Source organism: Lates calcarifer, linkage group LG15 (assembly GCF_001640805.2).
Source record: "Lates calcarifer isolate ASB-BC8 linkage group LG15, TLL_Latcal_v3, whole genome shotgun sequence".
Classification (NCBI taxonomy): domain Eukaryota; kingdom Metazoa; phylum Chordata; class Actinopteri; family Centropomidae; genus Lates; species Lates calcarifer.
The window spans coordinates 2,806,112-2,946,636 of record NC_066847.1 but is presented as its reverse complement, the minus strand read 5'-3'; the positions used below and the strand labels follow the sequence as shown (position 1 = coordinate 2,946,636).

At 40.2% G+C, this 140,525-nt stretch overlaps 5 protein-coding genes and 1 long non-coding RNA gene across 7 annotated transcripts; 3 read left to right on the top strand and 3 right to left on the bottom strand.

Moving 5' to 3' along the window:
• Nucleotides 1-27,636: 27,636 nt before the first annotated feature.
• LOC127143337 (uncharacterized) lies at nucleotides 27,637-68,394 on the bottom strand. The gene is made up of 3 exons (XR_007814663.1): nucleotides 68,295-68,394; nucleotides 60,239-60,395; nucleotides 27,637-27,940 (listed from the first exon to the last, which is right to left on the bottom strand). It is a non-coding gene; the product is annotated as an uncharacterized LOC127143337 (long non-coding RNA).
• A 5,219-nt stretch (nucleotides 68,395-73,613) lies between these two features.
• Nucleotides 73,614-85,303, top strand: LOC108883186 (soluble guanylate cyclase 88E). The gene is made up of 18 exons (XM_018676101.2): nucleotides 73,614-73,824; nucleotides 74,095-74,151; nucleotides 74,387-74,564; nucleotides 74,901-75,033; nucleotides 75,396-75,570; nucleotides 76,722-76,813; nucleotides 77,328-77,585; nucleotides 77,700-77,844; nucleotides 78,198-78,323; nucleotides 78,534-78,654; nucleotides 79,828-79,957; nucleotides 80,335-80,481; nucleotides 80,908-81,054; nucleotides 81,451-81,607; nucleotides 82,456-82,565; nucleotides 83,044-83,133; nucleotides 83,455-83,573; nucleotides 84,087-85,303. Exons 3-18 carry the CDS (start codon nucleotides 74,437-74,439, stop codon nucleotides 84,454-84,456), a joined length of 2,448 nt encoding a protein of 815 aa, XP_018531617.1. The 5' UTR covers nucleotides 73,614-73,824; nucleotides 74,095-74,151; nucleotides 74,387-74,436; the 3' UTR covers nucleotides 84,457-85,303.
• A 2,668-nt stretch (nucleotides 85,304-87,971) lies between these two features.
• On the top strand, nucleotides 87,972-94,951 carry tnfaip8l2b (tumor necrosis factor, alpha-induced protein 8-like 2b). Its single transcript, XM_018676098.2, has 3 exons — nucleotides 87,972-88,379; nucleotides 92,646-92,969; nucleotides 93,611-94,951. The coding sequence occupies exons 2-3, from the start codon at nucleotides 92,652-92,654 to the stop codon at nucleotides 93,851-93,853; spliced, it is 561 nt and encodes a 186-aa protein (XP_018531614.1). The 5' UTR covers nucleotides 87,972-88,379; nucleotides 92,646-92,651; the 3' UTR covers nucleotides 93,854-94,951.
• Nucleotides 94,854-98,149, bottom strand: lysmd1 (LysM, putative peptidoglycan-binding, domain containing 1). Its single transcript, XM_018676097.2, has 3 exons — nucleotides 97,570-98,149; nucleotides 96,486-96,808; nucleotides 94,854-95,786 (listed from the first exon to the last, which is right to left on the bottom strand). Exons 1-3 carry the CDS (start codon nucleotides 97,747-97,749, stop codon nucleotides 95,600-95,602), a joined length of 690 nt encoding a protein of 229 aa, XP_018531613.1. The 5' UTR covers nucleotides 97,750-98,149; the 3' UTR covers nucleotides 94,854-95,599.
• Nucleotides 97,604-101,193, top strand: scnm1 (sodium channel modifier 1). Of its 2 annotated transcripts, XM_018676100.2 has the most exons (8): nucleotides 98,496-98,716; nucleotides 98,913-98,983; nucleotides 99,104-99,192; nucleotides 99,465-99,559; nucleotides 100,049-100,147; nucleotides 100,255-100,387; nucleotides 100,482-100,602; nucleotides 100,739-101,193. In XM_018676100.2, exons 1-8 carry the CDS (start codon nucleotides 98,642-98,644, stop codon nucleotides 100,884-100,886), a joined length of 831 nt encoding a protein of 276 aa, XP_018531616.1. In that variant the 5' UTR covers nucleotides 98,496-98,641; the 3' UTR covers nucleotides 100,887-101,193. The 2 variants fall into 2 exon arrangements, 1 of the variants encoding a protein (XP_018531616.1); XR_007814738.1 differs by lacking the exon at nucleotides 98,496-98,716 and adding an exon at nucleotides 97,604-97,724 and having other exon boundaries at nucleotides 100,049-100,387.
• A 1,752-nt stretch (nucleotides 101,194-102,945) lies between these two features.
• Nucleotides 102,946-118,856, bottom strand: tmod4 (tropomodulin 4 (muscle)). The gene is made up of 10 exons (XM_018676096.2): nucleotides 118,690-118,856; nucleotides 111,135-111,311; nucleotides 110,466-110,622; nucleotides 109,413-109,532; nucleotides 105,334-105,426; nucleotides 104,957-105,087; nucleotides 104,564-104,671; nucleotides 103,865-104,008; nucleotides 103,619-103,763; nucleotides 102,946-103,379 (listed from the first exon to the last, which is right to left on the bottom strand). Exons 2-10 carry the CDS (start codon nucleotides 111,234-111,236, stop codon nucleotides 103,357-103,359), a joined length of 1,023 nt encoding a protein of 340 aa, XP_018531612.1. The 5' UTR covers nucleotides 111,237-111,311; nucleotides 118,690-118,856; the 3' UTR covers nucleotides 102,946-103,356.
• Nucleotides 118,857-140,525: the final 21,669 nt, after the last annotated feature.

Genomic DNA, 140,525 nt, shown 5'->3' with positions numbered 1-140,525 from the left:
TTACTGTGCAACGAGCAACACGTTAACACACCTGTGTGGTCACTCTACTTCCTGAAACAAATGTTGGCAGGGGGTAGACTTTAAAAATGTTGTTGGCAGTAATGTCTTGACTGAGTAACTATTTATATTCACATTGTGCGACCTTCAGGAAATTGTGGCTCCGGCTGGCCATTGGGAGCTTAGTGGTGTGTGCGATAGAACGCTGAGGTACATTAAACCAGCAACAAGGTACATGAAGCGTTGTCGTAAATGAGATCTAACCTCTAAAGCGTGACTTCAGCAATTCTCAGTGTCAAGCTACCACCTTAATAATGGCAGCTAATGATGGTGAGGTGCCACGCTTTCAGGCCCAGAGCTAATGTCCGTCTCAAGCCTTTGAGTATTTTTGCAGTGAACTAGAGTTTGTTTGAAAAATATACACTTTTTACTGCAGTAAACCACCAGGTGTGGTCTGAAAGTAGAAGGAACGACCAGTATTACTTGATAGTAGATATGTAATTTTAAAATCAATTCAAAAGGTAAAATACTATTAAAATGTTGATCGTGAATTGTTAAGAAGCAATCAATGGCAAGTACTGTGCTTAGGCTCAGGAAAGATACAGTATGTATCAGGATTAGTACAGTAACACAAAATATACTAGGACACAATAACACCATGTAAGGTATAGTGAATTATCTGCAGCATATTAACTATAATGACCCATAGATCAGGCTGTTCTGACGTAGTAATTATCCCTGGTGGTGACGAGAAATCCTCTGATGTGGACTTATGCTGCCTCAGCGCTGTCTGCAGACGTTTAAACACTCTGACAGAGCTGACATCTGCTGTTGTGACAGGTGTAAGAGTTTACTTTCATGAGCTGCATGAGACACAAAGTCACAACCACTTCTTAGACCCATGATGCATTTGGGCTCAGCGTGAACTTTTGTTGAGACAGCAGTCTGTGCCAAAACATGAGAGTAATGTTCAATAGCGGATTATTAGTTGTGCATGCACACACATACAGAGTGAAAGAAGAGAGGAAAGATGAATCCTCACAGAGGAAAAAGAAGCTCTTCCTCTAACTTTATTTATTAGTTTTAATCCCAAGACTGAATTTGGCCAAAAGTGTTTAAATCCTGCTCCTTTTAATGATCTGTCGGCTTATTCTTTATATGGCAGATGTGGTGTCAGGATGCAAGACACTGACACTTCTTCTTTGCTTTGCACTTATGAAACAGCTACTAACATCTTTAATTCACAAATAACTTTGAAGTCGCATACACTCATTAACTCCAAAACTCTTAAAACTCTTAATCTGAACGAGGGTGAAAATGTGGACAAACTGAGACAAATCCATTTGAACGGCCAGAGGAAGTTTTTACTCTGAAATCCAAAAGGAAAACAGCAATACATTACCATTCAGCCTAATTTATTGTATTGTTTTCCCCACCTCCAACTGCAGTTAGTAACAAAGTAAAGTCAGCTCAAGGTCCATTTAGAAGCTGTTCTGGTGCTTTCAACCATATCACACGGTCCTCATCGGCAGACTAAGTTGTGTAAAGGGATTCTCATTCGTATTGAGTTAAAAGTTAAGAGGATTTGCTCCTAACATTTTCAATTTAATAATTCTGGGCTTTGGACTGTTCGCCAGACCAAAGAAGCAATTTGAAGACATCACCGTGAACACTGTGATGGGCATTTGTTATTTATTTCATAGATTAATTCATCAATAAAAATAGACCAATTCATCAATAATGACAGTAATCATTAGTTTTAGCCTGACCTTGTTTCTAACTCCATAATGACCCACTGAGTCAAGCTGCTGTAGCCACAGTTGTTCCCTGAACTGACAGATAATGACCCTCTGCTTCCTTGTGGTTCAGATCAGACTGTTCTTTAAATATGTGAACTCTGTTTCTGTCTCTAAAGGAACAGAAGATATAATTAGCCTGTACTGTGGAGTTAGAACTTAAAGGACAAAATATAAGTACACTCAAGTATGCTCTTCTGCACACGTTACATGGCCTGCTGTATCTTGATGAACAATCATCTCTGAATGTCACTGGCTAGCCGCTGCCATCTCCACAGGCATTACAAAATGCGCCATTGTCAAATCAAGTGTGCAATAAGCAGCACTGACCTTCAGTGTGTTGGTGAATGTTGAGCTGTCACTGTTCTTTAATGTATTAGCACTTTTCATCTTAGCTGTTTTAACAGCTTCACTTTAACACTGGCTGTCAGCTTTACCCTGATACCGAACAAGAAAACATACTGAAGGATTCTGAGACTGAGAAAAAAAAACCAAATGATATCAGGAGGCAATAAATGCAGAGGCAGAACTTCATTTCAGTCCAAACCATGATCCTTGTGTAGTGTTGCAGGTTTCTATTAAAAAATCATTTGTACATCCTGCGCAGTTTATTTTAAAGCAACATAATGTAACTTTGCTGAGCAGCAGCGCCCTCTGCAGTCATGAGTGGTAATTCCGAGTGCATGGAAACAGAAAACAAAGCCAATCAAGGCTTGACTGGAGCAGGTAGTGCTGTCGCTGTAACAAACACGCCAAGCTCCATTTATAATTATGATATTTTAAAAGTTTCTTTGGATATCAGAATCTATTTTTTAAATGTAAAATTGTTGTATAATGTTGCTTTAAATGCTTTAAATGTCTCAATTTTCATACACCGGGGAACAATGGTAGGATTAATGACAGGGTGTTTCTTTTGGATAAGACTACATTGTGTGTGCAGGTGTGTATGCTAATCATGCAGTCCTACCAGCCAAACCGTATATCATTGGCAGTCAGATCATATTATGACACAATGTGGATGTGTAAAGGAGCACACTTCCAAAATTTTGCTTAACTTTAATAGATATTATCACTTGTAAACAGTTTGATAACACCTCAGGCTCTGCTTTATTTGCAGAAGAGAAAGTAGATACTAGCTTGGATCTGAGACCATACCGTTGGCAACCCTATATTTGAAACTTCTTTAAGACAAAAATAGACAGGAATTATCACTCTTGCTTCCTCATCACTTCCCCAGTGGCCATGAAGTGTCTGGGAGGGATGATTATGAGGTGAACTGTGCAATTTATGTGCTGTTGCATTGAAAATGCAGGAAAACATATACTGTATACTCAATGCGAACAGTCTGACGCATATCACTGCTTTATCTCAAGCACTTTGCCTGAGTTTATAGCAGCTGCTTCTCCTGTATCCTGTCAATACATTTACATATTTTCCAGATGAGCTAAACCACAAATGAATGTAAATGATCAATATTCATCAGAAGATAAATTACACCTCATTATTGGATGTACACGTGGATGCTTGTGTGTGTGTGTGTGTGTGTCTAAACAGAAGGGGGGCTTTCAGGAGACTGTGATGGCATTCATCAAGTCCTTCATATCGACTATGGAGCTATAATGTAATTTCAAGAATAAAAAATGATGCACAATGTAATGCACCCATGGCACACTGAATTTAAAACCTATTATTCACCAGCAGCTTGTCATCAATAGTTCCCAGCCATTTTTCCAGGTGCTTAGCAATGTTAAATGGCAACATATTTGTATCTGTATAATCAGAGGAGTGTAGACTGATTCTGGTTTGTCTACTTGCTACAGATGGTCAGCACTAACCTTTCATTATCTCTTCCAGGGAAAGAAAAACACCCAAAGAAAGGTAACACAATTATACAGAAAGCAATTAGTTCCACACACGCAGTGTTGTGAAACTGAGGGGTATAATTACGTAGATGAAGTTTGTGACGGCTATGAATGTCTCGGATATGAGCCGACGCCATTACCCATCCTTGTGTTTTTTAATTAGTCCTTAGCTCACTTTTGCTGCAATGTTAAGGGTAATGTTGCAGGGAGGAGAGCGGGGTGGAGACACAGACACAGTTTTCATAACTCACACAAAGCTGTTCCAGTGTCACTTAATGTAGCATGAAACATCAAAAGGTTGTATCCAAACACCGTGATACATCAACTGACAGGCCTTTTTATTGATCGAATTCTGGTTCTTTAAAATACACTTCTCAGCTGAATGGTTTTTCGGTGAAATTGCTTTTGTGTATCCAGACTGAATCTTCTTCTCTCAGCATCCTCAAAATATCTCATGACACTACTAAAAAGCTGTAAGTTGTAAAGTGATCCAAACTACAGACCTTCAGACAGGGTCCCGTCTTACATCTCCAGACGTTCATAAGCCATCACTCCTAAATTATCCTTGACAAATGGTGGCTTAGAAAGGTTAGCATTGCTGACATAATTTTCTATCATTAAGGATGATCATTTTTGTGCAGGGTTGTGAGCGAGTATGAAATCTTTTAGCTGTGCTAGCGTCATGGCTCTAGGTAGCACAACATCAATCAGACCACCATTGTGGACGAGATTTAAATATCAATTATTGGGTATTGCCATGAAACTAAAAGAAATGTACCACACAACATTGGCCAAAGCTAGGTTGGATACACAGATATCATGGCAGCTGGCTACTCATCATTTCTGTACAATAACATGCAGAAAATTCAGAGAAACGCCACACAGACACTTGTGCTTAGGAGTAAACTTAACTTGAATATGTTATTAATTAGTACAAGGTGATACAAGCACATGAAGATCCACAGACTCTCCACAGATCTATACTATTTTATCTCTATGACTCCATGCATTGGCCACATTAGTTTTGGTTGGTTGTTATATGAGGATGATCTCAGGATCTCAGATCTCATTCTGGATGTGAGCCAGAGCAGTGTGACAGATCTAATACTGAGTGTGCTAAATACAATCAGAGAGAAGTGGACCATACTGGATGACATCATCTTCTCTGTGTATCTGTATCCTCTCATGACTTGATATCGCTGCCCCCACCGACACTGAGAGTTCAGTCCGCAGATCTGAGAGCCAGGGGTCCCGGCCTTTTGCAGAGAAAAGCTTGCGGCAGCTCCCATCTGTCATCAGCTCAGCGGCCAAATGAGCCTGTTCTTTACTGGGAGCCAACAAGATGGATGGAGCCACTTCATCTCGGCTGTATGAGGGCACAGTGGAAGCACTGCACTGCATGCCTCTTTGACAGCCAGCCCTCCCCCACCGTGCCTCCCTACGGTTACCATCGGGGCAATGTAGAGTACAGCTAACTCATTAGCAGTACTACCACTGTGGCTGCATATTTCATTTACCAAATAATTGTTTACACCCTTCAACATTAAAGGAAAGTGTGATCTTCAGATCATTTTTACACAATTAATAGTTGTTTTGTTATAAAAGAATATAATATTTTCCTGGTTCACTTATTTCCCTGAATCTGTCTGGTTTACTTCTGCTTCACCAATTATAATAATATATAATCAATTGTTTCTGTCATGGGAAAAAAACTAAACAAATCAAAACTGCAGACACTGCTGGTATCCTAGGTACTGCACAGTTATTGTTAAGAGCCAATGTGAGGTAGAAAGAAAGGGTGTGGAGGTCAGTCAATGCATTCATTGGTTCACACAGGCAGAGTTTGTATCAAGTCACAGACTTGCAGTGAACACAACCACGCTCCTTCACTAACCTTAACTATGCTATAGTGGTGCCTGTACCTGTGTTTTTTACAAGATACAAATTCTCAGCAGAGATTTTACAGATATACAAATAAAGCCAAAGAACCAGTGTCGCTAACCTAACTACAGACAGTTAAAGTAATTAACGCACAAGTACAATTTCCACATGCATTCCTGCATGTATATCATAATGTCTGCAAGATCACATCTGATCTTAGAACAGTGGAAGCTGAGTCAAGGGCAGCTCGACAAGCGCACTCGTCTGTAGCTAGTCACTCATCAAAGATCCCAGGATTAATCACAATCCACATGTGCGTCCAGAAAGGACGAGATGGCACCCCTTCATTCCAATCAAAGTTGCTCACCGGGCATATTTCAGGCACCAGGGCCTAAAGGGCATGTCAATTAAGGTCCTTTAGTTGACTGTGCTACCCCAAAATTGCAGCCCAGCTGGCAGCTGTCCCTGGGTGCGTGGGTTCATGATGTCTGTAAAGCGAGGAAAGCTAGCTCACATCATAGAGTTGCTGATGAAAAGCAGGTTACAGTTGGGGCACAGTCAATAAACATCTTTTAATGGAGCTGGAGGCTATGCCCTTAGTGCACTCAGACAGAGGACTGAAACATGCAGTCAAACTGTTTATGAACCTCTGTCATTAGCAGCATCTGTCAATCTCCCTGCGTATCCAGTTATTGTTTAGTTTCAACTCACAAGTATAGGAAATACAAGAGATGATGCTGCAGTTTCTTTGACCGCTCTACCTGCAGTTTGGAACTCATCTCATGTAACTTTGAAAACTCAAATAAGTAAAATGTTGATTGGAAAATGCTGCCACAATGCACTGGCTTATTGACAAGCCCTTCTGTAGCAGAGTTTATAATTGTGACTATATTACTGCAGTTTATGTTCCTTTCTAACAGGTGTTTTCATTATGTCTGTATGTGCCTGTGGAAAGAGCAATTATGAGAGCATTTCACTCTCATCGAGATGGTTAAAGTTATTCCACCTACAACATAGCAGGTGTTTGGAACTGCTTTAATGCAATGATTATAAATTGAATCTGTTGCATCATTGGAAGAATGAGCTTTTATAGACTATCATCAAACGAGTCACCATCACGCACATGGTTTACAATGCACAGTATAATCGTAGGTAATCATTACTTTTGGCTTTGACATTAGGCTTGATTTTGCCACTTGATTAGCCTCTAACCCTACTGCTATACTTTCATTCCTTTGCAAGACAGTCTGCAGTCTGGAGCTCCATTATGTCATTACTGAGCCTCTAGACCAGCTTGAAGTGATTTCCAGAGTTCAGAATACAAATCCAGTCAACCACGACCGGGCCTCAAAACGTGAGGATGTCACCATAACCTTGATGTTAATGTCTTTTTTTTTTAATACCCGCCATCATCCTGATATCATGTCTGCAATTACCCATACTGCATCAGTCTGAAGTACAGGGTCTGGGAAGTGCAGAATCCTGTGTTATATTAGAGGTAAAAGCAGTGTTTTTCATTGAAATTGGGTTTGGGGGCTTGAGGCCGCTGCTGATGGAGTTGTGGTTTTGAGCTGAAATAGGTGTCACATCTCACACGCTAGCTGCTCTGTTAGTTAACACTGGTTATGAATTTTCCAGCTCTTAAATATAAAATTACCTACAATTTCCTTCAACTGCCAAAGCTCAGAGTTGAAAAGAAACAAATATCCTGCACTTCTTTGTCACTGTGATACTTCAAATTTAAGTGGTTACTGGTGACATGAAATGTTCAACGAGGATGATTTGCCAAGACACACACACTGAAATAGCAGAGAAAATTACATTTTCCACATATTTTGTTAAGGCTTTGCACATCATGATTACAAGTGGACAAAAAGAAAAAAAGCAACCACACCTACAGTAGTCTGTTCCTTTCATTTTCCTCATCCCCCCCTCCCTCTTTCTCTCGCCCTGCTGCAGACACAATCAACTTTTCACCCTGAATTAAAGTTCAGTGTCTGGCATCAGAAAATGGCTCCTTTCGTCATGGGGTCTCTGTCAGCAGTAAAAGCGCTCCACAGCTGTCCTCAGGCTCTCTATATTTCTTTTTTGCTCTTTTTCTCTGCTCTTTTTTATCTATAGCTCTGTCTGCATTCTCTGTCTGGAGCAGCTAAGAAAGGAAAAAAGGAAAGAAGAAAGGAAGAAGAGACATACAGTATAAGATGAATGGGTAGTCAGGACACATAGAAATACCCAGATGGTATCGCTTGCTGCCACCATCAGACTGTGTATGAAAAATAAAACACGAACCCAAGAGCATATCATAGAGTCTTTCAATGTACGTCTTTTAGTTCTTAACTAAGGAGATAAAAAAATAAAGCACTGTGAATTCACCCTGTTGCTCAAATAAAAACTTATGGACACTTGAAAATACTCTTGTCCTTGTACACAAGCATCCTCCAGCTGCGTGATATTTTAAAAAATGAAATCTTGATTACATGTTAATAATACTCATCAGTTGGTCTGGTTGCATTTACAACATCCTTTAAGTGTAACTGTTCTTTTTGTGTGATTTTGTACAGTTATGGTTGCACACAATGAACAAAGTTAAAGATGAATTTGTATGATCATTATAATCATAAGTATTATTTTCATTTTTCAAAATGCTTATATATAATTGCTAGGGCTGTGCATCTTTACTGATCACATGATTTGATTCGATTATCTTGTCAACGATTCGACTTGATATCACAACGCATCACAATGTGTTGCATCCCCAGTTTATATCTATATATATTGCAGCACATGGCTACTTTTTCATGAATGAATAAACACAGTCACATAAATATGAACCCATTTTGATTATTTAAAAAAGTGCATTAGAAATTTAAGTCAACATAAATGTCTTATTCTCTTATTGTCTCATAAACTAAAATAAATCAACTGTATTGGTCTAGCCCATCTATATCTGTGTGTGAAACTGTTCCATCATCAAAAACAAAAGTAATAGCCTACTTCTGCTGTCTAGCTTCAGTGTCTAACAACTGTCTCCTGCTCTAAGAAAGAACACTTCCTGAATGTAGAGAACATCACAAACATGACATACATGAGACAGTAGCTCTGCCAGATGAGACCTGTGTGAGACTCATAAACAGCTCGTTTGCAGCTCATGTGAAATAATCTGCCAGTCTTCGCTAATGTGATGCGCCGTTATTGTTACATAAGACTCTGTTCCGACCGAAGTCCTGGAATCACGATGCATCGTAGAAATTATTATTTTCAACACCCCTAATAATAATCATGATAATATTGTTTCTGTGAATTAATTTGGCAACAATAATCGTATAAATCTGAACATGGTGACAGCACTAGTGTATAGTGTAAAGTATAACGATGGCTGGTAGAGTTCAGCACATTCCAACTTAAGAAAAGTAAGAAAACAAAAAACAAGCAAAGCAGACAAAAAGTTCTGGGTGCAGCTTTAACCATTTCAACCTCTGCACAGTTCTTCCTGTGGAATAAAAGCTGTCCTTGATTTCTTGGTTGTTTCTCACCAAAATGTGAGGAGTCATTGCCCCTTCCTTTTGCTAACACATTTTATGTGTTCATGCCACTAACTGGAGCTTTTAAGCATTTCATTCACAGCCAAAAGCACCTCAGTGATAACTGATCAGGTAGCACCTGGACAGAGCTGTAGAGGAGACAGGAGAGGCGAAGGACAAACAAAGCACCGGGAACACATACAACTGTAACAGTTTCTAACCTAGTTTTCTTTATCTGACCATTCAGGCTCCTTGTCCTGTTAGACTAGCTGTAGAGATGTGTCACATCACAATATCTCAGCAAGTCACTGGCAAAAACACCAAACTGCCCTCTAAACCAGGACATTGCTTATTTATTTTTTCAACTAAAATCTTCCCAGCAGGTGCAAGAAATCTCTGAGCTCTTTTCACCTTCTGACTGTCACTCCTCATTCTTATTCTTCCCTCACAGCCTGTCTGCCCATGAAATGCTCCTCAGCAGTGTATCTTATATTGCCTTGATTTTCCATTTTTAATCCACAGAAATATATCCAACACCACCTCCTAGGTGTGCAGTAATCATGGATTATGTTCACTAAGCAAGTCACACATAAGGGATTTGGTCAACAGCCTAAAAAAGACAGCGTATCCTTGTGTAATTGCATAGATCTTCTTATCTTAGGCGTAATCTCATTCCACAGCTTTGATAAGATTTCTTGATGAGTGAGGAGGTTTTCAGACGACATTTTTGCATCACTTCATCTTACTTTTTTGCTAGGATGGAAAAGGGAGAAGAGGAAATGATTCACCTAAAAAAAAAAATCATTGTCTTGAGAAAATTAATCCTCAGTTCTGTATTCTAGCAAAGGCTCTGTGATTTCAAACTGACACATTGCACTGCTCCAGCAGTTTTAAATTATCATACAGATAATGCAAGTCTGTGTGACACTCTGTTGGTTTAGATCACTTTAATGGAATGACATTAAAGTGCTTTTACAGTCGGGTGAAAAGTGAATGCAAAGAAAAGAGGCGTACAGAGTCATCCTGTAACATACCACTGAGACGCTGCCGTGCAACAGGGCGGTTACTCAGGCAACGGAGCTTGCAGTCTGATCTAATACATTACACACACCTCACACACACAGGAAACCCTTGTCTCCCCAAAATGCAAATCCAATTTTCGAGGCAGGGGAAGACAGTGAGCGCATACGCCGACCTTTGTCAGCCACGGCACTCTGTGTCTGTGCCGGCTAATCGATTGCTATTGTGCGACAGAGTCAACAGCTGTTCAGGCATCGAGGCCCGGTGACCGGGCAGAGACGTGCTGCCTATCTGCTCTGTTCAGACTCCCTGGCTGTTTCTCCCAATTCAGCTTTGAATTTAATGATCTCCCAGCCTTCTGTCTGTGCAGTCCTTCCCTGTGACTCAAAGCTTTGTGAGACTTGCTCCAGACTGTGAATGTTCACCTCTGCCTCACCTCTGTTCACCTCACGGTCCATATAACTGACAAAGTCAAGAATGCATTTCCAGTTTCAGTGTGACCTCCAGCTCTCCACCAACATCTACTCAACCAGTCAAACAAGACAACATGGCCGCCATCATCGTGACAAGGGTGATAAAAATGGACAGGGCGTGTCACCTGACCTACCCTTCACTGGATACATGAGGGAAGGAGAAAAAGAAGCTGACCCAAGAACACCTGGCATTGGACAGAGTAGAGAGAGCCAAAGATCCCAAATGACACCTGGAGCACAACAAAGACACCAGCAGAACAGACAGGAGTGGCGATCCTTTGTTACTGCCCTACATGCCACCGGGCATAAAGGACAGTAAGTAAGTCCAGCTCTGACAGATTCTGTCAAAGATCACTTTTGTCAAACTTTCACCTGTAAATTCTCAAGGTCAAACAACAGAAAAAATGTTATGAGGTTTATTGTATTAGAAAATGGATGAATCACTGATTAATGCACTGTTTCATCACACTGCAATGTCATCATCATAACTGCCAGGCTGAACTACAACAGCTCTGCTCAGTGTTTTTGGATCACGACATTCTGTTTCAGAGGATAGTGCAGGTTCATTAGACTGAACATTGCCCCGAGCATCACACTGCCTCCTCTTCTTCCCATAGTTCATCCTGATGTCATCTCTTCCCCAGGTAAATGATGCACATACACCCAGCCATCCACATGCTGTATTAGAAAATATGATTCACCAGACCAGACCATCTTCTTCTACTGCTCTGTGGTCCACTTCTGATGCAGTGGACAGTGGACAGTGGACAGGGCCATCTGACTGGTCTGTGGTTACAGCTTCTTTCATAGCCAGTATTAAGGTTTTCAGCAATTTGTACTTCAGTAGCTCTTTTGTGGGACTAGACCACATGGGTCAGCCTTCACTCCCCACATGCATCAGTAAGCCTTTGTCACCCATGACCCTGTCGTCAGTTCACTGCTTGTCCCTCCTTGGACCACTTTTGGTATGTACTAACCGCTACATACCAGGGACATCTCACAAGACCTGCCATTTTGGAGATGCACTGACCCAGTCATCTAGCCATCACAATCTATCTATAACTCTATGGCGGCTGACCATTTTCTCTTGCTAAATAAAGCAGTTTAATCTGGCTAAACTGTTAAGCTTTTTAACAACATAATTGCTTGGGTTTGTTGTGCAGTTGCACTTATTTTTAGTATTGTCACCATGTTCCAAGATTGCATATTATCGTAACCAGTAGATCTGATGCCTCTAGTTGTGAAAATAAAACCCACACTGTTGCAGATTAGCCGTATTAAAACATAATTTGTGGGAAACATGGTTGCCTCCTGTGACATAAGAAATTATTTGAAGGCTGTGTGTGCTCTGGGGTTTTTTTCTGTGCATAAGCAGTGTAACATCATTTGCCTTTGGAAGCTTGCTTTCCCAGAACTAAACTTTTTCAGACAAAGAGGATTCTCCATCTTGTTGCTTTATTTGCACAGACTGCTATAGACCAGCACAACCTGGACCTTTGTGATAAAAGTAAGCAGGAAACACAGGAGATCTGTGTGCTTTTTCAAATACAGCCCTCGCAGTGAGCTTTCCATAGCTCAATGAAAAGTGACTACAGAAGTCAAAGACTTTCAAAGAACACTTAGAGACAAACCATCTGATAGGCAGTGTGGAAATTCACACTTGTTCGCTTTTGGAGTGACTGATGCTCATTGCATATCCTCCCATCTGCACGGCTGATAGTTGAGACATAATGAGAAGAGTGGAGACAAAGTGTTGAGAGGCTCTGCGTGGCCGTATCATCGCTCCAACTTTGAAGGGTATTTCTCCCATCCTCTCCCTCCAGCTGGCGCCTACCTCCCCCTGGCACCGCTTCGGCTGCTGGTAGCAGTCTGGGGCTCAGGGTTACGGCCCCTGTCACTGGCATCACATACAGGCAGCAGATGAGCTGAGCACACACACACACACAGACACGCTCATATAAACACAAAAACAAGCAACTCGCCATACATGCATGTGTATAAACATCTATTCACAGAGCATATGGCTCCCTTTTTGTATCACTTCAAAAAGATGTATTTTTTGTGTGGATATGTACATTTGTCCTTGTACTTAAACTTTCTGATTAAAGTTGGCCTTGAAAAGACACATCAGATGATGAACCTCCTCCACTACAAAGTTGTATGCCAGTGTTCAGCTGTACACAAACAGACAAGATTAGATTCAGGATTAGGATTTGTGTTTCAGTATTAAAGAATAATTAGACATTTTTGGAAAGTATCTCTTGCTTTCAGAGAATTGGATGAGAACAGTGATACCACTTTCATGTCTGTGTGCTAAGTATGAATCTAAAGCCAGAGAGTGATTAGCTTAGCTTATCTTAGCATGAAGACTAGAAGTGGAATGAAAAAGCTTCCCTCGCCTTGGCCAAAGTTGAAAAATATGTCTAGCTTGGAGAGACAGAGCTCATTTATAAATCTTTATTGCATGAAATTATGTGCAATCCTGAGAGCAATGCTACGAGGGCCTAAACAGCACAGTTCAGAGAAAATAGAGGAAATTCTAAGAGCTATTTTGACTGACTAGTACTTGCATGTTCTTGGCTTGCTAGCATGTTAGCTCAGTGGCTAGTTCATCAACAAGTCCTGCATGTAGTCCTTACTACACCAAGCCTTGTTTGCAAAGACATACAAATGAACTTTGCTGTGCTCAGGGGCTTAAGACCCAGTGAACACTTAAATGTTTTCCATTAAAAACAGACACATGTCAAGTCATGTTTTATTTATATAGCCTAGACCAAAATCACAAATATGCCTCAAAGGGTTTTACAATTTGCATAGCATTTGACAGCCTCTATCCTTAGGCAATTCAGATAAGGAAACACTCCCCCCAAAAACACCCTTTAATATGGAATAGGGGAAGAAACGTCAGGAACAGCGAGAGAGGAGGGATGGCTCCGGCAAGATTGACAGAAATGCAGTAGATACCTAAAGGTTCAGTAGGTCACTGTTGAGGCACCATCTCTGCCTCATCTTCCATGTCTCATGTCAGGATTTAGGGATCAGGGAATGAATGTCAATTCAGCACGTTTAGAGTAACAAAGTGTGCATGTGTCGTTTGCCATGCATACACAGGCAAAGTCATGCTTGGTGATGCGTAGACGATGAGGCTGAAGAGTCCGACAGTGATTGAAGGAGTGTGAGCAGGGCTGACTGATCAGTGCATCAAGTCACATCTTCCACTGCGTCAGCTTCCTCCAGACTTTCGCTTGGTGTTATCTACAGAAAGTGGTCAATAGCTGAGAACAATGTGCCTTACTAAAAGAATAAAGTGTGTGTTCTTTTTTTTGCACTCAGCTGCAGAAAGTTATAATCCCTCCTAGACTGGCTGTAACTTAATGGAGCTTAAGAGGGGGACATTTAAAAAGCTTAGTCCTTTTTTCCCTTAAGTTCTGATGTTTAACATATGTCACTGTGGCATCTCTCACAATGAAACGGTCACAGCAAAGTGCAGATCCGACATTTTCTTGAATAGACCAATTACAGTGCCGTAATCTACATTAGTCTTAAATTATAGCTTTAGCGGAAATCCTGAACATTTTGACAGCGGAAGGAGGTTTACAACTTGATACATTGTACTTTTAAAGGCTGAATCAAACTTTTGCATGAGTCACCAACTGCATGATGTTGCTCTTTGTTATACTTTTTCCCAACTGTTTGTCAGTTGTGTGTATGAGCCTTGCAAAGTGCTGACTCTGAATCTGTACTGTCACATCTTTGTTGAAAAACGTGAAGGACTAATTGATTCTGTGGTGAAAAGGAGGTGAGAAAATGGATTGTCACAGGGAGAGAGAAGGCCGCCTCGGACTGAAAGACCTTTTTCGTCTTTTCCTTTTGTTAAGTCTGATCTTTTTCACACAGCATGCTGATGCTTTTATCAATAGACACTGGACTAACTGAGCTGATGGACCATCTGATGGCACATGATTTTGGATTGTAACCACCCTTAAGTGATTCCTTTGCTCTTTTGTCACAGAGAAGTACACTAGCTGTATTATATAACTTCCTGTCCAGCTCTTTGTAAACCACATTCCCTTAAGCACAGCCACATGATAATAACTCATGAAATTTAGTGGAAAGAATGATCTATTTGTTTGACTAAGATGATAATAATATGATGTATTACAGTGGGCTTCCAGGTTATGTAATGTGCCCTCTGGCAGCCATATTGAGGGTCAATCAGTTCAATAGCAGCAGCAGCTGCAAACAGCTGATTGTATGTCTGCACATAAAACTCTGCATTGCATTTTAGTGCTATTTTGACAGAGACTTTGATGATCTTGTGTGTACTTGTGTGTCTGGTCTATATTCTATACAGACAGAAATCAGTTTGAACCTCACTAAATTACTTATGTAGGTTTCCCATTCGTCATCTGTCTGTTGTCTAAGACAATGTGGGAGGTGAAATGTCACAGCAAACATTAAGATATATATTAACGAGCTTGGAAACAATACAAAAGCCCAAACAAAACAACCCGCAGCTACAAAGGCTGATCTGTCCAGTGATTTTGCTTTTCTACAGTCACACTGTGTCGTTTTGTAATGGTCCTAGTTTCTAGGAGACAGAGATGCAAAGAAGCATCTAAGCACTGTAAACACTGATGCTTCATGTCTGCTGAAGTTTCATATTTCCAAAAATGGAAGTTCTCTCATCACTACCTCTTGATACCTCTGAGCGTCAATAAGACCATTTCCTCCCACAGTAATCTCAATCTTTCTTATCAGACCATTCTCTATTATGAGCCATGTCAGTTATCAACAGTCACACACACAAAGTCAGTGAGACTCTGACCTTTGTCTGATGTGGATGTTTGGGTTCCCCTGTTGCTGCTGCATGACATACTGTCTCAGGTCTGACATTACAATCAACAAACAACATCTTTAATCATTTAATTTCCTCATTTTAAACCTCAAAAATGAACAGTCAAGTACTCAAGTACTTTCTGTGTAGTTACAAAAAGTATTGCCTAATTGAGGTGCAGTCTTTTTCTCCCTTGTTCTCTACAGCTTTCTCTCCATTGTCTTCCTGCCTTGAGCTTACTGCTGTAGAGAGACACACACATACTGTACAGCAGTAAGCTCATGACCCACCACATGTTCTGACCATGTCAGAGCAGCAGAGTAAAAGCTGTGGTGATGTAAGTTGTTTTTTTCTGCTCAGGGGTGAACAATTTTCAACTGGTGTATCTAAAAAGTGAGGAAATCTTCTTTTGTACAAAAGGCAAAGACATATTGAAAACAACTATAAAGGCCTATCCTCCTGAAAAATATGTCCTGGATTTATCACAGCTCATGAAAAGGTTCATGTCCTATCCATTCACAGTCACTGTGCTTTTGTCTTCATTTAAATACATTAAATCCACCAAGAATAAACCTGTCAGCCATAACTATAAAGCTCTATCTGTGTGTTATATATAGTTAATTACAAGAGGCAAAAGGAAATTAAATTAACAAAATAAAAGCCTCTGTGTTTCCATCAGAACATGACTGTATGGTTGGATTGAAACTGGGCAGCTGGATTCAGTTGTTCATTTCCACCATGTTACTCCTCTGCACTCATGTCAGTCAGTCTTAATTTTTTAAAAAGTTCCTCAACAGAAACTGGATTATTGAGGGCAAAGCAAAATCCAGATGTGTCAGCAGCTGAGCTGCTTCCTCCGGCTCTTTACTGAGCTCTCTGCTCAGCATATATTATGTCTCAACCACCTTGCAGTTTAATATCATATAGATGGAAGATTTTCCTGTATTGTCTAAGTTATAATCCTTAAGACTTTCATTATATCAAACCCTATTTTGATCCCACTATATTTATGGTCTGCATTTTTCAGCAACAGCCACTCAATATTTTTGCATTCTGTCATTACTTCTCGGTGTGTCATTGTTACCACCTTCTCCATATGGATTCAGATTGCATACTAGGGGTTCACTGGAAATGATGCATGCATCCTGGACGTGATGCAGAAGGCAATATTCAATCTTGAGTTTTGTAATATTGCATCAGATGGCATTGTTGGCTGTCTTCTTAGTCTTTTTTTTTTTTATTAAAAATAAATAAAGACCATGATACAGTATCATAAATCCTAATGCTTTTTACATTATCATGACCACCACCAGCCACAGGTGTTAATATTAACCAGGAATAAAATTTTAGATTCAAATTTTATGATCCTCTCATAAAGTTGTAATTTAAAGGGTGGGACTTTATAGTAAGATTACAAGAAATAGGGTTAGGGTGAAGTAAATAAATCTATAGTTAATGGCTGTTTTTAACCAGGTTGTAAATGTTTGGTGTGTCATCAATCTGTAAATCACTTGCAGAGGAGGTGTTATCTGATGCCACAGCAGGGCAGCTGCTGCTGAGGGACCATCCTTCCTGCTCAATTACTCTCCATACACTGAGTAAAATAATTAGCTTAATGTTTACAGTGTGAATGTATGTCATCTGAGGGCTGTATGGATTACTGATGAGCTTCTCACTGTGTGCACTGCATGACACTTGTGAGTTATTTCACACTGCCAGGGTTCAAATAGGGAGCACAGCAACACGAAAATGACAGAAAGTTCTGTTTCCTATCAGACTTTTCCAAGTGCAGGTCAAGCAGCTTCAAGCAGCTTCATCGGGAGATTAAATGAGCACCAAAGTTGGAAGCCTATGGTGCAGATTCCCATTAGCTAGACTGACAGCAGTGGGAAATGTGCTGCAATAACGGCAACCTCCCCTGCTCTCTGCAGATGTACAGTAATTAGCCCATCCGCTTATAACAGCTTAACGATTACTGGCACGTCGCCATTTGTTATGCAGGAGATTTGCTTTGTTGACTCATTTGGGAGGAAACCGATATGAGTTTTTGATGCAATTACTCATCATTAAGGATTTGGTTGTTGTTGCTGTTGACTCTTACGAAGGCTTACCCAAGAGCAAGATCGGGCGGAAATTGTTTTTGTTTTGTTTTTTCAATAGGAAAGACAAAAGCAAGATGTGTGATGGTGAAACAATTGGGGGTGGGGTTTTTTTGGACAGGTTGCAGGGGTTAATGACACAGTGTTTGGGCTTTAATAACAGAAGCATTAGAGATAGTGGAAACTGCAGACTGAGGTATAACTCGGCCTCTTGAAGGTTTTTGTTGTTATTTTTCTTTTTTTCAAGAAATGATCCAAAATTCACTGAAAAACCAAGGAGCCGCCATCATGGCGGTAAACTCTTGGTCTTGTTAAAAAGCAGTGGACCTGCCTATGATTTAAAAATGTACCAATAAATACTGCAAAGATCTCAACTTACACACCTAATCTTTTACAAAAATGCTGTCCAAAGCACGTATTCAACATTTCAGCTGCTGTCACTACAACCAGCAAACTGCCAACCACTGCTTCTCTTTTACCAAAAAGAACACACTAAACACACAGAACACACTACAACACAATAGATCCATTAATGTTAAAGTTGCAACAAAGGAATCTATTTAAAGAAATAACCTTTCCTGCCGCTTCAGCCTGAGTTTTGATAGTTCCATCCTTTGCTTTATGTGTGCTCTGGCTACATTTTGTTACCCGCTGTCTCTGAGATAACATATGTGGGGACTTCCAGCAGACAGCTGGCAGCTTTTCTGCTGCTGACAGACACACCCATCATGAGACCACTGTTAGTAAGAAACATAAAGTTATCATTTAGATGTTCTACTGCTAAATGATGACTTTATGCTTTTAGCTGGAAAACCATGAATATTCCTATGTAATCTAGTCTTCCTTACCACAAAGGGACATCTGGGCAATCTCAAAGTGTGTCATAACACATCTGAATACAAACAACAGAGCACAGTTCACAACACTGAGTGGCCAACAAATTCATTAACTATTAAGCACGAGTACAGATTTGACAGTATGCAGATAAATATGATTTAAATTCAGGCTTTAGCTGGAAGAAGATTATATAAACTGTTGTTGTTTCAGTCGTATTTAAAAGACTTTACTCCGATGTAAGGTCACATTAATACACTCACTGATATGATGCTGAAACACACAGGTTAGCAAATTTAGAGAAGCTGCAGTGTGTTTTTTTTCAACTGGAGGCAAAACTCCTAAAAAACAATGCACAATGCACATTAATCTGATCTATTGCTCATATAAAAATATTCATACGCGCAGCTTTAAGCATCTTCTCCTGTTATATGTCTTTTTGAATCCAATACCTTCAGCAATTATAGGTAAAGTATCTGGATACTTCCTCCACTACTGGTCAGCACTGGTTGAATTGAACATCAATATTGCATGACCCTAACATGACTGTGGTGACCTCTTGCTACAGATCACTGATTGCATACAGTAAAGGCAGCAGAATTGCATATAACCGTGTGTCATATGACTCAATCAGGACAAAAATAAACACAAATCCAATCGTAATTCTATTTAAAGCAAATAAAAACAGCCAGATTGTGTCCACCTGCTGCCGAGTGGCGGTCACTGCCCTCAGTGCAGCCAAACACAGAGGTAATAACCAAGTGCGTTCCCTGGAGGTCTCCCCTCTGTCCTTTAATCCATGTGAGACGAGCTGCACTGCTCCAGAGGAGATGAATAACCACAGCACTTCGGCTTCAACACTCGCACAGGGGTCGTGTGTCAAGATCACACACCAGCAGCCTTCCCGTTTATTACATGAGCAACCCTGGACACAGCAAGAACAAAAAGGGAAAAAAAGAAAGGAGGAAAAAAATGACAAGATGCGGGATCAGCAGTTCAGAGTTGGACACACTCTCCTGGACAGAGACAAGTTGGACTTTGTCATAGTGGTCAGGATGAGGGACTGGAGATGCCAGCAGAGTAGATTGTTTATTTTTGCTGCTGGTTCGAAGCAGATAGAAACTTGAAAGGATTATGCACCTATCCAAACTCTCCTCTGTAATCCTTAAAGAGGACAACAAACACCTGAGGCACAACGCCTCCACAAAGTCCACAAAGATGAGTATAAACAAAGCTGACAGGATGTTTGTGACTTAAAAAGCTGCTTTCTTCATTTACATCTCTTACAAGTTTTTTTTCACTCAAGGTCGGACATCTTCCTGTGGGGAAACTAGCGGTAAAGTGCTGCAGATGAAATGAGTCCAAGTTCTCCTCTCTGAACAAGCTGTCAGATATAAGGGCCAAGATTGGAGAACATGTCATGTCTTTAGAAAATATTTCCATGAAGTTATTGTTTGCTTCTCTGCTTTTAGAGCTCTTTTATGTGCTTGAGTGAATTAACACAAGCAAAAACTTGACGGGGAAATAATTCCTCTGCTCCATCCTGCGACCACTGTTGCTGTAAACTTGAGTTTTCTGTATTTATTAAGAAGTGTTTGGTATGAACAGACACAATTGCACTGCGGCATGAAACTGATGCAGTAATTTGTCTGACACTGACCTATAAAAACGTCTTTGCAATTCCACATTAAGAAGTTCCACTGGTGTGTATACAGCAGTCGCCCTTGTAATTTCTCTGATGTTTCCTTTCAAGCAGCTTGGTTTATGGATCACGGAGAGGCCGCCGCCCTGAACAGCTTCAGATACAATCAGGGGAGTGCACTCAGCGTTTTTTTTTTCTTTTTTTCCTGACGATTTGTTGGAGGTTGAAGTAGCTGTCTGTGCACTCTACTCAGCATCAAATTAAGGTAAAAGTAAGCGGCTGGAGCACTGATTCAATTTTGACAGAAAAAGTGGAGCCACATTCATTGAATTTCAAAATCACTGTAACCCCTGAATGTCCCCACTGGAACATAGCATTCAATATACTCTCACATTAGCGCCCTGTTTCCCCAATCCAGAGGAGCATTGTGCGAGAGCAGGATGATAGCCAGCCAGAAACTATTGTCATTCTGACTAAGGTGAATTTAAAAAAAACATTCTGGGCTGTTTTCATTTCTGAAAAGATATGTATCATCAAGGACATCGAGGGCAATGAGACAGAATCTTGGAAGTGGACAATTCTGCAAAAATCCAGATTTACATTAACTATTCCCTAACTACCTGCAAATAGCAGCTGCTGTATGGTTAAAGTGAGACAAAACTACCTGATAAGAAAAACAGGTGCTCTGAGATGGGATATCAATTACAGTATTAGTGTGAAAGTTGGGACACATCCATCCATCACCTCCACACCCTGAAAGAACACAGTACACCAAACACTGGCACGTACATCTTGTATTAGCATGTATTAGCATATATCTGAGTCACAGATGTAAACATTGGTTTCTCAAAAAGCCGGCCATGTTTAAAAGTCATTAAAACACAAAATATTCCATCTGCTGAATGACAAAAAATATTTTTAGGTTGTTTCCCAATGTTTTTTGACCTAACCTTTAGAAAACTCTTTTTGAAAATCAAAACAACACTAAGTTTTATTATCTGGTACAGAATCAGATGGTCACCACTGTGACCTGAGAGTATGTTTTATAGGTGATCCCCTGGTGCTTCCTCTGGTGCTTTCCTTCTGTGATCCCTTAAGTTAACATCATTAACAGGTCAAAACATTATATTGTTCATTTCTTTGACTGATCAAATACTAGACTGTAATGACAATACCATCAGCCTCAGTTGTACTTTGTGTTTTGTGCTAATTAGCCAATGCAAGCATGCTAACATGGTAAACAAATATGTTGAACATGGTAAACATTAAACGTGGTACAGAGCATGGTAGCATTGCCATCATGAGCATGTAACAATGGTGTCAGCATTTAGCTCGAAGTACTGCCACTGCTAATTAGGCTACAATCTCACAGAGCCACTAGCATGGCTGTAGACTCTTGGTCTTGTTAAAAATAGAGTTCATCACAATTTGCACTGTACTAGAAGAACCCATGGACCTCCTGTGATTCAAGAATATACCAATAAATACTGCAAAGATCTCAACTTAAACAAATCACCAAATTAGACCCAAGGCACATATTTTTGTTTCATTAAAAACTCAACTGTAAAACTGCAACATTTTTATATTAATACCACAACAAAGCATCCACAAACTGCTAGATGATACAATATCTCCTTGCTTCTAAACATCTGCTGTCACTGCAAACAGCTCACAATGCATTCAGGCAAATGCCACTTTAAAATAAATCACACATTTACAGCATACTTTACTTTTTGGCAGTCCTAATAGCTGGTGTATTATCCTGCTATATTGCTGTGGTCTCACCTGGAGTGCTACCCTGAAGTGAGTCCACTGTTGCAGCTGGCAGGGATGCAGTGATTTCTAATTAGACAAAGCAGATGGTGTTGTGGTGAATGTATGCCCTTTTCACAAGTGACTCATGACAGTATGACCTGTTACCATGTATGTTTGTGCATGTTTTTAAAAACAAAAAACAAGACTGAGAACCTAAGCCCTATTAGTGCTCTCTAGAGACCAAACTTACAGTTTACATCCATAAAACGAGAGTCTCTGTAAGTTAGAGTTGTGTTTGTACAAGTTAAGAATCTGCATAGAAATCGCTGGAACGGAGCTTCAGTCCAGACTGCAGTGTGCCATTTGGTTCATTTTCTTGTGCTGATTTTTTCAAGCATGAGCAGCTGTCATCAAATTTCATCATCTGTCCCTTTATAACTACACCCCACATATTTTGAGATATTTCCTTGCACTTTGAACTCGTAGCTTTTTGGTGCTTTTCTCAGTTTAAGCAGTATTATTCCCACAGGATCAAACAAACTGAATTAAGCCATTTACATCCAGTTTTCTCATTTTATTTTCCATTAAGTAGCTTTAAGGTTGGTTGACAATGCTTTATCAGCTAAACTTTAAGCTCCTCACTGAAGATACATAATGTTTTTATGGAGTGAGACGTTCAAATGCCTAAATGTTTTTACAGCTACATTGTTCCTTGAAATATAAATAAGCTCCATGTCTTCTGCATCATTTAAGACACTTTTTTCCTAAATTTAGACCAACACATTTGGTACATGTGGGATTTCCATAAAGTTCTATGGGTTTGACTAATGTCTGGCACAGCATCAGTTTGTAATGAGTGTTCCACTGGTGAGTCAGTGGGCTGTAAGAATCTAAAGGATTGTACAGTCAAATGAACCTGTGTCAGCTCTTGATGTAAACATGCCTGTATTCTGCTGTTGTACTTATACTAAGCTGCTCTTGGTAACAGTGCCAAGTAAATGCAGCATATGTAATTGGATGCATAGCAAATCTTGTTACCTATGCTGAGAAAAGAAGCTTGTAGGAAGTCATGTAAGATTATCTTACACTGAGCACCATTCTCTGTTCTGCTAAAGTACCACTACCAGTCTTCCTCCTGCACTCATAAAATGACAGGAAGATAAATTATTTTTTTTTAAAGGCTGGTATGGCTTAACAGCAGCGTTAAAAGGAACAAGTCAAGCATTTAAAGCTGGAGCAGAGAAGGTAAAATCAAGACCTCTGACTAAACGCCTGAAGAAATGAACTGAGGCATACGGTGTATCTGTGCTGCTCCTTGTTTCCACCGGCCAGTGATGGATGGAAGTCAGCAGATTGTTGCAGCCTCGGCCGATTCATCCAGGAATGTTGTGACATCTATTTCTAATGGCGCCTGTGTTCCACCAGAATCAAACCTAACAGTGTCTGACAGAAACATATGTCTCCGTCGTGCCTGTATGACTCTGGCTCTCCAGGCTGAACTCTACTATAGGGATGAAAAGGGAAGCTTTGTTTCACAGGTACTCGCTCAGAGAGTCAGTAGTTTGGTACCTTCCTCTGATCTGCCTGCTGTTCACATGTGAGGCAGTTTACTCCTTATCACTGGAGAGGGGTTAACATCAAAAAGACTTTCAGCAATCGTGCAGCACTAAATTCAAACTGCAAATTACCCTGGTGATGGCTTCCAGTGAAATAAAATTATCAGCTGGGAGATGAGGTTATGGGATGTGGGAATGAGGGATATGGCTCATTGTTTTTTTAAACTTTCAAAACGTAAAACTTAATGATAGTTATTCTGAATATTATAATCATATCAGTTATTTAGGTGATTTTAACTGGTAGATGTGAGGGTGATGTAGTAGTTTATATCAGGGGCTTGGATACTGTTTTTCTATAAATTACTTCCCAGGACAGAGAAGACACTTTGTCCCCAGTTTTCTTTCCAATTTCTATTATCACCCCCACCTGTGAACGCTGTTTACTGCACAATGAATATTTTTCCATGTGTAGCAACATAAAATAAGAATTAATAAATATTGCATTATCTTCACAAAAATGTGTGTGAAAATCTGTTACAACAGAATGATAAGCTCTGGAGATAAAACACCAGACAGTCATAGGTCAGTAAACATCCAGAAGATGTCAATTCTTGTCAGTTCCACAAGTGAACTAAATAAAAACTGAAATTACAAACAACAGGATGTTGGTGTAGGATGTAGCACAAGAAATAAGTGACATCTAGAAGCCATAGCAGTAATGTAAGTAGATGACCTAGTGTAAAGAGCAACAAAGCTGGGGCAGATGGATGGGTCGACAAAACACGGGACAGTCACAGGAGACCGCTGTTCATTTCCTGTTTGAATAATCACTGTTTGTTTAATCCTTGACTGTTCCTTAACCTATTCTAACATAAACCACCAACTTTTCCAAAACCTAACCAAGTAGTTTTTGTGCCTAAACCTATCCAAACAGAGACTGCTCCACAATCGTTAACCAAATGTTTATAATTGTTACCATGACAACAAAGCTCCTGGACGAGATCGTTCCACAACATTAACCATGTGTTTTTTTATTGGCTCGCTGGCTTTTCCTCCAGTACACCCATGAGGTTGACATTTGTGGTTTTAAGTGAAACATCTCAGTAACTGCTGAATGGATTTGGTACAAACGTCATGTTCCCCTCAGGAAGAACTGTAATGTGCACTTTGGTTTCCTCTGAGAGGCGAGGGAAGTGTTCTTCAGATTAAGTGTGGTTCATAGACATTACTTACTTTACTTGATTTTACTCATTTTATTCTATCTTCACCCTTTTATTTATGCTTCCTTATTTTATTGTATTTTATTTATCTGCTTATCTATTTATTATTATTTAACTAAACCAGTTACGTGGGACAATTTTAACTAACTCTGCTTTTATAGGTTTAAAATTCTATTTTAATGCGCAGCATTGTATTTGTTTTGTCTTCTTTAATCTGTTCTGTCTTATTATCGGCTTATCAGTCAACTGTGAAGCATTTTGAACTGCACTAACCTGTATGAAAGGTGCTATATAAATAAAGATTGATTGATTGATTGGTTGATACTTTGTGTTCTGTGCTAATTAGCAAATGTTAAGATGCTAACACCCCTGACAAAGTCGTGTTAGCATTTAACTAAGTACTGCTGTGCCTAAGCACAGTCTCACAGAGCTGCTAGCATGGCTCTGTCCTGTCTCTGTTCTTTCATTTAAATATGTCCCACTTACTGTTTGTATTTGCTCTAATTGCTTATGTATTTTTATTGCAATGTACAATGCATACATTATTTCTTTTAATTATCCATCGCTTGTCATCCAAGGACACGCACTGCAGATTATTTTAGACCATTAATGGTTTAACCATGTATGTGGCGATAATCTTTCAGTGAATATTCTATCTGTCTAAGGTGCTGTATATATATATTGCATAAATTAAATAAATAAATTGATGTTTCTTTTGTCATATAAGAACTTTGTTAAATGAAAAGGTTATTTTTCATTTCCATGTAGCTTTACACTGTAAATTGCCAGATTAGGGATTTAAGGTCACATCTGCTTTGTCACACGCCTGAGTTTCTTTCTGCTGTAGCAGGAAGTGACATTTGAAAAGCAGCAGAGAAGGGGAAGTGAGGTGAAACCTACAGATCGAGGTTTTTCTGCTGTGAGTGACAGCAGAGGAAGGAGTGTTACACCAGGTGAAAATGATCACTGCTTCACTTTCAGCAATCAGCTCAGAGAATGGGGTTGGATGAAGTGTCTGAATCATTCTTTAATCTTTCAAAAAAAAAAAAAAAACAGAAAAAAGAAAAAAAAAAGAATGACCAGAAATTTGTCTTTGAACAACTCTCTCGAGCCCCAATTCTGTCCAGTGGAATTATTCAGTGGCTGACAGTTGAATACTGAGTCTGCTGCAGGCAAATCCCAGGTGTTAATATACAGTAACTGTGTGTGTGTGTCTGTTTGTATTAATCACATTGTGGGGACAACATTTCTTATCATGGGGACTTACTTGCCATCCTGGGACATGTCCCACATTTATTTTCAGGTTTAGACTTGAGTTTTGCAGTCAGTTGGGTTTAGTGTAGAGTTGTATATGAATGCTAAAGGATTTCCCCACCTTGTCTGTCTTAAGGAGTCAATGTGGAGTAACCAAAAACACATAGCATTACATTATGACACAAACTCACTCAGTTCAGGTGTGGGTAAGATCGACATAGGGACAACATCATACCCCTACATTTCTTTCATTTTCAAACTCATAATCTTAGTAGGGCAACTGACATGAGGACATTTATCAGATTTAGTGCAGCACCCTCAGAAGCCACAAAAAGCTTTATACAGCCTTTCACATTTGCAGTAGTACTCCTCAAGATCTGCAAAAGACTTTGATATGTAAAATTGGTGCACTAAGTGAATACAATGTCCTGACAAAAACAAGTGTGCACCTGATGAGTAGCAGGGCTAATTACATATGATGATGGGCAATTGCAAAGATGTAAATAAAGAAATACATTTTACAAATGTCATACTGTTTGTCCTGTTGGCTTTGTCTTTGAGCAGACAGCATGAGAGGCAAGCTGTCATTGTGCATCTATTCTTCCACAATCCTCTACTCAGATGATTTTTTTTTTTTTTTTTAAGAAATCAGCCCAACACACCACAGTCTGGTGCTAAAAACAGCTATTATGGATTTTACTCTTCTTTGTCCATTTTATAGTTAAATGAATTTTTTATGATATCATGGATAAGCAGCCAAATACAGACACAGTGTGCCATATTTCTCAGCACTGTGATGAAGTCTGACAGGAAGTGCAGGAAGTGTTTTTTTATGGATGTAAAGCATCTGCAGTAAACGTCAAAACTCAAATATCTTCATTGACTAGCAGTCATACAGGCAGAAATCCATTGTGAAATGAATCATTTTTCCAACCCCAGTATCTCAGACAGGTCAGGATGTAATGTTTCTCACTGAATATGAACTTGGAAAAAACTTTGACAGTAAAATTCAGTGGTAATCAATTCTAAAATGTCTCTTAGATATGTCATCCCTGAATTCATTTTGTTTAACTCAGAGGACCAAAATGAGTAAAACAAATCTGTGTTTTTACAAGTGAAATGTAGTCTCTGCTAATGTTGAAGAATATTTAATAACTATATTGTAACAAAGAAGTCCAGTCTGTCAGACTACTAGCAGCCATCCTATTAATTACACAGAGGAACAAAATTTAAATAACCTCTACAAAAAGCCTGATGCAGAAAGCATGACGTGATTTCTATGACAGCTGCATCTGTATTCACTGAGATAAAACGCTCTGAGAAAACACTGGTAAGCACTGTCAGTATAATTTATTATCTTGACTGAAATTCAACTAAAATACCGAACTATCCTAACAACTCACAGCCATTTCTAATCACAGAATGCCATTCTAAAGTTAAATCTTGCTCTAATCAATTTAACAGCCCATTGCATTAACAGAAGGTCATTCTAGGTCACTGAATATTAAGATCTATCAGTGTGCTTGGTTTTAAGGCATTGTTTTCATTGAGATTCAGAACTAATGGTTTTATCAGGTCACTTTTCTCTCTCAAATCTTTCTTCAAGGACTGAGAAAACTGTTTTATCAATATTAGTCTTTTTTTCTGCCTATAAATCCCTTGGAAAGACAAAAATATTTTTCTGGTCATATTTTTTTTCTCTAGGAGATTAAACGAAAGCAGAGCTGCTGTTCAAAACATTTTTAATCTAATTTTTCCCCTCTTCCCTTTACAATTCTCATTATTATTGTATAATGCATTTGAGATCTGGCTCAACACCTTTCCCTCTGAAAAGCTCTTTATTCATTCAGAGAAGAGCCACCCCCTGTTTCCACTTTCCCACTGACTCAGCAAGGCGGCATGTAATAACACTGCTTCAATTTAGACTGTTCTTCCAATAACCAGATAGAGTTCAAAGGGTGCTTAATCTCACCTGTCACTCAAACGGCTGGGAAGGAAGGCCGACGTGAATGAAGAACAAAACGGCAGCTGAAGGTGTGTGAGGGATAGCAGCACGTCGAGGTGAGACGGAGTCTTTGATTACTTTTCTCAGCAGACGCATGCCGTGGATCCGTTGTCGTCTTTGGACAGCACTGCTTGAATTATCTGGTGATTTTACCTCCGTCTCTGTCCATCACTTCCTGTTGTATTTCACTAAAACAAAACACAAGCAAGTTTTGACTGTAATTAACATGTAGTGAGTTACGTGCATAGCAAAAACATAACAGTAAAAAAGATGGATATTTGAGTTCAGTCATTTCAGCAACTGAGCTCATGATGATGTCTTATTAAAGACCAAAACACTTTCACATTCAAAAACACAAGAGGTCCACAGCTGCAACAGACAGCTGTGCTTTTAGCTAAATGCTAACTTCAGCATGCTAGCACACTCACAATGACTATGATAACATGCTAATGTTTGGCAGACAGTGTTTACCATATTCACCATCTTAGTTTTGGGCGTTAGCTTGATAACATTTGCAAATTAGCACTAAAAACAAAGTTCCACTGATGATGGAATTGGATTTTATTTGTTTTGCAGGTATTTGATTATAAAGTGTTGGACAAATTTTAAAATTGTCCACATAGATCTGCTGCTCATGTATGACATTATTTGCTAAATCTGTTTCCACTGCACTTCGGCACATTTTACTTTTCGTGATAAACCAACTTTTCCACCCCAGCCAGCATGTAAACTTAAAAACCTTCTGACAGATAACAGTCATTAAGATTTTTAAGCCAGCTGACGCTGCCATTTTTTTGAGGGATGGTGCTCTCCACTCAACAATGAATTTCAGGTTAAAAATAAGGCTTTTAATTTGTTTGTGCCCATTCAGTTACTCATTTAAAGTATGTGTACATCTGCAAATACAGTCAAGTCATATTGGGAGGAAATAACTTTTTAAACTCTGATGTTAAGCACTTTACAGAAGCAGACAAAAAAGCAAAAGCTTAGTCATCCTAAAAAAGATGCTTTTGAGATCCAGCGCTTAAAAGTACAGAGCAGGAATTTTGAAACAGACTGATAAATGGAGCTTTTCTAAAAGTGAATATTTCAACAGAAAAGCGAGTGACAGTGTTAACTTTAGAGAAATATCTCTGTTGTAAATAGACCCGCAGACAAAAGGCAATGCTATTGGGGTCATGGGCAGATCAGGGAATGATCAAGCAGCTTTTGGAAAGTATTGGAAAGAAATTGTGAGACTTCATTCTTTGGTAAATGTGGCTTTTTCATTATCTAAACAAAGAGGAATGTTACACGTTTTCATTTGTAAAATATGTCTTTGTTTACCCTTCAATTACAGGTTCCAAGGTGGAGAGAGCACCATTAGTTCAAAGAACATCTACTGTTTAAATATCATTCAAAGCAACGTGAGAACAGCTGTCCTGAAATCATTCAAAGCAAAAAAAAAAAAAAAAAATTGAAGTAACTCTTCTGAAGATTACTTTAAGTAATAGTATAATCACCATGAAAGGGCCAATGATGTTACAGCCTACTGATAACCATTTCAGTACCAATCCACTGAGTAGCAGCAAAAACAGTTGAATATATTTAATTAGAAATCTGGTGACAAAGTGAGGTGAAAACTAAGAATAAAAGCTAATGGCAGTAACAAGAGTACTTGTAAATAATTACTACCTTTGAAAACGTTTAGAGCCTGAACCGCCAGAATCAGGTCACACAAGCATCCTGTACCTGTGATACTAATACTAATATATCTAAAGAGCTGTCTGGATGTGATGCATTGCTTTATCAGTTAATACTTTTATCATTCTAGTCATGATCCCATTCACCCTCAGGCCTTGGTCAGACCGACAGTAGCTTTCCGTGAGAAAACACAGTCTTTGGGTCAGTCTGTCAATGCAGCAGGGACAACAACGCAGAGTCAACCAAAACACAATGTCATCCGGCAAGGTGATGCAACGGTCAACTGAATAAATACCAGCCATTTCTGGTAGGTTACACTGTAAAAGGGCTGCTGCATAACCTTCCGACAGTTGCAATAAAAGGGGAAATTATTACCACCATGATAACTTTGCTGTAACTGAGTTGTAAAATCCTGTCTGTGAGTATTATAAACCATTGTAGTATTTTGGCATCTTATAAAAGTTAAAAAATCATGGATCTGTTGGTCAAAGTGGACCAGTTAGATTATATCAATGTCTTGCCAGTACCTGAAGCAACACGCCCCCACCAACGCAGTCCCTTGCGTTGTTTTAAGGCAGTGCTGTTTTTGGTCTGAACACCCACTTAGCTGGCAAGTAAACTTCCATCCTATGAAGTTAATGTTCACATTTTTCCCCCTATCTTTCTGCTTGCGACACCCACACTGTGTTCTGTAACTGTGGAAGACACCCACTTGATTTGGCTAAATCACACTGTCAAAGCCTCCTATCAGCTTTGGCAAACTGCATTTTTACATGGAACCGGCTGTGGACTTTGCCCATCTCTGCTACCAGAGTCAAGTTGAGAGGGGATGTCTTTATGGTCAGCATGGACAGGAGAAGTGAACAAAGACATTCACTCAGTCCCCTGGAAATTCTGTTTACTTTTTATACTAATAAATAGCTTTACCATATACATAGAATAACTTAAGTGCTGCCTGGATTATGTTGACTGTCTATGAATTTTTTCCAGTCTCCAATGTACTGTGATCTTGTAATACACAGAATTAAGTAAGTGGTTGGAGTGGATGTTGAATATATAAAAAGTAGGTTACTCCAACTGTTGTTTGAAGTCTGCATTGACTTTTTCAATATTTAACCAACACGATGATCTAACTTTATCCAAGTACTTTGAGTTTCATTTGTTCGTTAATCAGGGTGGATATTCTGGGGAAAACAAATGAAATAACTTGTCAATCAGTGTTCTGTAGATATGCAAAGTATGGGCAATGCAATGTTCATTTCAAAACAGATTTGCTGTTGCCTATGTAACTGAGTGTGTGAGTATTGTTTTGAGACAGACATGGGAAAATCTCAACCTATATTTTAAGTCCCACAGAGGTTCTGAAAGGAAGAACAAGACAGCAGCATAAAAGCTGCAGACTGTACAAAACAACACTAACACATTACATAATTCCAAAACATTCTTAACACTTTTTCAATACATTTTCCATTTCAGGCCTTGAGAATATGTCCCGTCGGCTTGAAACTGTCTAAACACAATGTGAACTGCAAAGAAAAATAACAGCATTGTGTTTCACTGCAGTATTTATGAGTACACAGATCTTCTATGTGATCACTGAACCAGTGAACTAAAAACCCAGAGACTGAAGCTGGAAGTTTTCTGCACGGCCAACATTTTTCTCTAATGGACAGTCTATTATGTGAAGTGTGGGATCTGCATTAACAGAGTCATACCTTTGTCTCTATGTGCGCCTCAACTCCTTAAGACCCATCATTCCTTTCTGTCGCAGCCTGATAAATCAGAGCACCTAATCAGTGTATAAATATTCATGAGTTCAGCTCAGAGTGCTTTTGAAGGTGTAACTCTTCACAATAGCTTGGCGCACAGCCTCCAGTGTGCCACAAATCCTGCCATCGAGTGGCAAAAGTTGAGAGGTGAGGGAGAGGAGTGTGCTGCTGAATTCACCCTTTTAGCATTTAGAGTAAGTTTTTCACATGGGAGCACCCCAAACTCTTTTTTTTTAAAAAATCCCTGAAGCATACTTTTCTCTCATTCATTTTCAAGATTGAAATATGAGGTGTCAAAACATGAACAATTATGGAAAATCATAAATTTGTGACCAATTTGGAAAGGGGAATGAGGTTGTCAGCTATCTGAGATGTATGCGTTTTCAATTTGGCGTTTCTTAATGCCTGCCAGCTTCTCTCGCCGTACCGTTAAACTGCCATTTCTCCTTGTACTAATTGAACGCTCCCCCCATTCTCTGCCCACACCATCATGTATTGCTCATCTATCATTGTTTGTTGGGAGCCAGTGTGGTTGTCCTTTCCACTGACTTTGAGAGAGCACTTCATCTTATTTGTTTGTTCCCTGACATGGGCATGATGCACTCGACCAGGCTGGCCATTTAGAAGCTGGGTACCGTTCAAGAACAGCCTCCTTTATCATCTTGTGTTACCCAGTGTAGTGGCTTTGTAAGGGACCTGCACACTGCAGTCATTTGTCATTTGTAAACTAAAACTCTTTACCATTGGCATCTAATTTACTTAATAGATAAGCTACAGAAACAGAGCTCAGAGTGGCACAGACCTGTAATCTGTAAAGAGCTGGAAATGGCTGCATTTCTCTGCAGCTATTTGTATTTTCGGGATTTTCAAGGAACTTGAATAATTCATCTACAGCAGATGTCAGTGAAGACATTGTTAGTCAGAAGTGAGTCAGAGCACTGATGAAAGGTGACATTTAATGGTCAGTTCATCACGTCAGAGAAAGAGCAATGACAGAGTTATGTTTCTTATGTTCTCAGTAAGTACAATGAACATCATAATAATGTGACCAAGAGCAATACTACTACTACTAATACTAGTAGTAAAAATAATAAAAATCTTCCCTAAAAATATTTTTAAATGCTTTACAGGACAGGTAATATGACAGGAATACATGATTAAAAGTGCGATGAGATGAATATTCTACATAACTCTCAGACAAAAGCTAAAGACAACCAGTGGTGTAGGGGCTTTACTTAAAAAGTAACGACTTTCATGTTGAGCTGATACAGAGATGTCAGAAGAAAGCACAGGAATTTGACAGACCACGGTCTGTTTTGTGCGTACCACGTGTTAGCGCAGTTACTGACCCGCACCCTGCACAGTGGGGATGTAGACTGGTTTCCAAGTAATGTCATCAGTGAGATATACAAACAGAAAATGATCTGAAATGACTGAGAACTTATGAAGAGATCGACATTTTCAAAAAGTTGTTTTTGTGCACAATTGCTACAGTAATGAGTGAAAAATTAGCCCCAGCGATCTGATCCTAGCTCTGGATTTTAAGAAGGCTGTGGATGCTTTTCACTCAAACTGCAGGAATAATGGCAGTTTTAAAGTCAGGCAGCTCACACTGTTATTGCTTATAAGATGCTTTTAATTTTCCAGAAAATAAAAAACAGGTGCGCAATCTCTTCATGTGTCTGTGATTAATGATACTGATTAAATCCTATACTGGCACAGTTTGCCAGGAGTGAAGCTCTGCCTGTTTACACTACAGCCATCTCTAATAAAGCTTTCTGCAGCAATGTAGCACATCTGGCTAATGTTGCTAACATAATAACCAGAATGAGCCTGCTAGTGCTTGGCTATGTAGCAACAGCAAAAACTTACATATAGTACCTTTAACCCAAACTCTCAGCTAATGTTTTTGGATACACAAAGGTCGTCTCTCTCCACCACCAGAGCTAGATTCATGCATAGCCTTGTTTATCATTATCACTGCTGATGTTTCTCACTGGAATATGCATCATGTTACTGAGCGTCTGAGTTGTCAAGATGCAAGGTTGTGTGTCACATAAAAATGGACCTCTATTCGGTAATTTCACAGGTTTCCAGCAAGCTGCTTTATTTATAAGTAGTGAAAATGTAAATACATAAGTTATTATGATAGTCTTCTATCCCAATGCTGCATGCATATCCAATTGTTTGTTAATGGAAAACTCCTCTATGCTTGGGCTGCTTGCATTTTCTCCTACAAGTTTGTGATGCGAGTGCAGATTGTTGAGAGTGAAGACAATGTTATCTGTTTCTTTTCAGTGACAGACATCTTGCAAAGTTATCTACACAGCAAACATTTTGCTTACCACAATCAGTGCTCTCTATCATAGTGAATGTAATATTGTATATAAATAGAAGTTACCAGGATGTAACTCCTGTTCGGTAAATGCATGGCCCGCTGTTGCACATACTGAGGATGGCTGTAGATCCTTTTCTTCTGATTCTTTCAGCTTGGCAGGTATTAAGTAATAACTGCTGGGCCCTTATCCAGGGACTTCATCTCCTAAAAGGTGCATTTTCTGGAGAAAACCTGCCTTAATGGGTGGACAAGATCTGTTCCATTTCAAAGGCTCCTTAAAAGAGAGATAACAAATACTCTACAGCTTTATTTTGCCTGAGTCTGGAAAACACAACAGGTGTTTTGTTTGTGCCTGACAATAAGAAAAAGCACATTGGGAACCTGTCAGTCTTTTAATGGTGCATTCAGGCGATGCTCGTAAACTCATAAAGTCAACACATCATGTGATCTCAATCATGTGCAATACATCTGTTTAGGGTTGTGGAATGAGAGAAATACAACACTGAACTAAAGATCACATCTAAACTGTGGGTATCTAGGGCAGGACTTGTGTTAACCCCCTGCATCTGGTATGAACCCTGCTTTAGACCACTAAAACACTGGGTTCAGGTTAGGGGCACATCATGTATCATTTTTCAAGTCACCTTTCCTTCCCATGTGCTTTGAGTTACCAGAATGTGTTTTAGTTGACTAGACAAGTTCCTGATGAATGTTTTACAGGTAAGTTCAGTATGAATATTGTGAACATTTTGTACAGGAATTCAATATAAAAATGTCTTTGTTATTTTGATACAAAAACAAAAAACTTGACATTATGTTATCAACAAAACTATGAAGACAGGATTGAACCGGTAGTATCCTTTTTGCCTGTGACAGGCAGATTATACCAGTCACAGTAATTAAAGGTATGTGCTAAACATTGCTAAATCACAGATATGCTAATCGGTTCGATCGGTTCCAGCCTGTTAACTCCTCACCAAGGCTGGTACTAGTTCTACCTTGAAGATGAGGTTATTGGGTTCAAATCCTGTCTCCACTAACTGCTACAGCACAGTAAAAGCTGCTGTCACTCTCTATGTTATGTTCGGTGAAAATGATTAGAGTCTTCAACTGTTCCTTGCTGATTCCCTGCAGATTCTAATGCAGTAAAGCCTGTAAAAAAAATATTAAACTGAATTACTGATCTTTTTTGGTCCTAATTTACTGTATTTCCAACTCTCAAAAACCAAGGAAATATAGCAAAGGCACCAGGTAATGAAATGTTATTATCCTCTACAAATAGAAATTCAGCAGATTTTCAAAGCCATGAGTATGATTGGCACCTTAGCATGGCATTTAGAAATAGTCCTGCAGCTTAAAATCCGCCCACTGGGTTTCTCAGCATTATGAAGTGTCTGTGCATTAAGGTCACTGTTTCAATCAGGGTTGTTGCTTCAGGGTTATAGTGGAGAGAAAATTCATTCTTTCTTTTCTCGCTCTTGGAGTCTGTCAGTGATTCTCTGATGATATTCATTGTTGCCAGTGTTGGACGATGGTGCTTTTATTCTGACGGCTTGTTCTCTCCGCTCCAGGAGATGTTGTGGAGGCGGAGCCAGCACTAATCAAAACTGCAGGAAAGCTCTTTGCAGGATCCAATGGTTTCTCTCAGGAACAGAAGCCTGGGATGGAGGCGAGATGACCTCGGATGAAACTAGCTCAACCCCCGACCACTTAGACTTGCTCAGGGCAATGAAGCTGCAGCCAGGCGGTGACGGTACGGAGGAAAAAGGAACTAACTTCAAGGACAACACATATAAAGTACATGAAAGTCAGATGAAATATTGCTGCAGGAATTAGGCTGCATGTGGGAAGTCAAACAGATCTGATGTTTATATATATATATATATATATATTCTCATTAACATCCATGCACTTTTGGGTTAGAACAGCATGATGATGATCCAATGCAACATTGAAAAATAGATATTGGCAAGCTGGTTCAGATTTTTCTTTACTGCTGAGGCAGTGTAACATTATTAAAGGAATTAGATGTCATTAAACAAAGCAATGCTACAACAGACCTACTCTACATCAACAGCCCAAGTTAGTTTGCTTGAGACTTTATTGTGCACAATGTTGAAAATTGTCTTTGGCTCCACCATATAACATTAATTAAGTTCAACAGGTACAGCTGTAAATGCAGAGGCGGTTTGTGAAATATAGCAAGTGCAGTGGGTGTTATACAAAGGACTTTACACAACGCATGAATGACCTTAGGTAAGAAATAGAGCATAAGATAGAACCATGAATTACAAGGACTGAATTCAATGACAATCAGAAATATATGAGACTGAGAAAACTGTGAGCTATGCAGTAAGTGCAAAGTGGATCATGTGTAGCACTTGAGATCAGAACAAAGTGAGAGAACCATCTTCCACACAGCTGGGAAATATGACAAAGTAAATGTGACCTGTCACCCTAAAAACACATTTTAAATATATTCATTTTTAGGGTTAATGAAGTGCTGTTTGGCCTTTGAGCAACACTTGGTTGGAGCAGCTAAACACACATTTAATCAGTTCCTTACAGTTGCTCTTGTGTCCAAGCACTGTGCTTCAGCTTGTTCAGAATCCAAAAGCTGACAGGCCCGCTGTGCATATTAGTTGCTAAGCTGTGACTGAACAATCACCATTTGGCGGAGCAGTTGAGCCATACAGGCATGTGCTATAGGTACTGTATTCTGTCAACCACAGTCTGCTTTCTTTCTAAAACCTAAATCCCCTTGTATGAAACAACACAGCCTGATATCTGTGTCTGCTTAAGAAAAATCAGTGTGAGCATCATCAACAGGTTAAAAAGGGAGAGGGAGTTCTGTGGTTACATTTACATGCACTGAGGTAATGTCTGTATTTACAGTGTCCCAGTTAAGGTCCTGTTTGGATTAAGGTGATAATATAAGCCCTTCACACCATGAGATTCAGTGTCTCTGTTGCCACGAGTACAGCAGATGACAAAATATCCCTGTGTAGAGCACACCTGTGGTTTCCAGACCACAGACAGAAGAGTCTGCCAGTGAAACGGCAGGAAACAGACACATCCACCAGCTACCCCCTGCCTCCTGGACTGAGCATTCAGCTACACATTTTACAAAGGACAGAAATGATGATCCCAACAGTGAGTGAAGGTGGAGGACTGCGCCTCTTTTTAGTGAGTTCAAGGTGTTAAAAGCCTGATATCTTATTTTTACCATACATTCACCCTGGTAAAACCCTAATACTAATGGTGGCTGTAAACAGCTGTTAAATCTTTTTCTTACTAACTCATCCAGCTTGGTGCGTATTAAATAATAAGAGTTATGTCCTTATTCAGGGACTTTATCTTCTTAAGTGTGCTTTTTTGGACTGAACTCCCACTAATGCATGGACCAGATTCGCCCATTTCAAAAGCTCCTTAAAAGGGAAAAAGCAGATACTCCACAGATTTCTTTTGCCTGAATATGGAAGACACAACAGGTGCATTGGCTGTCCTCCGAACTGTGTGTACGTACACAACAGCACCAGAGATGCAAATATTGGAGCAGTAAGAAGAGTGTTCACATGCCCAGGATTGGACTTAACTTGATCGATCCTCTTTTTTGGGGGGTATAGGTCCTATTGACATTGATACTAATACTTTGGGAATCGATCCTCCCATCACTTCATCTCATTCACCATTTACACACACACACAGTCACACACTGATGCTGGTGGAGTAGCCAAGCAAGCTCTCAGGAGAAACTTGGGGTTTCTTCCTTTACAGACTCCAAACTAGGTCACAGTTTATTAGCAGTAAGAAGTTAGAGGGAAGTGCCGATCTGTGTGTGATTCATACATAAACTAATATAGAAACTATTATAAGAAAAATGTTATTCTCATTTTATTCCAGACAGCAAATTTACAATGCAGCAATAAATGCAAACAGAGCCGTTGTTTACAGGCAAACTGATCTGGCTGCTCTGTAAGGCACACTCAGAACAGGATATAAAAGAGAGGAATAGTCTGATTCTTTTCCTTCTTTTGTCAAGGTCTCATTAAATGGGCAAGTAAATTTATCAGCAGAGGCTGAGACTTAAATCAGAGGCACACACTGTCAAGTGCCTATATCTCTGCATCAGTTTAACATTCACATAATGATTTACACTTGTGCAGCTGACACGAAGCACAACACTGTCAGTGGTTCCCTGTAGCTTCTCATGGAGTCAGGCTGTGATCCACAGTATATAATATCAATATGATATGCTTCATAGCCCACCGTTTGAGAATGGCATTTCTGAAAGCTAGGGTTGTATGATGTTGTTGTCACGCCATAATATGATATGAAATGCTGCTTAATGTCTAATGTCAACATGCCAGTCCCCACGGCTCAGGGACACAGCTCCCTAGGACTCCATGGAATCTGGTGACATTTCAATGGATTGTTTATCCCAGAAATGCCTTTCCCACTGCAGGAAAAAAAACAAGATAGGTCAACAGAATCCGGTGGGTGGGAGGAGTGATAAAGCTCAGTTTTCACGGTGAGTTTGGCTGCTGTGAAAGGAGAAGACGAACGGAGAGCGGAGCAGGGAGGAATATCTCGAGCTCTCTCTGTGAGCCACAGGGGGTTGTCTATGGAACATATTAACATATGAATCAGTATGATATGACTGAGTCACCCCTGAATGAAATATGTAATGAACCATATGAGGTCTGCTAACGAGGCAGAACGACACAAGTGAGATGAGAATGTGAAATTCAGTTTGAAGAGAAGGAAACTTTACTGTCACTTATTGAGGAGATGCAGAAATCTTTTACAGCCACGTAGTAAATCATACATAGACATACAAAAACCACCAACAACAATAACTGATAACAACTAGTTTGTGGTTTGTCACAATGATAGATATGTAAAAACACACCTGTAATTCACCATAATAAACTAGAAAATTGTGACTGCAACAGAAGAAAACCTCCCATCGCCAATTTGTCCAAATCATCATTATCATTATTCATTTTGCTATCAGTTAATGGTCACTGACAGCTTGTTTTCAGAAGTGCTCAGGGAAGTGTCGAGCCTCTGGTTATTAGTGTGATTACCAGCAGATGTGCAGATTCCAATTAGTGTGCACTACTTCAGAACAGAGTCAAAAAAGGCTCCTCACTACAACGTGTAAAGAGGAAAACACACTTCAAATCAAAATGACACCACAGTGATAAAGTGAAAATGTTTTTCACTACCTCTTTTAAATCGTAATGAGTGTGCAGACTCCTTGCCTGTTTCTCTCTGGACATTTCACACAGTGTCAAACAGAAATTGCACTATGAGTAAACCACACTCACCAATAATGGCTGAGCCACTTCATTAACCCTACTTAGTCATGAGGAGAAAAACATTTACATGTAAATATGGGAAGTGCGTATGCAGTGGTGTCCTGCTTCAATAAGAAGCACTTTCTCTGCTGCAATCTCAGCTATTTTCACTGTGTTTCCAGGCAAATGGTGTGACTGGACTCTGAGTTCTCCTAAAGTGTACATTATATACAATAAGACAGTAACTTCAAAGGAAGTGGAGGAACATTCCCCAAAGGCAAAGGCCCATCAAGTAATCACTCATTCAAGTAGAGATTAGACTGAACTATGCAATTATTGATCCCTAAAAGGCTAATTACATATCTTACTCCTGGCAATGATATACAATATATCAGAAACACTGAGGGAATAATTTTCTGGGAACAGTCTGAACCTAGAAAATTAATTAAAGTGCAAATGACTCCTGAACCTTCTTGTCTAACAGAGAGGGTTTTGTTGCTTTTGTTGTTGTGGAAGTGAGGTCAGGTGCAACAAGATGAGTTGTTTTGTACGTAATCACATGAGTATACAATATATAGTACGTGGGAATATTTGTATATTGTGTATACAAGTATATTTAATACCAATGACAAAGTATTTTGAAGAGAGATTAGCGCGGGGGGGGGCTAGACAATGCTGACAATGGGCAAGAGGTGGGGTACACCCAAGACAGACCGCCAGTCTATTACAGGGCAACACTCACATTCACACCTTTTGCCAGTTAACCTAACCTGTATGTCTGTGGACTGTGGGAGGAAGCTGGAGTGCCCAGAAGAAACCCCTGCAAGCACAAAGAAAACCTGCAAACTCCACACAGAAAAGACCCAGGGCTCAAACCCAGAACCTTCTTACTGTGAGGCGCCGTGTCGTGTCGCATGCTTTTCACACAACTGAAGCATATGCACCAAAATGCATTAGTGATGCACTTAGAGAATCTAAAACACATGGACCAGACCAACAAAAATACATTTCTACATATAAATCTTCATTACAAGCTGTTATATTGGTCACATTCACAAACAAAACAGGTCACAAGCGTGAAACCAGCACTTGTAGCTCCAGCAGTTTTCACCTGTTTTCCCAAAGGATCTTGAGCCTCCGAAAGTCTTCAAGCACATCTCTCTCTCTCTTTCTCCCTCTCTCTCTCTCCCTCTCTCTCTCTCTCTCTCTCTGTGTTTACAGGCCTACTGCGTATGTGTGTGTTGTGATTCATCATCGCTGAGCCAGGCTGCCGTACGCTGTGTGCCGTCGTGCGTATATTAGAGAGACAGAATTTGCACAGCGCCTCAGGTGTTACTTTCCCTTTGCCAGTTACAACCGAAGGTGCAAGACACTTTGGTTTGAAGTTAGGTGCTAAATATATGACAGCAGAGCAGATACTCCAGAGAGGGCAGAGAATCTACAGCTTCTACAAAAAGTAACACAACACTGAGTTTCCTTGGGATTCGCTCCTTCCTGACACACATCCTAATTAAGTGCAGGGCTGGGCTGCAATAGTGCGAGTATCTTAAATTCTTGAGGACAGTTATCACATCGTGCATTAAGAGAGTTGATATGCTTAAAGAATATTACAAAAAACACAAGTGCAGATTGTTTATTTATGATGTGGTGTTTACACAGAAAGACACACAAATCCTGAGTTCCACAGTAATATATACTGTGTGAGTAGGTACAAAACAAATGCATAGGGGCTTATTGTTTCACATTAAATATGATTTCTGTTATGTTATTGCAGAACTAATGACATTCTCACCAACCTCAGGTGTTTAATGCTAATTAGAAAATGTTAGCATGCTAATAAGATAAGATGGATGCAGGCCTGGCTGTGAACTTGCAGGGGGATATTTCCTAAGCCTGTCACAAATTACGTTATGTTTAGATTTAGTGTCATCAAAACTTTTTCATTGTAGCAGGGTATTTACTAAGACTACAGATGTAAACGAGTGCAGTCACAGTTCATCTGATTTGCATAAAATGCCACTAAATAAGATCTGAAGCAAAAGTAAAATGTTCTCTCCAGCTGAACTTTTAGATTAAGAGAAGATTCTTTCTTAACTGAAAGCTTGCATTCATCTGGTAAGGGGAAGTCTGTGTGAGAAAATACAAATAGCTTGATGTTGTCAGTTCAGCAAAAAGATAATTGAAAGAATGACTTTTGGTAAAAAAAAAAATGTAAAACTCCTGTGACGAGATCATTTCTGTGAAGTAATAAAAAAATAATTGCCTCTTTAATCAGTATTACTGGCTGCTCCAATGATATCACACTGGAGAAGAGCTGCTGTGAGCCATTAAGGGTGAGAAAAAATATACAGGAGTCAACTGTGAGGAACAGAGAGGTAAGGTCCTGTTGAGCTGCTGCTCCTTAGTCTTATGTTGTGATGCTGAGCATAATGCAACTTTTAATTTGTGTTTCTTTCTTTCACTCCATCTCTCATTCACTCTCATCCTCCGTTAAACAGTGCCATGGATTTTACAGCAGCTTTACCCAGATGTTAAATCTCAGATGCAGTTTCCTCTGCGGCAGTGGTCTGTCTGTAGAGATACATCAGGTGCAGATTCAAAGAACTAAAATCAATAATCAGACTCTTGTTGTCAGACTGGTGCTGGGTGTAGTGAGGTGAAGGTGAGCTGCTTGAAACTTTTAACCAGTGAAGAATAACAATGATTACTGCACACTTGATTGTCATTGTGATGGATAACACAGCACCTGCCACTTTTATGAGTCTGCTACTTACTTTCATATAAACAGATATTATTGGAAACCAGTGGCTGCCAAGAATGGTGGAAACATGCACTGAAGAATCTATCATGCATTTGAAAGTGGTCAGTAAAAATGTATACACTTGCAGCAGAGATTTAGTGTCCCCTGGTTGTTTATATTTACTGCCTAACCCAGATTCAAGGTGTGGTATGTGGTATGGTGTAGAAATTGTTGGTGGAGCTAGTCTAAAAATATTGACACTGGACATCAAAAAGCCATAAATCACACACTGTCATGTACCTTTGTGGCATCACACATTTATCAGTTGTTATTTCCTGCTAACAGCGCGGCCGCACGGTGCTAAATCAAACCACTGCCATCATCTTGGTAGGTGCAAGAAAGCTCGGTAAGGAAACAGGCAGTGGCAGGTGAAAGCCTCCCATTCGCAGCCTGACATTCTCCCTGTCTGCGCCGACGGGCAGGATGACCTTGACGAAAAAGGCAAGGTGTCGAGTTAGGAGAGAAGGGACAGGGTGAGGCGCTGACGCCAGCCTGCCACTGTGGTCTGTCAGACTGTTATCAATGCTGCTGAGCTGCATTTGTGGGTGGGACGGGAAGGGCACAGAGGAAGGCAAAGACAGTGATAGAATAACCACAGAGACGAAGGAAGGAAGGAAAGAGAAAGGGGGGAGTTGAGGATGGATGGCGGCAGGAAAGGTGTCTCCAGGAGATGGCGACCATGCAGGGTCGAAGGATGCTGCTTGTCCCCCTTGCTGCCGGGCTGTCAGCCCCACAGTAATGAAGTTAAATGAGGGCACTGGCTCAGCAGAGAGTGTTCTGAAAATGGGTGATCACCAGTGGCCAGAAGAAAAGAGAGCAACAAAGAAAAGGGTCCACAGGTGATTGACAGAGTGCAGGAGACGCAGTGCTGGCTCAGTCAATCAATAACTCCTTCTCTCTTGGGCCGAAACCTCCTCACCGGCCTCATCAGCAGGCCCCATCTCTGACCTGACAGGGGTCTCTTTCCATGTGTCATCACAGTGAAAGGAAAAGTGACCTTCTTCTTTCGTTTAATGGGATTCTTTAATAATGGGGAGATCTGGGAGCAACAAAAGAGACCAGCCTTTTCATTCTTTAATGGAGCTGCTCCTGGTTGTTGCCAGAGAGCCAGCAAGACTTGGAGATCACCACTTTCATTATTCATACTGTACGGCTGTGGCTTCGGGACAAGGTGACAGGGCTGGAGATTCAGTGAAAGCAAAATGTAGTTTTTTGTCACACCAAATATTTGAGTAGACGATTAGATTAATGAGAAGAGGAAGTTCATAAAGCTAACCAGCGGTGTATGTGGTTGACTTCATCTCAGGCCATAATTTGTGTCAGTAAGCAGTTCCAGTGATCACACTTTCTTAACACTCACTCAGGAACTGGTCCAGGTTTTATGCCAAAAGAAGATATGTCACGCCTGGTTTCTACTTTGATAAATGCCTCGGTAACCTTTTACAGTCCAGTGTGTCATTTGAATGCCACTGGTTTTTAAGTCATTGCTATAATAAGCTCATTTAAATTCCTTCAAACTGGCTCCCAGAAAATGGCTACAAACTACACAATGGCTGTCACATCATGATATAATCAGGTCAATCTGTTTATCATTCAAAACCACCACCACATAAGAACAGACAACCATACTACCATTAACCAAGTAAAATAAATACTAAAAAAATACACACATACATACATACACACAGACAGGCCTACATGTGCTTAGCATAAACACACATGCTATTAAAACAAGTGACAAAGTAATACAACTGAGCACATGGCACATTTTATCACACACTAATACAACTACCACTACCCAAGGCAGCTGTCAACCTACAAAGGTTGCTGATGATTCATAACTGCAAGTCGCAACGCTTTTTGAAAAGGTCTGGTTGTCAATGGACACAATGTGTTACTGGTTTTCTCAGTTTGAACATCACTGTGCAATGAGTTATTTTTTAATCACTGTATGACATCACTGGTTGGTCACAACCTAAAGGGGACTGTCACAGGTGGGATGGACACAGGTTTGGCTCAAAGTTAGAACTCTAACTTATCTTCACTGGATGATCATAATTTATTACCAACTCTATATTCTACAGACATATGACTTTTTGGTTTCTGACTGTAAAAATTACCATAAGACACTTATTCTATATGTATTGTCCTACGCAGACATGTAAACCACTACATTGTGCATGATAATAGTTGTCAAATAATGGCTATAATGCACTTTGATGATACAATTCTCTTTAAAGTTGTGTTTCTAGTTGCTGCTAAATATTTGTCTTGAGATGTCTTACGTGGACTTCAGTGCAGTGTTACTTTGAACCAATCTACTCTTATTTTTCCTTCACATATGGTCAATGTCTCTGTTTCAAATACCTATCTAGACTTTTAAAAAGATACTTGCCCAAAGGCTTTAACTGAACTTCAGTCAGTTTCAGACCTGAACGTCTTCACATCAAAGAGAGTTCTTCCTTACTGTATGTCCAACTTGGTCTCAGAGGTCAGCAGATCCACTGCTGCCTGGTTTCTTCCCGTCCAATTAGTGTGGAACTGTGCGAAGTTTGAGGCGAAAAATACTCTTTAATGTTTCTCAGACTGTTTCATGAGAATTTAGTAAATGTGTTAAGTCGTATTGTTGAGAATTGGTACTGGCCAGTATACTTGGAATGATGACTCATGATCATATATAATGATATATAATGTTTAACAGCTCTTATATGTGAAGTTTTACTTTGCCATTACATTTTAATGAAAACCTCTGACTTGCTGCCGAACAATGTCGTCCTCCACGTGCTGGTCTGACGGTTTCAGATGGATCCTTCATATTTAAAGCCATGATTCAGCTCCATGTTCATCAAATCCATGAAATATTTCTTTTGGAGGATGTTCTCCTATGATTAGCGAAATCATTGTAAAAGGAGCACATCACAAAAACAATCAAACCACAAATGAGAATTTCCAAGTGAATGCCAGGCGCCGCGTGGTCCAGCGAAATATTTTTAATTACCTTCGAGCGCCTTGAGTTCAGTCGGGCCTGTCAAAACATCGAGCTCTCTCTTTTAGCCCTCTAATTACATTTTAATTGAGAACAAGGTCCAATTTGCAATAACAACAAGGGAGAAAAGGTTCTCTTTAGGCCTTCCAGTGACAGGTGGACAATGTAAATGTTATTATGCATCATAATGATACAATGCAAGTGTAGATCATAGTGCACATCCCACAGACGATTCACGGAAATCTTAAACAATACTTTACAGGAGCTATTTTCCTGAGTCTGTGTTCTTTGTTTGTTCCCTTTATTATCCTTAATTTGCCATCCATCCAGCAATGATGAGGAGTCTCACTTCACTTGTTCCATTAACTTTATTGCTAATAATATATTTCATTACGGCCTGTTATTGGAAAGAATATTGCAATCTGCTCATGATAGCTCACGTCCAAAAATTGTTAATTAAGTAAATGAATGGTGAAGCCCAAATAAATAAATAAAGAACACAAATTAGCATACCGTAATTGAATGTCACTCTTGGTTATTCTGCTCTTTGAACTGATGGATGGGTACCATACACAACATAAGCTCTAATGGAAAAGAGAACAACTCCTCAGCACGCACACACAAAAACACAACACTCAGACACAGAGTGACACACCCGTTATCTCCTTGCATTAATCTACAGTATTGACAATAACACTCAACATAACATGAGGACTCTGTGAGCAAATAGCTTGTATCTGATGTGTTGTACACACTTAATCGCATCTCAACAGGCTGCTTTGTTATCCATCAGTGGAACGTCCAAAAGATTTATTTCATGAGGCCAGTGGTCACATAAAAACAGAACAAACACAAATACAGGAAAATACCAGGCAGTGTGTTGCCACTCAACTCACACTGACACCTTGAACTTTTAGTCCTGACATGTAGCCAGTCTCTGCCACATTAGGGTGAATGTGAATGTGAATAATGAAGCTGTATAAACATAGATGACGTATTACTAAAATTGGCAGGTTCTGACATTTTCCAATATGGAAAACTGCAATTGGAAAAATTACTAAGCTAAATAATAGCATATCAAAATAAAAATGATAAAAAAAATACCAGCAAGATAATTACATATCTGAGTGTCTGTTTAAATTCTAAGACATTTCAAAGCACTAATGTCTTCCTAAGTGGTCCAAGAGGTTTGACTATTATTATTAAGTCCATCTGGGGAAAAAAACAGAGAAACTGCTGAAATCTGTTGTTTACTTAAAGCTGCATTAATTGATTTATTGGCCAAGGGGGCTCAAAAAACATCAACACAAGCTGACAGATGCACATCAGTCCCACAAGGGGATGCTACTCCTTTAAAGGTGCTGCACAGAATAAGAACTTTTAGTAAAATGTCAGAATGAGAGTTAATATGTACTTACTGTTCTTTTCAGTGTAAGCCCATTTTTATTGCATCATACATTACAGAGCTCCCTTTGCTCTTTAAACCTGCTTCTTCACACCTGCACTTTGAATTTGAGCAGGAAAAACCCACCTAAACCTGCCAAGAGTATTTTTGTGCTGTAGCTGGTCAAACTACTCCATCTACTGCTTGCTAGTTTAAACTCTAACAATGCATCCTCAGTGCATGACCTCATCATCAGTTTTGCACATAAAATCTGCAAGTAACAATTATAGCTCTCAGATAATTATTTTGGAATAGAAATTAAAATATTTCACTCTCATTTTAAATGTGGTGTAAAAGTCTCACAAGAAAAAGTGCTGCACCACAAAATTATTTAGGCTGATGAGGTAGAATAAATTGATGCTAAAATCTTACTCGAAATGATAAACATCTAAACCATTTCACCTTTTTTATGTTGCCAAGCTCATTGCATCCAGATGGCTGTGACTACACAATAGCCAAACTAAATAGAGACAATTTTAAATGAAAGACTTGCAACTACCCTTGCAGAATTTATAGTCATGTTAGGCACTGAATGGAGCTTTAAAATGTGAAATGATGCCTTCAGTACCTGATTAGTAGCCATTCCTGCTGAAATTAAGTTGGCTGTGTCTGTGAATACCAAGCCGCAGGATGTGTGAGCTCAAAAGGCACATCGGTTTCCCCTCCTCCTGCTGAAGTACCTTTATAGAGCATCAGTATCGCCGGAGAAGATCACACCCTGTATGGCACCAGCTCCATCATGACTCCCGCTGCCTGGCCCGAAGACAGATTTAAGAGACAAAGGCAGGCGGGATGGCCGCATGAAAAAAGGGGGTCTCTTTGCTAGCGCCTAATGAGGATGAGAAAAAATATGGAGTCTTTTCTTTTCCTTCTTAACTCCTTGAGATGCCTGGGCAGTGGTGATAAAGAGAGTGAGAAAAAATGGAATTCATTTTATGGAGCTGGCTGCAACAGAGATGGAGGTCTCCAGAAATAGAAAAGTTTAAAGGTGCTGCACTGATGGACAAATGTGCCGAAACAACCTTCAGCTGCTGCTCTGCTGTTATTGATCAGGGAAAAACTGTCCACCTAACTTTAGTGAGGGCCGAAACCAGACACACTTTAAATGAACCACTTTAAAGGAGCTTTTTGTAAGTTTTCTCTGCCGCTGAACATGGTGTCTTGGTGGTTGTGGTGATGGTTTCTTGCCAAGAGATTCAGCCACTGAGTTTACAAGACAAAAGAGTTAGAATACGCCCTCTGAGCAGCACTACTTCTTCAGGGAAGTCTGAAAGCTACAGTGAGTCGCTATCGGAAAGTGACGACATGGGCAAGCTGGGCTGGGGCTAGCTGTTTAGGATACGCATAGTAAGAGAATAGGTAGCAGCTTGCTGTGAGGCTGCAGGGCACGCTAACTTCAGTAGAAGTGATAGAACTAGAAGCAAAACATTGCTGTTGCTTTCCACCACCAGAAACAGCTCCAGGCAAGTAAAGGAATGAAGTTTGATACTGAACTGACTACCAGACTGGCACTAAACAGCTCTTAATGCTAACATTGGCTGTGTGGAGATAGAAAAAATTACAATAGGTTCTATAAGTGAACAGGAGGTCATAATAGTTACAAGCTGATAAATACAGATTACTGGACATTGATCTCAGTGTTAGTCTGTTGTGTTGGTCTTGCAGATCTGAAAAGCAGAGAGACTGAAACAGTACTAAAATTATATTTAAAGGTGTCTGGTGTTTACCTGCCTAATCAGCAGTTCAGAGGCCAACTTGTGTCAGCAACAGTAATAAAACAATGTCACGCCAGGTTGGTTTGGTTGATTGACAACCTTTCACTGAACCTGAGCACACATACAAATGTCTAAATTAACTGACTGCTTCCATGTGAAACTTACAAAACATGGAGCCCTGAAACAGACAAAATATTGTATATTTTTGACTTGTCTAATAACCTTTTACTACACTGGGTGTTCTATCCTGTCAACAGCTGGGGGATACTGCCATGCCATGACTTATCATACCTCCACACCATCACTGACTTCACCTGTTGCCTAGAATATAGAGATGGGTGATGGCCTCAAGAAAAGAGTAGCAGTGTCTTAGTAATGTGTTACTACAGAACAGCTTCCCAGTCTTCCTTGGCTCTGGACCGGTTCTAGAGGGATGGGCATCATCTTTCAACAAATATTCCATTATTTGGTGTTTCAGTGGTTGCTCTAAAATCTCCTATAGGTGTCAGGTCAAAATGTGGTGACTATGAAGCCTGTAGCGTATGCCTCTTAATTGTCATATCTATTTTACCATTCAGCGAGCCCTTGTGCCCTCTGTCTGTTTTCTGTTTTGGCATCGCAGTGACAGATGTCAAGTTAATTTAGCAGTTTTCATTGGATATAATCTTTAATTCTTTTGCAGAGATTAAACAGTGCATCTACCATCTTCTTTGATTGTACACGGGTCAATTGCATCGCTAGGTCTGTGGCTGTTAGATTAACGTCATCTGCTTTACAGTGCGTGGCCAAAACCTAACCCCAGCCTGTATCCATTTGCTGCTGATCTCTCCTGTTTTTGGGGAGATCTTTAGTTCCCAGGCTCTGAGCCGAAGCTAGCTGCCCATGCATGACTAGTGAGTAACACTGCACAAAAACGTTAACTATTCTTTTATTGTTTCCCTCAGGCTGCCTGGTTTTGGACAGTGATGGCTGTACGATGCAGCTCTTGAGTGTGACTGACTGGACTTAACAGTGAATGCGAAGGAAAAAACTATTAAAGAAGTGTAACCAAAACCCACAGCAGATCATTTCAGTCCTTCTCCCCTCACAGTCACCCCTAACATTTTCCTGGTAAACACTGTGCTGAGTGAGCTACAGGTGCTGTCCTGTCACTTCCAATTAGATGTCAGCTATCCAAATGTAGAGCTCCGCTAAGCAAGTGTCAGGGCATCATTAGCAACGAGTCAAACTGCATTATGCTCAGACACCCCAATCATTATGGCCAAACAGGCTGGCTTGCCTACAGCACACAGAAAATAGGTGTCAGTGGAAGGTAAACGAGACTTCACTCAAACATGCATACCACTGAGAGAAGATTTCCCACACAGGGAATCGTACAGTAAGCCTTATATTCTCCTCAGACAACAGCTTGAATGTCCGGCTTCCAATTCAGCACTGAGCGTCTGAGCAAACAAGGTGTCTGGTGAAAACATGTTTGATGTTCTGCCAAGCCTTGAGGACATAAGGAGTGCTTCATCAGCTGTTTTTCTCATGAGACTCTGAATGTTTACAGGTAAACCTACTTACTGATGCTGGCTCACTGAAACCTAGAGAGGCCGTTGAACTGACAGGATAAGGCAGGGTGTACATATGCAGAGTAAGATAATTACTGCACGGCTGTCAAAGCTGCAACATGCAAACAACAGAGAAAATGAGTCACTAGCAGTCTTCATACAACCTACACTGCCTTCAAAGAAGCCAGATCTGAAGCACTATTTATGCTTCACTGGTTCCCAAATTCTCTGATGTGGCCTTGTTTAAACAAACAAAACATACAGGACCACATCAATAAATTCACACACAAAATAATGTATGTATTAAAAATGAAAATCCTGCGCATAGCTTCTTGGATATGCAGAAGAGCCTATTTTTTTCCACTTCTTTACAACAGTACGACTTTTTGCTAAATCCAGTATATATATATATATATATATATATATATATTATTATTATATATTATTATTATTATTATTAAGACCAAAACGACAAGGGGTTTAGGTTTGCTATAAGCCAGACTCGCAGCTCTGTGAGTCTGCACTAAGACACATCAGTGCTTTGAGCTAAATGCTAATGTTAGCATGCCTCTGTAACATGTTCACAATGACAATGCTCACATGCAGAAGATTGGGAGAGATAATGTTGAATGTTTCCACATTTGCTATCTTAGTTTAGTTTAGTTTTGCAGATCATAGACCAAAGTATTAGACAAACTGAAATATTGATCTGGTGATGGTGCTAGATGAAAGTCAGGGGTTTCACCAAAGTTATTACAATTCATCCTGAGGTGGGAATAAATGGTTGTACCAAATTTCATGGCAAGCCATACAATAGTTGGTGAGATATTTCACCCAAAACCACAAAAGTCAACCTCATGGTGGCTCCAGAAGAAAAAGCAAGTCAGTGGGACTCATTCTCCATGGACCATGACCAAACAACAATTATTGCCATTCGTGGGACCATACTAGGAGAGTTACAAGAAAAATAGATGAACATGTGATAAATACAAACAAGACAGCATCTATTAACAGCTGCTGAAGAGTCAGATTTTTTTGCTTTGGTTTCAATACCCTAGGCCTTGAGAAGCCTTTACATGTTTGAACTTGATATGGCAAGAATAAGTTTGCCTAAGTTGGCTAGATGACTCAGTTACACAAAACAAAAAAACTTTAATATACTTGTATTTAAACACATTGTCGCTCATTCATCTGTTGAAGCTTTCAATCAGCCTTCAACTCCCACAGTCCTCATCTGGACAGTCATCCCGTTGACTTTCCATTGACTTTAGTTTAATTAGAAATAGTTACATCAGATTTCTGTGTGCTGGAACGTGGCACATACCTATAATGACACAGAATAATCTCAAAGCAGCTATCAGTCACAGAATTCATTAGTAACCATCCCTCGGTGTTAAGCAATCCGGTGTTTTGCCTTCAGGCACTTTCCATTAACCTTCAGCTCTTTTTAAAACGCACCCATTAATGATAAAATTCCCTCAATGCAACTTCGTATAACAAATCTATTAGTGCCAAATCCTGTATATTTCTTCAGGCACGCCCCAAGCTAGATGGTTTTCAGAGCTACCGTTTCTCATTACAGTAGTAAACATTTGGAACAGGATGACCTGTTAACTCAAAAAGCCTGTAAACCGCTGTGGGGCTAAATAATTCTCTCTATTAAATCTGCTAGCAGTGTAAAGCTGCAGCCGGATGAAAACCAGTCTGTAACAAATCTAATTTTCTAGATTGTAGAGAAACAGCCCTTTTCCTTTTCTGTGACTGATAACAAAGCATGTTTCAAAGTTCATCAGGAGTTTTGATTGTGTTTCATAAAACCACTATCACGTCGCATTCGAAGAAAAATAAAAAGGAGTTATGAGACCGACAGTAGTAGTTTAGTACTGTCCCTCCTCTGTGTGCCGGCCTAGGAGAAATCGAGCAGAGCAAAGCGAAAAGCAGCGGGATGTTTTGAAATGGATTAATGCTCCCACCACTCGAGGTTAACAGCCTGTCGCTGGGCTTCCTTATCAGATGGCCAAGATCAATGGCACAAACACATCTGCTCCCCAAACAATCTGCCAGAGTATTGCTGGACACTGCACTGAGGATGAAATAAAATCATTATCCAGCAGCTCCCGGAGCTATTTTATACCCATTCGTCTTCTGAATCTCACACAGCGTAAAGAGCAACATCCATTGACCTGTTTAGGAAGACTGATATTCTTGTAGGAAGACAGTTTCAAAACTTGAAAACAAGGTGACACCTGACACGAAAACAGAGCAGAATCTTTTTTTCAGATGTACAATCTGAAATGTGCTTGGTGATTTTAATGCTGGATATGTGGAATTTGATGGATGTTCAGGGCCATATTACATTTTCTAGCAACAGGTACCATAGTATAAAATGTAATACAATATGCAATACATGTTTGAATTGGTCCAGTACTCACCAGTATGGTCTACTGGCAAGATATGATTCTTTCCTACTAAGCATTTTACAAATTTTACTAAATTAGTGCTGGAACTTTTTATAAAATGTAGGTGCTACTGGTGTCTGCCAAAACAGGCTTGCTTCTTATTTAAACAAGCCGCAAGCAGAGGCAAAAATGAGAATCTGTGTGGGATATGTGCTCTACTTCAGTCAGAAAGCTGGCAGGTAAGAACTTAAACTTCTACTTCTTTACATCCTTTGTCCATGGATGGCCTGTACAGAGCCTAGAGGGTATTTTGATTTGTAGACATGGATTTCCTATGACTAACGAGCAATTTGTAGCCTCAAATTAATAATTCTTGCAAGATTTGTGGCCCTAAGTGTTGCATTTGTATGCTATGCCATGTTGTTTAAAGTATTGGAACCTTTTTGTAATTTCAGTTCAAATCTTTTATTTTAGCTTGAAGGCCACATGAGTCAGAGCTCGCTAACAGAATGTGCTGGTACTGAGAAATAAACAAAACACTTCATTATCCATCTAAAATACTGAAATGTAGGCTACATTAAGCTGATTACCATGGAATGTTTACTTACTGTGATAACTGGGTTAATTCAACTTGTGTTTCCCCAATAAATAAACAAAAATCTAATAAAATCCTCAGTGTCCAGAACAGTGAGTATGAGAGCCGAGTTGACCACCACCACCTCACACAGCGCTTACAGCTACAGTAAGCCCTGAGGGGGAAACATGTGTCAGTCACCACCTGCACAGCAAGATACTATCACAGATTAATGAGTGAGTTTGCAACATGGTAAGTTTGGTAAAACAGAGTAGAGCAGGAGAGCAAAGGTGAGAACTTTTGTCAGTGTTGGACTGTGATGCTGTGGCTATTTCTCAGAAGTCTGTGACAGTGCAGACCTGGTACATATTTAACTGGAACATTTTTCATTAAAAAATAATAATTTTGTTCATTGCCAGTTCTAATAAATATCAGATTGATGTTTTGAATTTTTTCCAAAATCTTGACTCAACTCTGTTTCTCTCCTCTGCAAGATTTTCTTTTCATATGTATTGTGAGCACATGGTATAAAAAAGACCCCAATTTGGATTTAAAAGAACCAAGAAAACCACCAAAGCACTGAGGATAAAAAGACTATCTACAAATGTACAATTCCTGCACGTTGTACTGTTTAGTTACTCTGATCATTCAGCCAGAGGAACACAAGTAAACTACCCGAGTCATCCTAATTTTTGAATTCTGAAGGTAAAAATGAGGCAATTATCTCTTCAGGCTGTGTAATAGAAAAGTAATACAACAAGAGTGCTCTTGGGGAGCGAGCAAATAAATGAATATTATTACTTCTGAAGAAATAATTGACATGCAAATATATTCAACCCCTGTGTTTTTGTCATTATCATAAGTTTAAGCAGTTCTACATAATAAAGATTTCTGGGTAGGTTTGTGTCATTCTATTGTGTCTGTCTTACTACCTTAATGACACACATCACGCAAGATGACTTCTACACTCAGGTGTGAACAGTCTCAGCACCCTGGTTTCTCTCCTTTTACAATGAAACGCATAATCAGTTCTTTCATCACAAGAAACGAATATCAAGATCCTTGTGTGCCATCTCAGTCCCCAAAAGCCTGACAAGGGCACTTCAGGAGGAATCAACAGGTGATGTCACAGGTGATAAAAAGAAAAAGTTTTCCTGGAGTGGTGCACAGCTGCAGAGATCTGCATTTCATTTTTTAAGGACTTCTAAGTTCTTCTGAGTTTAAGTGCAGCTGAAATGAAACTGCTGTCAAAGTGCTCAGTAAATATCAGTGTTGTCTTTCTCTCTCATTTGATCCATTGTTAATCTAAAAATATTGATTCATTGAGCTTTATATGTTTTTGATGGCATTAAGCTTGTGTGTTAAATTTGCTTGCTGCACACACTGAATATCAAACTTACGTACACCATCATACTCAAGACCAGCATTTTAATACAAGTGGTCTTTCGAACGGTGCAAGTACAAGTCTGGTAACATCTCAGCTGAGTGCTGTGATCACGTCTTTGTTTTCTTGACATTAATCTCAAAGTAATCGTGTTCACATCGGTTGGTAAGGCGCTGAGCATCTCTCGGGAAATCAAACAGGGACTCTGCTGAAGCAGAGAGTGCTATGTTGTTGAAGTGGGACTTCTAGATGAAAAAAACAAAACTTTAGGGAACGCTGGTAACACAGCAGTACTCAAAAAAAGATCTCAAATATTGTATATTTCAAAACAAACCATTCACAGTCTGAAAATATGTGTATAATAAAACACATTTTGCTGTCAAAGACAACAAATGGAGTGAAATAAGGCACCAGTCTAATACATATCAATGTAAACGGAGTCAGCGCTTGAAATACCAACACCAGGAGTTCCTACTGTCTGTGTTTTGTATTGGCATTAAGTATGGCTATCATCACCTCCCCTCAAATAGTTTAGTGGCATAAAGTCCATTTTGTAAACAACCAGTGGAAGAAGAGGGGGAAAAAATCCATATGGCCACAGAAAGGTCAGTTAAGTATCAAGATTTTTCCTTAACTATGGAGCTGCTGGGGTTCCTGTTTTCAAAACTTTTAGTTTGATATTATTTTATGATTCATTTCTTTACTGTAAAAACATGGACTTGCAGAGATTTTTTAAACTTGAGGTAATCCATCACAGTGAATCATCTCTCGCCTTTATTTATTCATTGTAAGTTACAACACCATCACATGATACTGCTGCTGCTTGTTTCTAGAACATTCCTGTTCTCGAATCTCATGGGTTGGAACACCCTTGAGCACATCCCTAGGAGCAGATTTAAAACAGCCATGTAGCTACAACAAGAGGGAAAAGTTATGAAATCTTTATTGTGATGGAGAAGTATCTCGCATCTTGTTAATCTTTTTCACAGTGTAATGAAATAAATCAGCTGCGTGGAAGATAAATAATCAACATAGAATCCTGTGGTGTTACTTGGAAAATTAATTCATTCATTTTTTGTTTTGCTCATGATAGTGCACAACTAACAAAATAAATAAATAAATAGAAGAGAAGCTATTTATAGCTATCAATCAAATATAAAATGGATGGCAATAATGTGAAATATGGAATGGAAAACCTCCATCTGTATGGTCGTTGTAATTTTATAAAATGAACTGTAAACAAACTGCAGAACAGCAGATGTTGCTATTTCTGTAGCTTGTGAATGTAACAGAGGTTTGATTTAATTACATATAATCTGCTTTAATGTATTTGCCAGCACTGTTATAGAAAATGAAGCAAACAAAAAGTTCCTCTGTGTTGCTATAACAAGTAGAAGATAGCAGCTCATTCTGGACAACCTCTGCAAATATTTAGGTGGAAATAAAGAAAACATGTGATTCTTACTGTGCACACCTTGTCCAGCCAGCATCAGGACAAGTTGGTTACTGAAGGAAGGAGTTCAGCTAAAAGGAAAAGGTCACCTGGGAGTGTACAGCAGTGGGATGCCTTAAAGGTTACCTCCATCGAGCTCCATCAAATATTAATGACATCAGAGCCTCTGACAGGACCCCCTGGCAGACAAACAAGTCCATTTAGCAAAGGGGGTGTTTTAAGAAGCCACAAGCACTGTGATGCAACACTTTGTTGTCCTACTTCAACCTGATTCTTTTTGTTTCTCACTTTGTGCAGCTCTGTCTGGAGTACTCCAGCAAAGCCTCGGTTATCCTGCCGGGCATTGTGAGATAGCTCGAGGGTTTTTCTGAGGCAGCATTCGTGCATTTCTTTTAAAAGGTCACCAACAGGTGGAGTGTGACTTCTTGCCCTTATATTTCCAGTATTTCGTATTAACTTATCGATCCAGTTATGTCAACAAGGGAGGTATAAAGGTTACAGCTGAATGTTCTATCTCTGCACCCCTGCCTTATCAACTATGCAGCTGATATAGAGACATTAAGCCTGGCAGTAAAAGGAGCCAAAACTAATATTTAACTGGGAAAATATGCCCATAAACAAGCCATATGTTCTATAATGGAGTATTGGCAGCAGTCCTAGCAGAAATAATCTGAAATAGTGCAACTATTTCTCTGTTTCGTTCCAAAAATGGATATTTTACCTGAGAGAGGGCAAGAATGTTAAACACTGCAATAAAAGTTCAGAATGGGGATTCATCTCCCCTGGAAAGTCACCACACAGGGCACTGTTGTTTACCTCTTCCTAAAGTTGCTTTTGACTTCTTGTAACCTGAGATGAAGACTTTTCTCTGTGGATTATTACAGTAAAGAGATGCAGCGAGGCAGTTAACAGGTGTTAGCCAGATGTTCGTGCAGAATGCTGGGAGCTGCATACAGTCTTTCTGCTGTCTATTTGTCACTGATGTCATTGTTTTTGCCACTTGGCAGATTCAGGCAGACAAAGAAACCACTCAAGATATAAACTGAATTTGTACATGAACAAAAAAGCCACCAAAACTGCAGTTATCTTATTTTTGTTTATGACAGCAGCTCTGTGTTCAGTAATCAGTAAAACTGCTCAGTCTTTTCATGCAGAACTCATACGATCAACTCCACACATTTTCATATATTTCATCCTCTATCCTAACACTTCATTTCCATGGTAAGGTCTCATATTGGAATAATATCCTGTAGTTTCTTTGTGCCGCAAGTGTGGATAGCACTAAAAAATCTGGCATTCAGACTGAATGCAAATCAGGAGAAGCTCAGTTTGTTGCTGGAGGCTCCCTATGTAGACTATTTTATTCTCTTTTTTTGCTGCACTCTCAGTCAGTACTCACATTTGGAGCTGAGCTGCTGTGACTCTTGTTTAGTTGTTGAATTTATGAAACATCTTAACATTGTACAGGTTACAGAGCTATGGCAGTGGTATGTGGTCTTATTCTTATGTGAAAGTAGGCGTTAAGCACAAGAAAAACAATGTAATTCAGTAGAGCCTGTTTTTCTTCACATGCACTTACATGAAAAGAGAGATTTTCAGCTCTACTTTGGTTTAAGTCTACCACACACATACATCCTCTAAACAACTACAATTCAACAACACATATGCTGAGAATATAAAATGAACGAGGTCCCTCTGCGCTGCTTTTATAGCCTCAATGCTTCCAAGCTGCTGAGGTGAAACCCATCGACCCCAACAGTCCTGCAGATGCTCCCATCTTTCCTTAGCCTTGATCCAGGACTTAATAATAGATTGTGGTCAGCTACTCAAGTCTTCCTCTAGCATTGGGGGGGCTTCCAAGGCCTCCAGTTACAGGGCTACTGTACAGCACTTCACATTACACAGCACACAGACAGGGAAAACATGCTTCCCAGCCCCCGGCTCCTCACACTGCTTTCCTGCTTGTAATAGGTTCTGCTTGTGGTGTGGCAGGCGACTCGGAGGTTCATGCAGTCACACTGGGGGACTTCAAGAGGCTTGGAGAGGAGAAATTCTGCAGTTCATGAGGCCCACATGAGGCGAATGAAGCGAGAAAAATAACCACAAGGAATTTCTTTATGTAATCTTTTATGTCTGAGTCTGCATCCTCAATTTATGAGGCTGTAAACAGTATGCGCATATTTCATCACTGCAAGGCGAGAAAATGTGTGTGTGGCTGTGCATGTGTGGGGGTGTATGTGGACGTGTGTGTGTGGTGGCAAAGGAAGGGAGGGTTTATAATAGCACCACAATATTAGAATGTGAATAATGCATATAATCCACCTTTTCAGTGAGAAAATAAGACTGGGCCATTAAAACGCTCCAAACTGAAATTGATGACAAGCATCAGGAATTGCCAAGCAATCCACCACAGCAGTACGAGTGTTCTCTGAGTAGTCAGATGAAGCTGTTTGGCTGCAGTCGTACATGCAGTGAATGACTTACAGTTTAAGAGGCAGTACTCTATCTGGAACAGCTACAGCCTAAGTGCAGAATAGAAAGACATCACAGTCTTGTGAAACTTTGTGTAATAAAACATGATGTCTTAAATGTGAAAACATGTGCCGTGCAAGGCGAGTGAGAGGTTTCATCATCATCATCAAAGGTAGGAGAAGAGACATTAAGACAAAAGCAGTTGCTTGCTACTGAACAGTGTGGTGAAGTGTTTGCAGATGGGCAGATACATGTACATCTGTATTTGTCATTATTACAGGCAGGATTGGGCAAGTTACTTGCAAACTGCTTTTACTTACTCATGACACATCACTCACTCAAAAAGAAATTACAATATGATACTGATTACTGAGCAGCAAAAGTCACAGGTTCCTTCTCCACAACCACAAGTTCGCATTTTGGAGAAACAGAAAACAAGAAACTGCAGTTACTGACCATCCAGCTGTTAGCTTAGCCTCAGTGAACGCACATAACTCTCTATCAGCCCTGACCTCTAAACACAGTTACATACCCTCCAACTCTAAGACAAAAGCGACTCCTGGATGTACGTATACTAACGTTTGGCACATTAGCTAAGAACACACACCAACAATTACCCGGAGTCACATTGCTCCTGTTTAGGTGGAGGCCGCTGCTCACCCTGCACCTCAACAATACCACCAACCAGTCTGAACACAGATCACCAAACTGATATCAACCCTCCGTCACACTCACAGTAAGACAGCAAACAAGCCAACAACCAAATGTCAAAGTGACAGAGCGTTACTGTTAACTGGAATGTAATTACTGGATTTCAAATTGTAATCCCCTACATGACTTGCCACTGAAAAAAGTAATCACATTACTGTTGTGTTACGAAGTAATACACTACTTTAACAGGTTAAAGGATATGTTCACAGGTCAGTCAGTTTTTATATGTATTCAGAAAATAATTAGAATCAGAGGAAAGAACGCACCTGCAGGTGATACAGGAGTTTTCTACGACTCGAGTTATCACTACTATATCCTGTGATTACAGCATCTTTTATTCTGATACCATGTATATTTATTTGAAGAACAATAAGTGAATCTACATCACAATTTGTGGGTGTGCAGTGAAGAGATGTGCACTGCTTTGTATTACACATAACTAGCTGTCTAATGAATTTAATTTCTTCTTCTATCTTACTTTGCACTCTGTAACAATGGGTCTTTGATTTCACATAATGGTGTTGTTAAAGCATGAGTTTTTCTCCACAGTGAAACTCTATTTAGCTACAGAGCAGGTGAATAGGAGACGTGCAGACCCCTTATGCTTGGGTTTGTGCACATGTACTGTACATTCATGTGTGCATTTATTTTAATAGGGAGCATTTAACCCATGCTGGATATCAATTTGTGAGTGTGTACTGGAGAAGTCTGGGAGGAGAACATTGGCGTATTGATGTATGAGTTAAGGTGAAGCTGCACCATGGGAAAATGGGAGCCACATCCTGTTTACATGTGAATCAATACTGTTACAAGTCTAAACGGTGAGAAACGTCCAGGTCACCCTGGGTAGGAGGAATCCTGGATGAGGTTGGATAAAGTAAGAGAGAGGAGGCGTGGATGTGTGTAAGGACATGATGGTACACTGTATATTCATAAATAGATTCGGGTAGAGAGAAAGAGAACACTGCGCCCTGCCATTCTGAACACTCTGAGATGTGATATAAGATAACTTTGAAGACATAAAACTACACTGTGCCTGCTGAGCTGGATGACACACCAGTGAATGGGAAGAAGTAAATTATTGCAGTATACACAGGCCTGTGAGAAAGCTTTATGCGAATAAAAGCAATCAACTTTTTATCACCAAATTTCAGAGGCAACATCAACTTCTCTAATTAAGTGCCAAAAGCATCAACAACAACCTCTGTGGGTCTCAGAAAATGGTTCAATAACTCTAGGTAACAGTGGCTTTTCAGGGTGCTGTCATCCAGGTAGAGAACTAAGAAGTTCCCATGTTTATTTTCTGTCAGAGAATGCTTTGCAGAGCACACACACATGCTTTTTTCTTCCCTGCTTCACAGTCACTATGTTATGTACACCTGGGAGCTGGTATAACTACAAATTTATGTTGCTGGCCGATGAACAACTGAATCAGAGGAGTTGGGATTGAAGTGCCTTGCTTAGAGGGTGCCCTGTGGAGTTTTCATTAACATGTTTTGTTTACATTCAACCTTTCTCATCAAAACTCACTTTGTGTTTCATTAAGACCTAACGAACATGATGAATCCTCCATCCTCCAACTGGCCTTCACTCGCACTGTAAACAGCCACTGCAGCTCTTTTAGATGCTGCAGATGGAGCCAATCAGATATATTCAACATCAAAACACTCGACTCTTTGTTTCTGTCATCTAGCCATGAGAGCAAATGTAAAACCTTGATACAGCTCCCCAGGGTTTCACACAGCAGATTTTCTGTTTCATTAGATTTTCCTTAAACGGCCAAAAAAGTTTTTCAGGAAAAACTCAGAGTTCATTTTCTTAGTTTTTCTGAAACCTTCAACTGCATCTTGTAGTTGATGGAATACATGGTTTGTCAGTTTCTTTAAAAACAATACTACTCACCGACTCTGATCTGGATGTTATCCCCGGTGGAGGGGTCTTTAAGGTGGTCGATGGAGCTCAGCATGTCCAGAGCCATGTCACAGATGTAGTGCGTGTGAAAGGTGGTCTTGTTGGGCACGCCTGCCACCACCATGTAGGCATCACGGATCGTCTCCACCTGGACAGAGAGGAGAGTGGCCGTTTGTACATGTGATTAGTGTGAACATCATGTTTTGACTTGTTTTCAATGGGAAAGGTATCACTCCACAACAAAGAGTCACCACAAACGGCTCACATCCTTATGGCTCCACATATTTCCCAGGTGTGTGTGTATGTGTGTGAGTGTTGCAGCTCCTCACTCAGTCACATCAGAGTGTGTGTTCACTTAGTATTTTTGTAAGAATTATGTGCAAAATTTCAAATTTCTGACCTTGGCACCATTAAACGTGCTCTGTGTAAGTCTTTCTATCGCTGCATAGCCAAAGTTAGAAATCTAGAGGAACCATTGTGATTTCAGCATCAGACTTCATTCCTTTACTCGCCAAGAGCTGTCTCCAGTGGTGGAAAGCAACACCAACGTTTCACTTCTAGTTCTATCGCTTCTTTTCCTCTACTGAAGTTAGCATGCCCTGCAGCCTCACAGCAAGCTGCTACCTATTCTCCTACCAGACCAACAACTGGCTGTACCATCTCAGCCTCACCTAAGTGGAAAGCGCCAGGTAGAGTACAGAGCTTTCAAAGAATACACAGGAAGAACAGTCTCTTCCTTCCACAACTTTACAGTCACCGACTGTTTAGAGCAGAGGTTCCCAACTTTTCTTTCACCGCAGACCACAATTAAGGCTGAGCTTTTCTTCAAACTACTACTTTTCTACTCCTATTGGAGTTTCTGCTGCTACTCTACTGTTAAATCTCATTGTTTTTGTTTTGTGCTCATCGTAGCAAGTGAGTTTCAAGAGGAAGCAACAGATCACACCCAGTTAGAGGAGCCATGGCTGACTGATTATCTAACACACTGACCAAGTTATTTAGGTTCAAATTCAGTGGCCTGGTGTTGAGGGCATGACGAGGAGTGGTGAGGAAAGATGCATCACAAACAAAACGGTAAGGTAATTTCCTGCATAAATAGCCTGTAAAGCAACATAAACTGTAATTCAGCTGATTGCAGAATCATTTAGTTTCCTTGTGGCAGGTGAATAAGCAAGTCACAAACATCACAAATGAAAATGTTACAGGTACTTCCGCTACACAGGAAGCATGCACACTCTCACTTCCTCAATAAAATAACCTGCCTGAAACAACTGCCACCACATCCCCTCAGAATATTCAGTTACTGTATATCCCCCATGGCTAATACCACTGTTCTAAATATGTATGATTCTGATCCCTGCATCAGCATGGATTAGCGCTCTCCATCACTCGTTTTCGAAAGAACGAGCTGGGATGGTACCATAGCATCAATTAGTTATGTAAATGTCATCATCATTATTTAGACTGGGTTTTGATACCTCTATTCTGAGCGGCAGGGTTTAAATGAAAGCTTAAAATGAAGCGAGGGGCACAGAGAATTTCTTCTGATTGTATCCACACAGCTGTGGATAAAATATTAAACAGAGACCTCCGGGGCACAACGGCTATCTGATTGGCAATAAAAACCACTTGAACAATTTAAAACAGCATTAATTGGGATGTGAAAGACAATGAGGCATGGCAGGAGGGGAAACACAATGAGAAAGTTCAGATACCATGTGATCATGGTTCAGCTTGCATTATATTTTCCTTATTAGCTCTGATTTCATCTTACACAAAAACAATATGCCATGTCTTCCCTCCTGTTCCGTACGCCTCGCCATCTGTTGTTTTTCTCACTGAATTGTTCTCTTATGTTGCACTTCGCTCTTACAGTGGCCAAGATTGTCTAACTGTACCTCAATTTCTACAGGGATGAAAAAATGAAATGAACAAAAGGCCTATTTCTGCACAGATACATTTTCTCTCAGCCCAGAATGGAATGAGTCAATCTGTGGTCCTCACACAAAATGTAATCACACTTCAAGAAAAAAAAGAAAGTGGCCAACTTTGGCTCCGCGGTGATGTCAAACTCAGGATGAAGGTAGATAGAGCTGCATACCTCCCATAAATCTCAGCCCTGTCAGTGCACAGCATCAACAAAGTACTTTTCTCAGTGCTTCCTCTCAGGCCTTTGATATGCTTTAATAAATGTTAATAGAATACAGAGTGCTCGGGGTAGAGTTTAGGAATTACAAATTGCTGAGCTCATTCGCAGGCATCCTCAAGGGACTTCTTGGACTTCAACACCTTGACACATTCCCTTGAGGGCTCGAATGGGAAGGAATGAGAATCGTGCGAGAATGTAAATTGACTGGAGGGAGAGGCTGCCAAGAGAACGCGCAGATGGTTGTGTCAAGCTGGCAAAGGACAGTGGGGGGAGGGGGGGGGACGGGGGGCGGCACGTGGCTGTCTTTGGCACACCACAAGCATCTGGCACCGATGGCACAGGAAAAACGTGCATCCTCACAAAACCACTACCACCCTCAACACTGACGGCAGCCCCACCTCCCCCTTCTATATTTGGTTTATCTCACCAGCCAGCATCCAGGAAGACAATAGGACTGTGAAAATCCAGCCTGTGTCCCCCCTCACTGCAGGGGCCTCTCTGTTTGTGCTATGAATGCGGACGGCTAAAGGTTTATGGTAATCTCATCTCAGGCCCCACTGTGTAACGCAGGATTGGGTGGTCACAGGCAAGCAAAGCATAGAGGAGACTTGTAGCTGCAGTAAATGAGAGGTTTTGTTAACAAGATGGAAACCTTACTCCTGCAGCAGAGCCCTCTCTTCAATGAACTGATGAAGCTGTACACATTGAGCTCCCAGTGGTAGCTCATCTTGGTCTTGCAGGCCTTACTGAGTGTAATAGTTGTAGCTACACTATTGTTTTGCTGGTCTTCAATTGTAGACCTTTAAAAGAAAGTTGTAATGTTGTTATTACCCAGTTTCAAAGACACAAAAGGCAGGATAAGTAGTTTTTGCCCTGTGTGTGAGCTCTGAATACAAAATTTTCAAACTGTCAAATTGATCTACGACGCTTCACGATTATATATATATGCACATGTATCACTATGAAAGGGGCACTATTTATCATTTATTATTCTAATTGTGGTATTTCTACTCTTACTAATAGTGAAGATCTGAAAACTTCTTCCATCACTGTGATCGAGACACAATCACAGCTAGTGACAGAGAGCGACAGAGACCAGAGAAACAAAGAAAATAGATACACAGATTCAATAATAACACTTACAGCTATGTACTTGAAGTGAAGATATGGAGAAGGAGCCAGTGGGACACATGAGTCACACTCTCTCTCATGCTTTACACACAGAGAAAACAGTGCTGAGTGCTCTCATCCCTACTGTGTCTGCACTATTTGTGTCCCATTGTAACAAAACTCATTACGATGGAAGCTCACTGCAAGGAAATATCTACCCACCTGTAATGCTTCATACCTGCACACTGCCTAACGTAGCATGTTATTAAAGTAAAACTCAGAACATACTGGGACATGAACTTGTTCTCTGGCTTAGCACAAGTTACAGGAGAAGATCAATATCAATTTAATCTCAGTGTGCACAGTTTGCAGTAGCTCTGTGGCATGTTCAGTCTAGTTTAGCACAAATAACTGGAAGCTAGGGGAAACTGCTAGCTTAGCTCTGCTAAGATGCCTTCCAACAACCTCTACGCTGTCATATTAACACAATGTCCAAAACCTTGTGTGTAGTGTAGAAAGAGGAAACTGGACTGAATCAGACAGCTCTTTTTTTCTGTCTTTTGGCAAAGGCTAACTGTAATCTGCTTTCAGAGTTTGTTCCAAGCTATGTTAATGGCTTAATGACACAGTATTCCTCTGTTAGATGCAGAGACATAATATTCTTCTCAATTAACTCCCAGTACAACGGACAACGTTTGTAACTAAAATGTTGTCATCTCATGTGCTGTGTGATTTAGTCAGAATGATGGGGCTTAGTTTACATGTACAGCCTGCATTAGCATTTTTATGGAATGCTAGATACAGTAGTATCTACAGTGGATGCGGAAAAAATATTCTAATTTTCTTGAGATAAACAGCTTACAGGTTTAAAATGAGAAATCAAAACAGAATAATGGCTCATAAAAATTGTCCATTAAGCATACAGTATTTATCATTCACCATCATGTCTTATACACAGCCTGTACCCAGAAAAGCATGTCGCCTCTTTGGCAGGCATCTCATTAATGAGTTTAACGTATGAGACCAACAATCTGGTATCCATTTACCCCCTATGTGGAGATTCCTGCTAAGGCCCAATCACTTGGCAGAGACCTGGCTTCGCAGCATCCAAAAGCAGCCACACAGCGATACATCGAGCACACTGGCAAAACACACAGCAGCATCTTATCTACACTGGCATGCTAACAAATCCACACATTACAAGGGCAAAATGTCCAACATGCTTGACAACTTGAAGTCAATCACTATCTTTAAAATGACATTAAATATACAAAAAATATAGATAATCCAAAAATAGCAGGCTTATTCATAGACAGACGGCATGGATTGTTATGAGGCAATTGAATTGATGATCAATTGCAGGTCACCATCGTTCAGACTGTGAAATTTGTACAAACTGCTTCAAAGGGCCTATCCTCCCCATTTTTACATAGAATTTTGATGTCTATTGCCGATGTCAATAACTGGAATTAGCTATTATCCCACAAAAATCCCTATAGTTGTAGTTTTAATCTCAGTTTCTGTGCCATACCCAAAAGAATGTGTACACAGAGATTTAGCTTTTCTGCAAAATGACCAGAGAATAAATGAAAATCAGAGCAAACTTAATCACACCATGCACATAAAGTGAACTATGTCCTGGTGGCAATGGTTAAGAAACAAATGAAACAAGATGATTCCCCCTCTCTTATTTTCTCTATCTTCAGATGCTTTGCCCTAAAACATCTAACTTCTTAAATAAGAGTGACATTGCTGCAAAGATGTGTTGCCAACTGTCAGTTGCCAGCAGATGCTGATACACACTGTCATGAATGATAAAAAGACCTCACACTGCTGAGGGACAGTATGAGTCAAGTTCAAATTTTTGTATCATCTGCTCTCCAGAAGTGTCTTCTGGGAGACAGAGGATTATGGATCCAGTCCCAGCTCACGCTGCTCACGCTGCTCACGCTCACCAGCAGCCACTGTGCTGGGGAGTGGGTCTGTAGAGGACTCAGACAGATTCAGACCATTTCAAGAGCTTTCAGACAAAAGCACTGTCCTGGTTTATCCAGCAGGGGGTGTTTAACCAGCTCATCACGCTTAAGAGTGCAACTGGGACTCATTGTCTGCCAGATGACCTGCCAGGCTGTCAGGATTAAAGGACTATTCCCACTGCAGCCTCTCTTACCTCTGTGATATTCAGTGTATTGTTCTGTGATCAAGTGCTGTGATTTACGTCCTCGTGGACTCCTTTCTTTCAGCTTCTACTCCAACATTTGTTTCTTAATATTTCCTAGAACTGCTATTGTCCTCTTGCAGACAAAGTGCCTGGACTTATTTGCAGTTGCTGTGGGTAGAGGAGGATATAATGATACCAATAACTGCAGTAAAAATACACATTTCCGGGAAAAATAAGGGTTGTCTATTGCTTTAAACACAAACTGCCTTATGGCTGCATTATAATCTCATCTAATAAGACAGCTTTGAGTGTAAAATTGTTTTTTTTCCTTTTCTCAAATATATTTCTCTCCATATTATTGTTGAGCATTGACAGGTAACTGTGAAAGAAGATCTTGCACTTTTATTATGAAGGACTAACATCAAAATCTGACATTTATTGTTGATGTTTTTTTCACAGACAAATGATCACTGGAAAATGTTTTCCCTCAAACTCCCTTGTATCTGCACAGGAAATATCTGGATATGTCACATCATCCATGTTTGGTCTCTCTACAGCAAAAACCAACAACATCAGCCCAGACAGATATAATACTTTGTTTTGGTTTTGTTGTTTGAAAAAATAACTTTTATTTAGTTTTGATGGATTCAGAAAAGTTCCAGTCATGTTATTTACTATCAACAATACAAACCTATTGAACCATATAAGTACACGCTAAATATAGATTTAGATATATTCTAATACTTTGCTGATGGTAATCTCTGAAATAATAACACAGCAGCTGAAGACCGACTGGAGCCCATTATTACCCATGAAGCATTGCATTACCATCATCGACCCACTAGTAAGAATTCTTAGGTTTCAGGCTGTGCCAGATGACAGTTTATGACGAATGTGGTTAAAACTGAGAGTGAAGTTCATCCATTATTTCAGTGTAAACAATACTTCAGCCACGATCGCCAAGACCCTGCCGCATTGTTCTGTGAATGATTTACAACAAACAGTGCTTACTGAACTGCTCACCATTGGAGACTTGTGTTTTTGAAACATTATACTACACAGACACACACACTAAAACACACATATGAGCGGGCCTACCACAGCCTGGCTGCGACCCTGTTTTAAATTACCACTTTCTGATGCAATTACCTTCCTTGCTGCGAGGGGTGATGTTGGCTTTTTGTTTCACCACCATTTGTTTTCTTCTCTGTGGAGCATCCTGACAAAGACTCCATGACCTTGCCTCCCATTTAGACATCGCTACCCGACCGCGCAAAAACCAAAGGAGCTACTCTGAGGGGAGAAAAAAAAATCACAATTGGAGAACAATTCCCAGCGGAAACTTGGGCAATAAGAACGGGAAATGGGATGTTCACTGATGTGCTGAAGGGTGCATGTGTATCCAAGTGGGTTGAGTGTGTGTGTACATGGGCAATTTCTGTGCCTCTGTCTAACTGAGTGCAAGTCAGTAACAAACTGTAGAAAAGGACGGGGTGGAAACACTAACTGCTCAACATCTTTTTGACATCTTTTCTGTGTTGCATGGTCACTGTAAAGCCACTTGTTGGGAGAAGAAGCTGCTGAAGAACTGCTTCCTTCAGCATTTGTTCAAGTAACTAAAATAAAACTTAAAACTTTGCTTCACTTCATTCTCTGTCAGGACTAACTCTTTGCCTGCCACTTCACAGGAGCCAAAGCATTTCCACAACTGGAACGAGGTCTGTTGCCACTTTTGGAGCCTAGAAAATTGGAATTTACAAATCAAGGTTGTGAACTGATTTATATGAATCGCCTCATATGCGCAGTGCCAAATGGTTGTCATTTATGAAATTACATGCAATGTTACATCCTGATTTTAGCTTAAATCAAAACACAGGATCACTAACAATGGGCTCAATTATCTGCTTTTTGGTTTCATTCAGTCCAGTGTGGGCTGTTTGGCCCATAAAAATCAGCGTGGGCAGATGGCAGATCAGTAAATTACATATAAAAAGCCAGTTAATGCCAACACCCACAGACAGAAAACAGATAAAGGGAGCAAAAGAATAAAGTACTGATAGTCATTATCACAATTCATTTCACTTATGCATGCACTCTCTGTGTCCTCACTTCACCCACTGCCGAATGCAACGTCTACTGCCTGCTAATAACACGATCAAGGTGCGACATCACCACAGAGCTACAGCATCTGTTAGCAGCCCCAAGTTACTCCAGTAATAAACACATTCAACTAATGCGTTGGTTGCAAAGAAAATGCTGTCTTGGCAACTTCAGTTTTGTTGATGCAGTGCCTAAAATCATGAGTCATCAGGTAGCAATCAGTACCTTGTTTCAAAACTCCTCTGAAAACCCAGTTCAAGACGCAGTTACTGGACTATGTAAATGAAAAGTATGTTTACAATGTCCACCAAACAAAATGACAAAATATATGACAAACCCCCATTAGGTGAGGGGGTTGAATTATAGAATACACATTTCTTGGCACTACAGTTATACTAGGTCTGTGTGGTTAAATTGAGCCTATGTGTTAAACTGTAGAACATATATCTTTGTGGTAATTCGGCTGTTTGAATGTCATCAGGTCAGAGACATCATGCAAATCCCATTCTGGGTAAAGTGGACAGTACCTGCTCCTCCTCTCTCAGCTCTATCGTCCTCTCCATTTCTTCTTCCCTCTGTCACCTCACATTGTCCTTACTCTTTTCCTTTCCCAAAGCCGACGCACCCCTTCAGCTTCGTTTGTGTCTGTGAGGCAAGAAAACAAAGGGTCAGTTAAATGTTACCAGGATAAACTTGCAGTGAGTTTGATGATGCAATCAGTCAGACATCAGATGGATTAATGTTGGCTAGGCCAGTTAATTCGGTCAACTAGCTAGCACCATGGCGGCAGCTGTTAGGGCGAACATACTGGAGCTGTTTAATGTCGTAGGATAAAACATGAAAATGTCTTGAGATTTGTGTAAATCGCAGACTTTATTTCAGGGATTTAATCAAAACCCCACAACTTTGGGACCTTACTTCAGGGTTTAGGACTAATTCATGAAATACTCTGCAGCACCACAGAAGAGTTATTGTAGACAATTTCACAACTTTCATACACCTTGGAAAACATACCCAGGTCCATGAACACTGGGGATGGCAGGTCAACAAAAGGATGCATTTTGGTCATTTTGTTAACAAGGGGGATGACATCCCTGCTCAAATGTATGACTGTTTCAAAAACGACCAACATTAGTGTTTTCTGTTCTGCTGTGGCTATGGTTTAGGTTTGGTAAGGTTTAGGCACAAAAACTACTTGAGGTTAAGCTTAAGGTTAACAAATGATTATGGTGGGAGCTAAAGGAAAATAACAATGACTGTTGATAGAAAATGACAACAAGCATCAGTCTGTGTGTCCAACTAAACCTGAACATAGGTTGTTTCAGGCATCTGAAAAATGCTAATGTGTTGGTGTGAAGACAGTCCCATATTTACATATAGAATATAAAGACACTGACTCGTACATTAATAGCCTCATCAGGTCAAAATGAAGGCCTTTACAGAGCAGTCCTTTGGCAATACCTTACATTCCTGCTTTGTTGTTTGGCAGGGTATTTTTCTCATTTCCAGCCGCTACAATGGAATTTCTAAAACATCAATGGCAAAAGTCAGGCTTTTGTGTCAGTCACTGAGAATCAAAGAGCCAAGGGCTTATTTCTAATCTTACAATTCTGCACCGACATTCAATAATCAAACAGGGAGAAATCCATCATAGAAGGCACGCAGAGACTAATTTCTCCAACAGTAGCCCCAAGAGACTGATGCAATACAGCCACGTTTTCTGTTGGGAGTAAAAAAGAAAGACTCACACCTAGTCTTATAACCACTAACACTTTATACCATTATGCACAACGGAAATACAGCTTAACTCAAGAAATTTGTGGATTTACTCCAGAAGTAAATTATCATTTTCGGATTATAGGTTTTTAACTGCTGGCTACTACTGGTATATAAATAATATTACCTTGACTTTAGAATTATCACATTACAATAATGGGGTTGAAAAAGTTAATTCACCCAAATCACTCTCAAAAAACCACACTCTTCCATTTACCCTGGCATTGTTGCAGACATTCAGATGGTTTGGGTTGTATTTAATAAGGCTTTGAAACATTTTCAGCTTTGATAAATGGCATAAAAGTGTGGATTGTAGAGAGTAACTTATTGGTTTTTGTTGCTGCAGAGTTTTTCAAATCTCTTTTAATTGATGCTTTGAGCCCCAAAAAAGAAATTTAGGTCACCATCAGTGATTTGAGGTGGCGGTTGATGTCTGAGGTGCAGATATCTTAAAACCTGACCAAAGAAAACCCAAAGCATCTGCCTATCTGGATACAGTTAAAGGTAATTTTGATTGCTGAACTGACCCTTTAAGTTCTGTATTTCAGCTCAGTCTGGATCGGAATCTGATTCCCCTCCGATTGATTGATTGTTGAATCTGTCTGGTGCCAGATGTAAAATTACAGATCATAGAGCTGATGTATTACTGGGAAATGACAGACAAGAAGATTGTTTGTGTGTCTTTAGTCCGTGTATTGTGCGCAGCCAGGGATGGATGTGTGCGGTTTTGCATTTGTGTGTGTGTGTACATATTTGTACATATAAGCACGTGTATGCATTGGTGTGTATGTTTGGATACTGTATGTGACCTTTTGGAGCGTGCATGAGTCACTTGTGTGTTTTGTGTGTGTGAGAGAGTGCGCACACGGGGTGGAATCAGTACACAAAACCACGTTAGAGCTGTCACAAGCAGAGCTGAAATTAGATTAGCGTCACCCGAGATAAGGCGAAGGGGCAAAAGAGGGAAGAGGAGAAAATTGGAAGAAAGGAAACGGCTATTTCACCACCACTACCTCCTTCTCCACCTCCACAATAATTTCATTTCAAATTCCAGGCACCAAATGCATAACCGCACTGCTATGCCGTTATGGAGCCAGCTGAAGTTAATGGAATATTTATGCAGACTGTAGAACCCTGAATTTCCTTTCTTTTCCGAACAGCGTGCAACCCCCACCATCTACCCTTCTCCTATCTCTCGTTCTAGAATTGCCTTTGTTAGGATTTGACACTATTTTTACACCTCCAAGAGCGCTGTATTTCCATCAGCTACAGTTGAAAGGGCCTGTAAAGAGACAGAGTGAATGTGAGCAGCTTTTGGTCAGGTGCTATTAGCTTCACCGCACTATGCCATAGAAATCATTGCAAAGAAAGTAACAACAGATGACCCCCACATCACATACTTTTTTAAACAGCGGTGGAAGATTCAATTAAGCTAATGCAGAGAGAGACAGAGAGGGAGGACACGGTTGTACGGGCACGTGACGAACCATAACAACAATGTGGGCTGATATCGCCAAAATACTGCATTAAATAATGACGGAAGGCTGGAGAGAGTCGGCATTACAGGAGATTGAGAGCAGGTCTGCGTAGAGAGAGTGAAAAAAGAAAAGTAGCAGGTGGGGTAAAGGATACTGGGGGGAAGATAGAGATGCTGACAGGTGAAACTGAAAAGAAATAGAGAGGGAGGGAGCGGGGAGGGGGAGAACTCACAGAGGAGCTATAAATACAGCGAGAGAGAGGCCCTTGGTTGCTGCATAAAGCCACAAAAAGACGTCCCGACATCGTTAGCATTCAGCTAGTGTAGCGTCATAGCCTGGCTCCTACTGTGTCTACAGTAAAACCAATAAGAGCGAGGTATCAAGGGATTGTGCTGGAGAAATATGGCACATTCTTTTGCATTAACGGGGGGAGGCTGGCCGCTGAGAGGGGGATTGAGAGATAGGATGGCTGGGATACAGATAGACTCCCATTAAGTATTCAACCACGGGGTCACAGCAGTTACAGCTCCTCCACCATTTCCATTTTGCCACATCCCGGGATTCATCCCTGTGGCTTTTGTGCAGTTTCAGTCCTGCTACACCGAAGGGATTTACAATCTTATCTGGAGGGACTGCTGGTTGTAAACAATGAGAAGCAGTTTATGGTGTGAATTTGTCACCCAATAACTTTGTGGTCTGACTCAGTCGAAATGCTCCAATAACCTGTTTGTGCTTCGTGCTGATGCTTTAATCAATGCCCCATGTTTGAATTGAGAACTCTTTTCCTGCTTTAACAATATGAAATTGATATCAGCCGCCTGGTTTTTGCTGGAGCTGAACAAGCCCGACTATGCATGGTTTCCTCCAGTGACCCTGATACTCCCCAGAGATTGGATCATCCCTCTGTTAGGCTGGCAGAGCCTGATAACTCCTATAACAGATAACAAGCGGGGACAGAAAGGAAACATATGAGTAGAGTGAAAAAGATACCACCTGTATGTGTGGTGGAGGGACAGGAAAACAGGGCTGTGTGTTCGTTTGTGCAAACGTGTGTCTGTGTGTGTTTATGTTGTTCACATCAAACAATGGGAGGGAGGTGTTCCTTGGCTCCCTGTTAGCGTTTGAAAAATGACATGAACGGACACCTTTTGAAACAGCAGCACCTCTCTCTTTGTGGGAAGGAAGGAAGGAAGGCAGGGTGTAATATTGGCAGGGCGAAAGAAGATGAGTCATGCCGTCTTTAATGAAAGCGCCCGCGGCATCTGTGTGGAGTTGTGGTTGGCACCATCAGCACATTGTTATCTCCCTCTGTTCCCCGGCTAAGAGGCAGCAGTGGACCTCCCGAGCCACGTGTGGCACAGTCGCACTAGAGGCCATTAAAGACAGACAGCAGCACCTGGCAAATGGGGGAATGCTGGGGAGACAGAGGAAATGGAGGGAAAAAGGAAGCAAAAAGCGACACAAGAAATGGAACAGAGAGCTGCTCATTATCACTCTGAGCGGGTATTACAGGCTAGCTGTCAGCACACCTTTGGTTCCCAGGTGGAATGTAGGTGTGAAAAGGAAAGTGGAGGCTGGATAAAGTAATTCTGCCTGAAAGTGTTTTCTTAATTGAACCATAACATGATATGTGTGAGGCTCCTAACCTTCCAGGTCAGAATTTAAATATGGAAAAGAAAAAAGAAAAATCATTTTTCAGTGCTGGAGACCAACTGTGATCTTTTTATGGAAGAAATGAATCAGATCTGTATGTTTTGCAACAGGACAGATATTAAAGGCCACACATGTCATAAAATGACAGAATGCCTGATCTTCCTTGTCTGGCCTTACCAAAAGGCCAGAGTCACACATTTCTATTAATTTTCAAGCTAATTTCCCCTAGTGGAAGCATTGGATAGACCTCTAATAAATCAAGGGTGTTATAGCAGTGCCCCCTAGTGGATAAGGTGAAGAAAAGTGGTGATGATCTACTTTGAAATTGCAGGTGATTTGTATGTATTTCTCTCTTGAAGACTGAGTCAACCACACTTGTTGACAGTTGATTAAAAAGCTTCTCTTATCATAAATATGCCAGGTTCTTTAATAAAAATAAATATTCTTTTCAAATGCTCAAGTAGTTTCTGTTAGTCCAAACAGACATCACGATATGAGTCAAAACACCAATGTTTGTCACATTTCAGCCTTCACTGAGTGGTGGTAGGTAATGGCAGCCTTAACAGGAGGCCTGAATGTTTTGAAAGGGTTTATTAAGCATCACTTCACAAAGCAACAAGCAATACAAAACCTTTCAAATGCCAATCTCAACACAATGCATGTCAGTTCAATGTGCACCTGACCATAATTATGCAAATTCTAAAGTAATTAGCCAAGAAACCTGGTAGCCCTAATGAGTTGTTGCAAAAGAGTGCAGGCTAATTTCATTTAATGAGCCCTCACACTGTGTTCTTGGTTTTACATAACACAGAAACTAAATGTTTTTTTTTTTTAAGGGATTCCCATATACAGTAACAGCCACCCACAGACTTCATCTCCTTACAAAAAACCTTACAAATTAGATCCAGAATGTCTGCCAGTACATGCAGCTGAGAGTCTGAAAAACATTTTCTGTAGCCTTTCTTTCCTACCTGCCACAAACATGCCTTGGTGCTGCTATTTTAGCCTGGGTCACCTGTTGACCTGACAGGCAAGTGTCAGGGGAGAGCGCACATGTCAGCTGCAGGTGGAAACTCTCAGCAGGGAGCGATGCTGTGGCGCTGGCTGGCACAGTTGGAGCCCAGGATAACACAGCACTGAGGGACTGCAGGTAAGGGGACTTCTGTTTTCACCTTTGCATCCTTTTTTTGTCATTTTGGTTTTATTTGTGTTTTACTTTAGCTAACTGATGGGATGGGAAGATTTCACGCTGCTTGATTACCTTCTGATGTTTTTTTCTATAGCTTGTATCTGCCATACTGGTAAAATTTTACAGCAAGTGAAGAACAATGCTGCAGCAGACATGCACAATCACAGTTACCATTGCTGTTATTCCCTGAAAAGAATACTTCCTTTACTAAGAATCTTGATCTTTTCTTAGATGTAGCTGGTGTCTGAGGGGGTTACCTGAGGTTTCATGAGGTTGTGTGTGACACAGGTAAAACTATGTCTTTATTTCCCTCACTGCATACAGCTGGACTGAACAATATGCCTTTACATTTGTAACTAGCCCAGAAAATCATAAAACAATCATCATCATTCTTTTAATCTCATTTAATTGCATAATCTCAAGACAGTGCCAAAGGTCCGCCTTCTGAAGGAAAATGGATTTTCAGAGATCCTCTCATCAGTGATATTTTAAACTGTTGACTTTCTCCCTGGTCTCACCTCAGTTAAGCAGTTAACTTGGGCAGAAGTCTGGAGGTTTCCCAACCCTCTGAAGATGTACGGCCTGTATTTGGAAGCAGTGAACGATTACATTAATGAATCCTATGGAGAGGATGTGTGGAGACTGATCGAGAACCGAGCAGAGATACCCCACCTCAAGTTTGTCAGACATCAGATGTACAAGTAGGTTGTTTTTGTCAGTCAAGCTTCCCCATTATACTGTGCACAATTTCAGGATAAACCTGTAAACTGTCTTGGTGTTCAATGCTTGAGACTCACCAGACACATATGAAGAACTGTACTGCCAGTTGCATTCAAGAAATATTTATGCTTTGGTCATTAACACACATAACTACACATTTGTGAAGCTGGAAATGTACAGTTCATGTTGTCACATCTCTGCTGAAGTTATTTGAAATCTCATTGGGCAAAACAGCCACTAAGCAAAAATAACAGAAAAATTTAAATGAATGAATAACTTTTTTCTTCTTCTTCTTTTTTTTTTTTTTTTTTTTACAGTGACAACCTGATCCTTCGATTGGCAAAGGCAGCAGGCGAAGTTCTGGGAAAGACCCACGATGAGCTGATGTACGCCTTCGGGGTCTATATGGTGAAGAGGATTGGAAACTATGGATATGAGCGGATCCTGAAGGTGATATAGTGATCATCCTTTTGACTGTCTTGAGCTATCACTCCTCAGTCCTTAGAACAATTTAACATGTTTGATAATATATTAGTGAGTCAATGTTGAGTTTTTACATGTCTCCCAGGGAAATGTTTCTGAATAAAGTGAATGAGAAAGGTTTCTGTGGATAAAATGCACAAATGAAATTTTCTGAAGGGAAAAAAATGTTTCATATATTCACTCAAAATGAAACATGAACAGAAAATCTGAGAAAAATATGCAAATACTCAGACAACATAAAAATGACTTTAAAATGAAATATTATTCATATCATAAAAACAACAGTTGTTGTTTACGGTTTAAATATCCCTGTCTTCCATCTTTTTCAGGTGTTGGGACGAAATGTGCGCGACTTCATCAACGAGCTGGACAACCTGCACGAGTACTTTCGCTTTTCCTTCCCCAAGGTGCAGCCACCAAGTTTCTGTGTGGAGGAGGAGTGTGAGACGAGCCTCACGCTGCACTACCGCAGCACCCGCAAGGGATTCACCCAGTTTGTCAAAGGTAACAAAGCACAGTGGGGGAAACACTGTGTGTTACACAGTCTACCACAGTGACAGGAAACTGGGTTTGAGCCCCAACCTCAGACCAGAGTTTACATCTTCCCCACTGTATTTGTGTGGGTCTCTCATTGCATGCTGGGATAGGCTACAGCCTCATTTGAACCTGAATATGAATAAGCATGTAAAAATAATGTCTGAGCAATTAAAGTGTGGTTTGGCTTGTTTTACCTCATTTACTTCAAATTAGATGTACTTAACATTATGGACATGTGGACACTTTCCAATACATGCCACAGTCTTTCAGATGTTTTAGGTTTTTCTTTCATTCTAGGGAGCCACAGGTCTTTATTCATTACAGCAGGAAAATCAGAGTTTAGATTGAATGAAAAAGCTTGATACAGACAAGGTACTGTGAACAACATGTCCTTTTTAACAATGTTTTGTTATTATTGAGTTTTAATGCACTATGCACTCTCAGCTGCGTTATCCCAAGATGAAACAGTGACAATATAAATGTAAAATTATGTTCACTGTGGTGGAAATTTAACAGTTACCTAGGCTGTGAAATTTAATGTACATACTGTGGTGAAATCTACTGAGACCTACAGCTAAAAAACACATTCAGGAAGCTAGGTTGTGCTTACAAAGCAGTCTGTAAAAAAGTGAATTAATGAAGAAAGACAAGGATAATGACTTTAATGTACTGTATGTTTCAAGCTAATTGTTCTATTTTAATGGTCATAATTTCACATATTAAATAACACGTGAACATCAGATTGACCTGTTAGTTTGTTTGATATTTTGAACCGAGCGTTTCCTGCCCGTTCTCCTTTTCATTTTACTGCCTCCTTCAAAAAATGTTAATGTCTTTAAGTGAAGAACAGCTATACAGCATGTGCAGCACATGTACAGTATCCTTTGCTGAGAAGTAAAACAAATGACTTGGTTCACGAGGACATGGCAGTCGTCAGGCCATCAGACAAGGGTAATCTATCCAAGCAAAGTCACTGATGCAAAATAAAACAGTGATTGTTCTTAGCACTGCAGTTTACTCTGAAATTAACCTTACACAAACCCACGTTGACTGAAGTGCTTATAAGCAAAGTTGACCTGTACACATCCATGACCAGTGTGTGTTATTGACTCCTGCAGGGCAGCTGTCTCAAGTGGGACGACAATTCTACAACACAGATATCGAAGTGGAAATCCTGTCTAAAGAGGAAACTGAGAAAATGACGTATGTGGTATGTACTCGGGCTCAGGTCAAGAATCAGACGAGCTGTTGAGAGTCTGACCTTGACCCTGTGTCAGTTCTATCAGTATGGAAATGATTCCATCGCCTTCAATTAGATGACTGAAGACGTTCTTGTTTACGCTCAAACAACAAGTGTTTACTGGATGGGGATAAGTGTTCTCAGCTCAGAATTTACAGCAGAACAAATTATGAAATGTGCAACCTTGAGATAGTAGCATCAGCTAACATCAGTGTCAGCCCTGTTGTTTTGTCTTGTGGATTCCTTGAACTGATGAACTACTAAATGCTTTACTGTGAGGAAACAAAACTCTCGCACTGATATGCTTTCCAAAAGAGACATCCACATTTTCAGTTTTTTTTTGGTGACACCATAATACTTTATACAGAGATTATAAATTGAAAATGGTTTTATTAATGTTAAAAAGCCATTCACTGATGCTTTATAAATAAGTCTGAAGATATTTGTCTCAATAACTTTGATGGAATCAAATCTACTTGTCCAGGTTTATAAGATGAACTTTGACAACGCAGCTTTCAAGCACCGCATGCCCCAGCAGAAGACGGCACCGAGCTACGAGAAGCTGCCGATGAAGCGAGGTATCTTTTTTGACATGTTCCCCTTCAGTGTCATCTTCCGCCGTGACATGACCATGTACCGCATTGGCGATGGCCTCAAGGAGGTCTTCTCCGACCTCCAGGGCAAGAAGGTCAATGAAGAGTTCACTCTGGTCAGACCCATGCTGGAGTTCAGCTGGGATAATGTGAGTTCAGAGGGAGTTTTCTGCCTCGCTGACTAACTCACTCCTACATCCATTCGTCTTTGTTTTGACATCAATGCCTAATACCACAAAAATCTTTCTGCTTCCTGTGCTCAGATCTACACCCATCTGAACAATGTGTTTGAGCTGTTGTCTAAAGCGGTGGTGGAGAGCAAGCAGAAGGTCAACATCCCCAAACTGAGCAAAGAGGAGCCAGAGGAGAAGGAGGAAAGTGAGAAAGCAAAGAGGGAAGAAGAAAGAGGTACCAGTCTTTTCATTTCGATCTTTTTGTCATTTCAAATGTATAATGTATAAGAAAGGATTCATTTCAAATGGATGGGGTCACAAAACGTCCATCAAGTAACTCCCTCATTTTGTCTAAAGTTACTGTATCCAGACAGAGCAAAATAAAACATTTATAATATATCCAGGAATGAATATCAAACGGATTGAGGAGCCGAACCTTTCCTACTCTGCCACTGCCTGACTCTTTGCTTGGAATTCACTGCACTATCTTCACACATTTATGCCCTTGTTAACTCTCGTGGTTAACTGACACCCTGGTTCATTTGGTCTTCTGTCCTCTCACTGTTTCCACTGCTCTCCCTCCATCAGAGCCAAAGGCAGTGGAGGAGATGAAGGGCACAGACCAAGAGTACAGCAGCGCTCTCACCCAGTACAACAGCTCTGCCAACTCAGGAGGCGAAGATATCGAACTGCTGGCATTCCAGACAGTCACTGGTCAGAACATTTTACACTTGAACTTTTGTTAACAGGATTTCTAAGTTTGATAGTTGGTCAGTTTGTCACTTATAATACATTTCTGGAGCAGTGCAAGGGTTCAACTGTTTTAAGACAAACTACAGTATATCCTTTGAAATTTTCTGACCTTCCTCACTTGCTCTTTATTTGCTACAATCCCAGTAACCTTTCCTTCATGGTTATTCTCAGGAAAGTGTAGTGAGACCATTTTCGAGGACATGCGGGAGCCTCCTAAGAAGCCTCTCCATCTGAAGGGCCAGATGAAGTATGTCCCCCAGTGGGACTCCCTCATCTTCCTGGGGACACCCATGTAAGACCACTGTCTATGGTTTGACTATGTTTTAACAGTGACCCAGGACTAGAGGGCTTCACATGTCCACTCCAACAGGGTATTGGAGTTGGGCTGGACCCAAGTTATATTCAGCTTATATTCAGGTTTTTGTTATTATTCAGCCATTGTAGGAAAAAGTGCTTTTAGAGGTGAAACAGTGAGTAGGAACTGTGAAATTCAGGGAAAAGACAGATATTGCTGCCCTTTTCAACTGCAGCTGCTTGTTAATAGGTGGCACATCGTGCTGCTGCCAGTGTCATTGTGTCCTTCCTCTATTGGCGTCATTTAAATCAACTGCATTTTGAATCAGGTTGAATTATACTCGAGTCTATTTTGAAACAGGTCTGACTGTCCTCGGGTCAATATGAGATTGGGTCTCGTTTTTAAACAAAATAAATGTATGCATGTCGGGTTCAGATAGGCTTTCCAGTTTTAAAATGTTAATTTTCATGCACACAACAATCCAATCTGGGGAAAAAATTACATTGAGAGCAATGTTAACAGTTACTGTTTTGCTCAAACAGTGAGCGAGGCCTTTTACCTCAACTAAGGAGACAGACTTTTATTCGAGACAGGCTATTATTAGAGATAGGCAAACTGCTCTGCTCTTATTTGCAGCCATAATCTGCAGTTGCAGTTTTCTGCTGTTAATAAAAAACAACACTTTGTCCCTTATGTTTTACACTCAAACATTTTGAATGCACCATTATTACTGTATATTGTTGTACTGGTAGAGTTAATTCCATGGAAACGCAGTGATGGGATATGCTGATTTGATGCAAGTCAATACAGTACAAGCAATTTTCTGCTTTACCTCAGACTACATTTAGGACAACCCTGTAATATTTTTGTATGAGCCATTTTAAGTATTAGTCTTTATTTGATAATTAACTGTAAAAATAAGGCAGCAGATCACTTTATTCCTAAAACAAACACATTTTGAAACGGCCCCCTGGCCTTTTACTGTGTGTGCTGACACCTCAGCTATTCAAAACTAAATATGCTAAATGTTACTAAATAGATTTAATCACTGAAATCAGGGATTACAGATTGGACTTTTGTATGCCAATTTGGTTAAATAAATGACATTCTCTTGCTTTTCTTTCATATTTATGCTAAATATATCCTAATTTCTTCCCCTTATTCTTGCAGTATAGAGACAGTGGAGGACATGATAAAGATGGGTGTATATGTGAATGATTTGAACCTGCACGACTCCAGCAGAGAACTGATTTTGGCCGGGACGCAGCAATCAGCTGAGCTGCAGCTGGCCCTCGATCAGGTGAAGGAAAATCCTGAATCCTTAGTCTCCAGAGACAGAGCATCATACTAACTAAGCAGACTTCAATTTTACAATGGACCAGGGGGGCAGTTTGAGGTGGTTCATTTTGTCTTAGAAAATGTATTCAAGAGTCATGTGATTCCAAGCAAAGGTTCCATTATATGAAGTGCAGTGTCAGTTCTCTCTATGACACTGTCGGACCAGGTGAGCCCAGGTGAAAGCTCTGCTCCCCGATTGATTTCACCCATTAAATCCACTTCAGTCATGCAGCAGGGATGTGGATTAAAAGGATTAGAGAAGGCAAATAGGGATTTTTTAGCTTTAAGAGAGGTGAGACTGTAACTGTAGACTCTTGTGTCCCGTTTCTAATCCTCCAGGAGCAACAAAAATATGCTCAGCTGCAGGAAATCATCAAGAAGCTGGACGAAGAGAAGAAGAGGGGAGATTCTTTGCTGTACGCCATGATCCCTAAAGCTGTGGCCGACCGCCTCAGGAAGGGGATCACTGCACTGGAGACGTGCCAGGTACAAGCCAGTGGTTTTTGTTAACAAGGATAGTGGCGCTCCATAACCACAAAAGATCAGAGCTGCTTTTCTATGCTTTGGAAGTTCTGCTGACACACACAAGTTCTTTTTGTACTGTCAACCTGCTCCACATAGATCACCTACAAACCTACAACATATAAAATTAGATAAAGATGAAAATCTCTAAAGCCAAAATTACAGTGGTACAATCTATTCCAACAATATTCACATGGAAACACTAAAATCTAACAATAACAAACATTTAATCGATGACTCGAAGAGCCTGTGACTGACTGATACAATGCTATCATCTCTTTCTGGTGTAGGTACCATTTAACAAAGACATCTAGAGTCACAGTGAGTGTGTGTTTGACTGTGCTCTGTGTGTAATTATTCTAACTTTGAGTGTGTTTGTTTGTATCCTAGGTCTTCCCAGATGTGACCATCCTGTTTAGCGATGTGGTCAAATTTAATGAGATCTGCATCCACATCACACCAATGCAGGTGGTGGACATGCTCAATGAGATCTACATTGTCTTTGACACACTCAGCGAGAAGCACAACGTCTACAAGGTAAGACGAAGACAACAACACACCCAGCTGCATCTCTCTCCTACTGAGAATTTTTCTTTCATGTCCAGTGATTAGAACATGGAAAATGTAAAAACCTACAAAAAATAAATACATATGCAAAAACAAAAAAAACTTTTATTTAAAGCCACCATGTGATGAATTGCAACACAATTCAATTCTTCAGATTATCTGACAAAACATTCTGATGAACATGTGACTGAGTGAGGAGCTGCAACACTCACACACATACACACACACCTGGGAAATATGTGGAGTCATACGGGTGTGAGCCGTTTGTGGTGACTCTTGTTGTGGAGTGATCAAAACAAGCAACAAGTCAAAACATGATGTTCACACTAATCACACGTATAAATGGCCACTCTCCTCTCTGTCCAGGTGGAGACGATCCGTGATGCCTACATGGTGGTGGCAGGCGTGCCCAACAAGACCACCTTTCACGCACATCACATCTGTGACATGGCTCTGGACATGCTGAGCTCCATCGACCACCTTAAAGACCCCTCCACCGGGGATAACATCCAGATCAGAGTCGGTGAGAAGGACAACTGTTTGGTGTTTTCATAAGGCACCCAGATTACTTGGATGTTTGGTACTTGACTGTTGTCTGTGTGGAGGTCATTTTCTAACTGCAATTACTTTCAGGTTGAGGTTTTTGTCCACTCAGTCACTCTGCCACTTTTAAGTAACAGCCCCAAAAATATCATCTTGACATTTTGAGGTATAATAGAATATTTTTCCTTCTACCCATCCAGAGGACCCAGGCAAAGTATACAGATCAAGACACTGATTCCCTACTATCACAAAGAGTTGCTGCTCTGAAGTTGACACTAGCTATTGAGGTCTTGAGACCATCAGGCAGCCAAAACTAAAAAGAATTTTCAATTAAAGGAGCAGTGAAGCTCCATCTATTCTGTAAACCATTTATTCTGATCAGGGTCTGTCTATCCCAGCATGCATTGGACTAGAAGACAGCATGGTGGACCGTTTGGTGGATCACCAGTCTCAATGCTAAACACTTGAGAAAACAATGCTTTCTTGCTGACTGTGTTTCTAGTAGCAGGAAAAAATGTCAGTGCGTCATCAGTGAGTCATTAATATCAATCAACAAACCCTCCATTCCCCTATAAATGTATTATGGTTATGTAACAGTAATCTTTTTAAACTGCTGCACTTTCTCAGTAACATATAATGTTCATCTTAAGGACTGAATCATGCTTAAACTGTATTTTCCACTAAATACAGGACTAAAGATATATTTTCTAAAGGGTGATGTTATGACCCATGATGTTGTCACTATTAGTTGTTTATGACAAGAAAGAAAGAAAAGCAATGAGTGTTAGATCTGGTCTGGTTCCACAAACAGTTTTTTTCCTCTCTCAGGTATTCACTCGGGTATGGTGGTGGCTGGCGTTGTTGGTCTGAAGATGCCTCGCTACTGTCTGTTTGGCGACACTGTGAACACAGCCTCGAGGATGGAGAGCAATGGAGTGGTGACTACACTAACATATTTAACAACCCACCAAATGTGCTAAATAACCCTCGGTGATAGTATAAATAACTGCAATAACATTCATGATTTCCCTCAGTCAAATTCATGTACATTACTATGGAAAACCATTTTCTGTTTAATGACACCACAGTGCATGTTGCTTTTAACTTAATGCAACGGGCTAATTACTTCATTTGCTTTCCATTACTTACAGTAACAGAAGTTAATGTCATGTGTGGAAATCTGTTCTATGATGAACAGAAAATAAATTGAATAGGGAGCAGTTTGTTAAGGCTTAATTCCCTCACTATACATTCCCATAAAGGAAGAAGACTCTGAATAAACTCTCGTTTCAGAGTCCAGTAAGCTAAATGTTCTCACTTCCCTCTGATGACCAAGAAGGTTTCAATACAAATGAAGCTTGTATTTCAATACTCTGCTTTAGCAGTAGCTCTCTATATGTGCGTCTGTCTGAGCAGGGCATGCAGATACACATCAGCCAGACAACCAAAGACCACCTGGAACATGAGCCCTACATCATCGAGGAGAGGGGCAAAATCTTTGTAAAGGTGAGAGGTTAATATCAGTCATGGACACATACCTTTCAGTGCTCTGTCATTTTTTCTGCAAATTATGGATTAACCACCATCCACTGACTGAGATGGACATAATTAATATTTTACATGTCACGTTAAGTCAGTCTTGTAGCTGTAATTTGTGAGGCAATTTATTCCAAGATGAGGTGTGTCACTCTCTCTTGAGTGTTACTGAAAATGCTCACAATCTTCAGCCAGATCTGAGATATTTCAGACCGGGTAGTCCAAGTGTTTATTACAGATTTTAGATGAAATGTTCTCTCCAATAATAATAACAAATATAATACCATACAGGGTAAAGGCTACATGAAGACCTACTGGCTGAAAGGAAAGAAAGATCTATCGTTCAAGACCCCGGCAGAGCTACGCTACAGCAGTGAACAGAAAGACTCTGAGGACAAGAGCTCTAATGGGTGAGTAGACAAAAGGAGAGCAGTCTGTACCAAAGCATCACTTTTCCTCTGTACACAGTGTGGACTCAGGATGCCCCCTGTTGATTGAGTCAGAGCTGTGCTCATTGCCCCCTGCAGCACCAGGCAGCAAGCAAGCAAAGCACAAAAAATTGTGAGACAAAAGCACTGAATAAAACACAAAATATAAAGTGTTTGAGACTTATTTTTTGTAAAAGAAGAAATAAACTATTTGATATCGGTTTGAAAAAATAAGAACACTGGTATTGAGAAAATTACACTCTTTTAGAAAATTATTAAATCAATAAATTATAAAGACTTTTTGGATTGTGAGAGAAGCATCAGTCAGGGGAAAATCCTTGCTCATATGCCAGAGACTACGGACTTTCATCCCTGGTGCCAAATGTAAAAATGTCTGATTTCAGACAGCGTGATCTCAGGTGTGTGTCTGTTTCTGAACATTTTTTATGTCTCATGTGAATCGCTCTGAATTCAACTAATGTGTAATTGCACTAGTTCCACAAGCACCAATGCCAAGCGCATGGCTTCCAACCTCCACATCACCAGCAGTGAGGAGCAAGCAGAAGGGAAGCCAAGCCCCAGTGACCTCCCCCTGGACACCCTGCCCCCACCAGAGGCAGCTAACGAGCCCCCCTCCATTTCAACTGAGCCTCAGGAGAAGGAGAAAGCCAAAAAGACTAAGAACAACAAGGGGGCCAAGTTGGATGTGCCTCAGGGAAACGCAATGCCAGAGTCTTCGCCGCCCACCGACGGGCTGGAGAACCCAGGTCCTTTCCTCAACAACAAGAGAAACAGCTTCAGGCAGCAGTACGCCAAGCTGCCCGCCAACCTGCCCATGCGCAGTGCCGCCTGCTCCATTCTGTGAGAGGAAGGTCATAGTGTACGAATACAAGACAACGCCAACATGTGAGGAGGGTGTCAAGTTTAATCAGGGGCAAGACAAAGCAGGTGTACTTTTTTCCCACTGCAGTTCACTTGTATTACAGTTCAGTTTGTGCAACATTTATGGCTGCAAATGCTTGATAATTGATTCAAATGGAGAAAACCTGCACGTTGTCCCTTTGTTTCATTGATTTCCTGCATCAAAGCATTTGTCTGACATAGAAAGTGAAAAAGTACCGGTTTTTAAGATGAGTTATATCCACCATGGTTTCACAACAGGCCTCCCTAATGTTAAAAAAGAAAAAGAGAAGTGCAACATCCTCCACACACAAACAGCACATTCACAGAGAAACCGAGAACTTCAAATTTGTACTACAGATAATGACAGCCATGACAATGAGTTTATTTCAGATTTTCTTTATGCTATTTGCTGTATTATTTTACAGCTCAATAAGCAATCCATGAAGCCACTGCTATTATTGCTACAGAAATTATGTTCAAATGTATAATGACAACAAATTACAGGATGCTTTGGAAAATTAAAGTAAGCCATTTTGTGACAGGGCTTACACGGTATCTGACTGAGGCAGAAGCCTCCACATGAACAGAGAGAAACAAATTCTATGGATGCTTCATTTAATTCACTGAGAGTAGACATCATCAGAGGTTGTATTTTATTTTGTTTAAACTAGGCGTATGGTAATTCAGTAGGCATTTGGCTAGACCTTCACAACACTGTCTTAAAGAGTTCTGGTTCTACTTGCTGTATGTGACTGCATTTGTTTCACTGTATGATAGTGTTTATTTATATAAAACTGTATGTACAGCCACCAAAACTGTCATGTTTTCACTTTTTTGTAATTAGGCTGTGACACTAATCTTCTGGGTTACGTGGTTGGTGGTTTCAAAAAGTACTAGCCCACCAGGTGTGACCAAAGTTCACCTGTTTTTGGTTTGTGACTTATGTGACCTGTTTCCTCTCTTACTACTAATGAAAAAGGCGTGACACTTACACTTTATTTTTTACCAGCTGTGACCAGCCCCTGCCATTTCACATTATTCTTACTACTTTATTTATACTTTATTTTATTCAACAATTCAATCATCAAAATGAATTTTCTGTCAATGAACTAATCAGTTGAGTAGGTTAATCATTTCAGCACTACAACTGAATACTATATATATATATATATATATATATATATATATATATATATATATAGAGTGTGTGTGACAGAGAGAGAGAGAGAGAGAGAGAGAGAGAGAAGGCATCACACTGTAACGTATAGCAGCCCACACAGTTCTACAGAACTGCATAGAGGGACTGAGTGAATGAACCTGGTTCAGTGTCATCTGTAGACACTGTCATGCCTTTTAACAGCCACTAGGAGGTGACAGGATAAAAAAGGATTAACCAAGTTAATGAATAATAATAAATGAATTAGTTAATAAATCGGGGACTGTGAACAATATGTGAGTTCATTTCTGGATCCCCGAGGTTCCTCATATCTGAAAAACAAGTGAGATGGAAGGGTTTTATATCTGATCATGCCATGGGGAGAAAATGAATCCCTGTTAGCTGCAGACTGATCAAATTAAATCTCTGGCCTCCCCTGAACCAGCATCTGTTCATCTCGATCTGTGCTCACCATCTATCTTATAACGCTGCGAGCGGAAAGACACCACGAGCGGAGAATTCACCTAAGCTCACTACATCCTCCATCCAATTCAGGCTCCAAATCTTCAGGCACAATTCCCCGACCTTAGTGGTTATGAGGTCGGTTATTCCTGTCTTAGTCATCTGATGATAACACACTGCCATTATGTGAGTGACTGTAAGTGTGTGTGTAAGGTTGGCGGCTGGAAGGTCTGTGTGATCTTTTAATGAAAGATAAGTGACATAATTAAAGTTCCTCTTCTTATCTCATAACCAAAAGAGGCAAGTGCGTAAGCTGTGTACAGTACAAAGGTGAGGCAGGTAAGAGCTCATTTCAGGACAAGTATGCTCCCTCACACACCCAGCGCTCGCTCATCTGCACAAACACATGCAAGCATGCACACACTCACACATAGATATTCAGCTGACTGCTCTCTGCTGATGTTTCCTTGTGAGATGTCATTACACGATAAAGAGGAAGCCATCAGGAAACCGCTTAAGCACTACTTCCTGTCTGTTGCCACGGTGACAGACCTCATTCTGCAGTTACAAAGTTTACCATGACTTTACTCAAGCTAATTTCTTACAGAAGGGTTGAGTGGGAGGCAAAACAAAGACGCAGGTGTGTTTGGGTCACCACTGCTCTCTGGTGGGCTGGTATCCTGTCCAGGCACTCCTCTTAGTCCAGCTGGGTCTCAGCGTGACCTTTAACCCTACATCTGACAACAATTAACATTTGCGAGTGTTCATTGGTGGGTCTTTTTGAATGGCCAGAGCTTCAGCCAACAGCCCTTCAACACAGCTGGTTGCCATTCAGATAAACCAGATAAACACACAGCTTTAGAATCAGGAGACACTTCCTGATTCTAAATGAATCACTGAATTCATGACTTCAGACTGGCAGACGTGTTTGCTGTAGCTGCCAAGACTCTGTTGTGAGCAATACTAGACTCAATATTGGTTACTCTGGGTTATAGCCTGTATTACCCTCATCTGTATTTATATTTCACTCACTCAGATTAGGCTTCAGTAAGGCTGACAAGTTTTATGGCAACAAGCTCAAACAAAAGCTTCATTCATAAGATTGATATTGGCCTTCAGTTTTTATTAGCCTAGGCTGTGACTACAATCAAAGTCACCGCTCTAAAGGGAATTACTTTATGAGGTGGATTTTTCACTATGATAAATTATTTATCAGGAACAGAGTGCAGTAAATGACAGATTTAACTGGATAATTCAAGTTTATTTTTGTCATTTTAACAACAAGAAAAACATTTTCTTGCGACAATGATTTTAAAAAGTTACAAAATGACTTTAAAGCATTTAGAGACAAACATCTGAAGTTTTAAAAACAAGGAAATAAGACAGGCATTTAAGTATGTGCAGAAAAATGACAAAGATTTAAGGTGTATATGTGACATTACTGCTAACTGCACAATGCAGACACTGACAGACACTGACAGACAGAGGTAAAAACATTGTCATCTGCTCTTAGTCCATAAACTTAACATCAAAACTACTGTAGGTTGGTAGATGTCAGTAAGCAGTGACTGTGAGCACGTGTGTCACACTTAGACACACTCCTGCCTTGTCACTGTTTTGACTCTGCCTCGAATAAGAGACACACATGGATAAGGGACATGGTGCTCAGCGGCACTGACAGGAGCCACATTCCAGCGAAGGTGAACACAAAAAAGGGGGTTAAGCCGCTCCCCTTTCAACTGGCTGCATCACTGGATTATTGCTAAATTCTTTCTGGGGTTTTCACTTGTCAGAACAAGCAGAGGCACAACGTCAGCAATACAGAGAAAGCAGGGAGAGAGACAGACAGATTCAGAGAGAGTGCCAAAGTGTGACGAGCGAGGGCAAGAGAGAAATACAGTGGTTTTAAAGAGTTTGAATTTGAATTTCAGAGGGAAACACAAGATAGGCTAGAGACAGAGAGACACACAGAGAGAGAGAAGAGAGAGAGACAGAGAGAGACACACGCACACAGGCTAAGGGGTGTGTCATAGCAATTTAGTTCCTCAAGGAAGTACAACTCAACATTATCTTAAGACAGTGTGGCACTGACAGAAGCGCTGCAGGAGGGCTCTCTTTTTGGACTTTGGTTCTGCTCATGGTGAAGATGAAGGGATCTCTTTAAATCAACGGGCCTGTGCTGTCAACCTGAGTTACAGAGCAGAAGGAGAAAGAGATATCTGACACAGACAAGGAGGGAGGGGGACCCAACACACACACACACACAGGTAAGACACTTCTGCCTTGTTCATGTGCCAGTAAAAGGATCCTCTGAGCCTAGATTAGTGTTACGTCCCCTTGCTTTGTTCTTGGAAAAGTTAAAATTATACATTGTTGGCGCCCAGTATGGACAGACTCAGAGGAATGATTGCAACAAACTGTGTGACTCTCCACTTCCCCATCTCGAGCGCGAGTTGAGAGATATGCGTGTACGCTCACAGTCATGCTGGAACAAGTACAGTGACATGCACAGATGTAGAGCTCACACTTTTGTTTGCACAGGTTGGGAGTTGCTCAACTCAAATCTCAAGGCAATGGACTTTCCCTTCCTCACTGGCCTACATTGATTTGAAGCACGTCAAGTTAGAGCCAAAGGCTGTGAAAGGTTGAGATGTCACTCGCACTACAGTGCTGATACAAGGGACGAATACAAACTGCGGGCCTTCGGTGATGACAAACCCCTGTTCAGTCAACTGTCTGTTTCGCTTCCCTTTTGAGGCATCACAGATGGGTGGCAGGCTTGAGCAACGGCAATTCACAAGAGTTGTGCAATGTTGAAAAAGAAACTGCAATATGTGCTTTTTGGGGATTTCAAAACACTTTCTTGTCCATTAATGAAAGCTTTGTGGAGGCATTTTGTTTAAAAGGAAAGATGAAAATAAATGAAGGCAACTAGTAAACTAAATACGAAACCTTATACATGTATGAAGAGTTACAAATTACACAGGAAAAGTGCAGAACAAGATCTACACATCTCAACCTGCAGCTCTGTTGTCACCAGTTCAAAACACCCAACGGAAGTGACATTTCATGCTGGTATAATACTCATCTCACACAGAAAGCTGCTGTGTAACCGCACAGAAATCCTGCAGGTTTACTCTCACTCTTTCCCCTAGTTTATTACCAGGAGAAAATAAAAGTTTCTACCAGGTCAATACAACCGCCCTTGAAGCTTGGATGATTCAACAATGGCCTCCTTGTTTTCATCTGATTGACCAGTATGGCTTTTCTGTGTGTTTTACTGGAGCATTCTCATTGTTCAATCTGATCAAAGGCTGCAGGCAGCTAAAAGAGACCTAAAAGCCTCCTCTCGATCTCACCAGCTACAACCAAGTCAATCCACCCCGGGCCTGTGATGAAAGTCAGTGGGTTGACTATCTGTCAAGATCATAGTATTGAGGCCCTGCTGCACTCTAATAACACTCCAAGGCACATTTTCATTGACTGAGGCAAAAGGGGCTTCATGAATCCCCCTCTGAGCCGTGATAGAGGTTATATCTTCATGGACATAAATATACAGAAAATTCAACACATTCTTTTTCGCACAAAAAAAAAAAAAAAAACCACCAGAGAGCACTTTTGCTCATAACATCTACATGCATACAAGTTCATACATGCACACAAACACAGAGGCTCCATGCTGAAGTCATCTGAGGAATGCTAAATATTTACCTCTACTGCCTGCCTGGATGGCTCCACCAATCATCACTCTCCCTTTGACTGTCCATTAACCTAACATTTAAAGATTCCTCACTGCCTGGTCTTACAGTAATTCAGGATAAAATTCAACCATATCTACTATGATAGTACCACCTCTGCTCTTGTTGTTTTTCATTTTGTTATCCCGACAAAGTTAGATCTCTCATGGTACAGGTGTTTGTCAGGTATTTGGGAGGGAAACAAACACTTCAACATATAATGTAGTCACTCCCTGGTGTATGTCAACAACAAACCGATGCTTAAAGGCCCTCTTCACTCCATCTGTATCAGAAAATTGATGCTCAACATTGAAAGTGTCCTTGGTGTGACCGACTAAACGACGTCCATTACAGAAAAGTGGTTTCATGGCAATGTGCTGCTGTAATACAGAAATGTTTTGATGCTCTCCAAACAGCCTCAACCTTCTGATAGATCTGCATAAAATAAACATTGCGGATGCGCAAAAAGCCAAGGGATGAGCCGTCTCCAGCTGTGGGAGTTACATTTCACTAAGTGTTACTCTGGCTGATGACTACACACTGTGCACGTCCCTCAAATCCCTGTAGTCTTTTTAGCAAATAAATGAGATTGAAGCATGAATCTGAAATAGCTATCACGCAGCTCCACGTCCATTATCACCGTTAAGGGAAATTAATCTAATGAATGTTCTTTAATTCCCCACAGGGAACCTGAAGCTTTTGTAACAAAGCAAGCTATTAGAAATGTGACACTTGTTCAAAATAAATGGTTGTGCATGTAAAATGGAACCTAGTGAGATATCCTATAAAAGTGACTGTTTGTTATGGATGTTTCAGCTGGGATTGGGGTGCATGCCAGGGATGGGGTGAGTCACAGCAAGTGTTGCCTATTTGCATGATATGATCATTAATGTGACTGGATCACTTTTTTGTTTATTAGTGAGCCATTGAGTCATTAGTTCACAGTGCTGACTGCGCTTTACTGAAGACGGACAATGAGAATACCATCAGTTTAATAACGCAGTCCAATAAGCACAAACAGCCACATTAAAGCCATTTAACTGACAGCTTATGGACAATGTGCTGTTGCTAACGCACAGGATGTTTCTGTAACAGAGAAGCAGTTGTTTTAGCCAAAGGCAGATCCCAGGCCAGTAATTAAAGTAGCCGTTGGGTTCAGGGTATTCACTTTCTGTTCTTATCCCAGTACTGATGCAATTTGGAAACAACAGGCATGGACCTGTCTCAGCTATGCAGCCTACCTGCTCCTCTCAAATACTTGTCCACACAAGCCACAGAAGTAGGACTCTGCAGAAAGTTGCAGTAAAAGATGCTCAGAAACTGTTCTTTGAATTCCTGGCTTGTCCACACACTCTGGGTTTGTAAACGTGTGAATTTAAGGTCAAATGACACAGGAAGTAGGGGAGGATACACAGCTGTTTCAGTAGCACTGATGTGTACTAAAGATACTGTGTGTCTTTTCTTAGTACGGCCTCTCTTATTGCAAATACTCTAGATTATGGTGAGGTGGGAGTTAAGCATTTAAATAAGACTTAAGCGGTTCTCTATGTGTTTGTGGTATTGGAGATAAAACTATGATCTATCTATCAAGCATAAGTGTTCAACAGAGACCCTTATTTGCCTTACCTATTGTAAGAGTCATTTGTTATTTTGATGATGTGGGAATTTAACCTCAATGTAAATGTAGTTTTCCTTTGGTAATGATCCACTCCAAAACTGCCTGATTTCATGTTGGAGATTAAGGGAAAATTAAACTGAATTAAAAGGGAATTAATTCAAACTGTGTTGACAATCGAAGATAAACAGAGGATTTTGCACTTCTGTCATTACGTGCTGTATGCATGCTGATGACCTCCCAGGGGGTTCTCTGTGATGGATGCTAGGTGTGGTTGAAATCTCAGTGGAGAAATTAAAAGCCTCTGTGGAGTCTTTTCCATGGTACTTTTCCCTTTTGGCATCGTCAATGCATGTCAGATACAAAAACAAACAATGCAACTATAACATTACATACAAGCAGGGTGTCAAATTACTACTGTAATTTCAGTTAATTGTTTGTTAATTTAGCACTGTGGAGATATTAAGTTGCTTTTATTTTTATAAATGGTCAAATATTAATCACTGAAATGTACTTCAGTGATGAGGTGTGGATGGATGACAGTGTGAAAGTTAGAGAGGAAAATTGCCAGTACATACCCCCCAGATGATCTAGGAAATTTAGATAAGTGAGGTGAACATGTGTTGCCTTCCCCTGCCTCCACAACAACAAACTGTTTGCCCTTGAACGTGGCACTTAACCTCCACCTCCTCCACTGGAGCTACTCATTGTCTAGCATTAAAAGACTGAAGTTATGCTGAATGGCAAACATGAAAATACTGTTCTTCCTCTTATTTTAAGGATGTGACTATAAATACCTTCTTTTTTAAAGTTGAGCAGGCACCCATCTTAGATTTAGCACTTAAATCATGTAATGGAGAAATAGGAAGCAGTGTTCTTATTCCTATTCTTTGACTATTGGTGCGTTGGATTTGTCTAAAAAATCCAAACTTTTATGTCAAACAGAAATTACATCACCAACCAATCCACTAAGAGAAAGCTGGAACAGTAAAGGTTCAATCTTTTTTCCTTATCTTTCAGATTTCACCGCTGTTGGAAACCTCCAATTTTCAACATTTATTTCAGAAGTTTTCATCACTGTCTGATAGATTTAAATCTTCTCAAAGCGAGCAGCAAAATGCTCATTTGTATAATAAAACAGTTGAAGTTAAAATGTTTTTTTCTTTTCCCTGACAATTCAGCCAACCATGGACGCCTTCAGTTCAAAGGACATGGCCTTGAAGGCGCAGAAAAAGATCCTCAGCAGCATGGCCTCCAAAAGCTCTGTGCAAATGTTCATTGATGACACCACCAGTGAGATCCTGGATGAACTGTACCGCATCTCCAAAGAGTATTCTGGAAACAAAAGTGAAGCTCAGAAAGTCATCAAAGACCTGATCAAGATTGCAGTGAAGATCGGTGTGCTGTTCAGAAACAACCGTTTCAGCACGGAAGAGCTGGGTGTGGCCCAAGAATTTAAGAAAAAGCTGCACCACGGGGCCATGACAGCTATCAGTTTCTATGAGGTACATTTCCTTAGTATTAAATCTTCTGTACAAGCTGTGCAAGCTTTGCAAAGCAAGAGGTTGGACTTAAGAACTGCTTGTTATTCAGTGATCTGAAACAAATGTAATTAGCTCTGTCAAGAATATTTCCAATTGAACACACATAAATAACATAGGATTGAGGACACAGTAAACTAATTGTTTAAGGATAAAATGTCATACAAAACAGTACACAACCGTAGTATTTTGTATTCTGTTTTTAAGGGTCAACATGTTCTGTATGTGCCAACGAACTCTTATGAAGTGTTTGGTGGTTTTATTTTGGTTCAACTGCACACCTGGTGACTATAATTTAACTGCCTGTTTCCAGTTCTGCTTTCATAACATGTGACAGTACTTAAAAGGTTTATATGACACCAATTTTATATTTATACCAAAATGGCAACTGCAAGGAACGTTGTCATTACAAAATACAAAGTGACAATCTCTGAAAAATGTATGTAGCTGTGTTTAAATATTTTATTCATTTTTCTTTATATAGGTGACTTAATTAGTCCATAAAAAATATAGTATTTACAGTCACAAATTCCATACTCAATGTTATGAAAAATGTCACAGTCAAGTTAATTTTCTAACAAAAATGTGTCTCCTGACTGATGCAGGTGGACTTTACCTTTGACAAGACAGTGATGTCAGAACTCCTGACGGACTGCAGGGACCTGCTGCTGAAGCTGGTCAACACCCACCTCACCCCTAAATCCCACGGTCGCATCAACCATGTCTTCAACCATTACTCCGACCCAGAGCTCCTGACCAAACTGTACGACCCCAGCGGCCCCTTCCGACCCAACCTCACCAAGATCTGCAAAGGACTCAACAAACTGCTGGACGACGGCACAATATGACAGAGGAACAACAAAATGTCAGTCAGGCACTGGGAGATCTACAGGCAGACTCGCCTAAGACTCTGGACTGTTGGACAAAATTTGTCTTACTGCTACTGAGGACTGGCAAAGTAAGACAAGTGATTTGAGAACAAAACTGCTGCCCCATCATTCTCAAAGAACATGTGGGATAAAAATAAAGTTGGTTGAGTCATTCCTCAAGTTTGTTTTAATGTGCAGAGGTGATATATACAGTGTAATTGAGATATATTGTTGTCTTTTCAAAGACAAAGTACACAAGACCAAGCTTGAATCTAAGCCTGTTTTATTAAATAATGAGATGTCATTCAATGTTTAATATTTGAAACCTTGAAATGTGTCACTAATGACTACTGATGTTATGTGCTATGGAGAGGAGGAGTGAAAACAGCTGGATATATTGCATAAACCGCCACCGGAGCTATGCCACTGTAATACAACTCTGCCATCTGGTGGTCACAATGGTGCATCAGCAACTCAATGTACTGCATTCACTGAAACATCCAGAAAACAATGCTACCAATTATAATTACTCCCAGCAGTACTTTGCAGTTTCAAAAACATGTTTCGAAGCATCACAGCTCTAAAATGGTGTTGACTGTGCAAGCATGAATGTTAATCCTATAATTTGTGTTTTTCTGGGAAATGGATTACAGTCATTGGCTGAGATTAAGGCAGGTGTTGTTCTTTGGTTTTCCATGATAAAGGCACTGAATACCAACAGACAAGGGAAAGTCAAGTCCTTACTGGACATTTCACATCTTATAATGATCAACTATTGTAGTATAGTGCTTGATAGAAAAGTGACTCCTTTGTGTTAGCAACGACATGGAGAAAAGTCAGTTACAATAAGATGTTTTTTAAGATCAAGTGCTAATAAGAGTCTACAGACTCTGGACTTACCTTTCTAAGGGCCAAGAGAGCTAACCTTTGTGAGACAAGACCAGTGCAGACAAAGTATATTTAGACCTGAACCTAACCATGAGATCAATACCTTTTTTATTTTAAAAAGAACTATACAAAACTGCCATGAACCAAAACATTCCCATAACAAACAATAAAAATACTGCTGTCAAAATATATTCTAACAAACGTGTCTTTTTTCTTTTTTTAAATTTTGGCTACATTGGAATTTTAATTATTAAACAGTGACAGACAAAGACCCATTTATGAGCAATTTTGTGCTCTTAATATTACAGTGAACATGATTTGTATACTTTACATAGCATGGCTAAAAGGTTGTAGTCAGAAAAATCTGCCATCTTTGCATTATCAGGCTGTGAGGTAGCATAACACACAACCACGTGTTGAGTTGACCATATGAACAGTCATATGAGTAAACCAACATGTGACCGCAGATTTTCATTTTTAACAGTTCACGCTCTTATTTCCTGCTACTGTGAAAACAAGCTCTGTAAAACAAAGTTGTAGGCCATATGAACATATAACCTACAGTATATCTCAACAAATAAATAACAAGGCTACAAGAGTGCAATATTCATTTAAAGAGAGTTAAAAGACTGTGTAATTCCACATTACAAGGTCTGTTTTAAAATGGCATTATGAAAAAACCTTTACACTTTAAATCCATACAGCAGCAGGGGGGTCACAAGGAATCTACTCCTTTATCTGTAACAGTCTACTGTCCTGGAGGTCAAACCCAGCAACATGTCTTTCCAGAAGTTTCTTTAAAAAAAAAAAAAAAAAAAAAAAAAACACACACACACATCACAGTTCAAAAATTTCATCTTCCCTGTCTTTCAGTTTCTTGGTGAGTTTGGTGATAGTGAGGGGTACTGCCCCATGTGCCGCCTGCTGCTGCTGCATTCTGGAAGATGAAATAACACTCTGTGACCTTGTAAGAGGCCGCCAGTCTGATGTCCTGCTGGTGCAAGCTGCTTCTAGGGCGGCAACCCTGTGAAGAACAAGCAGATGAGAAAATACAGTAAGTCTGAAGACTGACACGATTCACAGAAATCAGCCTGCGTTCATCTTTGGTAGCTTTGAAAGAGTATGAATCTGCTAAAGGACTAAACTAGTCTCTTATGAATTACATTAACAGACAACTGAAGAGCAAACTTAGGAAGTGGTTCACAAGTATGGGGAAACAGAATCTGGTGGCATAATATTTCCCTCAAAATGTGTCTGTGCAATGCAAACCGCATATGGCCGTAACTTCCTGGAGATACAATTGACAAGAATTGTTAAGTTGAGCTCATTGGCTACAACCAATAAAGTGAGATATCAACAATTCGCCAGATAAAATAATTCTAAGAAAAATTATGGTGTGTTGTTCGTGGAAAGAAAAGAGGCTCAATTAATGGTGGTAACTGCACGCAGACATCTAGGCAGGTGGGCGTAAATACCTTAAATATACCAAGGCTTTTATAGGTCAGCCTGGTGAAAAAATGTCTGTAACCAGTACCAACTGGTTTGTCTCAGGGGGTGACATAAAAATAAACAAATGGTATGATATACTTATATGAAATATATTAACACTTGGAATGCCAAACTGCAGCAAAGAGCAAGCAAGACTTTTAGACAGTCACACACTAAACACAGAGAATGACCATGTGTGAACAATCAGTGTATACAAGCAGCCATGCAGCTGTACCTTTTCTCTGCTTCCTGGCATCCTTTGACAGCAGCCTGCTTGGACTGGTTTATCAAATCATCCAACCTCTTCAAAAAATCCACTGGAGTAAGGTCTGATGCTCTTTCTTTGTCATCATCTTGCTTATTCTCAGAAGAGCTCATTGCTGTGTGCCCATTTTGCGCAGGAGCATGGCCAGCATTGTCTTCTTCACTGTCCCCTTCAGCCAAATCCACCCCATTACTGCAATCATCCAACTCTGACAGCACAGGGATCGACAAGGATTTCTTCAGGAATATTGAGTCATTGGTGTACAGCCTGTTTGCTCTTTTGATTTGCTCCATCTGTAAGAGAATTACCTTATCAGTCTTTGATAAACTTCTTTTAAGTTTATCTCACATAAATCTAAAAAAGTTCTAAGATACTTTTTGCTTAATCTTAATTAAATCACAAGCAGGACATCACTCATATTAAATCATTTTTCCATGCACTTTTGGTCAGATGCTCCTTCTCTGGAAACAACTGAAAGAACATTCAAACTGAGGGGCTGTCTTGCTTGTGATTTTTGCTCTTTAAGGATTCAGCACTCTTTAACACATACTGAGGTTGAGTGTGCTGATGCATTATCAGTTTTATTTTTCTGAACCACTGAGTTAATTTAATTGTTTTGTCAATTAAGTGTGAAAATTTCCCAAATCCCAGCGTGACTTCCTAACATGTCTTGTTTTGTCCAACCAACAGTAACAAACCCAAATATATAAAGATCATGTTTGACAAAGAAAAACAGAAAATTCTTCACATTAACAAGCTGAAAACATTAAATATTTGGCGTTCTTGTTTTTTTTCTAATGATCAATATTAGTCAAAAAAGGATGAATTAACAATGAATTTTGTGTCAATGGTCTACTCGATTTATAACCCAGTTGTTGCAGCTCTATCAAATGTACTTGTTTTGTACATCCCAATGTTGCAAAAAGAGATATTCGATGGGAAGAGATGATATAACAACATTATTTAATTCTACATAGGTTTATACAATGAAGAAATAGAGCTGACAAAAACTGTTGCAGGAGTAACTGCTAAAAGCCAATTGGTTCATACTTACAGACACTCCATATTTCAGGGCCAGGCCTTGCAGTGTCTCTCCTGGCTGGATTTTGTGTTCAATGCGTCTCTGGCGAACCGGAGAGAGCGGAGATCGGACCAAACTGCCGTAAGATCTTGTGCGGCTCCCGCGGAGCAGGCCGTTCACATCGCCTGGTAAAGATGCGTGTTCCCCGGACATGTTCGCAACCGTTGTTGACGAAGTCGTGACAAAATACGGTCACGAGCAAACTTCAATGTTGTTCACACCATGAGGACACAGCTCAGTTCGCCTAAATGTGCGCTAAGGTCACAAACTAGCAGCTTAGTTAGCCTGCTAGCTAAGTTTATCAACTTAATTACCGTTGACGCATGTTCTTTTGTCAACCGTCAAACTGTCAAGCTGCTAACGTTACCAGTCGAGCCCTTGCCACAGCCACTACAGTAACTTACTTAACTACAGGTTTAACCTACCCTTTCTCTCAAACAAACACCTGAAAAGTTGCTGAGAAAGTTGTTCACGTTAATATTTTCATAACTCCTGCAGTCAGCTGTCTCATGCCATATGTTGCCATGGCTGCCGTGTGGAATGCCTTGTTACGGGCGTTGCGTTCCCCAAAATTGGAATAAACCATTACCAATTGAACCTTATATACAGTTTATGGTTTGAAACGGAATTAAGACATTGTCGAAAAGAGACATGAGATTTTTGCTTGTTTTCCCGTGTTCTGAATGTTGTACACATTTTAACAGGTAGTGTATTTAAATATTATAGCGGAACTGTTGTTTTAAGGTACATCGAACACTCCCAAACCAAACCAAATGTAAAATATAGCAAGCAACTGAGCTTACTAAACACGTTGTAATAATTTTGTAGACTCTATAAATTAAGAAAAAGCAAGTGGGAATCAGTGACCATAAACAAACTTTGGGGTCAAACAACAACAAACTGCGCTGAGCTGTATTTTCCAATATGATAATCGTATTTCCCATTTTCAAGTTTGGCTGAAACGCACCATTGCTATCAGGGAATTAGCTTGTCGGTGTTGTGAAGCTGCTAGCTAATCAGCTAACACGTTAGACTGGTATCTCTTATGAGATTATCAAACACACTAATAATGTCTTTTAAAAGGGAAGGCGATGACAAGAGTCAGTTGAACATTCTGAAGGTATCGATTTATTTATTTATTTATTTTTAGCATTTCTAGAGGAGACTTCAGCTGAGATTATAATGTTGTTGTTGTCGTTAGCATCTTGCTAGCTAACGGCAAATTCTAATGTTGTCGTCTTTGAAACTGTACAGATTTTAAAAGCGGAGTTAACCACTTTACTATTGCTGACCAACGTTATTGTCTTGTGTTTCAGAAACGACGTGTGGCGGATCTTTTGTCTAATTTTATTCCAGAAGATGAAGCAGCTCTCATGAAAAATGGAAGGTGAAATTGACTTAAAATGCTAATAAGTTTGAGGGGGGAACTTGTAGCTTGAGGTTGTTAGGTGCTGTTAATAGACACCAACTTATGACAAAAAACTGAAATTCACCCTGTTTGCTACAGATACACTTGCCTTGTGTGCTCTTACCGTCCTGTGTTTGATACGGTCGACATGCTGACAGTCCACAGGAAGGGGAAGAGGCATCTAGAAGGTGAGAGGTCTGCTGCTGAGAGTCACTCTTATTTATGGTCTAGTTGGCGGTCTCTCTTGTAACTGCTCTGTATTATCGGGATAGAAAACATATGAAAGTTGTATGTCCATGAGAGGAAAGCTAGTGTATAAATAAGTTGTATAAATGGTATAGGTTGTTATGGTTGGCGAATTTAAATTGCCTCACGGCATATATCATCTTATTGCTCAGTCCTAGATATATTCAAAGCTTGGAAAATAAACATTGTTCTTTGTTATGTTCGGTTTCATCAGGATTAAAAGCTTTCTATGGCAAGAAAGCGCGGCTGAGGAACGAAATCACCAAAAGGCAACATGAAAACTACATCCAGGATGAAGACAGGGGGCAGGTTGGTTACTTTAATGGTTAGGAGCATTTGGTGTGTTTGCTCTGACAAGTTGCAGTTTACTTGACAGAGCAAAGCTTTCATATTCTCTGACACATGAAGTAGCACAGAGAAATTGTGGCGCCCAGAACAACAGATATGAGTCAGTCTGATCATTCAGCAGGTAGAGAGTGAATGAACCATTTCTGAGGAACAACAACATGAGCTGAACAAACATGGTCTGTCTGTGACAGACTGAGACTGTCAGTCCATGTTGTTGTCTTGTGTCAAAGGCTGTTGTCTTATTTCAGAGGCATTGTGTGGCAGCCCTGTGACTATCATATGACCCTGACAAGTCACATCCTGACATCCAATTTAAAGTTGTTGTCTGTTGTGGAAAACATAAACAGCATATGACAGAGCATTGGTTAGAGATGACAACTGACCGAGCTCTCAGGAGCATTGGAGAAATTTCTACACGGACGCACATAAAGCTTGTTGTTGTGATTTTAGGAACCCTCCAGTTCAGCCCCTTTACTGGTGCAAACACGGAAGCTTACACATCATGCTCTATTGAAGACTGTGCCATACAACAGTTGCCACCGAAAAAACCAGGTGAGTGAGATGCTTATTTAATACACAAATTCCCACATTCACTCTAAATCTCAGAAAAGGAATAAAATAAAAACACAACTTTGAACAAAAACCTCTGATTTTTAAGCACAAAATCTGAAAAGGGAGGAGATTCCAGTGGCAACACTCACAGCAAAACACCTGCTGAGCAAGAAAACACATGGAAAACTGAAGTTTCAAACAGTGTGGCACCAAGCAGTTCAAGTGACTTCACAGCAGGTAAACTCTGTCACAGCAAATATTTTAGATTTAGTGATGAAGAAAATCCAGGCCCAATCATGTAGAAACTGTGGGGATGTTTTGTCTTCTGTAGCCAATAAAGAGTTAGATCCATTGAAAGATGAAAAAGGATCTCAGCTTACAGTGGCCCACGAAACAGAGCCCATAACAGCCCAGAGGAGGACAGAGCTGGAACACTACCTCAAACTGAAAAGGTTCAGAACAGTTTTTTTGTTTGTTTGCTTGTTTAATCTGAGGCTAAGCGTTACTGGCTGAAACATTCTCACCATTAGAGGTCAGCTCAGTATTTTCGACTGTACCCACCTCATGCATTTCATCTTTTTTTCATAGTGATGGGTGGCTGCAAGACCGGAGTGGCAAATGGATTAAAGATGAGAATGTGGAGTTTGATTCAGACGAGGAGGAGCCTTCCTTCGCTTGCTTGCTTACCCACAAGTCACTGAGAGGACTAAGAACTGTGGGAAAAAACACAGATTAACTTGTACCACAGTAGTACATTCAGAGGCCACGGTCCTGTTTGAAACAGCAGCAACTCCACATGCTAAGGACATTCTGTAACAGATTTCCATCAACCTCTCATTGAATCACATGGTTGTCTTGTGTTGATTCTACAGCACCAGTGCAATCTGTGGACTTGTAGAAACCTGCTAATAAATACAAGAAAAAACATGATCGATATCAAATTCCTGCCTCTAACTTGATGAAAATGTTTTATTTTTGGTTCTACATGGAACATCATATCAAGATTTCAATAAAATATACCATTAAGTATTTTTGAACACGTCTTTTCTGGCAGTGGTGTTTGTCTAAACTAACTAATCATCACTTACACCGTTCTTGATCAATACTGCACCGATTCCAAAGATTTTTGTCCTTATCGATCATTAACACCCAAAGACATGGGCTCAAAAATACAAATGTTATCCTTTAACCTCTTATTGCACAGGAAAACTGCACACAACTATGGCATGACACTTCAAGATCAAAAGGGCAACACTGAGAGCTGAACAAACACTTTGACTTTTCAGCTGAAAATCTCTTTGTCACCCACATAATGAGGAAGGCTATTTTCATCACCCTTTGTTGTCTTTTTTACTCCTGTCAATAGAGTTCAATCACCTCTGTCTGGTAGGACTAATCCTCAGTCAGCTTTACTATAAATCAGCAGCACATAGGCAGTGTTGGTGCTAATCTGGGTAGAGAAGCCACTGGTTAGCATTCCTCACAGCACAGTTGGTATAAATTGGATAATACCATCAGGGTCAGTGAGAGGGGGCAGATGGACTTAACATGGGCTAGTTTCTGATGACGCTGCTAATATGTGTCGAAAGCTCACTTCATTATTTTGGAGCTCAGAGCGTCACCACCACATGGGGACGCACTTAATATACTGAACGTCTAAGATCTTTCTCACTCGTCATGGAGACTTGGCGGCATGAAATTTAAACACTTGCAAAATGTTTTGGACACAAATTTGTCAGCGTTTAAACTCTGATGACCTTTAATATCATGTCTGCCCTCTTGATGTTACAAGTTACACAGTCCTCTGATGAAGATATGACCAAAAAATAAAAGGAGACAAATGGAACACAGTATGGTGAATACGTCTGTCACAGCATGCATAGCATCCAGCATCACAATCCAAAAATACACCTGTGTTTTACTGCAGAGCAACAATCAAAGGGAAGAGAAACTCTCAGAATAGACTGTGGAGGGGCAACGCTGATTTTAAACATTTCAAGATGCCAAATGTCAGTGACGTCTATATGGCTTGAAAACTGACATTTGAGAAGTATAAAAATTACTTTTCTGTATATTATTCTGTGGTAGTGTCAAACTTGACATTAAGTCGTAAGCGCATTAGAGAAATGAAGAAATAGGTTAAATGACGGAGGGAAGGCAGGAACCCGAGCAATGCTGTCAAAATCCTCAGAGGTTAACAGCTGTTTCTGTTCATAAATCTCTGGGTGCAACCCTCTTAAAGTTGGTTCTTATATTTGGAACAAGGTAACTCAAGCCCGGTGGACTAGGTTAGGTTTCCCATCAGGGTTGGCGGGGTGGGGGTAAAAATAGCTCAGGTGCTTGGGGGAAGTCAGAGGATCAGAGGAGACTTTAAGGGATTAAACCACTGTGATTCTTTACAAGAAGGGTTCGTCTCTAAAATGCTGCAGTATATGACAAACTTAGAGAATATTATCACGCAGTGTAATGTTATAATTATGTAAATGATGAACCTGTTGTCTGACATTTTGACACAGAACTGCTGTCAAATGGTAAACATTTCATTCTTGGACGGAAACTTTGTCAAGCAGCCCTGATATAATTCAGACTGATAATGTTCCAATAACAACATCATTAGTGTGAATTATTATTTTCATATAATTTGTGCTTTTCCTTTGAGTCCAGTTTCAGCTGCAGATACTGAAATATGCTACTTTGAGGCATTTCAACCAATATTTCTTGAGAGTAATCTTCATATGTCCAATATAAAATACGTAGAAACAATAAAATTAAACTTGCCAAACATTTACAAAAAATACTTGAATATATATTTTTATTTAAAGTATTTACAGATTGTTTTCTTCCCATAGATAGCACCACATTGAAAATGTTGTCATGAATGAAAAGAGTTAACCTTTTGTTTGGGATGATGTTGGCAATGCACAAACTAAAAGCACAAAAAAAGACGCTTCACATTTTGCTTGTGACCTATACATGCCTTTATGATGAATTCAGCAGTCTACAAAAAGCTGTCTGTAGTAAATGAAATGAAATGGTTGGACATGAATGTTGCGTTAGTGGGTGCACGCTGACCATGCTTGATTTTTTTGGAGGATTCATTCAGCTCTGGTGCACCATGTTGAAAGCTGGCACGAGGCTGTCGCTGGCAGTCTTTGCAGGCTCTGACGGGCCGAAGTGGTTGTTCTTCTGTTTGCTCCTTGTTGCTTTCATCTTAATCTCTGCTGACGAACTGTAACGAAAGGAAAGGATAAGAAAAAGTAATGACATGAAATACAAACATTTAAATCTGAAGTGACACCAGCATCTTTGCAAATCAGCAGCTCTAAATGGCAGCTACTCTTCCCCACACTGTGATTACAGCTGCTGATTTCAACTGAATCTTACACACTACTCTTGCCAAATGCACATTAAATATTTATATTGTACATGCACATGATTGTCTCAGCATGAAGTCAGAGCGTTTCTCACTCATGTCGTTGTTCCGTGTGATGGCTATGGCGGCTCTGGCGCGGGGACCCTGCTGGGTGAAGTGGTAGCCGAACTTGAGGATGCTGGAGTTGTTCTCCAACATGGAGGCGATTTCCATCTCAACTGAGTCACCCAGCTTCTGCCTCTGTACCAGAAAAAAAGAGAAGCATAACATTCCACAGTAAAGTTTGTGTTTGAGATTTTTTTTTCATGGGTTACACAGATCAGTAATATAATGTTTCAGACCTGGTTGTCGATCTTGAGCTCCACCAGTGTGGCATTGTTAGCCATCGCTTTGATGATCGCCATCATGCCATCTGCAGTAATGAAGTTGGATTCGATATTAAGACTCTGCAAGCTGGTGTTCTCCTGCAGCATCTCAGCACATGCCTGAAACAGACACACACACACACTGAAATTATTTTCTCTACATCCACATTTTAAAAGCAAAACACTCACTAAACTCTGTGTTTCTGAAAAGGCATCATCACCATCTCTACTGAATACAGGCTTTAGAAAGTATATTGGTTGTTATTTCCCAAACTTCATATCACCAAAGTATCTGCCTAAGAACCATGTTTATTTTTAACCTGACATCTCTTAATATCATCTTACAAAGAAAGACTTTTCTAGAGTCTCAGAGACACCTGTTATCCTTCAGTGTAGGTTAAAGGTTTAGTTTGGTGATTTTATGTGAAACATCATATTCTGGTAAAGGTACTGAACCATGAGTTAACATTTATTTTACTTAGATGACATTTAAACTACCTGACATACTGTCTCATACATACTATAGCCCTGTCAATGCCATGCTCAGCAGTACTAACAAGTATCAATCACAGAACTGCAGAAAATATATCTGCTTGCAGTAATAAAATAAACATTTACACTCCAGAAAAAAAAAGAATATTAACAACACATTGTATTTGTTGACTGTGTACTCACGTAGGCCACAGGGTCGTTGCTGCGGGTCGCAGCGATGCTCAGAGACTCCACGTGAGAGTTTCCCTTCATCGCCTCAAAGATCTCTTTCAGCGTTGGGATGGGAATGTCCTGCAGGAAACATAAAGGGACGACATGTTTGTGAGCGCTGGTTCTCGAGCTCACAGATCTGCAGGTTTTATACTCTAACTGATCAATACAGCAGATGATTTGAGCTAATTAACTCCTACTCTTTTTGAATATTTGTCGCTATGAGGAAAATTCTGTCATGGCACATCACAGCTTTCAGTTTTCTTCAAGTTCACTGGGTTCACTCTGATGCAAAATGTTTTGTTATTTTATCTTTGCTACATCATTGTGTTTTTCCTCTGTACTGTAGCATCCCATTGGGCTGACCTTGATGTTGTTGAGGTTGACTTCTGTCAGGCTGCTGTCATTGTTGTGGATTCTCTCCAGGGTTTCCTCCACGTTGGTGGGGTTAGGTGGCTCATCGGGAAAGATCTTGAATGGATCTGGTTTCACCACACCTGAAGGACACACAACATCACTGCTGAGGCTACAGAGTGGCACATTAAAATGTGGTACAGCCACAAAGCTGCAGTACAGATGTAAAGGAACTATTTTTTCATGAACTGCAGGGAAATATCTGATAAAAACAGGAAGTAAACAAGATTAAGAAGTTGTTTACTTTTCAACTTCTGACTTTCAATATTAGTTTGTAAAATAACCAGTAACAGAAGATAAAACTTTATGTGAAATGATGTCATACGTACTGTTGATGCCCTCTGTGTTGGCGATCGTGCCTGTGGTGCCCAGAGCATCGTAGTACTGCTTGTTGCTCATCAGCGTGTACATTCCAAGGATAGCTGCCAGTACAAGAAAACAATCACTATGAATACATGTCAGGGAGGCAATTCAGATAAAAATATCTCTGTTATATCTGAATCAGATTACATGTCCTGGGTTGTACTCTCGTCATGTCTGTTTTCACAGTCTGAGCTGCTGGTGTGTCCCTGCATTGATATCCCAGAGACAGATTAACATATAGTACATCGCTGCAGTGCAGAACAAAAAGAGGGCTGGTTAGGTGTTTCCTCAGCTCATGGTTCTGCTCTGTGTGTCTGTCTGACAAGATAAAGACACTGTTGTCTCAGCTCAGCAGGAAACTTGGTCACTGGTTGTAATCTCAGTTTCCAGGGTTCTTGATAGTGATGATACCACACATAATATTCCAATCCTCTCAGTGTTATTCCTGTTGATACGGTGTCAGGTTTAAAGGACTACACATCATTTACAAACAGTACCGGAGTCTTGGACATTTAATCTATAAATATAAACATGAATTTAAGTCAGAAATCAGAGGGTTAAGAGTCAGTGTTGTGGTTTGGTTTCTTCCAACTCCTGAGGGAAATATTTGCTGTCTCCTGTTGGGCAGGAAATGTGTGCTTATCTTTTTTATAAAAATAAAAAAAAGCTGCATGCGTAAAAGACTTCAATGAAAACAGTGAGCATTAAAACAAAATGGTAAAGTTGGAGGCTGTATACTGCAGCAATAACCTGAAAGATGTTAAAATCCTTTGTTGAGCTGAGAAGAACTGCAGGATGATATTTCTTGCAACCTATTCACATTATACACAGTAATTTTGTCAACTGTTATAGAAATACTGCACAGAGGAGCTTTAAATATAAAACTGAAAGTAGTAATTATGCAGAATTTCCCCTTAGAGTGCTGAATAATTTCATTTAATTGCTGATGCATTTTGATGCTAAAATGGGTCAAGAGGGAGCTAGTTAAAGAAGCTGTCAGGTAAATATGGTAATGTGAAGTTAAAAGTGCAGTATTTCCCTCTGTAAAGAGTAGCAGCTCTTAGTTACCTTTCAGCCAAATAATCTGCCTCTTGGTGATATATTTCAGTTTGTATGTACTGTATTTTCATTGGTTAGAGATGAAGTTACATATAAAATACACTAAACTACACATTGACAATTTCCTCTTGTTCTCGTGTTATAACTTTCTGCTACCAGGAGGGGGCAGACCTGCTGGTTCCTGTTCTTTTTGTAACCTGCCAGCACCAAACTGTGTCACATGCCAACTGCTGTGACAGCAACCGCCCCCTCAACCCCCCACCTTCCCACCCACCAGCGTCCTGACCCGGTGTGGGGAATCATGGGAAGGGCCTTGTGAGGAGAGGGAGGCCAGGGAGACAGCTGCCTTGTGAAGGGTGGGGGGTGGGGGGGTGTTATCAGCCATAAACACCTCCACGTCATCCGGTGTGGCCCTGAGAATAACCCACAGTAGCTTTACAGTGCAAACTAGACTGCAGATAACTAAAAAGCTCAATATAGCAACGTGTTAATATCATAAATAAAATGTGAAAATTAAATGTCCAGGGTGACTTGTTGGCCCCACACTCTCTCTGAACTCATGGAGCAGGTCAGCCAGGCTATTCATCCCCTTTTAGTCTGTTTGTCAAAAAGCCCAAACAAAAGACTGACAGAGGCTAACTGAGGTTTAATCCTCAGTTGGACTCTGCCCAGAGTTAAAACGGCGGTCTCTCTCTGACAGGCTGACGAGCCGGACAAACAGGCTCCCCTGCTCCGCCTTTCCGGATGCCTGCTTGCCTGTTTGGCCTGTCAGAGGAGTGTGTCCGGGTGGTCACTGTGCTCGAAGGAACACACTCAATAAAGAAAGTATGTTTTATGATTTAATATCATCTAACATTTATTCTGCATAACATATAGCGGCTTTTATAAAATTTGGGGTTTTCAATAAGGCTCTCAGATGAAGAAAGTAATATAATATGACCTTTTCTTGGTCATGTCTTTATTTACTTTATGTATTTATTTATCAGGGATGATGCACATTAATTGACATAACTGACCATCTGCTAAACCCGTCCCAAACAGTGACTGATGCAAAACCTGATTAGGTAGGCGAGGTAGGCCTGTCAAGCTTTTGATTAGCTTTTGAATAGGTGTGCATGGGTTGTTGCTCTGTTTCTAGAATATTCTGTGGTTGGTGTTTTAACCTTTCTAAACCAAAAACACAGGAGCAAAGGGTTTGTTAGCTCCAATGCAAGCTTCCATTATTGGTATGTCTGAATTAGTTTATGATCTGCAGTAGAGAGACATGTAGCTTTATTCTCAGTCTTTTAGTCTGAAGTTTATATCGAAGACCCAATTTACACGATTCTCAGACGACAGACGACAAAATCTTTTGTCTACGTTTGCCTGAAATAAAAAAGAATTACTAAGAATTTGGAGTGGTGAACCTGCCATGATTATCATCAGCATTACCATTATGTAAACTGCTTATGTGCCATGTGAGAATGGAAGGCTTGTTAGGCGTAGCAAGGGAGACAGAGCTCATTATGGTGTAACTGTGTCAGAGCAAATGGCTAATTGTCATCTGCAGTCCAGTCAGTTACCATAGTTGCCCTTCATATTGGGGACTACTACTTTGAGACAATCATCTACGGTATATTGACAAAATGTCAAATCTAGACCTTGTATGAGGTCATGTCGAAATAAAGAACCATTTCCAAAAGACCCTTACAAGCTTCAGAACACATTCGCTTCCCATTTGTCTGTTTTAAAGAGATACAGTATCTTTGCCCCCACCATCCCCACATCCACTCCACCCTTCCTCTGGTGGCCTGGGGCCAGGCTTCTTTATTTTTGTGTTGCTGAGCATGGGGAATTGGACCCCATCGCATGTCTGGCCATGTCTGTTAGCCTGGGACCACTGAGCTGTCTCAGTGTAAAGGGAAAACAATATGAAGCAGCAGCAGAGAGATAACTGGCTCTTTATAATAGAACTATGTGGGTCAGAGCCGCCGTGATGAAAACACTGAGGTCACACTATGCTGTGTATGTCATAATGGGCTAATAAGCACCTGCTGCTGGGAAACAGCATGAACACAAACAGATGACATCATATGAAGAACAGGCGTTTTTTACAGCAGACATTTTTCTTGCTCGACAAATCAGAATGTCTGCAGTGAGAGAAGTCTGTAGTCAAACAGATCAAAGTGTCACAGTGACACCTGGTCTTCTTCACAGCTGGGACATTACTGATGGACATAATGGAGGAGAGGTACTGGTTTGTTGCTATGGCGACATCTCTCCTGTCTCTCAGATGATCTACATCAGTGATTTACAAATGTTTTTTCTGTCCTGCCCTGACTCATCAAGTGACTGCATTTACCCACAACACTGCTGAGATACAAACAGAAGCAGCCACATAGAACTGATAGAAATAAGACCAGCACAAACATGAACATGTTAGTCTCTGTTTCTCAAACACCTGAGACTCAAAGATCCACAATAAACTCTTCCCTGTCAAAACTGCATCGATCTTGTGCTTGTCTGTACTGTCATCATTTTTTGCTTTTAATTTTGCTCCCCTGAATCTTCACAGCCTATCATACCCAAATTAAATCAATTCACAGACCTGGAACTAATAAGATTAATGATGGCCCCAGTCCAATTAATTAATTAATGCAGTTTTCATGCAGTAATGAAGGCAGAAAGGGTAAGGGAAACTGAGCTTTAGTTTCACTCACATTCCCTCCTCTTTGCACCTATCAGTTTTGAAACCAGTGACAAAGCTTTGAGGTTGCAGTGTGAGGTTTAGTACAGGTGTCTTTGTCTATCTTTACACTATGTGTGTACAATATACAGCATGTCTTAGCGGATGTTTGTTAGACTTGTGACAGACCGGTGATGTTCAGACTCCAGCACTCACGACCCAAACAGGATAAGCGAGAATGCAGCAATAGAGAATGTATGGGTGAAGAGATACTGCTGCCACTACTTCTATTAATAGGAGATGTGATAGTGTCTGTCTAACCTGCAATATCACACATCTCAGCATCAGTGGCATTTTTCAGAGCCTCCTCCAGCTCCGGCTCCAGGATCACCTGCTCGTGAACGGGGATCTCCGGTGCTTTCTTGGGCACGAAGGCCTTTCCTGGAGACGGACAGAAAGAAGAGACAGGTTAAGAGATGAAAACAGAGGAGAGAGGACAAGAGGCCATCCAGAAATGAATGAATATGAGAAGGAGTCAGACTGTGTGTAAGAGGCCCAGTTATTTGCTTGACTAAATTTCCCGATCTTTTTTCAATCATAATGGGATACTGTATTCTGAATGTCTCAAACTCTGCATTTGTCTCGGTTTTGGTAAAAGCTCTGTTTGGATCATGTTTCCCAAAACATGAGTAATCCTCGGCTTATCACACATTTACAGACCAACTCTAATAAACTCAGTTTTCCATTGGAGCCTAGCTCGTGCTTTCTCATATTTTTCTTTCTACCTTGATCATCCAATCGTCACAATTTCAGTTGTGAATCTGAAAATGACTACTTGTATTACTGGTTTCAATTTATTAGATGTGTTGTACAGAAACTACAGTACAAATATTCTCAGCCAAGTCATTTCCCAGCATAGGTCTGGACATGTCAGCCTGTGGGACTATGATGAAAATGGCCCTGAAACTCAGTGAGCTGTGAAAACCCCACACAGACCTGAAAGTAAGAGCCTGAGCTGCTGTGCAGTGGTGCATTGCAAAGTACAAAACTGTACATCTGTCTGAGGGAGAGCTCATACATGTCTGGAAACTGAAGACATGTATGAGCTGTGGGTGAAGACCTACTGAACCATTTCTGTATATATCCAGTACATACAGTAGTTCTATAATTAAACCTTTGCTGGTGTTTTAGAATGTAAATACTATGTCTGTGCACAACTGTGCAAAACCAAGGGAGATATGTTCTTCTCATGGTGTTTGGAAATATTTACCCTCAATATCTGATTTTGTGCTATTAGAGAATTGAAATTTCCCTGCATACATATTTACAGTACATTTATTTATCTTCTGGAAGCACAGGCACCAGCTCCCCCACCTTTCTTCTCCCCAGTGAAGGGCACCAGGTCCTCCCTGTCCTGGTGCTCCAGGGCCTGCTTCTCCAGGTGCTGCATCAGGGCGTCACGGTCAAACGGGCCCGTTGGGCTCTTCTTCGTCTGGTCACGCTGCCGTAAGCCAGCTGGCAGCATGGCATTCTGGGAGAACAGGGGTCAAATGTTATGTTGGTGCGGTTTTAAGACAAGAGAACAGGGAGAGTAGAATCATTGCCTTGATGGCTAAAATGAGAGTAGAAGAGCAGAGTGACTGAACCAAACATGTCACTAAGACTTGAAGGTGTGCAAGAGCAACAAAGGTCATTTACTTCTTTGAATTTATAATTTAAAATTAAAGTTTGTAGATCTTCAGTGTTCATTTACACGCAGCACTGTGGATTGGTCAAAAGAAAAAACTTTAGCACTGTTCTATACACCTCTCTTCTCTTTGATGTCCTGTATCCTGCAGGTTTTTGTACCTCTGACCAGTAACAAGCTACACCTGGTGTCAGGTAGATGAAGAACACACTGATTAACCACCCGGGGGAACAAAAACCTGCAGGACATGTGCACTTCAGGCACCAGATCTGACCATAAAGCTCTCCTGGCACTGGAGGAAGCGATCAGAAGCCGACCACCTGCCAAGTTGGGACAAATTGAGTCCTCGTCCTCACCTCGGGGTCCATCTCCTGCAGCTCATACTCCAGCTGATCCAGCTCCTCAGCACTGAGGCCCCTGAGGATGGCATCCTCGTCGATGTCCCTTGGGTCCGACATGGCTCCTGAGGCTCCGGCTCACACACACACACACTCACTCATACACACCGCTGCACACCCCTGGGTGAGAGGGCACTGTGAGAGAGGAGAGGGAAGAGAGGGGAGGGGGGATCACAATGTGTTTTTTTCTTGTGGCCTTGGTGTGGTGTCCAAAATATCCCTGCTCACTCAGTGCTGCTGGATGTAACTGAGTGTTATGCCCTTGCCAAGATGTTTAGTGTAAATAAAGTTGACTTTTTTCACAGAAAGTTTTTTTTTATTTGTAACATACTTTATTTGAATAAAACAACACTACAACTGACCCAGACGAAGGTCTTTAAAGTGACATTTTATACAGTTGATGACGCAGTTTTATATAAGCAATGAAAAACCTTTGACAAACATGCATTGATGCAATTTCATAAAATACTGTACATACTGTATTAGTGGGTTTAATTTTTTCATATTGTATGAGAGACCCTACATCATCCAAATGTATTGTAACATAGTATCATACTGTATCATACCAAAGTATTCCATAACGTATTTCATATTTAATATTGCATCATACCATAATGCACAATAATCCATCAAATAAACCACATCACATTGTGTCATATCGTTTCATGGTCATATTGTATTGCATCATATGATAGTGTTCATTACTGTATGGTACTGTATTGGTAGTTATTGTACAGTCTTCCATCATGTTGTATTTTACTGTGGTATACTGTTCAATACATGGTGTATGATTGCATTGTATTGCATCATATTATTTCATATATTATTGTGTTCATATTGCATCATGTTGTCCAGTATCGTGTTATATTGTATTGCATCGTAACAGACGATATCTTACTGGGTTACGATGATATTGTATCAAATCATATGGTATTGTATCATGTTTATATATAGATTGGTAAAGGGGTCCCCTGCCCCACATTTCATGAACTGCTGTCCTTGCCAAACAATTTCATGATCTTCATTGAGCTTATCGGCTGCCCTATCCAGAGCGCTTCAATAATGTGACGATGATAATAATAGATGCATTTCCAATAAGAATTTCAGAGTACTCAGGAGGGCAGAGTCTGTATAAATATGCTGCAGCAGCCTCCAGGTCACAGTCTTACATAAGCTTCATTTTCACCTTAAAACACATGAGAGGTGATTTACTACCACCACTGATGCCCAGCAGTTGGAAAGGCGAAGAGGCAGAGTGAAGCAGAGAAGTGAAGAAAGTGAAAAAGAGAGAGAGAGCGAGGTCTTTGTAACTCTAAACCCTTAGCTCACCACACTAAGAATAGCAAAATGGAGAGAGGAGAGGGGTGGAAAGTGCAATCCCTTATTTATCATTGGCAGACATTCGTTCATACAGTAGTGGACCCACCCGAAACATATCTGCACCCAGTGATGAAAAGCCCGACACACAATCACATAACGACACACACAAAGACTCTCTGATAGAGCAGAGAGCAGCGGGTTCAAACTATACAGCGGGGCCCTCAAACTAGGAAATACCACAACGATAACATACATATACCTCTGGGTCAAAGAATGAGTAATGCAGCTATCAGGTTTGCGAGGTCCAGTGTTTTCATTTTCAGTCCAAATTTCATCCCAACTTGGCCAGAGAAGAAAACCCATCACAGCCCAGGTCACAGAATGTGGTTTCATTCAGCCGGTCTGCTAGTATGTCAGTGAGCATTAACATCTGTGATCTGTGATGGCAACAAGAGTTCAAGTATTTTACAGCAGGCAGCTTTCCACTTCAGTATACCATCATGTTTATGCTCAGGGATGAATTAAAGGGATATTTAGCCACATAGGCCGGTGTTAGAGTAACACAACCTTTCTTCAACTACATAAAGTCTCTTCCACCACAAACAACTACCTGAATAATACTAGATAGTAACTGACTCCAGCAATGGCACACAATGTAAATAAACATGTGTTAGTAGCTTACAAACTGATCAGCTAACTGACTAGTGAAAGTAAGGCAAGCCAAGTAGCACATTTCACACACAAAGGCAATTCAAAGTGCCTCATATGATGCAGTAAAAACATAAAAGGGAATAGAAAGTGTTTCTTCATTGTTAGCTAGTAAGCTAAAGCTGCTGAAAACATGTTCATGTGTTGTATACTGTCTGTGACCATCCCTCAGTAACATAAGAGTGATAGACTTACCGCTTTATACAAATATGAAATGATTTGTTTAGCCATTTGCAAATAATGTCTCTGTGTGCACACAGAAAACGACAGCATTCTGTTAATTGCACAGACAGTGGGTACCAACATCAAACCAAAAAATATCTCTGGTGACTGATTTTTTCTTCTCTTAAATTCAAGCACAAGTCTGAGGTGACAGGTGTGTCTGTATCAAGTTCTCCAACATGCTTGGAACAACCTAAGCAAATGTATATTGACTGATAAAAACTAATTAAAAGCATCCTGACTCTGCACAGTGCTGTATATGTTGTATACTTTACTTTCCAAACAAGAGTTCAGTTTGAAAAGATGGTGTTTAAAACCAGAAAAGTCTAATACAGTCGTCGGTGAGTTACTGGTGTTTGCCATGAGCCTGGGTGTTTGTGGCATTCATGGATCAAGAACAGTAAAGCTTAAGGTCCTGACAAACCACGGCCAAATGATCATGTTTCCTTGACAACAGTACAGACACTCGGTCACCATGGAAATGGAACTGGACAGTAACTGTTCTGAATTATTCCAGGTCAATGTTATGGGACCTGCTACACTCAGACACACTATCCTATTCTATCCTATTGTATTCTAGCATTGCTTTTCACCAGTGACCCACAAACTATGTGACCATAACCTTGTTTTTCTCAAGGTAACACTTGAGAAAGTCACCTGAACACATTTACACATTAGGGCGCGCACACATACACACACGCACACACACACACACACACACAAACAAAACTTGTGTCGAACTTTTCTTAGACAAAGTTTTCTCCTTGAACAAGACCTTTGAAAATTCTCACTCACTTCTCATGTGTACATTTGTTTTGTGTACATATGTACAGCCCACACACAAATACACAAACAGTGGAGCAACTACTATGAACCACACACATGTAAAGCTTGGAAGGGATATACATAGAGCTTGCAGGCTCTGCAGACCTCTTCTTCAGACAAGTAAAACTACAAAAACACCTGTTAAACAGGATCCTGTGCGCCTGAGCTCCACTGGCTGCTCTTCATTGACGCTGTGTGGCTCTAATGCGTAAAGCCAGTGACACAAACACTGGATCACACAGCTGAGTGTTGAGGAAGATGGAGGAGATTTAAAGGATGAGGGGAAGGAGGCTGCAGCTCAAAGGACCAGGTGGAGGATAAATCTACCTAAACTCATTTTTTATCAGGGATAAAAAGGTTTAACTAACATTTACCACCCTCGAGCTAAAAAACAGCTTTTAAATCTTTTATTTACACCACCCTCACTATTATAAAACTACCACCACAAAAACTGGAATCAGATTTTACTGTCTCAAGCTTTTCATTTAACAGCTCAGTTCTAATTTATATGAATTACAAAAATCTGAATTATCATTTCATTTTAAGACAGTTCTCTATCTTAAAACTCACATATGAAAATTGAAGCAGTCATCCTTTTAAAATTTCATATGTTACTGTTTCCGGGTTTTTCCTCTTCTGTATTAAATGTAGTGAGCTGTCTGTGACTTGAAGAAGTGAATGTGACCCAGGGCTCCTTCCAAACAAGGCTCATGTGATTTGCCTGCAGTGAAGCCTTTGAGCCGTGCTTATTGTTGAGTTAAATGCATGGCTGTTTTCTGACACTTGAGCTAAGAGTGAGGGCTTAGACAACTGTGTACCAGCAGCCTGCCAGTGAAGGAACTGATGGTTATAATAGTTCTGGATATTAGTACAGTTTTAGACAGAGATCATACTGAATTTCAGTTGTAGGATCTTATGACATTACATTTCCTCTCCTCTCTGTACAGATATAATTTCAGATCAGATCGATACTTTACAGCTGTGAGGGAACATGTGTTGTCAGCAGTGAAATATAAAACAGTTAAAATGGAAACAGCCTGGCCCAACACTCTGTTTTCATTTGTTTTGACATTTAATTTGGCATGTTCCACGTTCCAGGAAGCCTCCGACCACACTGGAAACACACTGGAGGTTTGTGAATGTGCATCTGTCCCCAGCAGTCCCCAGCGGGGTTTCTATAAACCAAAACAAACTGGGAGTGAAACAGAGTGGTGGCTGTCACCTGTCACTGCCAGCTGGCTTCAGACATTTCTTTTTCCAGTTTAAATCCCAACCATCTCTCGCACCTGCAGCTGCTGTCGTTATGGGAGCCATGACATGAGCCGAGCTTGGTCATAAATGTATGTCTACATTTTTATTGGGGTTTGATTAATGATCTGTAGTGTTCCAGTGTGACACAGGTCTAATGTTCTCTACAAAATGTCAACACGAAATAAAACCTGATATAAGACCTGAAGGTTTTCAGTTCTCACCTGGAGCAAGCTATACAAAATAAGATCCAGAGACATGTAACCTACTTGTGACTTTGACAAGTCAGAACAGAATTTCTCATCAGTGCCCTGACAGTAAGCAAACGATTTTAGGATTCTCCTGAGACAAATGTTATAATTAAACCTCTCTAATGTAGGACAAGGAGGAACGAGAGGGGGCAGAGAACCAAACGAATTTAGGTTGAATTAGAGGTTTAAATTAATAGAAAAGCTGAGGGCTCATTCTGTAACTAAAACTTGATAAAACAATGTTGAGAAAATGAACACTGAATACAGAGAAGACTTGTTCTAGTCAGTGGTGAGATGGAGTTTTGTCTATAGGGACTAAAAATGAAGAAAATGATGGTCTCCAGTGTGAACACAGCCTTTAGAAAATGTTTTTCCAAACCACCTAAAACACCACTTTATCTTCGCAGATCAGTTGAATCTGAATCCTTCCAAATGCACAAACATGGCTGCAACTCAGGCGCTATCATCCAATCACTTATTTTGTCTGTACAACCACAACAATGCTAGAACTAAAACTCAAGTTTGGCATTAATGACTACTTCTATTTAGCCAAATAACTGAATGTTTTGCACATTTCACCAACTTGGAACTGGATCAAAAAACTGATTATACAATTAATCTACTTCACAGTTCAACCCTCATACAGGTGTTTTCAGTTATGATTTATTAGAGTTCCTCTCAGGTCTTGTGCAGACTGTGCTCCACAAGACATTTCCTGTATCTATTAGGCCTGGACAACTTGCACTTGGGATGAACATGTGTCCAAAATCACCACAGATTTAGTGCCCTGTATGCCACAATATCTCAATTTACTGCTCTCTACAGTATGACCTCCTGAGTGCCTATCATGTAGGGAGTGGTGAGTGAATGAACAAGTGAGTAAAATGGAACACAGCCCTGGACATTCAACCTAAGCAGATCAGATCTAATAATCCAGAATAACTGAGGACACCAGTGTGGGTTCTGTTTACTAATGAAAAGGTCAACAAATCAACAAAACACGATGTCACGGTTCCAATGTGAGTAATAAATATTGATCAGACTGATCCCACACTGTAAATATTCTGTGAGAGTGACGCCACAGTTTGTTGCACATTTGAGAAATGTACATCACTATGACTGAGCACATCCCTTCAGTCAAAGTTGAACAAAGGTGAACTCTGCCCTGTGAGTCCACTGGAACCAGGTGGAGATCACAGCAAAACAGGAACACACATGCATGAATTTGTCCATCATGAAGGCTTCAAAGCAAGTACATGGAACACCGGAAATGTAACATGACTGTATCTTATCTGTGTGAGGCATAGCTGAGCTCCATTATCAAAAAATTACTACTAACATAACGGAAATCACATGGAGCTAATGTTTTGTTTCCCCAACAGGAAAGGCAGTAGTTCCAAACAAACCATCTGTCGAGTTTCTACAAGCATGTGCATCAACGCTTCGGTCACAGGATCCGGATATTTTGTGGCTTAATTTTGTGGTTTCAGTCTGATTCAGTAAATGTTTATGGAGTCATCTGAAGAACACACTAACTGCAGCTTCTTGATTGCCTTGCAGAGATAGGTATGGGTTTGCAAAAAAAATCATTTGCAGATAGATGCAGTAAAACCATGATTCACTGTTTGTGAGCTTGTACAATCTCTTATTGTCCTTAATGGGAAGGAGCTCCAGTAACTCTGTTTCAAACATGCTGAGAACTGAGGCAAGCAGCAGGGGAGTTACTGTGTGTTTTATAAGTCAAAGACCATTACAAGGGTTTAGATTTCACAGTGACAAAGGTTATACTCTCATAAATGCTCCAAAATGATTTACACTCTGCTTCTGTAGCAGAGCGTTTGTTTTTACTGGGGCAGAAAATAAACTCTGAAGTAACTTCTCTTGGTTTTACTGTTTTTATTAGAAAGGTGTAATTTTTCTGTGACAGTAGTGGGGTTACAGAGGTTTTTTAAATGACCAAGCAGCAAGTTGCCATTCTGCTCAGAAGATTTGTCACCATCCACAGGTCATCTTCTCCACGTCTTACCGCCCAAGTGTAACATTCCAAATCAGCCCTCAGCTTAATTTTAGCTTCACAAGTCAGCTACTTCCAGTCGTGTGAATCCAACCCGGCTTAGGTTGCTCCTTGAGACTCTATTGGAGCACCATTTTGAAACCCTAAGAACAACTAGGCTGCATATGTTTTAAAACTAAATTTGCAGGCCACTCAAGCAACAAGTGGAAATGTTTTCCAAGACACACAGACCTCAACAACTTTTCCTGACACTGCAACCGAGCTAAATCTGCTGTAAAGTAAGGTCACATCTACAATAAAAGCAAGGCCCCCACTTTATCTTTTACCACGATTAAGCCATGAAACCCCAAAAGACTATTTGATCCAGTGACAGACATACAAATGTCAGACACTAATGGATCCTAACTGGAGGGGATGTGTGGGCGGAGGGCCATCTGAACCCTCCTTCCCGGTTTCCAAACTGTACAGCCCCCTGAGACAACATCTCCAAATCCCCTGTGACAAATTAACTGCACAGCGATGGACAGCTATTGGACGGCTTAACCCCCTCTGCATGCCATAATGATAGCTTCATGTGAGTGACAGTATTTCAGTTTTCAGCTGACCCTCTGCAGAAACCTCCCACAAAGTGGCACAAGTTGAGTTTCATAAAATAAATAAAATAATATCCAGTAGAGGAGTAAATCACTAAACCTCTGCACAGAAACACCCGATTTCTGGAGAAATATTCACTTTGATCCTGCTCCACACCCCAGAATCTCACATTCAGACAAGAGGCTCTGGATTAAGGAAAAGCACTCCACAAACAGGCAACCCAGAGTGAAAGATTAAAGTCGGGATCACCCCAACATGCCAGATGGATCCCCCCCTCCCCAAAACGCACACACAGGACAACAGAGACAGAGGGAAGCAGCCTCTCACCTACCTTCACAGAAGCACAGTGCTGAAGCCCCTCGGCAAGGCAGAGCCTGCAGTTAGAAACCAGAGAAAGTTGTCTCTCTTTTTTCTTTCCCCCCTCCTCCTCTCTCTCACTCTCTCTGTCCCCCCTCACTCACTCACTCCCCTCTCCCTCTTTCCTGTGCCAGGCTTCAGGGCTGCTATGCTGAGACAGGCATACTGACAGCACTTTGAGAAGTCAGCATTTTATTATTTTGGCTGTGAGGAGGGGGGGGGTTAGAGAGCCATGTAAAGAGGGAGAGAGAAGTGGGGCATGAACTCATATGCTCATTGGTCATTCAATTAAAACTGAGTGAAATCAGACAGAAAGAGAAAGGCTGACATCTAGTGGTTAGACTTGAGCACTACCTCAGAGATGATCCTGAAACTCTGCACCTCTGTTAGTTTCTCAAAGTGATTTTACCCCAATTAAATTCTCATGTTTAGCTCATAGTTTTATTCACTGCATGGTTCAGTCTCAGGGCTCAGGCAGCTGTTTTCTGAGAACCAGCTCTGACAGAAACAGTACACTGTTCACTACCTGCAAACCTGCAGTGACCACCTGGTGAAGAAAGTGAAGCAATTAGCAGCTAAAGAGCCTGGTGTTTCTCTCAGAGGATAGTGAAGACAAAGCAAAGTTAAAAGCAGAGTTAGTATTGTACTTACATTCGCCAGGTGGAGGAATTGGTGATTTCTCATGAGAGATACTGTTGCTTTGTAGCTGCTGGAAGTTTGAATTAACAGCTAACACATTAGCCATGTCCGGACTGTGTGTTCGTCAGGTTGTTGTGGAATTCTACTGCCCCCTAGAGGCCAAACAACAACCAATATAACAATTACTGGTGGGTGCAGGTGCTCATCAGGTGCAAGGAGAGACGTGTACACAGCGGCTCAGTGAGAGATGTTTCAGCCTCTGTAAGAAGCAGAAAGCATCTACTCCTTTTTTTATTATGTCAAACTCATTCTCTTACACCTTAGCTTTTGTTCTCTACTCCCTCTCTTCCACCTCCTCCTTCCACCTTTTCAGCTCCTGATTCATTCCCAGTAGTACTTTGCTTGGCTGTCTACTTTCTGATCTTTTTTTTCTGATGCTGCTGCTTTCTGAGTTTCCCCTCCTCAGTTCTTTCACATTTCTTTCCTGTGCATTTGACATGTCAACAGTCTTGCTCCACAGCATTATTCTCAAAGTTTCACTTCTTTTCTTTTCTCATTTAAGTTTTGAATTGGGTCCATGTTTTGGTTTGATTCATGTGTGTCAACCTTCCTCTCTCATATCATCTTCGAGTCTTTCATTCTTCATTTCACTATTTTATTTCTTGTTTTTGAATTTGAGGCAGTGTGATATAAATAGCTCTTTCCAGTGTATCTTATCATATTACAGTAACAGTGTTACTTACAATAATTCCCAGGTTTCTCATTTAAGAAGTAGCACATCATTGTAAATTCCCCCCTGCAGGGAAAATGATTGACTACCACACTTGATCTAACGTCCGCTGTAATTCCCCTGATGTCCCTGGATAAGTCTTTGGTATAAGTTTTAAGGGTTTGTTCACAATAATGATCTTTAATTTTAATTTCCAGAAACTGTTCATTATACATGATCTTTCAGTTCCAAACCACAATTTCTAAATTTTATAGATTGCCTTCGATTCAGCTACACAAATACTCCTCCTCCACCACTAGATGGCAGTAGATAGACACAATCTAAACACTGCTGCTTTGACGTTCTTATGAAATCATTGCTTCAAACAGGCAACACTGTGTTTTGACTGTTCAATACCCTCCAGTGTTTGGCACTTGGGCTTTTAATCAGCTATAGGGTTTCATGAGGAAAAACAAGGCATGCAGTGAGCAACAGTGAGCTCATTACTGGAGGAATAAATCTTTCATTTTTAAAATCTTCAGTGCACTGATGATTAGTTATTTCCTTGTGATGCTGGATTCTGTTCTGACAAAATCATTTCAGTTTGCTTTTATAATAGTGACAGGTGTCTATCTATCAGTTACAGATAATTGTACAAACTTTCCAGAGGTACAGCATGTGCTCTGTAAAGGTTTTGACTGAACAATAGTTTGTCAACGCCCTTACCAAACCCTCAAACTTATAATGAAATAAAGATGCCATTCATGTCTTTGATACCTGATACATGTCGTACATGCATGCTGGAATGCCACCTGAGAACATTCTGATCCATTCCTCCCTGTCTCATTCTTTCACCACCATGGAGATGCCACTGTTAACAACAAACAGAGGTGTGTTGCACATTCATTTGAGTTTGTTAATTCACATAATCCAACATGAGTGGGAAGAGAAAAACACCTGAGGTCTCACACTGCTTGTACCTTTTATTTTGTCATGTAAACACTCTCTTTGTGTCTGTTTTTGCAGCGCTGCACATTCTTCCTCAGTGTCCTGACATGATCGACTGCACCTGCAGCTTTTGTATGTAAATGATGGGTCATTTCTTAAAGGTGGAGCCACGGTTGTCAAATTACAGTAAAGGGAAAACCTGGGAAAATAGGCGGAGAAACACAACAAATCCAGATGCTTCCGCAACAAAGCTGGTCTAATCATGATATGAATCCTATATGATGGACTCCATGAGTAGTATATTCTCACTAAAAGAAATGGTCCTCACCAGGAGGAGTGTCCCAGTTACTCTGGATAATCCCCAGACATCACATAAGACATTTTTTGTTGAAGCTATTTTTCCACCAAAGAAACAGCCTCTGGACACGAGTGCGTAGATGAAAAATGAGGTTTGTGGGTGTACGTTATTTGAGTGACCTGACCTCATAAACAGTTAACTTCCCTTTGAATATCCTTTTGAAGTTTTATGAAACTGTATGACAACATAATTCTTTATATACACAAACCTAAGATGCTACATTTTCACCACTGCCCCATTAGATCAAATGACTCCAGAACCAGTCACATCAGTTTGAACAATGCCTGTTTGTGCAACATGAGGTGCTATCAGTAATATAGATCTACGTAAAACGTGAAAATGTTTTGAACTTTACAGTCAATAAAGTCAAGAACATCTAGATTATTTTATAGCGCTGTTGTAATCAAAGTCATATTGTGAAGTAATTTGTTGTTCTCCGTTGAGGTTAGGTTCCTCCTACTCTCATTTTCAGTTTGACTCAAAATATACTGTAATATAAACAATAATATGTTTTTCTCTCGGGTTCACAGTCAGTCCAAAAGAAACAAATCAGTGTTCAAAATTTCCAGACAAAATTTTTAGTCCATTTTTTTTTTTTACATATAGCTAGATTTGTGTGTGTGTGTGTGTGTGTGTGTGTGTGTGTGTGTCCGTGGGTGTTTCCAGTTAATGACTCAGTCGCAGAGGGAGGGGGAAGTGTGGGTCGGCCTAGTGATGTGAAACAGAAAAAATGAGTAAGATCGAAAAGAGACGGAAAGAGTGAGACTGAGAGAGATGGATGGGCAGGTGTGACAGGTATGAGGTCCAGTACAGTCCAGTACAGATCAACTACATTTTATCATGGGAATAGGAAAAGAAACGTGCTTCAGCCATTGGGCATCAATTAGAAAAACTGGAAGGAAACTTCAGACGAGATAGATCAGTATCTGACCAACCAGAGGCTGATTAACACACAAATTTACCACAATCCTCCCATCATGACTGGCCAACACAAACATGGCAACCCAGAAAAAACCATACTGTGTTAGTTCTGCTGACAACAAAAGGCAGAGAAAGAGCAAAACTTCCTGCTGTAGCATGTAGATTTTTCAAATACCAACAGTTTAGGACATTCTCAAACCAAAACAACATAAGAAAATATGTCAGAGCCATGTCACAGCCCTATGGAAAAACAGTGAATCAACATCCTGATGAAATCTGTCAAAATCTGACTCATCAAGTATATTCATTTCTTTATGCCAATATTTAGTGAACAGACGTGAAAGTGACACCAATCTTCTCAATCTTATGTCTTGTCATGTCCATTAATCCCCAGAAATATTGTACTTTTAACCCCACTTCATTTATAGTTAGTAGTTACTTTTCACATCAACAAATATGTGGTATGCAGATACGCAGTGCTATATTCCAAATCTACTCAGTAAAACAATCTAACATTGGCTCCTCAATGATGGACTACACATTAAAATGTTTTTTCATGCATTTGATTGTGATAAAAACAGAATAATATAATGTTCTGTAATAATATGACACTGTGAAAGGATCCGTTTTGCATGGGTGCTTCTATTTTTGATGCCTTAATAATAATAAAAAAAAATTATAATGCAGCTGAATTTTTACTCAAGTAAAATCTTTAATTCAGGACTTTTCCTTGAAACAAAAAAACAAAAGTCAAAAAGCAAGACATTTTCTTACATCTTGAATTATTATATCTGTGTTGGAAACCTTGTACAACTTTATTTGGAGATAGTGCTCATATCTGTTGCGGTCACACCATCAAAGCAAATTTGAATTTGAGGGAGGGGGAGGCGAGGCGGGGCTCTCCCACTTTAACAGGAAGTGTACGGGGCTCTCCCATCGAGTGCAAACTACAACATCTCTGGGGACGCATCAAATAATCAACAGCCAAGGCTCTCTCTTCTCCTTTTTTAATAACTGATCCACAATGCCCCTCTGTCCTACTGCTAGACTCGCACGTCAGCATTGTTTCCTCTTACTGAAGCCTTCAGGCTATAGACCAGTTGTTAAACCGTGGTATGCCTGCTTCCTCTTTTACTGAAATGGGGAAATACATAGATGGAATTTCTTGTAAAATGTAGCTTTTTCCACCACTAGAGGGGGTTGACAAATGATGAGAAACCAGCAGACAAAAGCTCTTTGTCTCATGAGAGCAGCCCTCCTACTTCTCCTTTGTGTATGTTATGTGTGTTACGTGCACACCGTGATCACAGCAGGAGTACATTAGTCTGTGCGTGTTGACAGCAAACACAAGCCCTGTACTTTGCTGACTTCACTTCATGTTTGTAATGTACAAGTGTTCATCTCTGTTGGCACCAAACTCTGAGTGAATATCAAACAACCCACATGAGAAACATTCCACTGTGTCAGACTAATTCAACCACAAAGCTGGTCCCAACCTGCCACTCGGGGCACTCTATACCCTGTGTAAAGTCTTACAAGGTATTTGCCCTCTTCCCGTCTGGCAACGAGCACAAAACAAAAAGGCACAATCAGGCTGCATTGTAATCTGTGTGAGGAAATGCCTCACTTACTAACCTGCAATTAAATGCCATACAAAGAGGAGGATTTAACTGTACCTAGAGTACAGATTATACAGTAGGGAGTGGTGCTGCCATGTCATCCATTCACCTAGGTTATAAACCAATTAAATGAAACTTAAATGGAGAAACTTAGCATAGTATAGCATAACATAACCTACAGTCATAGATTAGCTGATAAGAAGATGCTGTATCAGAGCTAGGTGTGGCTATCAGCAGGTAGACGCCTGATAGGTCAAAGTCTATTCCAGGACATTTACTGGCACATGTCCACGTATGGTAATGACAGTGCAAGATGCCATTTGGATGAGTTTAGTTCCAATGGTGGAAGAAGTATCCAGACCTTTAAATTAAAGCTGCTCTAATCTACATTTTTACATCAGCAATGGATCAAATTACATCACATGTGATGTGAAAGAGGTCACTCAAAGTGATGAAGTAATGGCTGTATATAAAGATGGATGATGATCTACATGACCTCCCACTGTATAAAAATAAAGCAGAAAAATCCCAGATACGAGTCATCTTGCACTGGAGGCGTCACATGGAGCCAAAGTCAGTGCACTAGTGATGGGGGGAGTATCATATCACCAACTATTTAAAATCAAACTTATCAGAAAAATGAACTCATACAACAACGTGATAATGACAGAAATCATCTTTGGTGAAAACTTATTTGGTGTGTTCTGATTTTTTAGTATGACCCATACCCCAGCTGCTAACATGGAATGGAACATTAATGACCAATACAGCAGCCAGCCAGCAGGGGGCAATCAAGATGATTTGGTGTCTCTCTTGACGGTTCATCTTTTTGCTAGAACTCACAGAAAATTTGCACCAAACTTTGCTGATCTTCTCCGTTCTACATAGCGTTTTTAGCATTATCAAGCTCATTATTTTGGTTCAGAGCTGCAAAGCTCTACTAAATCCAGTCTACACTACCTGCCCAGTAACAAATGGCAGCAAGTTAAAATTAGCATCTAGCTGGTGAACACAGCAGAGCATATTTATAATTAAAGAATCAAATATTTTCTTCAGGAGTTGGTTGAGACCAAAAGAGAGCTAAGAGAGAGTGAATATTAGGCCTACATTTAGCCAGGCAGCCAGAAACATGACTCCGAATTAATGCTACTGTTGCGCAACTGTTGGCTAACACATTCACCACATCGAGTGTTTACAGTGTGTTACACTGCCTCCAAGTGGTCAAAAGAAAAATCACTGATTGCAGGTTTGACTTAAAGTAGTAATACAAACGCAGAATTACAAGTGTACAAACATACACCGAAGTAAAATCTTACTGACGAATCAGAAGTGAAAGTACTCATAATGCAGAATGACTTCATGCAGAGTGTTATACCATTAGATTTTAGATACTGATGAATTCTGACTTGTACTTAGACACGTAAGCATCATTTTATTTTGCAGCTGGCCAGGCTGGCGATTACACTCTAATCTACAAAGTCTTTCTGGGCTTTCTGCCTCCATCTTTATGAGTTTATTATTCCAGATTACACTGATAATTTCAGTTTATGCCCCCGGAACTTCTTTACAGGTTTGTCCTGAACTGTATGAAAAAGAGCCGACTCCTGCTGATAAGAAAATTCCTTAGTGCAAGGACCATAAATCTTCAGGAAATTATGTCCTGTTATTTGTAATTGAAGGCAGCTGTCGCGCTGTCAGAGTCCCTATACTTTTTTCTGGTTGGAATCACGTGTCTTAAGATTTTTTAGATATTAATTCCATATTTCTTTTCATAATCACTTTAATGATATATTACATTTTCCTTCTCTTTGCAGGTGGCAAAACAAAACACCTCAAGGTCCACTTTAACTAAACTAATCTAGTCCATTTATAACAATGTACCATATATCTGTCAGATAAATGTGCGAGTGAAAAGTGCAACATTTCCTTTTGAGATGTAGAGCAGTCAATCAGGGTGTACAACCTTCTGGTTGTTAGAAATACTTTTTGAGGGCAGAGCTGCTCGGAGTCAGAAATAAAACAGCATTGTGTCAGTGACTTGATAAGGTTTAAAGTTAATAATAGGCTCCTCTGATCACACACAGTGAATTATGTGGTCATACATGATCTGCTGCAGCTGTTACACCTAACACACCTAACAGTGATGTCACTTTAAGATGTGGCAGCATTGACCAATGGGTTGACAAGCTAAAGGAAAAAAGAAATAAAGAAAATAATAGTTCGACCACAACCCTTCAGAAGAGTTGTTCAACGACCCATTAACCTTTGCCTCATATAGTGTTTTATTATGGTGACGGCGAGAGGTGTCTGACACAACACTGACAAGTCATTATGTGTATGTGTCCATTTGGGTTGAGATCTGGTGACTGAAGGCCACAGTGTATGACTCACAACAAGTGGAGCTCCATGATGGAAAAACTACATTTGGTCAATGTTTTTCAGTGAATGATGAAAAACACATTCAGAATTTAAATATTTTCCAAGCACCAGTGAAACAGTGGTAACAAATGTGACCAGTGGATGCATTTTTAATGGATCCTCTTCTCATATACACATATTTTGTAAATATGTATGTACACTTATATTATATGTAAGTGCATACATGTAAAAAAGAAATGTATTTCTTTCTTTCAGTGTTTAAACCTTAATCCTAAAAATCTTGCACATTAGCTTCAGGTGGACACTCTTCATTACATCTGTTGCCTTTCCTCAAACAACAATCTTTATCTGTATTGTCCCTTTACAAATAAAGCTCTGCCTTGTATAGAACCATCTGTATATGTCGTCTACACTCATTTTCAGGTTTTTCCCTGAATTTATCACTTACCCGTATCTAAATCTTTTTTGCTATCAAACACTACCCCTGTAGACTTCAGATTTGTGTCAGCAGATTCCAGTAGTGACAGCTTTCTGTGGCTTAAATTCAAGTTGAAGGTCACAACATAACATTTACAGCCACTTTGATGTATTTAAATGTCAGAGGACAAAGCCATGAAAGGTCATAAAAGATAAGGGGCAAAAAACAAGTTTAACATTACATAAAAATATAACAAAATCATGCCTCAGGAAGGCCAACCCAGCATTTTGTCTCTGAGCTGTTGAAAACAGTGATTGTGAACCCACAGGAGGACAGACAGTGAGAGCTCCAGACATTTGGTAATGAGGAAAATATTCTTTCATTACTCAAACACCTGAATATTAGAATTACACATTAGTATTCCTTCTGGTAAGGGTGTGAGTCTAAAATGTGAGGTTGATATGTGGACTGGAAAAAAACACTGTCCCAGACATGTTGAGGCAAATTATTTGTTGATGATTCGTCACTTCATCACTTCATGAGTTTGGTTTCTCTGCATCCCTGATGAGCTTGTGTATTGTGTAAGGCTATCTGAGGTGAATGATGTCACAGGGTGAAATAACATGTACGAACATTTATTTAGTTAATCAGATGTTTCAGCAAACTTCCTGTCTCATAACGATTCTTATCAAATTCAGATTAATTATATAAACAGAGCTGCTGACTCATTGTTTTCTGCTGAAACACAGTGCAATCCAACCATATTATGTATAATATGTAAACTGTAACAGATAGAGTTTCAGTACAGGGTGACAAACTTTCCAGCCCAATATTAAAACAAAGGATTGATCATTTCTCCTTCAGGTCACAAAAACCTGTTTTTTCATGGCACTTTGAATGAAATACACATCAAATACATAATTTCCCTGAGGGAGTCATCCCAGAGGGATCAATAAAGTCTGTCTAAGTCTAAGTCTAAAGAGCACATTCACAGAAACAAACATAAAGGATGCACTGGGACAAAGGTGACTCAAAATACAAATTGAGGACACGATGGTTCAGTTGTATCAGAAAGTGTCACAGTGACATGGCTGAACTAGAAGAAAAATGTTGCTCTTGCTTTCCACCACTGGAGACAGCTCTTGGTGGGTAAAAAAAAAAAATTATGTTTGATGCTGAAGGTTGCAGCGTTTCTTCAAGACTGAAGAGTAAACAGCTGGTAATGCTAACATTGTCTATGTAGTAATAGTAGTTTGGGACTGTAGTTTTCTTTTACACAGCTGGAGAGGACTTTGATGTAATAATAAACAAGAATGTGGTGGTAAATCTAATATAGTGGTTAAAATGCTCCTTCAGATAATGAATCAGAGATGACAGGTGATAAAAGTGGGGTTTCATGTAAGAAACAGAAAGGAGGTCTGGTTGAAACCATGAACATGACTAAAAGCAAAAGCCACAAACAACCCCCCACCCCCTTCCTCTCCCCAACAGACTCAACAAACGAGTCCCAAAACGCTAACACAAACATTCGAAACCACAAAATACTCTGAAGGACGACTCAAGTTTGTTCCAAGTGGTGGTCGCGGCAGTGGGGCCTGATAAAGTTGAATGAGTGAAAAGCTGAATGGAGCCAGACAGGGGAGGCATGCGTGGCGTTCACGGTCACATGGCAGATCGCGTTACATTTGTCTCTGAACCCCGCGGCCTCGCTTTGTCTGCACGAGGGGAGCCGATTTCCCCTCGCCTTTGATGTCCCCTCCTCCCACGCTTTCACGCCTCCTCTCTCTGCAGCCCTCATTCTACCTTCTCCTCATCCCCATAACAACCCACTCGCCCTCCCACGCAGCTAGACACACACACACACACACACACACACACACACACACTTGGTCTTGCCTTCTGCTCATAGGAAACCTGACACAAGGCAGCATCTGGAGGTGAATACATGGCCATGAGCCAGAATACCTCATCAAATGACTGCATGTGGAAAAACCTCAGGGTAAAGGTACACAACAGACCAAAACCTAAACTGAACTGAACTTTTTAAGGAGCAAAAAGACTATATAAAGTACAAGTACTGTGAGTAGGTCTCACATGCAGAACATCACGTGTGTTGAAAATGATCCAAGTAAAGAGCAGTCGGAACAAGGGATCTGTTGGATATCTTCAAGAAAGGGCCCACACTGCAGTTTGACCATGGTTTATTGTTGTGTTCTTTTTTTTTTTGGTACCAGAGTTAATAATATTTAGCTCTGATAGGACTGAGGAATAAATAATGAATAAACAGTCCTGAATCTTGAATTCCTAACTAGTCTTTGTCCAATTTTGGCAGTGCTGAACTGAAGGTTATCCTCTCTGTGTCCAAAAGCGCTCACATAGATTTCCTTAAAAGGGAAAATAAGTTCAAGGCAAAAAATAAAAGAATAGAAAAGACCATGATAAATAGACTATGTAAGAGGAAAATATACAGAAAATACCCCAAATCTAATTCATTGCTTTTCACAGTGTCTTCCAGTAATTAGTTCCTTTCTACCCACAAACGTGCTGTTTGTTTCAGTGGTGCTGATGCTCCCTGATACCTCTGCTCTCAGATAACCATTGTCCTTGCTCAGCATGATTAAAACATCAGGGCCATGGTGTAAGTTCATCACCTTGAGTGCACCTTGAGTAAACTGAACAGACAGGGTGTCCCCTTTTTTAAAAATCCTTTTACCACCCACTGGTTTGCCCTTGGGATACGAGCACTACGGAGAACTTTGATGGAGTCCTGAGGCTGTAAACAGTTACAATAATATTGTAGTCATTTTCAAAATGAACATCCTGTAGTAAAAAATAATCCTGAGTAGTTTATTGTTTTAATTCAGGCAGATCAACCCCAAAAGCTAGGTAGGTGTTAAAGTTTAATACCTGTTCCCAACACCCTTTTATTAAATACCAAGTTACAATCCTTTTATGTAAGGGCTCCTGTTTGGTCCATGATAACAGGTTATTAGTGTGTAGTATGTTCCATCACTCATCAATATAATGTCTGTTATTGCTGTGTTTGGTGTTAAATCCGAAGTAGACAGGTTGACAATTATGGTTTTGAGTGAAATGTCTCAACAACTATTGTCATGAAATTTGTCTCAGATGTTCATATTCCCCTAAGAATGAATTACAATCACTTTGTGGTGCTAAATGAAAAGTTAAGGGATCATCAATCAGGTCAGATATTTTATTCAAATGCTTAAATTTGTGACCAAATCCCTGCAGAACTGACATTCCCATCAGCCTCAGCTGTAGTTTGTATTTTGTGCTACTTCGCAAAGTGATAACCTGAGATGCTAACCATGGCAAACATCACCTGCTGTGAGCATGTTAGCATGCTAATGTTAGCATTTAGCTCCAAACACCACTGTGACCTAATGCAGCCTCACAGAGCAGCTAGCATGGCTGTAGACTGTTAGTTTGACAGCTTGTGGAAATGTTGGAAACATTTGAAGTGTTGTTACTGTATGTTATCCATTAGGGTCTTAGATAGATCCATACATTTGATCAAAACAATCTGTATAGCAATTTTATTCTGGAGATAAAGGTAAAGACTGTGCTTGGTGAAGTATTTTTAATGAAATTCTACCAACCTTTACAGACTGAACCCTCTGTATTTTAGAGCTACACATGAGTCAGTCCTGAGTAGAAATATTTTTCCAAAATAATATCACATAGCTCTTGAAATAAAATCTTGCGGCCTACAGCTTAATGTGTACAGACTGGTATTAACACGCATATTATACTAAGCCATCAGCATGTGCAAATATCCAGGATAAAAATACTACAGGCCTCAAACCAAAACTCTAAACAAGACAAGCCATCAGTCTTCAGTTGCCTTCAAGCTGAAATTTTGCAAACCATAATATTTACATTCAGCATGTGACCTAAATTTCCATATAGCCCATCTATAGAGGGGGGGATAATCCATCTTAACGATCACTGGGCATCTCCATCTAATTTATACAGCAAAACAACATGTGGTATGTAAAGCATTCCTTTGATTGCATTGTTGTGGGAGCGTCTGCTGTTAGAGGTGGTGGGGGCCCCCACTCTGCTGGGGTCCGCCAGCCAGACTGCCGGGGTCAGGGGGGCCTCTTCCCAGCACACAGCCGTTTGGCTGTTGAGGCAGCGTCCTTCCTGCAGCCGTGCTGATGTCAGGGCCGAGGAATGTGGAAAACAGAGCACACTGGGGGGCCTTGTTCTCCCACACTGAATAGTCCTTGGGCAGGAATCCAACCCACATGCCACACACACACAGCCCAAGATGGAGGGAGGGGACAGGGAGGGAGGGGAGTGGAGAGGACGGGGGGGGGCATTACTGGCAGTGTGAGTAGTTTGAGGTAATACAACATGGTTTAATGGATGGTTTGAGCTGATATGATCAGAAATATCCAGGAAATACTGGATGTAAGTTTGAATTGGACAACAAATGATTTTCTCGGGGTCAGAAGGAAAAATAAGCTACATCAAAACATTAATGATTACTTTTTCTTTTTTTTTTTCATTCAGTCAGTCAAGATGATGAAGCTCAAATACTGTCTGCGTTCAAACTCTTTTATACAGGTAGAATCAGGTGCAAGCAAAGGAAACAAATCGAGAACCATCACAGAAATAGAGCACATAGAGCACATTTCAAAGGGATGGGTTTGGTGATGGGTGTCTGCCTCATCTCTATAACAATGTTTGATTAGTTTCAAGTGTATCCACCTGATCCTTCCTGCTTGTTTAGTAGAGGTTGGACTGTTGTAATCATTGAGTCTGCTTGTACAATAAAGGAAGGCGTTAGCTGAAGTGTTTGTACTAGTCACTCTGGTGTCACTCAGTTTAAGTTCAAACAATCTTGCTCCTGTCAGGGGATTACTAATGTTGCTGGTTCAAACACACTGGTTCAACCTGGCTAACGTCTGTGGAAATCATCAGTGATAAAATTGGGTGTTACCCTCTTAAATTAAGTCTGTTCACCAGCAGAACTCTCATCACTTCTCTGTCTTTCTCTTTTCACTGGCTCCATGTTAAACTGGCTCTCTTCATATTTATCCAACAGACCCTCCACAGTCTAGGTTACCCCATGGTTCAGTACTTGGTCCCAATTTTTTACCCACTGATAGACTTCCATTAGACCACAGTATACAAAAATACAATATCTCTACTAACGTGTACACTGATGACATCCTGATTTACATGTAACTTAAGCCAATAAGCCTTAAAGTCATAACAGAGATGAAGTAAACAGACTGATTAAGCCACCATCACCTGAATATAAATTCCTAGAATTCTAACGTTTTCCATCTTAAAGGGCAACTTAACACCAGCTGTATAGGTTGTTTTTCCTGACTGTGATAGTGTACATTCCTGGCTACAGCCATGTATAGTTGGGTGTGGTTACAGATGCAATAAAGAACAATTCCCACTACACCCAAAAGGTATGTATTTGCTATATTTTTAGTGCACATACACACATTCATTATGTATTTTTATAAAATGAGAGGAACACAACATTCACACTGTGGTTGCTGGTAATATTTTGGAAATTTGAGCTTCGTCTTTTATCATTTCTTTCTACCTTTTTCAAAAAAACAAAAAATCCCTGCAGACAGAAAACGAAAAAAACACCAACACAGGTGACAGATGGATTAATATTAAACCTAAAATCCCCATAGTGATGATCTGTTAAAATAAATGACTAGGATACAGTAAATGAAGGGAAAGGGACTTTTTTACAGTGGATGAAACATGGTACCTGCCAGACAAAATAAAACCGTCACACTCACAGTAAAAGAGAAAGTGAAAGGAGGGGGGACTGTTTAAAGAACAACAAAGGGCATACTAATGTACCAGCCTCTGGCAAAACCCAGTGACAACAGGCTCGGCGAGAAAATGTTCTTGATCCATGTTCAATCATGCAAATGTTAGAAAGTGCTCAGGAAAGCCTTGCAGGTCGGAGCAAAGCAGAAGTCAAACACATCTTGATATGATTCTTGACAACAAACGAGAAAGATGAGAGTAAATATGGATAAAGAAAATATGCAGATGGTATGTAGATAGATTACATTTATCAAAACAGGCTGCGCAGAGGTTGTTGAGCCTACATCAAAGATCTCCAGAGGGAGAGATGTGATGGCGTCACATCATGAAAACAGAAAACCAAAACAAACCAAACATACAGATGACATACAGTATCTTGACTGGTAGAGAGTCATACTGAGAGACACCTAACAACCATAATAATGAAAAGTGTCATTGTCTCTATCTGGGACACAATGTCTTCATGAACTGATGAGACACAAAGGAGCTCACCCAGTTTGACACACCTGATGAATGACCGCTACATTCCTAAAAAAGAATGTGTCGTCAAACACATAGGCTTCTCAGTCTGGAGTGACACATCAACAGACACTGTAAAGAATTTCTAAGACTGATACAATTAAATTCATGTATTTAAAAAAAAGAGAAAAATTACAAATAAAGGTTGGATTCAGTCTCTAGCTGAGGTAAACAAAGGCCAGACACAGGTGAGAATTTGTATTATATAAATAGAGGCCCATGTGAACTCAGGTTATGATGAAACATAGACAATACAGACCACAGCCTGACTGAGTGTGGCTAAGCTGAGTTGTGCAAAAACCTATAAGACATACAATCAGCCTATATAACTGTAAGGATGCTGTTTGACTGAAGCAGTGTGTTGTATATGAAGATACCCTGCAGCACATCTTCAGATCTTCTTGCCCTGTTCTTGCTGTGGTGTGTCATCAGTCAAGCTTCCTGACCTCCTTCTATCTCATGAGCCTCCCATGTGTTATTGTAAGGCCAAGTCACCTCTGATGGGATTACATTCAGCTCTTATGTAAGGCTCAGCAAGTCCAGACATGCACTTTTACGTCGTTATTTCAGCCCAATGCAGGAATCTGCCTGGCTGCAACAGTTCAGAACAAGATGTTCCCAACTACTGATGCAGCATTTATGTGGAATGTCAGGCAGCATCAAAACAACCTCCAGCTCTGCACGTCTGCTCCCTGTACTTATACACAGAGGGCTATAGTGTGAAGTTAATGCTTGTGAAACCAGGCTGTGGTCAGTAAGACAGTCTTTATGCTCTAAATGTAACATTTTTACCTTCAAAATGTTCCTGACAAACTGGTTCTGGTAAACAATTTATTGAATATCTGTTTTTATGCTAGAAGCATGGATCTAGGGATGGTAAAGTTTTGAGCACCATGGTGCCTGAGTAGAGCCTCAGAGATACTTGTATGGCTGTAGACTTTTGTTTAATTTTGTGTGCCTCTCTTTAACTCTCCAGAATCAACTTGCTTCATTTTTGTTTACCTCCTCTGCTGCCTTACTTTTTCCTTTAACAGATGCAGTTTTTATCATTGTGCCCTTTATACAGCTGCAGTAAGTATCTCTTCTATCTCTTCATTTAGTGGTGAGATCATCTGCCCCCTGTAGGAGACCTCATATATCATGTAATACTGTTAATTTTGCTAACGAAGTAGGCCAACACTGTTTTAAAAGGCTTACACCCTCACAGACATTCTGGTCCACTTAAATGATGCAACGCTCTATTATACACAGCTTACAGTCTGAGATGTCTGCTGTTAAAAATGCATGTAAACAGCACTTAAGGGTATGTCAGGTCTGCAGGCTTTGTGATTGGTTGATGCAACAGGAGAGCTCTTCAGCGGTTAAAAAAAAACATCTGTCTTTATTTTACTGAAATCCAACAGAAATCCCCTCCATAATCCTGCAGACTCCACAGGGACATTCAACAACTATAGAGAGGGGGGGGAACACGCCCGCCCACAGGCTTTTGGTTCTATTGAAAGCATTTGAGGCAATAGAAAAACCAACATGTGTGATTCCAAAAATCATAGCTTAAGGATGTAGGGAGGGATTTAAAAAGAGGTGAGCGTTTGTAAGAAGTGTACAACACAGTGGATGACGTTAAAGTCAGGATAAAGGCTGATTTACATTTGTATAGATACATCCATGAGAACAAAGAGCTGAAGAGTTTGATTCCAAAATGAGACATCCACCTACACAGAAGTGAAATTAAAGGCACAGTTTGTGAACCAAATGTAGGAACCTGCTATCACTTCCAAATTATTTAACAGGTCCTTTAATATTAAGATGAGATCTAAGTTATTAATGTTTCCCAAGTACAGTAAAGTTTGTAAAACCAAGTCCATATTTACATTTAATCAGCAGAGAAAAAACTAATTCACATTTTCCATCTAATACTCAAATTCTGTATAAAGTCTACACATGTAGACCAAATTTACTGTTTCAACCTTAGAATCAGTGGTTCCCAAATTTAGAGTCAGTAAATAAATCTGCAGGGTCACAACATGGTTGACAGGACGAAGAAATAAAGATTTCTGTGCCATAAAAATAAACTACTGTTTTTTTTTTTTACCACTTCAAGTTTCAAAAATATATCTTCTGTAAATAGATAAACAGACTCTCTCATGAAAATAAAGTTTCTAATTTGAATCATCAAATTCACTAGGGAAAGCAAATCCTCCAATGAATATTATTTCTCTCCTCATTAACCATTATTAAAGGACACAAACCACAAAAAATATATCATACACATTTGCTTACTTTTAACCAGAGGTATTGGACCGTGCAGAGGGTTTCGGTTTTATGTGCTGAGGTTTTCAGATATCTGTTTCTGAAACTTCTGTTGCCTCTAAAATATAACACAGGTGAGTGGAATTTCATTTGTGCATTTCAAAGCGTCGAAAAATGATAAAACTAAATCAACATGTTTCCACAAACAACAGCAAAAGTTACTGAGGACGACTGTCGACTTTTTATAGGGACTATTTCTTCAGTGGAAAGTAGTTCCAGTGAAAATTGTTGACAGTATCCACAGTAAAGGACAAAAGACAAAAAGCAGCTGCTAAGCAAATAAAACCAAAACTTCTTCCATTTCTTCCATGGTTAGAGACCACTAATGGTAAATGAGAAAAGTGAGCACTTAATAATCAGTGGGACAGAGTAGAGATAACTGAATGGAAAGTAATGAAGCATTAAAGTGCATGTTTGCTCTTTAAAAAACTTTTTACCATGGTGTTGCATGGTTTTGTATAAATCAAGGTTTTCATTCTGATTCACTGATAATACACAGAATCACAGTGTTCAGTCAGGAGGTGATGGCAGGTGCAGTGGCTGATGCAGCTGCAGGATTGTGCCAGTTTCTTCTTTATTTTCAGAGCTATCAGCTGACAAACTTTCTTCCAGGTAATATTTTCATTCCAGCAAAGAGAGCTGAAGGATGACTGTTCCTCACATCACATCACATCACAGCCAGTGGCAGAGTCACACTCAACAATCATCATCTTTTACCCAGAACACCTGCAGAACTTAGGGTTCACTGCTTCAATGCTCAAACATTTTAATTAGACTTAATTTAAGACGTTGCTCACTGGCTGGAGGACAAACACTGAGAAATTTTGACCATGTCTTCTAATATCTCCTTGTTTTTGTAAGAAACCAATCGTGCATTTGAGGCCAAATTCCATCTCTACCACTGTATATGTTTGTGTTTAAAACAGTAAAAAAATAAATGATTCACTATGCACCAGGCTGATAAGATGTTAAGAGTGTTTTCATTTAAAATATTGGCAACCATGCTGAAAACTCCCACAGCACTGCTGCCAATCAGATATTATGCTGATCAGGCCTGTAAACATCCGGGTTTGAAGCACCAACCCTGACTGTTAATGCTGCCTACAGTATGTAAAGTGCACTTTGTCAGCCTCTCACTGTGACATGGGTGTGCTGCACACACACATGACTGTAAATCAACACAGAGGTCACTGCTTCACTGTTTAATCTGTTCTTGTATTTACAGCTTTGCAGACAGATTGTACCTCAGCCAAGCTGCACTTGGTGTGGTCGTGTTTGAAATGTTCTTCCTACCACTGCAGTGAGGGGTGTGTAGGCAGACAGGTGTGTGTGCAGCAATCTGATTGGCATTAAGAACTGATCCAAACAATATGCTTAGAAAAACACAGACAAACAAACTTTGCATTTCCTAAAAACCACACAGAGCTGACATTCAGCTTGATTGTACACAAATGATCACCTACAGTGTGAAGTGGAGGTTTGATTGTACTTCAATCAGTGCAGCTGACACACCCAGAGGTGAGCTATCTGTCTAATTCTCCATGCATGCATGCACCTTGTGCCACTAAATGCATGTAATCTGAAATGCAGAAACAGACAGCCCATACACTCCAGACTGTGTGTGTTCAAATTCACAGAGAAGCCCACACAAGATGGATTAACAAGACAAGGTGCTGTGTTTTTCACTATTTGAGTTTGTGAGAATCTAATCTGACATAGCGACCATCTTAGAATTCAAAAATACAACCCAGTGTGATCCTGGCATTAGGTGTGTAATTTCCTGGTGTCCAACCTCACACAATGTTATTTATGTCAACATTTCAGAATCAGTCTGTCTCCAGAGAGCTGCTGTCAGTCTTTAATGTGCAGCTGTGTCTTTGAGCAACAAAACATTATGTCATTCACCGGTGCTACCTGGTGACCAACAGCAGACTGTATTTGCTGGCAAAATCAAAATACAAATGCCAGAAAGGAGACACTGTCAGCAAAAGCCTTCCTTGTCTAAATATAGGGAACTTCTTCAAGCAAGTGGTCTTTAACTTGTTGTGCAATCCCAATTACTGATGATGTGAGCCTTTTATTTAGAGAGCATGTTGTCATCCAGCTTTTCAGAGCCTTGATCCTCTCTCAGCTGTTGGGCTCTGCTGTGGAGACAGCTGCAGTGACACAAAAGTGTGTGTGTGTGTGTGTGTGTGTGTGTGTGTGTGTGTGTGTGTGTGTGTGTGTGTGTCTGGGGGGTGGGGTGGGGGGGTTAAAATAACTGCTTCTTACAATCCTTGATATTAAATCACAGTGAGTAAGAACTGGTGTAATCATGACTTGTGTCTGCAGGTCCTTACACGGACTTAAAATGATTACCTGCACAATTTAAGATGTTTCAGGAAGACACTGAAGAGTTTTAGAGGTTACTATCAAGATAAAGCAAGTAGCATATAGTGGTCACTGAGTTCACATGATTTAACTTAACTATATTCTTAGGATTTCTTTTTTTTTTTTTAAAATAAACCAGAGTGAAACAGGAGATTTTCAGTGTTGCATATAAGCCTCATTCATGCACAATGCTTGCTATGCTCTGGCTCTTCCCTTGTGCACAAATTTGTCTTTTACCAAAAGAAATCTGTTTTGCAAGACCACTGTGTACGAAGCATCATCAGGCTAATTTTTACATTTAAAATGTCTCGAGGATCCTCAAATTTAACATTTTGTCTTTTGGACTGTGGAGGCACAGTGATGCAAAATGTTGATAGCGGCTGTATCTCACTGAAATCATCTGATACACAGGAAGTGATTGGTTGTGGTAAGTTTAATATTTTCTGCAACACCCAGGTTTCATTGCAAGACACTCTGAGGAAAGGACGTCACCTGCACACACTGTTTAACTGACAGGGGATCTTTTGGGAAGTCCACTGTGGAGTCACCACAGCAACAAGCGCTCAGCAACACACACAGGGACGAAGCTAAATAAAAAGGTGCTTCTTATAGCCTTTCATAATTATAAACATAACTTCCTCCCTTCTTTTCTCTCTCTGTTATTCAGTTTATATAGACTCACAGGAAGAGGCTCACTTCTGATAATAAACCTTACACAGCCAAGTCTTTCAGGCCACAGCTGCAGCGTTCTCAGTTGCATTCAGTCAAATTTATCACTACACCAAGGTCTTGGTTGCAGTTTTCTGTTCATAGGTTTTTGTAAATGACAGCAACATTTAGGTACTTTCCTCACTGCCGAAAAAAAGGCCAGCTGATATGGGCCACTAAACAGGCAGGGGCTCCACCCCTACACTCTCTGTGGCACTGAAGTCGAAACAGACCAACAGACTCAAATACAGTGTAGTGCTTCCCTGATTCAAATCTAAACGGTTTATATTTTGGTTGCACTATTTAAAAACTATAAAATATGGCTCCATTTCTATGCAAGATTTTCTCTCTTTCTTTTTTCTTTTCCCATGTTTATGAAGTCTGACAATCTGCTTTCTCGCCTCATGGAGCCCAGGCCAAAACTGAAAACAGGTGTGCTGTTCACAGGCTCTTTCTAACCTTGTGCAATTAGCCTTAATTGGAATCACAGGTGTACTCACTACTGTTGGGTTGAGGCTGAGCTCTGGGACCAGTATTTTCAGTTTAGTCTGTCTAGCCTTGGTTTTAATTACACATAAGATCAGATGCCCTACACGTGAAAATAGTCAAATTTTGATGATGATCATCTTAACATTTTAGTGATAGTGCACAGTAGTTTTGTCAGTTTTGCTGTAGTGCAGTGCTTGTGACATGATGACCTCAGGCAGGGTGTATAGGGTATCTACAGGTCTTGGGTATCTACAGGTCTTGGAAAGTCCTAAAAAGCACTGAATTCAGTTCTCTTTGAAAGGTCTTGGGGGTTAATAAAAAGACTTCTTTGTTCATTTAAAATGGTCCTGATATTTTTTCTTGTCTGCCAAAGTAACAGTAACATTAGTTAGAACATGTGGCTCTCAGGAGGCACGTTAATTATTTATTTTTGAATTGTTTAATCCATCCATCGGTTTTCTGCCACTTATCTAAGCCCAGGCATGAACAGATTATGAAACAATGGAGTCTTGAACAAAGACTAGTAAAATGACTGTTGTTTGTAGTCATTTTGTGGTTGTTTTACTCTCTTTGTGGTCATTTTGCTGAGTGTTTCTGCATCTTTGTAGTCTCTCTCTAACTCTCTGAACTGAGTTCCGTGACTTTCAAATAAGAAATACTGACTTTGTACAGAGGCTCTGTACCCAGGAGGCCTGTTCAGTAATCCATACATGAGTCCTGGTCTCATTTGTTTATAAATCATATAACCATGAATAATTGTGACATGTGACTAAATGTATCTACTTTTTGCAGATGATGCAGCTCTGTTTTGGTCATTCAGCTGTGACCTGCTGCAGGCATTGGGACTGTCTGCCAGCAACTGTAAAGCGGTAGGAGTCAGCATCACCTAGTCCAAGGCCATGGTGGTATGGCTGCTGGGCTAAGTTAAGGGATTCAAAAATCTTGGCAACGATCAGAGCTTTTTCTGTGTGTCTGTTTAGTCAGACTTGTTGTCACACGACCTCTCCTTTCATCCAGCCGCTTTGCTGTATCAGCGACTCTTTCCCTGACTGCAAATCTTTGACTGGCAAATGCAGACACATGTAAAAAGTCGATTAGAAACCTGGTTACCTGTATACACTTACAAGACATCTGAATTCTCCAGGAGAAGATTTCTATATCCTCCTAACCCAATTATGGAGAACACACTTCTTGTTTACATGATATTTACGAAATGAGCTGACTGTAACCCTGTTGATTAATTGTGTATAAATGCACTGATTGCCTCCTCAGTGTAATTTATTTCATTTTGAGACAGGACATTGGAGTGGGATCAACTGAGAAAAAACAACAAAAAGGCTATTAGTCACGGAAACAAGCAGTTTGGTTTCTATCTGTGACAGAGGGGAAAAGTATGGTTGAAGCATTTGTGATGACTTTATTGGTTAGACTGTCAAGTTACACCCACAAGTACAACCTGAAGATACACAGTTTTTCAACAAGTGGCAGAAAGAGTAGCGTGAGGCTACGTCAATAGCGATGCAAGTGTTGTACCCAGCTGTTGTGGTTAACAGGGAGTTAAATCGAAAGGCAAAGCCTTGTTTACTAG

Bases quoted from the DNA above. Each gene is read 5' to 3' on its own strand.
- lysmd1 (XM_018676097.2), bottom strand. From the start codon at position 97,749: ATGTCCGGGGAACACGCATCTTTACCAGGCGATGTGAACGGCCTGCTC. The intron at 96,809-97,569 runs GTAAGTATGAAC...ATTCTCTTACAG, and splicing joins CCCTGAAATATGGAGTGTCT to ATGGAGCAAATCAAAAGAGC. The intron at 95,787-96,485 runs GTACAGCTGCAT...TGTTCTTCACAG, and splicing joins TGCCAGGAAGCAGAGAAAAG to GGTTGCCGCCCTAGAAGCAG.
- tmod4 (XM_018676096.2), bottom strand. From the start codon at position 111,236: ATGTCGGACCCAAGGGACATCGACGAGGATGCCATCCTCAGGGGCCTC. The intron at 109,533-110,465 runs GTGGGGGAGCTG...GTCCGTCTCCAG, and splicing joins CTTCACTGGGGAGAAGAAAG to GAAAGGCCTTCGTGCCCAAG. The intron at 105,427-109,412 runs GTTAGACAGACA...TTGTACTGGCAG, and splicing joins TGAGATGTGTGATATTGCAG to CTATCCTTGGAATGTACACG.
- tnfaip8l2b (XM_018676098.2), top strand. From the start codon at position 92,652: ATGGACGCCTTCAGTTCAAAGGACATGGCCTTGAAGGCGCAGAAAAAG. The intron at 92,970-93,610 runs GTACATTTCCTT...TGACTGATGCAG, and splicing joins CAGCTATCAGTTTCTATGAG to GTGGACTTTACCTTTGACAA.
- scnm1 (XM_018676100.2), top strand. From the start codon at position 98,642: ATGAGATTATCAAACACACTAATAATGTCTTTTAAAAGGGAAGGCGAT. The intron at 98,717-98,912 runs GTATCGATTTAT...CTTGTGTTTCAG, and splicing joins GTCAGTTGAACATTCTGAAG to AAACGACGTGTGGCGGATCT. The intron at 98,984-99,103 runs GTGAAATTGACT...TGTTTGCTACAG, and splicing joins GCTCTCATGAAAAATGGAAG to ATACACTTGCCTTGTGTGCT.
- LOC108883186 (XM_018676101.2), top strand. From the start codon at position 74,437: ATGTACGGCCTGTATTTGGAAGCAGTGAACGATTACATTAATGAATCC. The intron at 80,482-80,907 runs GTACAAGCCAGT...TTTGTATCCTAG, and splicing joins CTGCACTGGAGACGTGCCAG to GTCTTCCCAGATGTGACCAT. The intron at 81,055-81,450 runs GTAAGACGAAGA...CTCTCTGTCCAG, and splicing joins AGAAGCACAACGTCTACAAG to GTGGAGACGATCCGTGATGC.